General features: G+C 34.9%; 1 protein-coding gene across 4 annotated transcripts; it reads left to right on the forward strand.

Annotated features, from left to right (window-relative positions):
• The first annotated feature begins 28,174 nt into the window (after window positions 1-28,174).
• Window positions 28,175-104,241, forward strand: PTBP2 (polypyrimidine tract binding protein 2). 4 transcript variants are annotated; one of them, XM_069478260.1, is made up of 14 exons: window positions 28,175-28,286; window positions 29,964-29,994; window positions 55,323-55,398; window positions 66,026-66,198; window positions 67,123-67,266; window positions 73,492-73,656; window positions 73,749-73,859; window positions 77,420-77,615; window positions 93,516-93,655; window positions 95,115-95,148; window positions 95,566-95,658; window positions 101,919-102,135; window positions 102,238-102,315; window positions 102,495-104,241. In XM_069478260.1, exons 1-14 carry the CDS (start codon window positions 28,255-28,257, stop codon window positions 102,622-102,624), a joined length of 1,620 nt encoding a protein of 539 aa, XP_069334361.1. In that variant the 5' UTR covers window positions 28,175-28,254; the 3' UTR covers window positions 102,625-104,241. The 4 variants fall into 4 exon arrangements, with proteins under 4 accessions (XP_069334361.1, XP_069334362.1, XP_069334363.1 ...); XM_069478261.1 differs by having other exon boundaries at window positions 28,175-28,262; window positions 93,501-93,655; XM_069478262.1 differs by having other exon boundaries at window positions 28,175-28,262.
• Window positions 104,242-144,179: the final 39,938 nt, after the last annotated feature.

Consider the following 144,179-nt stretch of genomic DNA (forward strand, 5'->3'; position numbering starts at 1 on the left):
TGCTTATAATGTATTAACATGCTAAAAGAAACTTCCACCGGCACCATGACAGTTTATAGATGCCATGGCAACTCCTGGAAGTTACTCTACATGGTTTACAACAAGGAAGAACCCTTGGTTTTGGGAACTCCCCGCCCCTTTTCCAGAAATTTTGTGAATAATCCTCCCTCTGCTTAACATAAAATTAAATGGAAGGTATAAAATCAGACCCCAGAAACTCACAAAAGTGCTACTCTCTATTGCTCTGAGAGATAGCTGCTGCTCTGTCTATGGGGAAGCCACGTTTCTTTTTCTTTTATTTTCTTTCTACCTCAATAAACTTGCTTTTGCTTTACTCTGTCAGCTGACTCCTGAATTCTTTCCTGTGTGAAGCCAAGAACAACTTGGCCTTCAGGCCAGACCCCAGTTTGGGGGTCCACTTTCTTGTATCACAGGTAGAATTTAAATTGCTAATATGTCTGAGAAAGACCATAGCTCAAGAAGACCCCTCAAAGGCCAGAATCATGTCTGTGTCTCATTGTACTTCAGTCCCTAGCACAATGTCTGATGTATAATAGATGAGGTGCCATAATTGGCAAATAAAACTACAGGATTCCCACTGAAATTTGAATTTCAGAGAAATAATGTATATTTTTTGGTATAAATATGTCCCATTTCAGATCAACAACAAATAATTTTAGTATAAATATGCCCCAGATATTACATGGGGCATATTTACTCTAAAAAATTGTTTCTGAAATTCAAATTTCACTGAATATCCTATATTTTATCCAGCAATCCTAATAGTAGATGTTCAGTAATGTTAAATGAATGAGTGAATGCTTATGTGTATGTGTTTTTTTATTGTGGCAAAATATATATAGTAGCAAATTAAAACTTTCATCACTTTTAAGTGTATAATTCAGTGGAATTTATTAATAGTACAGTTACCATGTTGTACAACCATCACCATAGTTCATCTCCAGACTTTTTCATGATCCCATGCTGAAACCCATTAAAAAATTACTCCCCATTTCCTTTGGTAACCAGTATTCTGTCTCTGTGACTTTGCCTATTCTAAGTACCTCATACAAGTGGAATCATACAATATTTGCCCTATTGTGTCTGGATTATTTCACTTAGCACAATGTTTTCAAGATTCATTCATATTGTATTATGTATCAGAATTTCATTTCTTTTTGAGGCTGAATATATATCTGTTTTTATCACAGTGTCTTATTAGCATGCTGGCATAAAGACTCCTTGTAATCCTCGCATAGCCTTTCAAGCTTTGCCCTAATCCCAGCCCTTTGTAGGCTGGAGTTGCAATCCTTCCTTTGCCCATCTACAGGCCAACAGCTTTCCACCCCCTGTAAGGAACATATAGGGATGGGAAGGCAGCACTCTCTGCAATAGACTCATTCAACAAGCTCATCCCTTTGTCTGCCCCTGGGTGCTGCTATATCCAGCTGCCACAGCTCCCCAATCTCCTGGACTCCTCCAGAGCCAGCCACCTGAGTCTTTTGGCTTTGTGAATTTCCTGAACTTCTAACACTTTGTCTGACCATAGATTCCTTCCAAAACTTCCTTTACAACTGTTGCCATGTGCTGGGGTGAAAACCCATTACAGTATATTCAATAGACAATTGCAGTAAATATTGGCTAAGATGAATTTAATATTTTTCATATAATTTTGAAAAATTTACAGTCACTGACACATTACTGGGCATTTTGAAATCACATTTGGTGACTGTACATTTAAGTCCTTGGTAAAACTTAAAAAAATCTTTTGAAATATGTTTATATAATAATATTTTGATATAGCTGAGATTTGTTTAATTCTTAGCTCTATTAAAGCAATTTTATACCATTCTCCACATATATGAGATAGTTGCTAAGGAACTATTCAATGTAAATATCAAGTAATTCAGGTTTGGGCTTCAAAGGGCAAAGATCTAAATTTGAGAGATCAAAGGAAGGTAACAGCGTTTGTTTTCTTTTCTTTCTTTTTTCTTCCCCACTTGTAAATGCAGAGAGATATTCTAAAGTCTCCTTTGTTCCTGTGCAAGATGAGTCAACAATGGCACCCTGTACCTCACCTATCACAATGCTCATCACATTTTACTGTGATTGTTTAACAGTTTTCCTCTGTGCTGTGCCATGTACTGCGTGAGGACAGCCTTGTGTTCCCTCTTGTTCCCTCTTCAGTTCCCTGATACAAATCCAGACCCACTGTATACTCTTAATAAATATTTGTTGTTTAAGTGAATCAAGGGACAAAATGGCTAGACAAATATAGTGGCGTCTTTGATTTTTCCCAACTTTGCTTCTATTTCTCTTTCTACTAGAAGCAACACCTAGGCATGCAAGTGATCTAGTGCTGACCAACCCAGGTCTCCATCCTTCTGACCCCACCCTAACAGTGATTAGCTCAGGAATGGGACTATTATCCAAACTTGGGCAAATCAAAATCAGTTTTGGATTTTTTGCTGGAGTTTGTGGGAAAAGGGAAGCCTTTTTTCTCTGGGGTTGCTAAACTAAGGGATGGTAAGCCTAGAGCTTCGAGGGGCCACCCTGTGAAGAAGGTCAACACAGTGGAGAACAGAGCTGACAGACAGAATGACTGGTACCTCCTGACAAATCTTGAATCCCTGAATCCAACTCTGCCTGACCTTTTCTATCTTTGTGCTTTTCAGTTTCATTAGCCGATCTATTCCCTTTCACTGTTTAAGAGTTTGAATTTTCTGTTATTTGCAAATAAGAGTCTTGCCTGAAGTAACAAGTTTTTAACTTGATGACCTGTTTGAAAAACCATAGTAATTCCGAGAAAAATTTCTCGTTGTTGAGGCAATTTTTAATAACTCTCAAATTTGCCTGTTTGTTGTTGTTGTTGTTGACTGCATAGTAGATATTGTTGGTATCTTTTCCAGAAAATATTACATGGCTTCACACTGTGAAGCTCTTTTTTTTTTTTTTTTAGACAGGGTCTCATTCTGTTACATGGGTTAGAGTTAGAGTGCAGTGGCATCATCACAGCTCACTGCAACTTCAAACTCCTGGATGCAAATAATCCTAATGCCTTAGCCTGCCTAGTAACTGGGATACAGGTGCACACTAACCTGCTTGGCTAATTTTTTTTTTATATTTTGTGGAGATGAGGTCTTGCTATGTTCCCCAGGTTGGTCTTGAACTCCTGGCCTCAAGCCATCCACCTGCCTCTGCCTCCCAAAGTGCTAGGATCACAGGTGTTTAAGTCACCATGCCCAGCCTAGCCATACATTTTTAGTAGGAGTAGCCTCACCCTCTATTCCTGCTCATGTAAGCACATGGAATCCTTTGGCTACAGTGATTAGTCTGAGGATAGGCATGTGACCTTTGTTGGCAAAAACCAGAATTTTCTTTCAATTATTGTGGGAAGAAAAACTCTGTCCCCTTCTAAATGATATGGTGTGCAGATATATGGCCTAGAATTGCTGCAGCCATTTTGCTACCATGAAGAAAACCAGTCTGAGGACAGAGTCAACACATAGAGGAAGATGAAGCTGTGAAAATCAGAGAAAAGAAGAGTCTAATTTCTAATCAATTCTACTCTACCTCTTTTTAGGCTTTTTAGTTTTATGCACCAGCATGGTCTCTTTATTGTTGAAGCCAATTGAATTAAGTTTTCTGCTACTTAGGTTTGAAAGTATTCTATTACCATATCTTAATTAAACCCCCAATCAGTCAACTAATAAGATAAACTCACCACAAAGTGTCTTATTTTGCTAAAAATATCTCTTTTGCTGAGCCAAAGAATCTAGTACAGGGCATGGCACATAGTAGGAGCCCAATAAATGTTGACTGAATTGGAAATGAGTATTATTTTTAAGCATAGTTATCATTTATCAAGTTATGCCAGGCTATGCTAAGGACTTGACATGCTTTTTTTTGTTAAATCCTCACAGTTATAGTCTATTATTAATCCTCATTTTATAGAGGAAAAGACTAAGGATTCAAGAAGTAATTAGTCAAGATATTCTGATTTCAGAGCACTTGTATTTAATTTTTAAGCTATTACATGCCATTTATAAAGGGTTTTTATGTTCTGAAGCTTGGCAGAGTAATACTAACTCATATTTGAACTATAAGAGCTTTAAAGGCCAAAGAGGGCACATAAATTGACCAATGCCATACAGCACATTTGACAAAGGGTCCAGATATTTTAATAAGTAGGAGCTACTTTCATTTTCCCAAAGTCTTTAGATCACAAAGGAGAAGGAATTAAAGGGAAGGAGTTTCCTGTCAAAGAAGTCCCTGAGTAGAGTGGTTGTGAAATGTTACCAATTAAATCCCCATTGCTTTCCTCTTGCTCCTCCCCACTGAAGATCCTAGCAAATCCCAGACAAGTGGGCTGAATAGGTGAGAGGAAAAGAGACCTGGAGTGGAAAGTGGAATGAGATTTATATGGGCCAGTGTTAATCAAACAATAAATAAGTAAGAAGCCTTGCTCCTAACATGCAACTTGGGAGCACCTTCTTCAGGAAGCTCTAGCAGTTGTGGTATGTTTTCTGCCAACTTGAACATGATGTATATAGGTTTCTGCTTTTATTCTAATTTCACCTTGCTTTGGTTATTGATTTTCTTCTATGGTTTTAGCCACCTTCCTGACACTCATTCCATTGGGTAGGAAAATAGTCATCAAAGTGCTAAACATCACTAGAGCATAGACATGGATGTCCAAATTGTGGTAGACAGAATAATGCACCTCACTCACCCAAAGATGTTCATGTCCTGATCCCTGGAACCTATGAATATGTTACCTCACATGACAAAAGGGACTTGGCACATTTGATTTCATTAAGAATCTTGAGATAAGAAAATTATCCCAGATTATGAAGTTGGGCCCAATGTAATCATAAGGGTCTGTTTAAGAGAAAGACGGGAGGGTCAGAGAAATATAGGGGAAGTGGGTGGAAGCAGAGGTTGTAGTGAGATACTTTGAAGATGGAGGAAGGGACATAAGCCAAGGAATGCAGGTAGTCTCTAGAAGCTAGAAACCCAAGGAAACAGATTCTCTCCTGAAGGCTCTAGAAGCAGCACAGCCCTTCCAACACCTTAGTGTTAGCCCTTCAAGACTCATTTTGGACTTCTGACCTCCAGAACTGAGATTATAAATGTATGTTGTTTTAAGCCACTAAATATGTGGTAAGACATTAAGTTTATAGTAATTTGTTATAGTAGCAATAGAAAAACCAACTAATCTTAATGGACGCTGGTCATAAACATGGACCCGGCAGTAATGGTAGGTACTAAATGAAAAAAGGATTGTCTGGGGGAACATCAGTCCCTATTCCAGGAATACGATTCATGCCTGAGCCAATGACTACATCAAACTCCAATAGCTGCAGTGATTGGTTTGGGGATGGTCACGTGACCCAAGCCATGCAATCAGAGTGAATCTCAAAATTTTTGCAGGAGCTCCTGAAAAAGAGGTTTGCTTTTTTCCGTTGGACTTGAAGTTATACCATAAGCCAGAATCATCTTCAAAGACTTAATGAAGGTCCTGACTGAGAATGGGACCAATACAGAAGAATCAGAACTAAGAGTTAAAAGAGAGGAAAAGCAAATCTTAACGTAACGTTAAAGTTACCGCGCACAAATGTTTCAAACGTGCTATATCAGTTGCCTGTTGTGTAAAAACGACCTCAAAATGCAGTGGCTGAAAACAATAAGGATTTAGCATTGCTCTTGAATGTGTGGGTCACCTGGGTAGTTCTGCTGATCTAGTCAGGCTGGCTCCTTTTGACCAGGCTTACTTATATGTGTGTGCTAATCTGGAAACTGATTTGTCTAGGTCTAGGATGACTTCATTTACATTAGTGGCCTTTAGGCTAGAGCAAAGAGGACTACACTTGTTCTTTTATCTTCTAGCAGGCTAGCCTATGCTTGTTCACATGACAATGACAGTATTTCAAAAGAGATAGCAGAAGTATACAAGGACTCTTTATTCTTGTATGAGGATTCCCACTTTTGCCAAATCCTATCGGCCAAAGGAAGTCACAAAGGAAGCCCAGATTAAAGTAGTACTGAAATAGACTCTGTCTTGATGCAAGGAGCTGCCAGGACATACTGGAAAGGGTGTGAATCTCTCCTTTAGGGAGAGATGAAAAACTGGGGACAGTTTTTAAATCAGTCTACCACATGAGCCTAGAGTGGGCTCTACTCTTAGATGTTTCAGTTACATGAGCTGATAAATTTACTTTTTAATTGAGCTTGTTTAAATTTAGTTTTGTATCTCTCATATCCACCAGAATTCTAACGGCTACAGCAATTGTCTGACCTCTGCTGCCAGATTTTGGGTTCCTATGGGCTGAGCATCATATACACATTTATGTCCCTCAAATTTACTCTTGGGACTGGGCACGGTGGCTCACGCCTACAACCCCAGCACTTTGGGAGGGCAAAGTGGCAGAATCACTTGAGCTCAGGAGTTTGAGGTTTCAGGTTACAGTGAGCTTTGATAGTGCCACTGCACTCTAGTCTGGGCACCAAAGTGAGACTGTGTCTCTAAAACAAATTATAAAATAAAAATAAAAAACAAAGTTACTCTTGGTTGGTGCTTGGAAATTTTAGAAATTTTACTGTTTTAAACTACTGTAATTAAAGAAATATCATATCAGGATTGCCCAATAGTAGCCACAAGTCACATGTAACTATTATATACTGACATGTGCCTAATTTGTATAACAAATTCATAAGGGTATTTAATTTTAATTAATTTAAATTTAAATAGTCACATGTGACTAATGGGTGACCTATCCAATAGCATAGCTCTAGACTTTATACTTACCTATGTCCCTGGCTAGCTAAATAACTATGGGCTAGGTATCTGAGACTTCTAGTCTTAGGTCCCTTATTTTTTAGATGAGGTGATTAAACAAACCGTTACCTAAAAATTCTCCTAACTCTAATATTGTATGAGTCTAAGGAATTCAGTAATTTTTGCTGTAAGTTTGAAAAACTCTTCAGGAAATTTGATATTTTGTGAGGATGTACAAATGGTATGAAAGTTTTCTTCTTTTTTAAAGTAATATTCTAGCTCTTTTTCCTGCATTAAGAGTAGTGTGTGCAGCCAGTCAGTAATATGTGCAGGTGTGGTGGCACACACCTGAAGTCCTAGCTACTCAGGAGGCTGAGGTGAGAGGATCACTTGAGCCCAAGCTGAAGTAAGCTATGATCATGCCACTGCACGGTAGCCTGGATGACAGAGGGACACCTTGTATTTAAAAAAAAGTAGTATGTGATCATGCTATAGATTGAACATTTGTGTCCCCCCAAAATTCATACATTAAATGAACTCCCACTGTGATGATCTTAGGAGGTTAGGCTTTTGGGAGATGATGAGATCATAAGGGTGGAACCCTCATGAATGGGATTAGTGCCCTTCTAAATGAGAGAGCTCCTTCGCTCCTTTTGCCATGTGAGAACACAGCGAGAAAGAAGATGGCCATCTATGAACCAGGAAGTAGGCTCTCTAAACATCAAATCTGTTGGCACCTTGATTTGGATTTTCCAACCTCTAGAACTGTGAGAAATAAATTTCTGTTATTTATGAGACATCCAGTCTACGGTATTTTGTTATGAAACCCAAATGGACTAAGACAGCATTAGAGAAAATTGACAATATAGGAAAGAAGAAAATAAAACTCTCCTATTACTAAGATGACATTATTATTTATTGTCCAAACTGAAAATACTTTTGAGAGTGAAAGAGGCACTAATGACAATTACAATGGGACAACAGGTGGAGACCAGAACTGTCCCAAACAAACCAGGGTGCATGGTCACTTTGCATAATGTGCAATGTGCCTTAACATAGACTAACTGCATAACATGAGGCCAACATGATATGGTCTGCATGTATATGCTCACTGATGTCTGGATGACATTGCTTTCAGTTAATTCTTAAACATAATTATTTCCTCGAGCCAGAGCTTTGAAAGTTATTGAATAACAATAAATTGAAGATTAAGACATTAGAAGAGTACCTCTATTGAATATTACAGATTAAAAACAGACCCATATGTTTTTTTTTTTTTTTGAGACAGAGTCTCACTCTGTTGCCCAGGCTAGAGTGAGTGTCGTGGCATCAGCCTAGCTCACAGCAACCTCAAACTCCTGAGCTCAAGGGATCCTCCTGCCTCAGCCTCCCGAGTAGCTGGGACTACAGGCATGCACCACCATGCCCGGCTAATTTTTTCTCTATATATTTTTGGCTGTCCATATAATTTCTTTCTATTTTTAGTAGAGATGGGGTCTCGCTCTTGCTCAGGCTGGTCTCGAACTCCTGAGCTCAAACGATCCGCCCACCTCGGCCTCCCAGAGTGCTAGGATTACAGGCGTGAGCCACTGCGCCCGGCCGAGACCCATATGTTTTAACAGTCAGTCAGAGAGGGTAAGATTTGCATCTTCTAGTAATAGAATTAGCAATGTCTTATGAAAATATTTACTATCACTTTAATTGTAGGAAAATAGAAAAAGTAATCTCATTTATATGAATGATAATTTGCAATTTGCTTATGAAAGAAGGTAGTTTAACTGTGACTTAATAAAATGGTGCCTTATATTGTTTCGTTATAGCATTGAAAAATAATTTTACTTGAAAGATAAAATAGATTTTAAAACATTAAATGTTATCATTTTTATGTAGCATTTCAAACAATAGCAACTACTTCCTTTTCTTTCTCCTCTGAACCTAACAGTGTCTTTATATTTAAAGAGTATTTAAATATAAACTGCTTATATACTGGTGGAAATAATTGGTTCTGCTTTTTCTCCAGACTGATTAATATCTGCCTTTTATTTGAATTGTTTAGAGCATTAATATTTATTGTAAGTATTGATATAATTGGGTTTAAATTTATTACCTTACATTTTTTTCCTATTTATCCCATCTGCTTCTTCACTTTTTATTGTTATTATTATTTTCTTGCTTTCTTTTGGATTGAGTATTTTTATGACACCATTGTGTCTTCTCTTTTAGCTTTTTGGCATAACTCTTTGTTGTATCTTTACAATGGTGGCTGTAGGTTTTACAGTATGCATCTTTGACTGATCATAATTATACTTTTTCACATATAATTTGAGACCCTTACAACATTATCTTGTCATCAGTCACCTCCCATTCCACAGGTTATTGTTTTCATACATTTACTTAAACATATGCTATTTATATTTTTTCACTATAACACTGGAAAACAATTTTACTTTGAAAGTGAAAGAGATGAAAATATCATGTTATCATGTTTATTTGGCATTTCAACCAATATTAACTACTTTCTTTTTTCTTAAAATTTAATAGTTTTTAATTTTAGCTTTAAATGATCAATCATCTTTTGAAGAAATTTAAAAATGAAAAAAAAGTTTTTAAATATATCTGCATATTTACTTTTTCCAGTACTCTTGTTTCCTTCATGAGGATACAATTTCCTATCTATATAATTTTCCTTTTACCTGAAGAACATTTTTCTTATGGTGCAGATCTTCTGATAAATTTCCTCAGCTCTTATTTATCTGAGAAACAATTTATTTTTTCTCAATTTTTGAAAGATATTTTCTCTGAATATAGAATTCTGATATAACAGGACTTTTTTCCAACACTTTAAAGATGTCACTGCATGTCTTCCAGAGTGCATTTTCTTTTTTCTGCTGAGAAATCTGTATCATTCTTATTTTTATTTCCTTTGGTTGCAATTAAGGTTTTTTTTCTTTATCACTGGTTTTCAGCAATTTGATTATAATGTAGCTTCATGTAATTTCCTTTGTGTTTACCATGCTTGATGTTAGGTTAAGTTCTTGGATCTGTGGGTTTATAGTTTTCGTGGAAAATTTCATTATTTTTTTCAAATATTATCAACCCTTCCCTCCAACTCCAGAATTTCAATTAGACATGTTTGAGACAGTTTAATATTGTCCCATGGATCATTGAGGCTCTGTTCATTATTTTCAATCTTTTTTCTTTCTTGTATCAATTTAGTTTCTGATTGCTGTCTGTAAGTTCATTGATCTTTTCTTTTGCTGTGTCTGAACTCCACTAAACTCATCCAGCAAATTTTCCATATCAGATACTGTTTTTCTCAGCTCTAGAATTACCATATTATTTCTTTTAATATTTTGGTTATACTTATAAAATAAAATTTTATATATAATAACATATCTTATATTTCTGTCCTCATTATGTTTATGTTTTTCTTTATATCTTTGAGCATATTTATAGTATCTACTTTGAAGGATCTGCTAAAACCCATCATCCCTGTAATTTCTGGATATATTCCTATTGATTGATATCTCTCTTGGTTGAGTTTCATTTTTCTGCTTGTTTGGATGTCTTGTAATTTTGTACTGAGTTCTGGACATTGCAAACCTTATGTTGTTGTGTGTCTGTGTTTTCTGGTTTTATAAAGAGTATTGATTTTGTTTGGTAGGCATTTAAGTTACTTTTGGATCAGTCTGACTCTTTCAAGATTTGTTTTGTAGCTTGGTCAGAGGAATCTTAACACTAGGACTACTTTAGCCCTACCCTGAAGGTGTGACCTTTCTGAGGTCTCTACTGAATATCCAGGGAGATTAACAAGGACTCTCCACTAGGGCTTGTTGAAATTCAAATACCTCTCAATCCTGTGTGAGCAATGGCAATTTCTCAGCTTACAGCTCCTCAATCACTTTTTATTATCCTTGTGGAGTTTCACCCTATGCATGTGCAGTTCATTATTCACCAACAGACTCAAAGGTAATCCTTTTAGCAGATTTCTGGAGCTCTTTTTCCACTCACCTTCCCTTCCAGTTCTCAGTACTTCAAATTTCAGGTGACTTACCCTCCCCTAAATCTTATATCTGATATCAGCTCTGCTTTGCTTAACTCTCTCCTCACCATATTCCAGAAAGTGCCTTCAAGTACAAAGCTGGAGAGATCAAAGGGCTCACCTCATTTTTTTTCCCTTCTCTCTGTCCTACACTGCTTATTGCCCAATGTATGAAAACAGTTGGTATGTTACATTTTTTCAAGTTATCTTTTCAAGTTATCTACTTAATCTTCATGTTTGGAAGGAATTCAGATCCCAGTTATTCCCTAATGGCTAAAAACAGATTGTACATTAGAGCAAATAGATTGTTCATTAGAGTCTAGCCCAGATTCCTTTCTGGGATCAACTTGTCCTGACTACTTACTAGTGAAAATTCTATTTTCCCCTCTATGTGCTGCTGCTGTATTAGTTGAGAACCCAGATTTCACCATAAAGAAGTATTCTCAGTGTGATCTACTTCTGGGAGCTGGAGATAGAGCATAATGATCTTAGAAGAAAAAATATACAACAGCCTACCCCCTGTGACCATTATTTCTGCTAGTTCAAGAATCTTGTCCCTACTATAGCTGGGCCAGATGCTCAGACTGTGGTGAGCCTTATTGGTACCAGGGACTCACTCAGTATCTTAGCCATTATTTTTTTTACTTAGGTGGTATCAATTTAGTTAATATTCTTTAAATATTTGTATATTGTATACATGAAATATTTCACAATAAAAATTAAGAGTTTTGCCTACAGTAAGGTTGAAATTTTAGAATTATGAAGTTCACATTTTATATTTAAGTCTTTGCCAGGTGAACATATTCCTGTGGATACACTGTTACCAGAAAACAGAAAGCAAGCAAACAAATAAACCAAGAAATAAAACTCTATTTGCCAATGTTTCATCAACAATAAAGATAAGATAGCCAGAAAAAATTATATCAATAATGTTATGAGGAATCTGATTCAATATATTTCAGTATTGCAAAATAATAAAAAAGTTGGCTAATATAGGTGAATAAAGTGTAGTTTTTACCCTCAAGGACCTACAAAGTATGTGTGGCAGTGGAGTCTGCAGGTGTGGGGAGAGCACAGGCTTAAAGAGATAAATAGAAAATAACAAATGAGGACAGGTGACGGAGAGCCACAGGATGTTATTACAGCACTAAGGGAAAGATTTTTAGGTAAAAGTGACACATTAACTGATTCCAATAAAGTAAGCAGAAATTGATTAGGCAAAGGGCATGTCTGACGTGGTGTGGTGTACTGCAGTATGGGAAACTTGGGAAGGTCATAAACAAGGGCATCACAGCAAGAAATGGCATGGTGGGTACAGGAACTATTGATGTTCTATTCGTTGGAGCATAAAGTAAGACACTGGGAGTGCCTAGAAATGAACCTCAACACTATAAAAAGTTTGCATACCTTGTTAACAAAGCTTGAACTTTACCTATAGTGAAGAGCAGTCATTAAAGGACTTTAAGAAAATTAGTCCCATAAACAGATTCGTGTTTTACATACAATGGAGTGTGAAGTTAATATGGACAGGAGCAAGGGATAGAAGAGTCGAAAAATCATTATAGTAATTGAGTTAAGAGATGGTGCCTGCTCCTAAGCAGCGGTTAAGAATAGAAGAGAGGGAGTAATTGGCGGATAAAGGACACAGACATGCCACTCAAGCATTACAAAAGTGATCCATGTAACCGAAAACATTTGTACCCCATTAATATTTTGAAATTTAAAAAATTAAATTAAATTTTTAAAAACAGGACACAGATTGCATACCACCAAGAAACTGGAAGAGGTGCCTTTCATTTTCAAGACTAAAGGAAAGGAGCGTGAATGGTTTATTTCACAGGTAAGAGATCTGCAAGTTAAGAGAGATTACTTTATGGCATCAGTTTTCTCAGTGAAAGTAGTCTGAAATAAGTGGAACATTTGATAAGATGTGTGCAGATTTAGAGTAGTAGTTGTGGCAGAGGAGGCTATGTACAAATCAAAGAATTAATGAGAGCTGAGGAAACAGCTGAGGTTTGAAAATATGACTTTATGGTGGCAAAGACTCCCATCTATAAGACTGGGAGATTTTTCAGTAGCGGCACTCAACTGTTCAGGTGTAGGAAAGAGAAGATGACAGATTAAAATGCTGATTGGGGGTTTTGTTGGGCTGAGTTGGGAGAACAAAGTTTCAGAGTTTCTCTGACAAGTAGTAAAAAGCTTTCTTTAGGCTATCAAAACCTACCTTTTAAAACTTCTCTCCAATACTTTTGCAATGAGGGGAAAACTGTATTTTTCAGAGTTCCTCTTGGGAAGAACAATGTATAGTATTATTTGAAAGAATTACTTCTTGGAGTTGAGGGTGAGCCCTTCAAAGGCATGTTGACTCAAATAAATAATGTTCACTAAAATGAGATGCAAGGGGGGAATTTTGCTCAACACAGAAGGGAAAGTGTACAAAATCAAGAAAAATGGAAGAGAAAGAGATTGCAGAAGTCTGACTCCTACACAGTATAACTCCTCATTGTCACCCCTAAGTATTTGGGGGTAGCCTCATGAATACCTGTATAAACCAATTTTTCATGTAAACTAGACAAGGGACTGAATTTCACATGCAAGGTGTACAGATGCAAGATACACAGATACAAGCGAAACCATCTAAATGAAAAAGCAAATGTTAACCTCTGAAATTATAGACTGAATAGAAACACAGCTAAGCACTAACCTGCCTGTCCTTTCACCCACTTCCTTATAGTTACTTACAGCCTGCCCTTTAGCCCTTTTCTTTAGGCCTACTGCCTATAAGTCACATAGTCCCTGTCACAAGGCACTAACTTACCTTAATCATTTCAATAACATCTTAAATGTTAAAAAACTTCAAGTTTCCCATCTGAGATATTTTCCAGATTGTGCATTCCAATGGGTCCACTGACACCAGCCAGTCTCAAGACTCCTGCCAAGGAACCTACTCGGCACAGGTATCTAGTTTCTTCATCTCCTTGTCCCATGACTTCACCCCTCACCTCTCGTCCAATCAGCAGTCAGCTCCTCAGTCTTTTACCTGCCAAAATTCCCTTAACAGCCCCAGTTCAAGACTTCCGGGGAGGGTGGATTTGAGGTTCCCTCCCACCTCTTCACTTGGTGGCCAATCGATTATTAAACTCTCTGCTACAACACCTGCTGTTTTGGTGTATTGGTCTGTTACTGTGCAACGGAGAATCAAAACTGATGATCCTATAACACAGGAACTGGAGACAGGGTGGATCATGACAATTTAAGCTCCCAGGAGTGAACATTGATAATTCACACTAAGTTTACCTTCAGTGGTAGGAAGGCGCGCCCACTACAGCTTCTCAAAAACAGGATTCAAACTGATTTCTCTCTGAATCCCCTGACTGCTTTGCATATGCCTTACACAAAGAAGCATTCAATAGATAAAGTCTATTTTGAGGCATCCTCTCAAGGATACATGCTACCTTTTATAAGAGGAACTAAAGAAAAGAGTGACTGGATCTCTGACCTTTCACTGCCTCTGAATAAACAACTCAAAGCACAGCTCAGTACTGTCATTTTCATATAACAAGGGCATGACTTTTTCAAACATCAAAGTGCTATGATAGCACATGAAAATTTTCTGAGTGAGATTGAATAACTAAAAAAATGTGAGCATTCGGTAACTATTGCACACTCCTGTGGCTGGGCTACAAAGTCAAGTCACCTTAATAGCAACCATATACCAAAAGCCATAGGCATGTGTTCCTAAGGGTAAGTGTTGCCTCTCAGGTCTCTTCTGGCTGGTTCAGGAAGGTCATTGAAAAAAGCTTGTCAGGTTGTTAATTATAATGGCTAATGTTGGATTAATAACTAATCAGGCTAAATTTGTGCTTAGGATGCCAGCAAAGCAGAGCTGCCACATTTTTGTTTTTCAATGAAAAGTAGTCAGTATAGGGAAATGTGCTGGGCGAAGTTTATAATTCTTTTGAGTCAGGATTATTGTAACTGAGTCCAAACTCCTACCACTCACTGCACAATAGTGAATAAATTGAGAGACAAGGTGTTGGGGCAAGGAAAGTGACTTTCATTCAGAAAGCCAGCACACTGAGAAGATGGTGGACTAACGTCACAAAGAACCATCTTAAGTTACTTTGAAGTTTAGCCTTCTTTTTATCTTAAGGAAAGGGTGAAGAGGAGGTGACTGAGGACTGCAGACATCTGAGCATCAGTGAGGGTCTGAGGAGGTTGTGAAACTTCTTTGTTCTTACTCCGTTAACTTTGGATGACATAGGCCAGGTCACGATTTTCCCATAAATCTTTTTATAACGTTGTTACTTGTGTACATACTTTCCTTCTCTGCCCAGGAGTTAGTTTTGGGAAAGGGATGATTATCATTTTTCTTCTGAAGTTGAACTACAAACTAAATTCCTTCTATAATTAGCCAGCCTGTGTGCAGAGCTAAGCAGAAGGTTTTAACCTTAGGAATATTGCCTCCAGGGATCAGAAACAAATATGGAGTCAGTCATGCTAAGCCTCCCTTCTGCTGTTACATTATATCAGGAACTGGACAGATAGAAACTATACTTTTGTCCATAATTATATCATTGAAAATTATTCTATGGCCTCCGTATTCATTATCAGCAGACATAACAGTGTTGGGCCCTAAACAAAGAGGTATGAAACAAGTTGAGACAGTCACTGAGGAGGAAAAGGGAAAATGTTCAAGTTCATCTGATGAAGATGAAGGGCAGAAAATATTTCACAATTTTGCCTTCCTCATTCAGCTATCAAGTCTTAAGCAACTCAAACTCTTAAAGGTAACAATATGTTGACTAATAGAAGTCCTTAGGGGACTGATTTAATGAATAGATAATAATTATTCATAAATTAATTGTAATTAGCATAGCAATTGTATGTAAATCCGCTACCTCTGAAGTACTTGATGGTGTTGAAGGTGCTTAGAAACACTTTATAGTTTACATTATTTTAAACATTCTGCCTGCAATTAAATTATGTTATCTGTAAGCAAAGAATTATTTTGGCAAAGATTAACTACTCCAGGTGAACCTCATAAATTGTAAATAATCATAAAATACGAATATTGCAGAGTTTTTAAAAAGATTTTATTGTAGCTTTTAAATTTTCTTCTTCTTCCTCTTCCCCCTCTTACTCTTCTTCTCCTTCTTCTTCTATTGATATTTGGAAGAAAATCCAGATCATGTGTCTGTACTTAACATGAGTAAAAAAAAGGTCCAAAGATAATTTATAAAATTATAAATTATTAACACTTTATCTTAAAATATACCATAACTGGTCATTTTGCATTCTACATCAGAGTGGTTGGGCTGGTATCTTCTGTGTAGCTATAGCCATGTGACCAATGGGACAAAGTGTTGCGTGTTGATGCCAAAACCCAACAAACCTCTCTGTATTCAAGGAAAATATGAAAAAAAAAATAGCATTTGATGAGATATAAATAAGTTGTTTCTTATAAATATAAAAAAGTATTAATCCATTATATTAACCAAGGTAAAGTTATTATAACAGTATTAACTTTTTTGTTTGTTTTTGAGACAGGGTCTTGCTCTATTGCCTGAGCTAGAGTGCAGAGGTGTCATCAGTGTTCACTGCAACCTTAAACTCCTGGGCTCAAGCCATCCTCCTGTCTCCACCTCTCAAATAGCTACGACTATAGGCGTGCACCATGCCTGGCTAAGTATCGGCATTAATGTCAGTGGGAAAATATCCTATTGGCCTATTATAGAAACTTCACACCAAAGATTGTCTCCAAGCCATACTAAGTATCCTTAAAGAGCAACTAACATAAATGTCTTAGAACTTCAATATTCTCTATTCTTGTTGACATTAAAGAGAAACTGTAAATTCATTATACTGCACACCCCTTCTTCTGAGTGACCAAGTCTCAAGTAGCCAACTGTTTTATGAAATAGTCCTGTAATTGTTAAAAAATTTCAAATCCCAAGTGTCCACTTTGACTATCTACTTAAATATCTCATATACTTCTTGTCATCCTGCTGCTTAAAATCTTCCAACAGCTTCCTATTGCATTGTCTTTAGGATAAGGTTTAAATTTATTAGCATGACATATACAGATATTTAAGGAACAGGTTTCCTGTTCATTCACCATTCCTTACACCAAAATCTTCAACACCATGATTATCTTTCTATCTATAGATTCCAAGCACCTCATCCTCACTCATGACTCCCTGTCTTTTCACATTGTGCTTTCTCTACCTGTAATGTTCTTCCCTGCCGCACCTACTGGCAACCTGACAGTTGATTCCACATCCACTCATCATAACCGATCATGTATTCCCAACCTTCTCCAACTCATATTCTGAAAAAATTGCGTAAGGGTTCTCCTTTGTGCTTTTCCTGGTTATATTGATGCTACACTGAATTATAAGCATGGATTTTCTTATCTTTTCTCTCTACCAGAAGTTGAGTTACTTAAGGTTGAAGACAGATGGGTTTGTTGTTGTTTCATCTTTGTAACTCTAGTACATCACACAGAGATTGAGATATAGTAGATTTTTAATAAGCATATGTTAAAAAACTTGATTTTTAAAAATTTTGAATAGCCACAGTTGATTTATTTCCATATCTTTACCAGCCTGGATTATTACACCTGTAGTCTCGTACTATTTTCTTTATCTTTCATTAAGCCTCTGCTTAAAATTCCACCTTGTCAGAATCACCTTTTCTAACCTCCCTATTGAAAAATATCACTCAATTCTCACTAAATTACCCTCTTTCTACCCTGTCTTGTTAATTCTATATATAGCAGTTATCATCTCCTGACACATACACATACACACATACATATTAAGATATGTTTATTTTTCCCCCTGTTTTTCCTTTTGGAATGTAAGATCCTCGAGAGCAGACAGAGTCTTTGTTTTGTTCTCTGTTGTAGTATTTGAAATAGTATTTGAAACATAAAAAATATAAAGTTCATTCATTTAACAGATATTTATTGAGATCCAGGTACTGTTCTATGTGTTTGCGAGCAAAGTAAGCACTTGCTCTGTGGAGTTTACAGCGAGTGGCTGGAGTAGGAGAGTGATGAGAAAGGAAGAAAGATAGTAAAAAATAACTTAATAAATAAGGTAATTATTAATCATGTTGGAAGACACTGTGAAAACATGAAAGTAGGTGACAAGGATCAAGTGTACTAAGGGGGCAGATTATATTATTAAATGGGGTCAAATAAATATTTATGAATAATGTTTATTGAATAAATGTTTTATATGAATAAATGTCTATTATTTGTTTAATGAATGAATATGTCTCCTATTTGGCCAGTTATTTTATACATATATATATATTTTTTAACTTGAATTAAATAATTTTGGATCACTAACAACAATAAGAATGGAAACTTCTGGAATGGAAACATAAGTTTTGTTTGAACTGGATATTTCAGGTTATGGTAAAATAATTTGGAAATTTATATTCTTAAATAAGGTAACCCGATCATAGAAGCAAGTTAGAAGTAAATTGTATACCTCCTTGTGTTGTCATATCATGTCATTTCTTTTCGTGAAGAGAAGCTAAGTTGTAGGTCTCACTCAGTTTAGGCAGGTGGGAAGAGCCAACTCTCCTAAACTACCAGTCTAGTGTTACATCAGTCTGGTTCAAATCAAAACTTTCATTGCTGAGTTGACCTACTGGCCTTGTATAAAGGGAACACATGTTATGTCTTTAGTTAAAATCAATTTATTTTTCTGTATTTCAGTCTCTACACTATAAAAAAGGATAAGGAAGAAAAGACTTGCCATCTGCTGTGCAGGCATGTCACCAGAAATCACGTTCCTAAGTGAACTTTCCTCCAACTCCCAACTTCAGCTCTAATTACTTATTTCATACATTCAGACATTTTTATTGAGTGCCAATGTTAGTCCAGGAACTGTGCTAAGCACTGAGTAATAGAGCTTACTAGCATTTGACAATTTCACAAATTATGTTCATTAACTCATTCCATAATTATCTGTTAACTGTTTACTTTGTGCCAGGCATTGTTCTAGGTGTTGGAAGAAAAGCAAAGAACAGAATGTGCAGTCACTGCTCTCATGTAGCTGGTGTTTTGGGAGATGGGAGGCAAGACAAATAATAGTCAACTAAATGTATACAATAATAACATAATGTTAAGCTGATAATTCCTAAGAAGAAAAATAAAGTAGGGAAGGGGATGGATAGTGACTGGATAGATAGTTGCTATTTTTAAAAGAACCACCAGGAAAGGCCTCTCTGAGGGGGTCTCTTCTGAGCAAGATCTGAATGAAATAAGGAAGAAAACCTTGCAAAGATGTGGAAGGTGGGCATTCAAAGCAAAAAGTACAGCCAGAGGCTGACCTGCTTGGGCAGCATGTTCTAGATATAACAAGGTGGCCTATATGAGTTGTGTGTTGGATCTAACTTGTACACACCCATGAGGGCCAACTATGTGCACTTTTCCTAACTTCATGATTAGTCAAATTTGTGGCTGGAAATTGGCCTTGGTGGGAGTATTTATATTATGCAAATCAGCAAACACAACAAATCAGTGCTTTTCTTCCAAAAAGGAAGTTGTTAAATTTTTACCAGTATACCACTGCCTCTGGTCCAGTGCAGTGCAGGGGAGAGTAGTAGACGTGAAATCATCTCCTTAGGAGCTAGGTCTCACTGCTGTGAGCCCAATTCACATGATAGAGACCTGGTCAAAGGCTTGTGCTTGTTTCCTCATGTATCTTTACAATCTCCCACACCCCAACATTTGAGGTTACCTTAGTAACTGCTCCTTGTAATTGGCAAATGGTGTCAAAGCAAAACCTCGTCTTACCCATTCCTAAATTTATGTGCAATTCCTGCTTTTACAAAATTGTTTAATTATCACATTCTCAGTACCACCAACATCTAAACTTGAAAGAATGAAAGAGCTAGGAAACGGCCAGGAACCAAAAGTACTAATAACCCCAAAGTGAATAGGACTTAATAATGGTTTTAAGCTATCCAAATAGAAATGTATATATAGTACATTCGTGAAGTCTCCCAATACTCAACATTGTCTTTTCTTCTATCTCTAAATATGTGGGTGGAAGAATCTGAATGGCACACGTTGATAAACTGCCCATTCCTGATATAATTAGCTATGGCCTAAGGGATTGGGGTGACCTCGTACAAATATGGCTGCTAAAAGCCCCTCCATGTGAAGAAGATCAAGGAGTCAGGAAAGAGATGATTCATACAGAAAGATAATTTGTTTATGGGCTAAGCAGATATCCCATAAATGGCCACATCAAAGTACTTCATAACAGATTCTACAGTAGAAAGGGACTCAAAAAATTACCAAGCCCAGTGTGTTGCCCATTAAAGTGATCTCTTCTATTGTCTCTCTAAGAGAAGTGTTCAGCTTCTGGCTCTAATGCTCATAATAGTAGAGAGCTGACCAAAGCATGAGGCAGCTCATTCCAGAGTGAGGCGTTTTTATTGTTAGAAGGTTCATTCTTAAGCTGAACTGAAATTTGACTCTTTATAATTTTAATCCATTCTGCTTTGTAGAACAATAAACAACATGCCTAATTCTCTTTTTATAAGACAGCGCTTTATTTATTTGAAGGTAACATGTTCTTCACTGGTTTTCTCCACAGTAACATCTCCAACTCCTTCAAACATTCTTTCTCTGATATGCATCCCTTATGCTTCACTATTTTAGTAGTTAGTTTGCTATCAATTGTCTAAACAAGATTTTCCTATTCTAGAAGTATAAAGCGTAAAGGAATCACCTTGGCTCACATGAGAGTCAGTCTTCAGAAGGTGGATGATCCAGCAGCTCAGGTACTCACTCATCCCTTAGCAAAGGTGTAGGGAGCATCTGTGCCAGGTATTCATACCAGACACTTGAGATATATCAGGGACAGAACAAACTGTCCAAAATTCTAGAGCTTATATTCCAGTGGAAGGCAACAGATAGTAAACAATAAACGTAAAAAAAAAAAAAACCCAATTACATAGCATGTTAGAATATAATTCATGCTTTGAAAAAAGCGTAGAGCAAGGAAAGGGGGGTTGAGATTGTCAGGAAGGAGTAGCAAGTGGCATTGTTAAATAGTACGATCAGGGTACCTGTCATTGAGAAGAGGAGGTTTAATAAATATTTAAAAATGAGAGTGTTACTTGGGAGGAGATGGGAACAGGGAAATTTGGGGAAAGAGCAGAGAAACAGCTTAAGCAAAGGCCCTAAGGTGAGACAGTGTCTGGCATGTTCTAGGAACAGCAAAGTAGGATAACACGTTGGTGAGCAAGGAGTGAAGGGGAGAGTCCTTAGGGATGAGGTTACAGAGATGACAGGGGACCAAATCACATAGGGCTTATAAACCTTTGTAAGCCATTTTACGATTCTGAGCAGAGGAGTGATGTGATCTTACATTTTAAAAGGATTTCCCAGGCTTCTCCTGTTAAGAATAGATTGTTGAGATGCAAGAGTTTCTTTCAGTCTTTCTGTAGGCTTTATGTTTAGGTAACCTCCTTTTGCATGTTAGTGTGGCTGCCAGCATTGATCAAAACTACAGGCTTCCATTGAATATATATGTGTCCATCATCAAACATAGATTTCATGCTTATTGACTCACCTTCTGGGTTCAAGGGAATGCCATGCTTTGATTGACTTTAGGTCTAGATTAACTGAAACTATCCCTATGGAAGGGGATAATTACTTTGATTGGCTTACCCCTGGAGCTGGGAAAGAGGGTCAAACCTACTCAAATTCCACAGCTACTCCACAAGGAGAGAATAGAATGAACACTAAGCTACAAACCATAATGCCCTCCACAGTCATCCTGATATAAGGATTATTGTTTTCTTAATATTTATTCTAACTCAACATGATTTGTGCTCAAAATTTGAGTAGAATACAATGGGTCTTTAATTGAATACTTTAATTTTATTGACAAAACCTAAGATTGCTTTGGGGTCAATGCCTCATGATTTCTTTAAAGGAACTGTTACCAAGCCACACATCCCCTTATATGTATTTATGAAGCTACATTTTTTTTAGCATAAATGAGAAACTTTACATTTATATTCACCTTATACTCTTTGCAATATCATTTTGAATGCTGATTCTATTTTCCCAATATAAGTTGTCATTTGCAAATTTGTTAAACATACTTCATTATAAATATTAAATAAGAACCAAGTCATATTCCCTTCTGCTTTCTTAAAAGGATCCTTCCTTCCCTCCTCTCTTCCCTCCTTCTTTCCTTCCTTCCCTCCTTCCTCTCTCTCTCTCTTTCCTTCGAAATGGGGGTCTTGCTCTGTCACATGGGCTGGAGTGCAGTGGCACCATCATAGCTCACTGCAGCCTCAAACTCCTGGGCTCAAGGGATCCTCCTGTCTCAGCCTCCTGAATGGCTGGCACCACATGTGCACATCACCACTTCTGGCTAGTTTTTCTTATTTTTTTAGAGATGGGGTCTGGCTATGTTGACCAGTCTGGTCTCAAACTCCTGACCCTGAGAGATCCTCTGCTCTCAGCATCTTAAGTCACTAGAATTACAGATGTGAGCCACTGTGCCCGACAGTATACTTTATTTCTATAACTGAAAATGAGTGTAGGGAGTGAGGAGATCATAGACTGAAGTGACAATGCTTCAACAGATATCTATTGCAAAACAATTAAGAGACAACTAAATAAGAACTATTTTCAGCTCTCATTTTCTTTTTTTAAATTCTTCATTGCCTTCGTTAAAGATTCAAACTACTTTGAAAACTTTAGAAATATTAAAAGATTTGGAAAAGACTGACAACTTCCAATTGTTATGTGGGTCCTTTCTTTGTTGAAGTTATCAAAGAATTTAATTTGGAAGAGTTACTCATTCCAGGTATGAGCTTAAAATCTGTATGTTGATTTAAACTACAGTAATTTTTATTTGCAAACCATTTGTCCTTAGTTTCCATTTATGTGTCTATTTGCATAGGGCCACATACATTATGATTTGGATTTTATAACATTTTTATATTTCCTATTTTATAATATTGTAAAGCAAAATGATGTTGTTTCCTTTGTATTTAGCATTCTTTTCATCTTTCACTTTTCAGTGTATTTTTTTTTTTTTTTTTTTTACTTTTCTCATTCTTTCCCTGAGTTTAGGTCTTTATGTGTGATCATTCTAAAAACTGCTGATCCACTCAAACTATTGTGTTCTCTTCCAAGAATAATCTTTATTACGTGCACAGTATAGGAAGGACAGCCAGCTATGCTGAGCTTTTTTCAGTAAACATGTAGATAAGCAGTCACCATTGCTGAATACAAAAGAGGCAATGTTTGTGCTAAAACACTCCTTTGCTCACTGCCATCTAATCCCTTCTCTTTTTTAATGTAAAATTTATTTTTATCAAAGTAACACATGCACATAGCTTAAAAAGTAAATAGTTCTGGAAGATTTATCATGACATAAACAAAACCCAAAACTGTACTCTTCTGTCTCATCCCTTCTTATCCTCCAGTACCATGCCCCAGAAGCAACCACTTCCAATTCTTCTCCCTGATTCTCTCGGTATTTACCTCCATGCTTCTGAACAATATGCTTATTTGCCATTTCCTCACCTATCAATTCTAGACATTATCTATTGACTTTCCACTTTGGAAGATGAGAATTTATAACCCCACCAAACACATGTATATATCCATACTTCTATCCTCCTACAAAACTGTTTCACAATCTTAATTTTATTGATATTCAGTACTTACATTATTATGAAGATGCAACTATTTTTACAACTGAGCCGCAAAGAGTGTTATGATTATGTTTCCTTACAACTTTTTATTTATCCTGGAGTTAATATTTTAAAAGATTTCCATGTATTTTTGATTAATTCTGTTCCTAAGCTTGCCAACAGCACCATAAACATCTGCTGAATATATTCAGACTTTTTAAAATGTATAAGTTCCATATTTTTCTTGGCGACATCTTTCCTGGAACCCTCTGGCCTCATATTCCATTGGCACTCTAGGCTGTATAGCTGTTGGCTTGGGGCTTCCTTCACCAACATTCAATTTCCTTCTCTATGTTGGATCTCTGGTTTCCTGGATCCTATTTCTTCTTCTTTCCTGATGTATTTCCTCATTTGGAACTATGTCTTCCAGAAGATTTCAAAGAAAAAAATGCATAGGAAACAACGTTTTTGACACTTAGTGTATAAAGAAGTATCTTTATTCTATTTTCACATGTTATTGATAGTTTGGAAAGGAATCCTTTTTCTCAGTACCATACACAGAAACTGTGCTATGTCTGCTGGAGGTGGTGTTGACAGGTGAACAAAAGTATCTTAGTACAGTTTTACCTTGAATTTCTGTGAAGTGAGGCTGCGCATATGTTTTTACTTTTCAGTGAGCTGTTAATATTTGATTAATATATGCTTTATCCATTTTTCTATTTGGTTGTTGACTTTTGACTTTTTTATTTGTAGGAGCCCCTTTATATTAAGCAGCATCCTCCTTTTTTTAAATGATAGGAATTGCTAATATTTTTTCCCAAGGACTCAAGCCCCATGAAAAGTAATTTAATAGCATCTTTTAAAATTAAAAATAAAGTCTATCCAGTAATTTTATTTATATATTTATCCAGCAGATATTCACACATGTTGAAAATGGATTAGAAACAAAGATATTCATTGAAGAATTATTTGTAAATAGCAAAATTGTAGACAACCTAAATGTCTATCAACATGACCTAATTAGATAAATCATGATCTACTTAGTGGACTACTACGCAGCCGTATATAAAGAATGAGGCCGTTCTAAATGTACTGAAAATCTCTAAGATATATATTTTTAAGTTAAAAATAAGTTGCAGAACAGTGTGGGTAGTAGTTAACAGTTTTGAATCAAAAGAAAAACTATGTATGTAGTCAATATATGCATCAGAACATCTCTGAACAAATGTGCAATAAACTGGTAAGATGGGTTGCCTCTGGAACATGGAACTCAGTAGCTGGGGAGCAGGAGTAGAAGGTATATGATTTTTCTTTTTGTAACAGCTTTATTGATACATAATTTACATACTCTGAAATTCCCCAATATTGTTTAATTTGATGAATTTTGATATATTTACAAATATCATCACAATCTAGTTTTAAAACATTTTCATCATCCTAAAAAGAAACTTGTGCCCATTTATGGTTATTGCCCATTCCTACTCCCAGCCCTAGGAAACCACTTTTCTAGCTTCTAGATCTACATATTTGTCTTCTCTGGATACTTTGCTTTTATACTTTTTGTATATTTTTTTTCCTATTTTGAATTTTTATCACCTATTCAATAATAAAATATTATCTAATTGATCCTATTATTCTCTCTTTTCATAAGAAAAAACTACAGCTTGAAAAAGTTAAATGATGTCTTTGGTACTATATGCAGACAAGAGGTGGGGTTAAGAATAACATCAGAATATTATGAACAAGATCCTATTTCCTATTTTTATTGCGTAAGTATTAGACCTCATTTTGGCTTAGCATACACTGAAATTTAGGTTTAATCATTGTTCATATAAGTGTAAATCTCTGTAAAAGGTCAAAACATTTACCATTCAGATGGGAAAGAACAAATCATTATACTGCAAAAAGATATCGGTATGAAAGTAATACTGTACAGGCACTTCACTTTTTATTGCCTTATTTTGTTAGGAATCCATAAACACTAATATAATCTTGTCATATATTACAAAGGTTGGCCATCTGCTAATGTTGAGATTAATAATCTACCCTATGGTTAACTCATAAAATCACACAAATTTAGATTTGGATGGGGCTTTAGAAATTTATCTATGACATTTTCCCAGATTTATTCCTCTAGATACCAGCCAATCTAATTACTTTAGTGACATGTTTAACCTTTGTGAAAATCTGTACATAGATTTATTTATATGAATATTGTTGGCTTTTAAAATTCAAGAGCCAAATTTGTGGCCTATTTTTTCTCAAATGAATAATAGTAATAACAAAAATAATAAGGATGATGATAGCACCCTTTATTAAGTATTTACTGTGGCCAGTTATTGAGCTAAGGAGGTGCTTTACATACATTAAGGCATTTAGACCTCAGAGGATTCCAGGATGAAGGCCTTATTTTTAATCCTATCTTCAGTAAAGGGACTTTTTCCTGGAAAGGTTAATGAACATGCCTAACGTCATACAGCTATTAAATGAAAGAGCTCAAATCTGAACCCAAACTTAAATCAAATATTCCCTGTATCTCTCCAGTTGTGTATACCTTGTTGCATCACCCTCATTCCTGACTCATGTTATGCTTTGTCCTCGTTTTATTCTTATTTCACTTCATTTTTTTTAATCTAGTACTTTATGTGCCTTAACTTGTAAACTCCCTTACATCTTTTCTAGAAAATGTTGGCTTACTAAACAAACATATTAACTATTGCATGTTTGTAGTCTTGTACTTTACTGGAGGAAAAAAAATAAAGAAAAGTATGTTTTTGTGAACACTTATAATATCTTCCACCACAGAAGGACAGGCTTCCCCCCTCATGGAACAGTGTGTCTTTGCCAAGATAGAATGAGAACCAATCAAAATCAATCAAGTGAATGTAAGGAATACAGAGAATTAATGCTATAGTTCCTGCCCTTTGGTAGCTTACATATTTAATTGTTAAGTGAAAATATCTGTACAAGCCAGGTGTGGCGGCTCACACTTGTAATCCTAGCACTTTGGGAGGCCAAGGTAGGAGGAGGGCTTGAGCCCAGGAGTTTGATGTTAAAGCTATGATGATACCACTGCACTGTAGCCCGAGTGACAGAGAGAGACCCTGTCTCAAAAACAAAACAAAACAAAAAAGTACAAAACCACAAATATGTGAAAAGTAATTATTAATGGCACTAAAAACAGGTCCTCTATGTATCATAAGTCAATGGTGAAGGTGAAGAGGAGGTATTGTAGGAAGTTTGTTTGATTTCCTTTTAAGGACTGACAATCTGTGGGACAAATCAAGAATTGTAAACATTTGGGTGCTTTGAAGACTTCTATACCAAAGTATTTGGACAAGATGCTCTTAAAGGTTTTGTTCAATTTAAAGTAGTATTTTAAAAATTATACAGACACTACCATTTAGTATGGTGAAATTTCAATTAGTAAAGAGTAAGAGGTTTGTCCGAAGGAGATTTGGGAAAACACAGTGTGGGTAACGGGAACAACTATAGAGATACTGGGAATATTTGTAATTTCTCAGGACTGGAAAGACGTTGTTTGTATGTTGGGAGGTGGGTGAAAGGTGCATTAAGGAAGGGTGCTGGCAAAGAAGTCACCCACTGAGCAAATTTTCCAAAAATGGTTGCCTTTTCAAACTTTCTTAAGCCTCTGATAAAAATGTTAAAGGAAAATGTTCACTAGAATGAGTGCAATGCGCACCGTCTGGGGAATGGACACGCTTGAAGCTCTGACTGGGGGTGGGGGAAATGGGCAATATACATAACCTAAACTTTTGTACCCCCGTAATATGCTGAAACAAACAAAAAAGTAAATTGAGACAGTGAGACATTACAGAAAAGGGAGCCAATTTGTGTGGCCCATTTTAATATTTCTTACCCTCTCTCATCAATGAAGACTCAAGTTGTCTCCACACCCACCCCGACTTTCCTTTTCAAGCCCCCAAATGTTAGCCACTAACAATTGGTAGCATTTTAACACATCATTCAACCTCTATCAGTTTCCACCCAGGGCAGTGTGAATATTTTCTACTGGTACAGCACAGTAATCATCAACTGAGGTGAGAATCACGTTTTTCTCTATTTGGTGTGGTACTACAGGTCTGGAAGCAAAAGCCTATGTTTCAGTCTGATGAGTTCTAGCATTAGAAAGTACTGTTTTTACTAAGCAGTTGTCTTGTTCAATGGGATAAAGATTTTTGTTTTTGTGGATGGAGTGGGTCTGCATAACAGATGGCATAGGAGGAAAGCTATAAAATTTTTTCCTTGGCCCACTTAGGTCGAGGGTAGCCAAGCTGGGACTTGGATTGGAGGGAAAAGTGGAGACCGCCTGGGGGCAGTCCTGCAGCCCAGGGCCACCGTCCTGAGGTCCAAGACAGACGGTGTGGAGGGTTGGGAGGTGTCCCACGCACACAACTCAGGGAGGGGAACGCAGGACGCCACGCTCTGCAGCACTAGCAGGCCAGGTCCCAGAGGGCGGAGGGAGCCAGGAGCACGGCGGCGCGGAGGAGGCGACGGCGGCAGCGCCCACTCCCCCTCGTCCACGCGCCTAGCCGCTCGCCTCCCGCTGCCGGGCGCCGGCGCGCTCGGCTTTTTCCGTCGCCGCCGCTGCCGCGCGCTGCCCCGTGCGCCTCGGCACCTTCGGCAATTTCCGTCGGGCCCTGGCCGCCATTTTCTCGCCGCTTGTGTGGCTCGCTGGCTGCGTGGCTCGGTTCTTGTGAGCGAAGCTTTGTCCGGTTCGGCAATGGACGGGTATGTAATCGGGCCGGCGAAGAGGTGTGTGTGGGAGAGGAGTTGGACCGTTCTTCGGTCCCGTTCGGGATCGGACAGAAACCCTCCAGCCGCCCCTCCCAGGGTTGGGCTGCCGTTACCCAACCCCCGCCCCATCGCACACACCCCTCCCTTTGCTTCCCCTGGCGAGCTGTGGCCGAGAAAATGAGGAGAAAGCGGGCTTGGAGGCAGGGGAGGCATTGGGGCGATGGCGGGGTGGGACGACCCCGGAGAGGGAGCGGGCATCGGCTTGGTGGCGGGGGTGGGGTGGGAACCCCAGAACGTCTCGCATGTCCCTGCCCCCTCTAGGAGCCATTTCGATCCGTACCCGGGGACCCGAACCCTGGGGTAGCGGCGGCTGTGGGAGCGAGTGAGGTGGGCAGAGAGAGGCCTGTGGCGGGGGCAGGCCCTAGGGGGTGAGGAGAGAGGCACCGCTTGTGGCCCCCAGCCATCCCCTAGCCTGCCGGGCCTCGCCCGGCCCGCCTTGGTTGGGAGAGATGCAGGTGGCGGGAGCTCAGGGGAAAGCCAAGTGGGAGCCGCTGGGGAAGTGGGGGAGGGCGTGCGGCGGCGGGAGGAAGGGGGAGGGCAGATGTCATACTCCTTTGTTTTCATTTGAGTCTGGTAATGGGGCGGGAGGCAGAAAAAATGCCTTTTTGTGAGGCATGAGAACATTCAAGGCTTGGCAAAAGGGCCCAGAAATTAAATCATCTAAAAAACGAAGTGTTTGAGGTTCACATCAGTCACATGGGCAAAGGCCAACGGCCATGGCAGAAACAAGAGCAGATAGTCAACCCAGGGCCATCTTTTTTAGCTACTTTGGCCAGTTTCTGGAAAAACAAAAACTACAGAAGCGAGAACCATGCTGCATCTTTGAAAGCCTAAGAGTGAAGATAGAATGCTGAGGTGAGGCAAGGGCTCTGGGAAATGATACCGACCAATGTCTCTCTGGTGCTAACGCTCCACATCTGAACACACTCAGTAATTTAACTCATGGTTAGAAAGGGAGCACGCTTTAGGGCGAAAATACAGCAGTAAGCCCGTTTGGGGGGGGGATACAAACCGTACTTCGCAAGTACATTTATTAAAATCAGTGACAGTATTGGAAAAGTCAAAAGTAAAATGAGTTTATTTGGCTTAAGCGTTGAGTTTGGTGATTTTTTTTTTTTTAGATATTAAATGAAGATCTTGAAAAAGTAAAGAGACTTACGGAATTTAAATCTTCCTAGAGGTTATCTAGAGAGCATTTTTTTGGTGAGATAACTCCAGAGAAGTTTTGTATTCCTCCCTATCAACAGAGAAATTGATTGCACTGGAATTCATGTTTCCTGATTCCTAGATTCTATCCAGACTACTAAAGAGTTTAAGTGTTGAATTATTAATTTAAGTGTAGTAGCATTGTAGAAATGGCATTATAGTGTTTTGGGTTTTGTTCTTTTTGCCTTGAAAGTGTTGTTAAAAAAGATAGTACAAGTTTACTGAATTTCATTTCACGTTGAAAGTTATTTCTAGAAAGTCAGGTTGATAATAGTACTAAGAAGTGTCACTGACCGTCTGTGTGGTTTTTTCCCATCTGTGTTGTGTCTGAAGATTTATGAACGGTGAGAGCTACCCTAAAAAGTTTTAGAGTCAAACAGTGATTACTAGAAGAATAATGAGTTGAAACTATTTATTTTTTCTTTTCAGAATTGTCACTGAGGTTGCAGTTGGTGTGAAGGTAGGAAAAGATTATGTTTGAAACTAATATGAAAACTGGATTGTTGGATCTACTCTTATCATAATTAATGGGAAATTTCAGTTAGCTTTTGAAAACTATAATGTAGCTAATAAAAGCCAAGTGTAAAATGTTTCCTTTAATTTGTAAAGTTGCCTGTATAGTTAATAATCTAAATAGACAACTGTAAGTTTTTCTAGAACTGGTAATCTGTAAGAACATTTTAAAGAAAGTATGAATGGTGTTCATGGAATTAAAAATGCTTTTCACACATGGTTTCTTGTGAACACAAAATGATATCCTGGTTTTCTGAGTGGAAACAATGGATTTTGAATGGATCATAAGTGGTTTGACTTAAGTCATATAATTTTGTTAATCTAAGATTTTTTTTTTACTCTTGTGTTATGAAAATGAAAAATATTTTTGTCAATAATAAGGGACACATTAGCAATGAGTTGTCCTGACTCTTAAAAAGAAAAGAAAATTGTTTAGGCAATTACCTTCAAATTTGAGTCAGAAGTTAAGAGTTGGTTTGTCTTTCTATTAATGGAAGATAGACCTTATGGTAGAGACCCTTTGGAATCCTTCCTCACGCACTTTTTGGCTAGGAAAACTATTCATCCTTTAAACTTTAGTTGTAATGCTTAGGGCTTTGTTTTAACATCATGGTATATTATAATTTTTTGTTTGCAAGCCTGTCTGCTCTGAGAGGCTGTGTGCTTAGTCCAGTGATGCTGACCAGTGATGCTGACCAGTCATGCTGACTGTTCAGAATATTTTTTGGAATTCTTAAAATTGCATTCAGGGTGGTCTGATAATTCTTTAGAATACTTTGGAGATATTATTGTTTTCTTGCTTATTTTCTGTCCTCTGCCCTATAGTGAACTAGATACTTGTCCATCCTTTAATATTTAGCCTTGTTTTTTGAGTTCATATTTTGCATACTGGAAGAGAAACAACAAACTCTGTTTTGGGGAAAGTGTATTTAGTTTTAGTTGGCAATTATGTTTTCCAGGTTGAGATAGCTATAGGATTAGAAATCAGGAATAGCTGAAGAGTGCAAAATGTAGATGTTGTAGTTACCAAACAATTTTCCTCTGTGAATTTTGTGAAAGAATAAATGATGTAAGTCTAAGTTGTCCACTGTTAGTGGATAAGGAGAAAGAGAATTTATAGACAAGACCCAGAATGAGTAGGCAGAAAAAAAGTGAGGAGACTCTGAAGAGAATGTCCAGATACAATGATGTATTGGTTACACCAATTTTGAAAATTAGTTGTTTGAGGGAAAAACATTAGAAAATGATAAAAAAAAAAAAATTGCTAACCATTTAAAAAATACATTGTTTAAGAGTTTGAATAAAGTTTTATCTAATTTTCTAGGATAATGGTTAGGAATTTTTGCTGTGGTGTCAGGCCTATGTACAAGTAATTGAGCTTGCTTTAAAAAAGTTTTTAATTTTCTTTAAAGAAAGTAATACATATGTATGTTTAAAAAAAATTTGAAGTGAAAGATATTTCTCCCTGATTCATTGTTTTTTATTTCTTAGGTGTAGATAATGGTGTTAAAATTTTTTGTGCATTTCTTTCTGAAATTATTAGTTTATGTATTACCTCACATATAAACACCTTTGTTTACACAAAGGATTCAAACTATTTGTTCTGGCTCACATTTTGCCTTTTTAAAAAAAATAGCTTTACATAAACTATTCATTTAAAGTATATATTGTTTTGACATATGTACACATCTATGAAATCATCACCACAATCAAGATAATGAACACCACTCTCAAAAATATCATCTTGCCCCTTTGTAATTCCTCCCTTTTGACTTTCTTCCCGCAACCACTGATCTGCTTTCTGTCACTATAGATTAGTTTGCATTTTTTAGAATTTTAAATAATTGTAATTATGTATGTACCCTTTTTTGTCTAGGTTATTTCATGCAGCGTAATTATTTTGAAATTACACTGTGTATCTCTAGTCTATTCCTTTTTATTGCTTAATAATATACTGTATGGCTATATGGCAATTTGTTCAACTCTTGATGGACATGTGTATTGTTTCCAGTTTTGGCTATTAAATATAGTTACTGTAAATAATTTCTTATAAGTCCTTTTGTGTATATGTGCTTTCGTTTCTTTTGGGGAGGCCTGTGATTAGAATGGCTAAATCATATGGTATAGGCATATGTTTAACTTTTTAAGGAACTGCAAATTTTTTTTTTAAATAGTTGTACCATTTTATATTGCCATTGGCAGTGTATGAGATTTCCAGTCCCTCCACATCCTCTCCAGTGCCTATTATTGTCTTGTCTATTTGGTTATAGACATTCTAGTGGATATGAAGTGATAACCTTACTGTGGTTTTAATTAGCATTTCTCTAATATCTATGATATTGAGAAGCTTTTTATGTGGTTTTTGGTCAACTATTCACCTTTGATGAAGTGTCTGTTTAAATTGCCCCACTTTTTATGTGTTATTTCTTTTTTCTTGAGTTTTGACAGGTCTTCATTGTGATTACAAGTCCTGTGCCAGATAAATGGTTTGCAGATATTTTCTGCCACTTCTCTTTTCTTTCTTAGCAGTGTCTTTTGAAGAGCAGCAGTTATTTTGATGGACTTTGGTTAACCAGTTTTTTCTTTTGTGGATTGTGCTTTTGATGTCACATCTAAGCTTTTTTTTGCCTAACCTAAATTCACAAAGATTTCTCTTTTGTTTTCTAACAGCAGCTTTGTATTTTGATGTAACATTAGGTCTCTGTTCCATTTTAAGTTAATATTTTGGATATGGTACAAAGGGCTCAAAAGTTTTTGGTTTGGGATGTGGACATCTAGTGTTTCCAGCATCATTTGGTGAATAGACTATCCTTTCTCCATTGAATTGGCTTTGCAGCTTTGTCAAAAATCAATTCTCTCTACATATTATTGTATTTCTGTACTCTACTCTTTTTCCATGGACTCATTTTTCTTTACCTAGATGTCAAAGACAGACTGTCTTAATCACTGTAGCTATAGCTTTATATTGAATCTTGAAACCAGTTGATTTTGGTCCTCCAACTTAGTTCTTTTTCAAAGTTGTTTTGACTCTTCTGAGTCCTTTGTATTTTCTTATGAGTCAGTTTTTAGAAGAACTGTTGGGGTTTTATTGGATTTGACTTGAATCTTCAGAGCAATTTGGGGAAAATTGACATCTTAACAATGTTGAGTCTTACCCATGAACACTTTATCTCTCCATTTACTTAAGTCTTCTTTAATTTCTTTAAGCAGTGTTTTTAGTTTTCAGTGTACAGATTTTGTACATTTTTTGGTCCTATTTAACCTTGAATATGTCATATCTTTTGATGTTGTAAATAGTATTTAGAAAAATTCAAGTTCCAATTGTTTGGTACTGATATATAGAAATAAGTGATTTTTGCATATTGCTCTTGTCTGCATACTGGCTAAACTCATTTAGTAGAGCTAATAGATTTTTAAAATATATTCTATTGGATTTTCTACATAGACAGTTTATGTCCAGTTGTCTTTAGACAGTTCCTTTCCTATCTGGATGCCATTTTTTTCTTTTTCTTGCCTGTGGCATCTAGTACGATGTTGAATGGAAGTGATGAGAGTGGGTATCTTTACATTGTTCCTGATTTTAGGGTGAACAAAGTGGTATTATTTCTTCCTTAGTTGTTTGGTACAATTCACCAGTGTGAAGCCATGTGAGCCTGATGTTTGTTTTCTTCTTGGGGAGGTTTTAAACTACATATTTAATTTATTTAATAGATACAGGGCTATTCAGGTTATCTATTTCTTCTTGGGTGAGCTTTGGTAATTAGTGTCCTCTGTAGAATTAGTCCATTTCTTCTAAGTTGCCAAATTTATTTGCACAGAGTTGTTCATGATACTACCTTTTTATACTTTTGATATCTGTAGTGATAGCAACTCTCATTCCTGATATTGAGAATTTGTTTCATCTTTTTTTCTTGTCATTTTGGAAAGAAGTTTATTGATTTTATTAATGTCTAAAAGGTGATCTTTTGGTTTCATTGAGTTTTCTCTGTTTTTTTTATTTCCTATATTATTGATTTCTGCTATTTTTATTTTTTTCTGCTTTGTGTTTAGTTTGCTCTTCTATTTCCACTTAGTGTCACTGACATGTTACCTTTTCTTATAGAGGGATACCCGGTGCTATATATTTCCCTATTAAGTACTGTTTTCATGGCATCCCTCAAATTTTGATGTGTGCATTTTCATTCAATTCATAATACTTTCCAATCTTTGCTTTTATTTCTTTGACCTATCAGTTATTGGTATGTATGTAATTTAATAATGTTTGGAATTTTTCACCTTTCTGTTATGCATTTTAATTTTAATTCCATTCTGACCAGAGAACTTATTTTGTAAGACTTGAATTTTTGTTGACATGAGACTTGTTTTATGGTCCAAATATAGTATATCTTGTTAAATGTTTTAGGTACCTTTGGTAAGGGTGTGTATTCCGTTGTTGGGTGGTGGTCTATAAATATCATTTAGGTCATGTTTATTGAGAGTGTTGTTCGTCTGTCCTTGCTGACTTTTGGTCTATTGTTAAATCAGTTGAAGAGAGGATATTAAAATTTCTGCCTATACTTGTGGTTTTGTCTGTTTCTCTTTGCCATTCTACCAGTTTTTGATTTATGTATTTTGAAGTTTTATAATTAGTACATAAATGTTTAGGATTACTATATCCCCTTGATGTATTTATCATCTTTATTATTTTGCAGTGACCATATTTGTCCCTGATAATATTCTTTGCTTTAAAATCTACTTTTTCTAATATTAATACAACTATCTCTGCTGTATTGTGAATGGGATATGTCTATTTCCATTCTTTTATTTTAAACTTATTTTTATCCTTAGATTTAAAGTATGTTTCTTGTAGACAGCATAAAGTTGGAAATTGCTTTTTTTTCTACATCTTAAGAACTCTTTTTTGGTTAAGACCATTTACATTTAGTGTTGTTACTAGTATGGTTAATTTTAAAACTATCACTGTGCTATTTTTTATTCGTTCTTGGTGTTCTTTGTTCCCTTTTTTCTCCTTTTTTGCTTTCTTTTGTATTGAGCATATTTTATTCCGTTTTATCTCGTTAGCTGATTAGCTATAATTTTTTGTTATTTTGGTGGCTGCTTCAGGATTTATAGCATATGTCTGTAATCTTATCACAATCTTCTCTCAATGGATATTTATACCACTTACACACACGCACACACACACACGCACACACTATCTGATTATTATAATAGTATGTTGAGTTATTTACTTCTCTCCTCTTGGCCTTAGTGCTGTTGTTATACATTTTATTTCTATGTATGGTATTAATTACAAACTACATTATTTTTGTTTGAATAGCCAATTATCTTTTAAAAAGATATGAACAATAAATATAATATTTTCTACATTACCTGTAAAACAGTTGCCATATTCACTAAATACTGGGGTGATCCTCTGCAGATTTCTGGAGTTCTCTGTGCAACTCTTTTTTTCTGGTACTTTGACATGCAAACTCTGGTTGGTTTAATGTTCTTGGACTCTTGGTTCTTTCTCAGTTCAAGGAGTGTTCCAGGCTCAGCTTGATTTCCTTATATCTTTGCTATGGCCTGGACACCCCAGGGAATAAGCTGAGGCATACATGGATTCACCTTATTTGTTTTCTGACTTTCAGGGATCATTGTTTATCATTGCTTGATGTCCAGCGTCTTGAAAACCTGTTCTATGTGTTTGCCTGTTTTTTTAGTTGTTTCAGCAGGGCAAATCTGGTTCATGTTACTCTGTCTTGGCTGGAAGTAGAAGTCCACCTTTTTTTAAAAAAAAAAGAATTACATAATATGGTCTCAGCAGTTATAGGTCTACTTCATACTTTGTTAATGACAATAGAGAATACTTGTGTGTGTACCATGGTGTAGTTACTTGACATACACAGTTTAGTTCCTATGTTGGATATTTTGGGTTGGTTTCCATTTGTAGTTATAAAGTGTGGGAATATTTAGAATAAAAGTAAATATGCTATGTCAAATGAAATTTATACTTACAAAGTTATTTAAAAATCATAATGCCATAACACTCATTAATTTTCCATAACTGTGTATGGGAGTGCCTGTTTTTTCATACCCTTGCCAATTCTAGGTTTTATCAAAATTTAGAATATTACCTAATTTTAGGTTATAAAAGTATTTTGTAATTTATATTTTGAAATGAGTGAGATTTTTTTCAAATTTGGCATTTTATTTTCTGTGAACTGCCTCTTTGTATACTGAACGTATTTTAATGGTAATCTTTATTTGTCGTAGCTCTTTGTATAAAAGACGATTGATTTCATATGATTTCATATGTGTTGTAGGTGTTTTTCTTTGAAATTTTATATTTTTTGGCGTTCTTTGTTAATCTTGGGCATGATGTATACTTTTGAGTTACTAAGTATAATTTTTTAAAAAATCTATTTGACACGTATACATTTTTAGCTTCAGTTTCTTCATCTTTAAAATGGTGTTTTAATAATTGTGAAGATTAAATGTGATTATGCAGAAAAAGTATTTTTCTAAGTTAATGTACACTACGTATAGAATATGCAAATTTTATGGTTTTAGGATATATTGAAATCTCATATTTAATTTTTTAAAAATAAAGTTGTACTTACTCAACTCTTGTTGATTTAGACTCTTAGCTTAGTGAGACTGAGACAAGAAAGGAAATTGAGTTTTTAATGAGATGGGTTACTTTTCTTTAAATTGGCTTTTTCTTTGTAATTTGTAAATTCAGGGGTTTTGTTTCTGTACTTTTAATCATTTTGCTAATGTGAAATCCTTGCAAAATAATGGGCCTATTGGGAAGATGGAAATGCATGAAATAATTGTGGATTAATATTCGGGTACCCAATATGGTAAAATGTTAACATTTTAGATGCAGATTTTAAGTATGGAGAAATTGATAGCAGTTCTCTTTAGTAAGTTAACTAAGTCAAGACGTTATAACTGGACAACTAATAAAGGACCTATTTGTTAAAATAAGTTAGCTTTTTCCAAGTTGGGTTTTATTAATATTCTGAAAGCAGTGGTTGTAAATGGGTGAACTCATAATTTAAATTGTAATATGGTTATTTATTGAATTTACCATCATTGGCTTGCTTAGATAATTGCAATTAAGTATTGCTAAACATAGTTTTTTTATAATAGAATAACTGGTTTGTTATAATAGGTATGTTATTCAGAACTTCGTGTTGTTTGCATTTTTATTGATTTATGTATTTATTTGCTTCAACCCCCTTTCAAGAAAAATGGGTTTTTAGATTTTGTTTTTTCTGAAAATGTTTTTCTCAAAAGCTACATAATGCTTGCCAGGGTATTTTTATTAGAATTTCAATTTATAGACATTTTATTGTGTCTACTAAATGACAGCACTGTGTTAGAAATTGATTCCAAAACACTCCAGACAGAATATATGCTTCTGGAGGGCAGTGATCCTATCAATTAATATTTAATGACTAGAAGTGTCATGGGCCATTTAGGAACAAAAAAGTAAATGCCAATTTTATTGTACAACATTCCTTTCGCTGGAGATCCAAAAGAATCTGTCTTTTAAGATCTATCTAGTTGGAAAGATAAGGACCTAAGGTTTTAAGTACCTTATATCTACAGTAGGAGAGAGTAGTTTCAGTTGGTAGGATCAGAGTAGGTTTTATTAAAGTAGTGGGCTGTGACCTGTGCTTTGTAGATAGGTTGGGGGATGTGGAGAGGGAGCGAAGGACGATACACATTGAGAGAATGACATGACCAAAGTTGTATCTATAGGCTGGTACAAATTCACAGCCATTGAGCAGTGAGTTGAATAATCTGGCTTTTATGGCTAAGGGTTTGTCTAAGGCTACAAGGAGAAAGATAGGATGGCAAATTATAGTAGGCTTCAATTACTGGTTATGACATTTGTGCTTCATGTAGTAGGTGCTATTCTTCATACCTTTAAGTTTCCTACATAGAAGTAGCTCATTCTGCTGTCTTTAGAATATGGAGACAGCTCCAAAAAAGATTGACTTTGGTATTACATGGAGTGCTTTGACTTAGGATAATGAATTTCTGTAATTTTTAATTATTTTAGTCTCTTGGTCTGTTTGTGTTAAACTGTAATAACTTTCTTAATTTAGTTCTAGGCATACTACATTAGAGGATAAGGTGTTGAAACAATACTTTTACTTTAAAAGTAATAAGGTATCACAAATGTTATGAGAAATGTTTTTTTGAGCGACAGTTCTTTTTATAAGTATTGTGGTGAATTTAGACACAATAGTATCACAATAGACGTCATTCATTGTGTATCTATCAGTCTCAGCAATCAACCCACAGCTAAAGCTGTGATATCCAACTGTACTTTTCTCCTGTTAATTAAATAAATTCCAGATAGCCATGTTGTTTCCTCTGTAAATGTTGCAGATGTATTTATGAAAGATAAGGACTCTCTCTTTCTCTTTTTAAAAATATAACCACAATACTGTTAGGACACTAAAAAAATTAACAGTTACTTAATATTATCAAATGTTAAATTTGTGTTAAAATTTCTAATTGTCTCCTAAAAGTCATAGTGTTTTTATAGGGTTTTTTAGTGGGGGAGGGGATTGAGATAAGACAAGGTCAGCACATTTTCTAGGTTGATATTATGTCTTAAAAATATCTTTTAATCTACAAGTTCTCCCTCTATCCCTGTTTTTGGGTTTTTTTTGGGGGGAGCGGGTTGCATTTCTATTTGTTGAAGAACACTGGTTGTTGGTCTTACAGAGTTGCCCACAATCTGCATTTACTGATTGTATTCTGATTTGTAATTTAGTATGTTCTCTATAATTCTGGTTAATTGGTTGCTGGATCTAGAGACTTCCTCAGATTCTCTTTTTGTTTTTGGTAATACTGTTTTTAAGTGGTGGTATATTTTTTCATTAGAGTACATGGTATCTGATTTTTTTTGTGTATGTGATGTTATTCTCCAGAAAATTTCTTACACTTTCTTTCACCTTGTTTGGTCTAGGCATAGTCTGTTCTCAGATAATATTGATCAGTATTCTTAAAGGATATCTACAAAGAAATGTGTCTTAAAGTTCACTTAATTCATATAATGGAAATACTGTACAATATTAAAATTCAATGTAAATTGGAACTATTGATATGGATGAGTTTTTTTTAATTGAAGGTCTTGTCAAGTTAAGAACATGTGGTTTAGGATTAACAGACTAGGGTTTGACCTCTAACATTGAACAAGTTAACTTTGGAGCCTGTTTTACACATTTTTAAATGAGCTTAATTCTACCTACCTTCACAGTTATTTTGAAGATTAGATAATGTGTAAAAAATACAGTGTATGACATGTAAGTGCTCAAATGATGGTTGTTATTGTAGTTGTTTGTTCTGTAAATCCGAATTTGGAAGAAGCACTTTAATGGAAATCAAATATGATAAATTAATTTCTAAGAGATCCTGGAATTCGGATTAAAAATAGCTGCCAGGCAGCACTGAAGAGAATTAGTGAACCAAAAAATAAAAATAACTCAGAATTTACCACAAAGCAATAAAGAGATGAAAATAGCAGAGGGGTTAAAAGAGGAAGAAAGGAAGATAAGTTCTAATGAACAACTAATTAGAGTTACAGAAAGAAAAATTGAAGACAGCAGAGAGGAAAAATTTGAAATGCTAAAGGCTGACAATTTTCTAGAATTGATGAGCTTCATGAATTCTTAGATTTAGGAGGCACAAGAAAACCTAGACACATCATAGTGAAAGAGCAGAACACCAAAGACACAGAGATCTTTAAAGAAGTCAGGGAAAAATCAGATTCCCTAAGACGGAGTAAGAACGATTAGTGTGGAGATCCAGAAGATAGTGGAATAAATTCTTCAAAGTGTTGCGTGAAAGTAATCATCTATTATTTTATAATCAGCTAAATTATCACATAAGGATAAGAACAAAATAAAGACATTTTCTGAAGCACTCCATTCTCCCTCCAAAAAAGCAATTAAAGAAATTTGTCAACAGACCTACTGAAGGAATTACTAGAGGTTGTACTTCAGGAAGAAGGCCAAGGACACCAGAAAGGAGGTCTGAAGTAGAAGTAAGGCTAATCAAGAAATTGGTAAGCCTGTGGGTAAATCTAATTACTGAATGGTATAAGAATGTAACAGCAGAGATTGATAGGGGTTTAAAAAATAGAACCAAAAATAAAAATATAATAATAACATGTAGAGTTAGTAGAGTGACTAGAGTTTTAGTTGCAGTGATCTAATGTTGATTGGAGCTGTGTCATACATTACAGTAGCTACTAGTCATGCGGTTATTGAGCACTTGACATATGTCTAGTCTAAATTGATCTCCTTTAGTTGAAAAATGTAAACAGATTTCTAAGGCTTACTATAAAAGAAGAATGTAAAGTATGTCAATTTTTTATATGGGTTACATGTTGAATTGATAATATTTCAATATTTCGGATTAAAATATGTTATGTGTTACCTTTTTACTTTTTAAATGACAGTGAATAGAAATTTATAAGATTATATGTGTGGCTCATGTTACATTTCTTTTGGACAGTGCCAGTCTGGAGGGTAGAGATTTAAAGTCCAAAGTGGTAGATAAGTTTGCATTTTAAAATTGTAAAGGTGAACATAGTGAAAATGGAGATGGAGTATGTAACTTCTAAAATAATGGAGGATGTGTGACTAAAATTAATGATGTGTAATCCTAAAGAAAGCAGAAAAAGAAAAGGAAAGCATAGGACACAAAGTGAGCTCATATTTTAATGGTGTCAGAAGGCTCTATGAATGATTCCTTTTAACCTTTAAAAATAGAATTTTCTAGTTGTCAGGTTAGGGACAAGAGTGGAATCATTCTTTGTTCATATCAGGTAGAGAAAGGTACAATAACAAAATCAATGAGAAGGAAAACTGGGACATACTGAGGAAGGAACTAGTTTGTTTGGAATGTAAATTGAGTTAGAGTAGTAGTAGACAAAATTTAAATAGTTTTTGGCAATAATGTGGAAAGCTTTGAATACAAAGTATTTGTAGTGAGGACCTTTGAAAATTTGAACTGCTTTCATTTCTCTTTAGTGTCAGTATTTATGTTTAAATAAACTTGATTCTTGAATCTTGTTACGTATATTTTCATATGTAGTAGTAGTATTTTTTTTTTTAACTGACCTTCTTTCAATCCACCCTGTTGATTAAATATTTATGGGCTATTTTAAGGCCTCTAGTCATCATTTATGATGAACTTTTGCAGAGTGAGGTTTTGTAAGTGTTGAACTTCCTTTAATAGTTCTCCTTTTCTTCTAAGATACTTTGCAATTTGATACAGTTGTCTAGTCAAACTATTTGTCTAGTCAAAGTATTTCCAATGTTTTATGTAAGACACGAGTATTTATTGGCTGTTTTATTAAAAGAAATATCCCCTGATTTATTTAAATTGTAGCAGACATCTACTATACCTGTTTCTAGTTTTTTGTTGTAATAGTTCCACTATTATAAAAAGGAGTGGTATGTAAACTTTTGCTTGACTTTTGTTTGAGTGAATTTATAAGGTAGTTTTAAAAAACACTTTGTTTTACATTGATTGGGTTGGAACCTTTGCTTTACTTCTTCATGTGATTATGAACAGATCATTTATTCTCTGAACCTCTCTTTCCTAATTTGTAATATAAGGATAATAATTCCTAACTCATATGATTGTTGTAAAGATTAAATAAGACAATAATGTAGGTGGAAGCAGTTTATTATCTTTCTCGTGGACCATGCAAATATATGGGGGTTTAAATAGCAAAATGCCACTTTAAAAAATCTGGACTGAAACAGATACTTCTAATATAAGAGTAGTATTTAGAAACATATAAATTATCTTATATAGTGTCTTTTAACTTAATGGTATAGTAAAATGCACATTGAACCCTTTTGTAGCTTAGTGAGATTTTGGGCCTTGCAAACAGTCTGGTTTATTTTTGATTTTTTTATTAGGTTTTCACAATGCATTTCTGCAGTGACATACTCAATTTGAGATTGTTGTTTTATCAATAGACCTTAATGTGCTTTAGAAAAGAATGTTTTGTTTCATATTCTTGTTCCCAGTATTTTATGTCTTGGAAGGAAAAGATGATCAGATAAATGTACTTTTTATATATAAAGATGTTGATTACAGCATTATTTAGATTAAATTGAAATAACAAATGTACAGTGATAAGAAAATGGCTAAATTATGTTCATACAGGGAACTAATAAACATTACAAATGATGTTTTTAAAATATTTTTAATACGTGTGAAAAAAAGTAGGATTAAAAGTAGCTTTGACAAATACATACAGTTTATATGTGTCTCCAAAAGCTTGAGGGGAGTACACAAAAATAGAGTAGTTTTCTTCAGGGTGATGACACTAATTTTTAAAAGTTCTTTCCTATATATTTTTTATATAGTCCACATTTCTAATATAGTCTACATTTATAATATCTAGTATCTAATCTAATGATAATTTTGCTTGATTGGTTAAACATAGAACTTTCCTGTTTTCTTTAAAAAACTTAATATAACTTGATATAAATCTTTTTAAAATTGTAGTAAAAAAACATAAAATTTACCATCTCAACTGCTTTTAAGTATACATGTAAATAGTTGAAGTGCCCTGTAATTCCAACACTTTGGGATACTGAGGTGGGAGGATCTCCTGAGGCCAGGAGTTCAAGACTTGCCTGAGCAACATAATGAGACCCTGTCTCTACAAAAAAATTCAAAAAATTAGGGCGTGGTGGTACACGCCTGTAGTCCCAGCTACTTGGGAGGCTGAAGCAGGAGGATCACTTGAATCCAGGAGTTTGAGGTTGCAGTGAGGCATGATGATGCTGCTGTACCCCACCCCCAGGCAACAGAGAGAGATGCTGTCTCAAAAAAATAGTTTAATTATATGTACATGTGCTTAAAATACTAAACTTAAAATAGTTTGTATATTTGCACACACTTAACAATGTAACAGCATTACATTTTTGTGAAACAGATCTTCAGAACATTTTTTTCTTGCAGAATTGAAACTCTATTCCCATTAAAAATCTCCCCTTTTGCCCAATCCCAGCCATTGGTAACCAGCATTCTACTTTTTATATCTATGAATTTGACCACTTTAGATACCTCATATAAATGGAATCATACAGTACAGATTGAGCATCTCTAATATGGAAACCAAATCTGAAATGCTCCAAAATCTGAACTTTTTTGAGCACTAACATAGTGCTCGAAGGAAATGCTCATTGGATGGAGGATTTTGCATTTCAGATTTTCAGATTAGGGATGCTCAGCCTTTTATTGTCCTTGTGTAAGTGGCTTATTTCACTTAGCATAATGTCTTCAAGATTCATTCATGTTGCAGCTCGTGACAGGATTTCCTTCCTTTTAAAGGCTGCATAATGTTCCATTGTGTACCAATTTGAAGTCCTTTGTGTCTTAACTCAGGCTACCATAATAAAATACCATAGATTGCAAAACCACCTGGTTCATAGATTGAACCACCATAGTGGCTTAAAAAACAAATTTTATTTTCTCAAAGTTCTGAAGACTGGGAAGTTTAAGATCAAGGTGCTGGCAAGCCAAATTTCATTCTGAGGTCACTTCTCTTGATTTGTAGACAGCCAACATCTTACCTTGTTTTGTGCCTCACATGACCTTTTCTTTGTGAGCCACCATCTTGCTTTGTGCCTCATATTACCTTTTTGTCTGTGAGCACGCTGAGGGTGAAGGGAATAAGCTCTCTGATGTTTCATCTTACAAAGATATTAATCCCATCATGACTGCCCTACTCTCATGACCTCACTAAACCCTAATTACCTTCCAAAGGCCTGCATCTCTAAATACTGTCACATTGGGTGTTAAGGCTTAAACACATTCAGTCCATGACACCCTGCATATACTTTACCCCAACTTTCACCGCAGGTAACAACCATCCAAAATTTGGTGTTTACCATTCCACTGGATTTTTCTTTTACTACATTTGTTTATGTGCTTTTATCTCAAGCAATATATGGCTTTGTTTTGCATGTTTGAACTGTATAGATGTACTATCATGCCAAATGTATTCTGTAACTTGCTCTTTTTGTTCATTTGCTATTTTTGTCTTTTTAATTCATATGTAGCTCTTGATTAATTGCCATATAATATATGATTATATCATTATCCTACTGACAAATAATCAAGGTTGTCAATATTTGACAAAGTTGATTTGCTAAATATTTCTAATTTTGTCCATTACAAACTACTATAAACATTCTTATGCATATTCCAACATGTATTAATGTTAGAGTTACTCTAGAAGTGGAACTGCTGGGTTAAAGAGTGTGTCTGTTTTCAAGGCAATCAAATACTGGCATGTTGCTTTCCTAGGTGGTTGTGCTAATTTGCTCTCTGTTAGTGGTAGATGTGAATTCCTATTTCTTTCTACACATCTTTTCTGAAAATTGGCATTGTTGGAGTTTTTAATTGTTGCCAATGTAATGTGCATGGGAATAGTATTTTGTGAGCTTAATTTGAATTCTCTATTGATATTTTAATGATGTTTTATTAGTTTATTGGCCATTAATGCTTCTTCTCCATTAAATGCCTATTTATATAGTTTGTCCATTTTGTTTTTTTATGTGGTTTTTATCTTTTTAAAGGAGATTTTATATACTGAAGATACTAATTGTTAGTTATATGTCCTACAGATAATTCCTTCCTCTCTGTGTTTTTTTTTACATTGATGAGTAGAAGTTGCAAATATTAATGTAATATTTTTCTTTTAAAAAATTTTTCTTTAACTCAAGGTCTTACATGTAGGTTTGTGGATTTTATTGTATTTAAAATTTTTGATTTTTCACATTTAGGCCCTCAGTCTACTTGGAATTTAAGTTTTTGTGTAGTGTGTTTTATAGATTTAATTATTTTTCCTATATGGATAACAATTTTAGTACTCAATTAACTAGTTCATCTTTTCTCCAATAAGCTGCATTCTCAGCTCTTCAAGTTTCCATGTATTCATGGAACTATTTCTGGTATATGTATTTTGTTTTATTATTTGTCTATTTCTGTACCAGTATCACAGTGTCTTAATTATTATGGTGTTAGAGTAAATCTTGGAATCTTGTAGAGTGAATTTCAAAACTTTATTCTTTAAAACTGGGCATTTTCTTTACTATATGTATTTTAAGATCAGTTGGCTGAGTTCTGTGAGGACTTTCTGGATTTTGTTTATAATTGTGTAAAATTTAGTAGTTCGATTAACTAATTGGGAGAGTATTGTATTTGCATTATAAATAAAATAAAATGTCAATATTTGAGCTGAAAGGCAGAGAACTGTAACATTTCTTTGAAAATTTTTTCACTTTCTTCTACACAATATTTTCTGTAATGGTAAAAGACACGCTTAATGCAGAAAACTTAATTTAGGTAAAGAGGAAAATCACCAATAATCCTGTCGCTAGTTAGTCATCTTTGTATGTACTTCCCATCATTTTCCCTATATATTACAGTGATTTTACAAACCTTATATGTAAGGGATGAGGTAACCAGGGATATTTTCACAAGTAGTTCAGCCTTTCCTGAATGTATTGGTTTATTCAGTTATTCAGTACTATTCCAGAAAGTTATCTGTTTTATTGAGAACTTCAAATTTCTCAAAATTGTATAACATTTTTCAGGTTTTTATTAACATTGAGCATTTGTATTTTCTCCTATTTTTTGATTTGTCATGCCACAAAACTTACTTTACCGGTCTTTTCAAAGAACTGGCTTTTGTGATTACTTCTTTTTGTTTCATAATTCACTAATTTTTGTTTTTATCTTTTTCTGCCTTACACTAGATTTATTTTGCTGTTTTTTGTTTTTTGTACACTTTAAGTTGACCCTGAACTCCTTTATTTTCTTGTTTTAAAAATGCATTCAAGGTTAAGGATGGATCAGTTGATTGCTTTGGCAATATGTGACTTTTAGAGTTCTCTTTTTCATTTTTAAAACTTCCTTATAAAAGTTTCAAAATACACAAAAGTAGAGGGAATAGGATAACAGTTTTTTTCTTTTTCTGTTGGAGAATATTCATGCAAATCTCAGATAATTTCATATCATCCCCAGATACATCAGTATGTATCTCTAACAAATATAATCTCTCTCAAAGGTGATGTTGATACTATTAATATACCTAGTAAAATTTAAAATAATTTCTTTTTTTTTTTTTTTTTTGTTGAGACAGAGTCTCACTTTGTTGCCCAGGCTACAGTGGGTGCCGTGGCGTCAGCTTAGCTCACAGCAACCTCAGACTCCTCGGCTTAAGCGATCCTACTGCCTCAGCCTCCCGAGTAGCTGGGACTACAGGCATGCGCCACTATGCCCGGCTAATTTTTTCTATATAGATTTTTAGTTGTCCATATAATGTCTTTCTATTTTTAGTAGAGACGGGGTCTCGCTCAGGCTGGTCTCGAACTCCTGACCTTGAGCAATCCACCCGCCTCGGCCTCCCAGAGTGCTAGGATTACAGGCGTGAGCCACCGCGCCCGGCCAAATAATTTCTTAATATCATCTAATCTCCAATAGTATTCAAAATATTTTTTTTCCTTTCATTTTCCTTGCCTTTTCTTTGTTAGAGAAACTGAGTCATTTGTACAGTCTCTACTTTCTGGATTCAGCTGATTATACCTCCATATTGTCATTTCATACGTTCCCCATATCCTCTGAATTTCCTGTGAACTTGTAGTTAGATGAGGTGTGATGTGATTCAGGCTTAATTTTTTTTTTTTTTTTTTTTTTTTTTGAGACAGAGTCTCACTCTGTTGCCCAGGCTAGAGTGAGTGCCGTGGCGTCAGCCTAGCTCACAGCAACCTCAAACTCCTAGGCTCAAGCGATCCTCCTGTCTCAGCCTCCCGAGTAGCTGGGACTACAGGCATGCACCACCATGCCCGGCTAATTTTTTCTATATATATATTTTTTTTAGCTGCCCATACAATTTCTTTCTATTTTTAGTAGAGATGGGGTCTCGCTCTTGCTCAGGCTGGTCTCGAACTCCTGAGCTCAAACGATCCGCCCACCTCGGCCTCCCAGAGTGCTAGGATTACAGGCGTGAGCCACCGCGCCCGGCCTCAGGCTTAATTTTTAAAAAGAATATTTTGTAGATGTATTCTATGTAATTTGTATTGTATTTATCACACTAAGAGGAACAGAATGTTATCTCTTTGTGATGTTAACATTTATCAGTAGGGTGAAGTGTCAGCTTTGATGATGCATCCATTATAGAGGGCTGCATCATCCTTTCAACTAATAGTTTTTAGTAACCAATGATTGCATAATTTTATTGGGTATTGCAAAAATGACAGTTTTTATTTTTTTTTTTGGCATGTATTGGTTAAAATTCATCTATTGAGAACTTTATCCATCAACTATTTGGTCACATTGAAGAATCCTTTTTATAAGAAAAGCAGGACAGATTTTTGACTTTTTAAAAACTTTTTCTGTGGAGTTGGTACCCCAGCAACCTCCACATAACCAATGTGAGTTCCTTTTTGTTGTTAGCATCATTATGAAAGCAAAGATTTTAACATTTATTTTTCATTCTATTGCAGTGATCTTTCTTTTTTAAATGCTTAAATTGTTTCATCTTGGGCCTGCAAGAGCTCAGAACACCAATAGCTTTGATACTTGCTTAAAGTATCATTTTTTGCTCCAGACCTTTAATCAGGTATTTCTTTAAAAAGTCCTGGTTCCTATGGGTAGGAAATGGTCCTTAGAAACCAGAATAATACGAGTACCAAGATGCTAATTGGTTTTAGGTTGTTATTATTTTAAGGCCCTTTCAGTGGACAGTTTTTTTAAAAGATAGAAGTACATTATGAGCTCATTTGTAATTTCCAGTTCATATTTAAGGTAACACAGTTTTTACTTCTATCTTTAGAAGATTTTATATGTTATATTTCTGTCTCTGTACACTGAAAAATCTTGCTAACATTGACATTGTTACATATATAAACAAATAACTAGTTTTTTAGGAAGCAACATCAGTATTACACTAACATTGTAATATTGAATATAGTTTTTTTTACAGTCACTTTTGTCCTTAAATTATATTCCACAAAGAGTATACAGTATAGTACAATTACAGAATTTTAAATTTTATTGAAATAATTCTCTGTGTAGTTTTACTGCCCAAGTTGGTAGTTAGGTTTGTTTTCATTTGTTTTTAATTTTTAGGGATTTTTTTCACTTTACATTTTCCAAAGTCAAAACTATAATACAGGCTATAGTTTCTCTGAAAAGCTTCATAATACACTACTTTTCTACAGAGAAATCTAGCCTTCTACTCCTGTCTGGTCTGCTTGTTTTTTCTCTGCCATTATCGGTATCTGTTTTCATAAATTTTTTGGTTTATCCCTTTTTTACTTAATATAAGGTGAATTTTTTCCTACCCTCTCCCTCCCACAACATTAGGTAAAACGTGGCACAGTATACACAATGTTTTATAGCTTGGCTTTTTTACTGGAAATCACTCCATGGCAGTATATATATATTTTTTTTCAATTCCCATTTATTTTTGGCTTTTGGGGCATTGTCATCTTTTCAATATGAAAAAAAGCAGCAAGTTCAACACAAAATAGAAATCTGAAGTGTAGGATATGACAAAACCAAGGGTAGGGAGAAAAAAGGCAACAGCAAAGAGATGAGATTTGCAAAAAAGAGGGTGTCCTGTCCCCTCTCTGGGGAATGACTCATTTAGGTGGCAGTATACACCTTTCCACACAAGTCAGGGATGTTACTACATTTTGTGGGTAAGAAAAGGTAGGGATGGCGAGGGCATTTCTGGAGGCTTAGGGCCCAAGGCTGGTCTCTCTCCCCTCCTGATCCCCTTCTCCAAGGGAAAGGAAGGAACCCAATGTATGAGTGAGGTGGAGAGGGGAGCATTCCACTCCACAGAGTGGGGCAGAACCCTCCAAAGAGCAGAGCTTGGAGAGAGATTGAAAATGGAGATAATACTGCTAACACCTCCCTTGAAGCTGAGAGATGGAACATGCAAATACCTAGAAGTTGACTTAAAAGCCTGGATTTCCCTCTCCAAATCTGTTCTAGAATGGACAATCCCATTCCTTCCTCGCAGTGACTTCTCCCGCCCCCACCCCACTTTGCTACTACTTGGGCTTAGGATGATGGTCGACATCTGGGTTTTCAGCACTCAGTTGATTCCAAATGGCATCTGGATGAGACCCAGCTTCTTAGAATTATTTTAAAAACAGAGGGCAATATTAACTGGACAGATGGGAGGAATGGGCACCAGAAGGAAATACAGGGTTACCCAAAAGGTCAGAAATCTAGGTTTCCCAGAGTGGAAAGAGAGAGGAGACATTCAACAAACAAGTATTTATTGAGTGCCTACTATGTGCCAGGCACTGTTTTAGACCCCCCTAAAAGAAGAAAAAAAAGAGGCAGCAAACACAAATTCTGAGGGAGAGGAAAAGGGTAGTTGAGGAAGAAGGCTAAGGGGGCTCAAAGCCTGAAGTAAAAAAGGTTTCATACCTTGCCACTGAAGATTAGAAAGCAAAACAGCTAAATCTAGGAATAGCTTTGTGGGAAATGTCATGTAGTATGTTATGTACCAATAAATATTAAGTGATTGTAAAGTCTTTAAAAGCATATAATCTTTTTTGTAGGTAATAACATTGGCTGTCTATTTCTTAAGTTATTCTTTTTTGTATATGTTGCTTATGAAATAGTGTTATATCTTAATCTACCATTTTGAGTATAGTTTCATTAAATTTATGTACTATTTCTACTTGATAGTGGGGCCTTTGTACTTACTAAAATTTGGTAAATATGAATATTATAACACATGTCTGGTTTTACGTGAGTGTCTTATTTAAACTTTCTTATTGCCATTTCTTTCTTATTGTCATAGTTTACATCTATTTTCAGGTGTAATTGTTCACAGAAGTGTCCCAATTCAGGTGGTTAAGTAGTCACCTTATCCTTATTTATTGTTTTCTTCCTAGAATCTTTTGTTATAGCCCACAAGATATATTTGTGAGGATACTGTGAAATATAATAAAATGAACACCATGAATCTGCTACCCAAATAAAAAACTTGAATGTTACCGGTATTATTATATATATCATATGTACCTTTTTATTGCCCTCCCCTTCTTACCCTACCATGGGTAGATGACTGCCATAAATTCTTTATTCTTTCCAGCATGGTTTTATTATGCAAATGACAAAAATATATTTAGGTTTTTTTGAGTTGCATGAAAATGTTATATGTTTTCTGTGACTTGTGTTTTTATTCAATAATGATTCTAACAGCTACCCATATTTTTTTGTGTGTAATTGTGTAATACTCAATACTTGTCAATGAAAATACCCAATTTCTTTTCCTGGACATTTGGGTTGGTGGACATTTGGATATTTAAAGTTTTTGACTTTAAGAACAATACTGCTGTTAATATTTTTTGTATTTGTTTCCTGGTGCATTTATGCAAGAGTTTTTTTAGCTTATATGTCTAAGTGTATATATTGCTAGGGTTTGGAGTATGTTAAACTTTACAAGACAGATTGTTTTCCAGTGTATAGTTCCAATTTATGTTCTCATCAGTGGTGCTTAAGAGTTCTTGCTATCCTCACTAGCACTTGGTTAAATATTTAATTTCTTAATTTTTGCCAGTCTGGTGTGTAGCATCTTCCGTCTTTCTTTGTCTTTCCCTGATTATTAAGGAGGTGTTACACCCTTTTTTCCCCACATTTGTGACCACTGGTGTTTTCTCTTTTGTGAAATTCTATGAAATGTCTTTTTGTGTCTTTAGCTTCATAAAAATTTCAATTTATTATTTAACTGATTTTGTAGTTTCTAAAATTGTATTATGATTACTGATTTTCTGTTGATTATATATTTTGCTGTTACCTTCTCCCAGTTTGTAGCTTGCTTGCATTGTCACTTCTCTATGCTGTCTTTTGGTGAATAGAAGTTATTAATTTTAATGTATAGAGTTTTAATATGGCCACACATTCCCTTTGCATCTTGGATAAAAATCATTTATATGATCCCATTCCTTATCTGTGCTTAATTTTCCCTTGCTCTCTGGGCATCTTCATGTTAGTTGTTGAAAGTCTTTAAAGCAGTCCCTAACAACAGTTTTTAGGTTTTCAACTGTTGTTGCAATATAGTTTATTACATGGAGATTATGTGGCTATTTTGTAGTATAATTTAACCATATTTTCTTTCATGTTTAATTTTCTCGTGTCTTAATATAAAAAGTCCTTACATACTCAGTGTTCATAAAGATATTTTCATATATTTTCTTCTAAAATTTTTTAAAATTTTGCTTTTTATATTTGTCTCTATCAGAAAGTTATTTTTTGTTTGTGTTTTGTATTAGGTAGGGATCCAATTTCTTTTTTTTTTTTTTGCCCTTGTAGAGATAGGCAATTAAATTGAAATCTGCACTGCCATTTTTTCCCTCCACATTACAGGTATATATATCTTAGGGTAAAGGCTAAGCTGCTATAACTATTAGTAAATGCTGAGCATAGTAGCATAATCAGACTAGAACCTTATTTCTTTCTCATAGCAAAAATCTTTCTCATGGTTTAAGAAAATGGTATCAATCTGCTCCATAAGGTTATTCACTGGGCCAAGTTTCTTCCATTTTGTTGCTTCACTAATCCGTAGGCTTTTGTATTTGCTGTATGATCTGTTTATTTATAATTGTGCTATCCTCATTTTTTTTTTTATCTCCCTGTAGGTTTGTCTATTTTGTTGTCTTTTTTTCTTTTAAAGTTAGCTTTTGGTTTATACTAAGCAGATAAGACATTATATTCTTCAGTGTATTACTGTTTTCTGTATTTTCATTGGTTGTGTGTGTGAGTTATTGCTTTCCCAGCCTTTAATAGATGGGTAGCACTCAGTCTACCTGTTCATTTCCTTGGTAGCACCTCTATGTTTAAGGAGTCCAGGATAATCATATCAGTGCATACCTTCCTTCCTCTTGGAGAATATGGTTTTCTTTAGGAACCTGATACTCGTGTCCTTGCCCATGTTTTTCTGTCATGGTTCCCTAGGTTGACATCTCCAGAGGAGAGCATGTTTGGTCAGCTCTCAGGCCTGAACCCTAGCAGAGCCTGGGGACTCTTGTCAACCTCAGCCATCAGTTCTTACTTACCTTTCTGGCAGCCCTAACAGCTTTTCCACCTGGAAATGAAAGCTGGTAGTTGGATTAGATTATTAGGATGAAAAGAATATCCAATAACCATAAGAAGAAAAAACAAGACATTTATATCCTTGGAATGAATGCCAAATGGCCTTTAATCTGAACTTACTTTTGCACTTTTTTTAAAGTCATTTCTTTCACTGATTGACTTATAACTTGTATCTTCCTGTATCAGCATTTTCCTAATTGTTTCTCTGGGTTGCTGACTTCTCCAAATGGTCATTGATATTATACAGGAAGCAAAGTTTCTGTGGTTAGATTTAACAAGAGACGTCAATGCCAATCTTAACATTTAATTTCTTTTTTTAGGTTGAATCCAAGATCAATTGACATCTATCTTAGATGAATTAAAATTTTTAAAAAGTATATATTCCTAGTACAAATTTTGATCCTGAGTTTAAGTACCATTAATTTGATTTGTTTCAGTAGTCACTAATGTGGAACGGTCGTCAATCACTACCGTTGATCATTCATTTTATATATATTCCAAGTTAAACAACTAGGCTGAGATAATTCAAGTGAAATTGTTCCATCAGCCAACGTGGTAATGTTAACATTTATCAGTAGTGCAGAATCACTTCTTTTGGACACAATAATGGTAGGCTTTTTACTCAGTGGAAAAGTAAACACAATTGGTTTTGTATAAATGTAATTTATTAAAAAATTTTTTAGTAATTTTGATAAAATCTCAAAATTGCAAATAATTTGATATTCTTCTGATGCAGTTATGAAGGCTATTAGATGTACTCTGAAGAGCAGGTGTGAAATCATTTGAAGACGAAAAAAAGACCACAAATACAAAATTCAAAGAAAAAATTAAAGACTTTGCCATGTATAAAGATGCATTGCAGGAAGGAAGAAGAGAGCATCTTGCACACCACAAGTCAGAATTATAGGTTTTGTTTTGTACTTGAGTAGACCCCAAGATTCCCCACCTATCGTCTTCCAGAATTACTTGTGATCCACTGTAATCCACTGTAATGAAGTATGTATTACAGTATAAGTATGGAAGGATTTTAATTCTGCAAACATCTAAAAAATAAACTGATAATATACATTTGAAAAGAGGTCAGATGTACTTTTGAAAACTAGGGGAATTAAAGGGTTTTTGAAAACTAAGGAGATAAGATATTGAAAATATTCTAAGGGGTTAGAAATTTTGTTCAGGTGACTAAAACATTAGGGACTTCTTTACGGTTTTGTTTTCTACTTTTAGCATATCTGATCTGGAGTTCTGTTGACTTGTAGAAGGGCTGATTTTATTTACTTCCTCATGCTATGGGAGGGGCTGACTTTGCTTTTGTATGTGGAGTAACTTGATTCACAGTTTTTTGATAAAAGAACAAAGGCCAAAAAATATGTAGCAGTTGTTATTAATCAGTATTCGTTAACTTATTTAGTCAATAAATATGTATGGACATTGTATTTGGTTGACACTTGGGAATATTATAGTGAACACTATGATGTGGGCCAGGTACTTTGCCAGGCAGTCCCTATTCATGTATTATCACATTTAATCCTAAGGGCTTTGATGTAGGTAGATATTACCCTGTATTACAAATCAAGAATGTTAGGGTTAGAATGGTTAAGTACACTTACATAGCTGAGAGTGGAAGCTGAGCTCCAGAGCACTTTTACTTAAAACCATATTGTATATTTGTCATGAAAACATAAAACTAGGAAACATTTTATGTTGTATATAGTGGACCAATATAGTGTATGTTAGTGGTCTTAAATGTTAGCATACATCAGAAACAGCAAGAGGATTTGTTAAAATTTGAGTTGTTGGACCCCACCCTAAGTTTCCTATTCTGTAGGTCTAGGATGGACCTGAGAACATGTATTGCCTGAACATGTCTCCAGGTCTGATGTTGGTTTTAGGGAGGGACTATACTTTGAGAATCACTTAAATATCTTCTGCTCATTATGTCCTTATACAACTAAGCATGCCATGCCAAATCTTCCATATCTTGATTATAGAAATCAGACTTAGTGCAAATATGGTATTAACGTGGCATGAAACTGTGCTTTTATTTTTCTGATACTAGTATTTCTCTGAGCATTTGATGCTGATGAGCAGAAAGCTTTTAAAACATTTAAGGGAGATGACCTAGAATATCTGTTTGTTTACCATTTTCATATTTGTTGTAATATGAAAGCTTATTATGAGTTTAACACAAATTTGCATAATAAGGCTTATGGTTAATTTGGATTTTCTTTGACTCTCTGAGCTTCAGTAAATTATGTCCTTTATACATTTTTTCATTTTGATAGTTGCATTCCACTTTTTTGTGCTGATTGGTTGTTTTAGATTAGCCAGTATTAATTTAGCTATTTTAAATATTAATTCCCATGTATGTAATTATCTACATACTTAAAGTAGGCAAAAGAGTTGATTTATCTAGTTTAAATATTAGTCCACTCACACATTTTTGTAAATACACACATTTGCAAAATAACTAAAACATCACTAACTGGTTTGAACAACTGTGCAGTTCTAAAACATACATTTTAAACCTTTTCTTTAAAAGATGTTAGGGTATCTCTTTTTATTCTAGTGGAAAGAAATGTCTCATTCCATGTTTTGCTTTTGCTTTCAATGTTCTAACCTTATATACCTGTTTAATTTTAATGATGATGATGATGATGTCCAGCTCACCAATATGAAATTCTCCTTTTCCTAAGACTTGAGTTATCTGGATGAATAAAGGGCCCCTTGGTGAAAGACGAAAGATTTATATGATCTGAAGAGGCCATTGGGATGGAGGATTGTATGGCATTAGTTTTTGCTTTTTTTGTTTGTTTGTTTGTTTGTTTTGGTAAAAAAATCACGGTAGCTTTCCACAGGTTTTAATTATGGAAGCTAATGATCTTTCCTATTTATTGTCTTTTGGACTTGAGTGACAGGAGGGAAGGGAACACTGTTGCCTTTGTGGGAAAGGGGGACAGATAGATGAGAGAGTAGAGGCATGAAGTTAATTTTTTATTTTATTCCCAATAATGTAACATCTGCTATTTGTTTAAATGCGTGACAGGCTTTCAGATTAATACTTTCAAATTTTAAGATAACTTATGCTATTTGTGTTTGTTTTTATAGAGAGGATCTGACGAACTACTCTCAGGCAGTGTTCTCAGTAGTCCAAACTCTAATATGAGCGGCATGGTAGTTACAGGTAAGTATTACTCTCAACAGTTTGTCATTATTTGCCATTTTTTGGGGAAGAATGTTAAAACAAAAATTTATTCTGATATAGAGAAGCCTTTCTTTTTAAATGCTATGTTGGAACATATTAGAGGAAATTTTTACTAATATATAAATGAATCCAGTGGAAAAATCTTGAAGTTGGTGACTTTTGGGGCAAGTAACTCATAAGTCTGATTGCCCTTTTTTTTTTTTGATCACAAAGATGTAATGCTTTCTTTTTCATGTTATAGTCCCCTCACTCATCCCTTTTTTTTTTTTTTTTTTTTAGTTTTTTAAATCATAGAATATTTTTACTTTAAGTATTTCTTTATGCCATAAACCCTAAAATCCAAACTGTAAATAAAAACCAAAAAATTCAACTACATAATTGTTTTTTTCCTGTGGTTTGAACCTTTTTCTTTGCTGTAACAATTCTTTGAATTGATTTTTTTTTTTATGTTGTCAACTTGCAAATTGAAGATTTTGTTTTAACTTTCAAAGTTAAGAGTTTTTCTTGAATTGTATATGTGTGAAATAATGTTGGTTGTTTGTAGTGTCTATAAACAAATATAGACTAATTTTAGACCTTAGTTTTATGGCTGATGAACCAAATTTTGAATCTGATTATTGTTGAATGAATTACCTTATAACCCTACAGTTCACATTATTTACTTCAAACCGTAGTTCCTTTTTTCTGTTATTTTTTCTTGAATTACTTGCTTGAGAAATTAATTATGTTAGGCAATAAAAGGATCTTAAAAGACGAGAAGACATTTTGATTTCTTTTAGACAGGCATTACTTGTATAAACATACGCATCCCTTACGGTTCAGTTAACTAAAAATTACAAGGACGTACTTACCAAATATAGTCATAATGATGTGAAGAGGAATTTGTCAACACATCACTATTACTGATTTTTCTGTGTAGTGATTACAAAGGCCATAACGAGGCCATGATTTTGATAGTCAAAGTACTATGTGCAAATAATTGACCCGATAGGCTCAAGTATCTTTAACTTTGCTTTGTTGGTTTCTCTTTTTAATAATATATATCGTGATTGATAATGGAAAAATTTTTTTTAATTAATATTTAGGGCTATGACAGAAATTAGTAGCAGCTTTGCTCCCTTTTCCAATCTCTTCCCCCAAAACTATATAAATGAATAAAATGTATGAAACAACTGTTGTCTGGAATTGATCAGCAAACAATACAAGATCATGATCTTTGAGAGAAGGGAAACATGAGGTGAACCTCATGATCACTCTGGCTTTTTGCTTTGTGCTACCTTATGCTACAGCACAGGGAAATGGAGCTCAAGCAGAGCATACAGGTCTTACTGAGTTGAAGAGACTGAGTGTAATTCAAAGCTTTTCAAATATAGAATTTGTGGGGAAGGGCCCTGGAGAAAAGGAAATTGTCTAGGGGTTTATACATAGGGTAGGGGGCAGAATTTGGTTTGGGGAATTCACTTTATTCAGAATTTTGGAAATTGGCTGGTCTGTGTGTGTGGCTTGAGACTTTGCAAGGTCTATCAGAAATCACCTGCTCTGGGGCTGAGAGCTAAATGGTGGTTCCATAGGTTGAGCAGTGCTCTAAGAAAGACATAGCAGTTATGGGTAGTCAGACATTAAGAGTTCTGGAAAGTCAAAATGCAGACATCTTGCAGAGGCCTCAGATATTCCATTTAGACTATGAAAGCTGAGTCCTTAAAGGGTCACTGTCTATAAGACTAGTTAAACTGAAAATCTAATCTGACAGAAATGTAAAGGATTCACCGGTAATTTAATTGCCTGCCAAAACAAAAACACTACCCCCTAAGACAGACAGCATGATTCAGTGTTCTTATAACTATTCTCCATAGTATGTAGCATACCATCAAAAATTACAAGTCATGTGAAGAAGCAGGAAAATAACATGTAAACTACAAAGAAGCATTCAGTAGGAGCAGACTTGAAAATTATCTAGATAATAGAGTTAGCAGACAAAGATGATAAATATGTTAAGCTATAAAGGAGAAGATTGACATAATGATTGAACAGATGGAGGAATATGTTAACAGATAAAGAACTGTAAAGACTAACAAATTCTATACTTACTGGGGGAAATATTGAATATTTTCTCCTTAAAAACAGGAATTAGGCAAGGGTGTCTATTTCACAATTTTGTTTCTAGCTGTCTGTTTATATTAGGCAAGTGAAATAAAAGGTATAAAGATTGCAAAGGAGAAGTAAAACTCTTATTCATTATCAACATGTTTTTTTTTTTAATAGAAAACCTAAAGGGATCCACGAAAGATTTGGTAGAACTAATAAATGAATTTAGAATGATTACAGGGTACAAGTTGTACCCTGTAATCATTCTAAATTCATTTATTAGTTCTACCAAATCTTTCGTGGATCCCTTTAGGTTTTATAAACCTATATATAAAAGTATATTGTTTCCTTATACTAGCAGCAAATTATTGGAAAATGAAATTTTAAGAAATCCATTTACAAAAGCATCAGAAAGATAAGATATCAGGAACAAATTTAACAAAAGATGTATAAGACATCTATACCAATAACTTCAAGGCTCTGCCAGAAGTTTAAACAGACCTAAATAAAGGGAGAGATAGACCATGTTCATGAATTAGAAGTCTCAATATATTAACATGTCAATTCTTTGCAAATGGGGATGGCATGAGTCTGTAATTAAGCCAGTAGGCTTTTAAGTTGAAATTAATGAGTAGATTCTAAAATTTATGTGGAAATAAAATGAGCTAAAACCATTTTGAAAAAGGAAAAGTTGCACTGATTTCAAGATTCACTGTAAACCTATAGTTAATTAAAGCAATATTAGCATGGTTAGTGCCACAGAATAGTGTTCAGAAATAAGCTCACATTTAAAGTCAATGACTATTTACAAAATTTCCTTGGTCACTCAATGGGGAAAGAGAATTCTTTTCAACAAATGGTGCCAGAACAGTTCGAAAACATTAAAAATAGAAAAAAAAAACTCAAACCCTACATCATACCATACAGAAAAATGAGATTAAGTATGTACTAAACTGTAAAAACTGTATAAAACTTTTAGGAAAAGTCACAGGATAAACTCATAAACGTTGGGGCAAATGATTTCTTAGCAAAGATACAAAAAACGCTAATCATAAAGCAGTTACAAACTTGATCAAAAGAGGAAATTTGCTCATCAAAAGACATAAAGACAATGAAAAGACAAGGCAAGACTGGAACAGAATAATATTCACATACCAATGCATATATCTGACAAAGGGCTCATATCCTAAAGTAATTTGTAAAGGACTCTTACACTTTGATAAATATGAACAGCCCAATTTTAAAAAATGGTCAAAAGAAGTTAGAGTGGGTAATAAGTACAAAAAAAGATACATTAGTTGTGAAGTAAACACAAGTCAAAACCATTATGAGATAGCCTTTACACCAACTAGAACAGCTAAAATTAAACAGATTTGCAACACCAAATATTGATGAAGGTATGGAACTATCTTATTGCTGCTGAGAATATAAAATAGTTGGGAAGATAGTTTGGCATTTTCTTATGTCAAACTAACTTATGATGTAGTACTTCTACTTTTAGTTTTTTATCCAGTGACAATGTACAAGACTTGAACAAATTTGTATATCAAGAACTTTATTGATAATGGTGCCAAACTTGACATAACCCAAATGTCTAACAGGAAAATGGATAAATTGTAGTATAGTCAGACAGTGGATTGCTACTCATTACTATTAAAAAGAATGGTTACTAATACATGCAATAACATGGGTGTATACAAAACATTAAATGGAGTAAAAGAAGCCAGACATAATAGTATATAACTGTGTGGTTCTATAATATTTCTATGAAGTTAAAGAGCAGATAATTAGTTTTTAGTTTAGAATCTAGAATAATGGATGACTATGTATGTTGGGAGCTTAACAGGAAGTAGAAAGAAAGGGCTTTTCTGGGATGATGGAAATGTTCTATATTAATTAAGTTGTAAAACATCCAAAATTTGTTGAAAGCAGATTATCTTTGGGAACAAGTAGTTTTGTTGGAATATGAAATGTTAAAGGTGTGTGTGTGTATTGCTTGAACTTTATTAGATTTACATTATAGAAAGGGGTTTTGTTCCATTTGTATTTCAGGGGGCCAGGGCCAGTAATGTATATAGGGGAGAGTAGTCAAAAACTTTATAATAATCTGCTTTAGAGATAGCAAGTTCATGAATTTTAGGGTCTTGGAAGAAGAATATACAGGAAATGATGTATCAAGAAGTTACATGTGGGAAATCTACGTACTGTCTTTATTACTCTTTTGTAAATTTGAATTATTTCAAAATAAAAAGTTTAAGAGAAAGAAAAGAAGTTACAACTCAGTTATTTGGAAGAAGATGAGTTTGGGGAAAATGCTAGTTTTAGAATCACTGAGTTGATGATGGTACCATTAACAAAGGGGAAAAAGTGGAAAAGAAGATTTTTGGTGAAAAGAATGAATCTGACTCTTCTATTTTTTAAAGTATGTTTAGGAATGATACATAATGTGCTTTATGACCAAAGAATCAGTGTAATCGTTTTGTAGTGATGGAATGAAATTCCTTAAAGTCTTGTTTTAACATGAGAAATGTACAGGCAATCAATTTATTTAACCTCTATGTACAGAGAAAACATTTGAATTTTAAGATTTGTTTTTTTCCCAACAAAGATCAAAGTCTTACGTATGTTCTAATGCATCAATTTGAATACTATTGCTCATAATAGCAGATAGCATAAAAGACCTTTAAAAACTTGTGATTATATTTGCCTGGAAAAATATTCCCTATGGTTCAGATGACTCAAAAGGACTTTTGCTGACAATGTTACAAGGACACTTCCTGGTTATCAAATATAGAACAAGATTTCATTTTTATGTTCCAACTGCCAGCTTTCTCCAAAATGTTTCTTCTAATTGAATTCTGTTTCCAAAACTATCCCTCAACAGCCTTACCTATCCAGACTTTCCTTCTCTTAACCCATTGAACAGATACTTTGTGTCAAAGAAAAAATTGACTTTAGAAGTAAGAAATATTATCAGAAACTTAATCTCAGGTAAATATCTCATAAGTTGATACAATAAGAATATTTTGTAATAAATTAGTTCCTTTAGGAGAAATAGAAGTAAAATATTTAAAAAATACAAGTAGCCCCATCTAGCATTGGAATTAGATTTTATTGAAAGGAATTTGTAACTCTTTGGCAGTGGGGCAGAGGCTTGACAATTGGAAGGTATAGTCTCTTTAATTTTTTAGTCATTTCTTTATAGCTATGGAAGTGGACTATCCCTTTAGGTATACATATTTCTGCCAGTGCTGATTGTTACTCTGTAATAGCAGGATTTATTTACTACTGCTAAAAGTGTGACTTTTGCTTTAAGTGAAAGTACTGAAATCATCCTATAGATTTTGGTACACGTTACTCAGAACTCTGAGATTTTCACTTTAATTTTTATAGACATTTTTGATGTGATGCTCTTTCATTTTGTTATAATGCTTTTGAGAGTATTCCAAACAGATTATTTCACAGTTTGAATGTTTGTGAGGGTTCTAACAACATGTATTCTTGCATATAGGACTTCTGTATTTTTCTAGCTCATGCGTAAGGTACTTTTGGCACCTAGGCTTTGCAGCTACTTGGAAATGCAGAGAGTTACAGCCATCTTTTTACAGTAAGCCTAGTGAGGCTTTTTATGTGGTGGGTGTTGGAGTTAACTAAACAGCCAGCAGAATAACAAATACCATCTATCTGTATGTATCTGCTCTTTTTTTCTGATTAACTCTTTGAAATTTCTGTTTCTTGTATAAAAATGAATACTGGCATTCATTTTTCTTAGAGTCTTTTTATTTTTTTCCTAGAGCCAGCACCTTCTGTAACACCGTGCTTTGCCTTTAAGTCTAATTAAAACTGCTTAGAATTAAAATTGCTTTGCCTTTCAGTATCATATTTGATAATAAAAGGAGTTACCAAAACTTTTATAAATGCATTAGTCTGAAAGTCTTGGAGAATGAAGATGTACTTATAATTTGTCAAATAGTTGTCTCTGGACAGATGAAGTATAAAGTTTTGAACTGTTGTACTTTATGTGGGTATGCAATTGAAAGTATATTAGTGAATGACTGGGACTAAAATAATAGATTTACAAATAAATTGATTGCAAAACCCAGGTGCTGGAGTGTTTATAATGATCAGGTAAAGATAGGAAGGAACTGGGGCCAAAACAGCTTGGGAAATTGACAATTTTGGGGAATGAATGAGTAAGTAGAAGGTTCAAAGCAGGTATCAAATGAGTCAGGGGAAGGGTTGCTATGAGAACAGAGAAATTCAGTAAGGAGGAGAGGGTCCACAGTTCCCTGGTCACTGATGGATGTGGTGATTTTAAAAATTAACCATGATCTTGTTAAGATCCATTTATTTGAAAATTGCAGATAAAAGCCAATGGAGAAGAAAGATCAGTCAGGAGGAGAAAAGTGATGGACTGATCAGAGGTGAAGATGGTTGACTCTAGAATTGATGTAAAAATCCAGTTTTCAGTTTAGAAGGAAGTGTTTAAGTAGAAACAGTTTTAAAATTTTATTTGTTTTTAATTTATGAGTAGATGAACATCCTCCCTAAACAAAGGCTTTTAAAAGAGCTGAAAAAGATATAGAAAATGGTATGTACTTAAAGATTTGTACCATTAGTACATTACCACATACCTTGTTAATTGAACATAAAGTCCTAAAATTATTTGCATTATTGCTAGTTTTACATACCCAAACAAATGTTTCTGGGTTTACTGGGGGAATGGAAGGAAAGGATCATGGGAAGAAATTCAGATTATTCTGTTGTCTTCTGAAGAATCATAGAACTGTAACCCTAATAGACCCAATTGTACTTACTTCTCTGATAGAGTGATAAATGAATGGCCTACGTGTTTCATAAGCTGAGGGCCACCCTTTCTCTTTGGCCCCCTTTTTTTTTCTAGGCTTGGGATGTTTTTATATATGAAAATAGGCTTCGTTATGATTAAAGGAGTTCCATTTCCTGTTGCACATTCTCATAGTATCAATTATTTGAAGTGAAGACTTTCATAATATTTAGTACTAGGATAAGAATACTTGGTAGCCACCTTCTTGAAGCTATTAACTAACTGAAACAGTATGAAGTAGTGTAAATTTTGGTAGTTACACAGTAACTGGCTTGGTCTTTGGGAGCAAAAGACAGATCTGTTTTAAGCCATCCATGTATAATGTGAAGTTTGTCTTTGGGATCTTTTTGTAGTATAGTGGTTTAAGAGCACGGACCAGGCAGGGCATGTTGGCTAACACCTGTAATCCTAGCACTTTTGGAAGCTGAAGGAGGGAGGATCACTTGAGGCCAGGAGTTCGAGACCAGCCTGAACAACATGGGAGAGGCTGTCTCTACAAAAAATAAAAAAATTAGCTGGGTGTGGTGACACACATGTGTAGTCCCAGCTTCTCAGGAAGCTGAGGCAGGAAGATTGCTTGAGCCCAAGAGTTTGAGGTTGCGGTGACCTGTGATGATGCCACTGCACACTAGCCCAGGCAATAGAGTGAGACCCTGTCTCTAAAACGTGAAAGAAAACCTTCACAGGCTGTGGAGTCATGCTCCCTGAGTTTTAATACTTTTTCTATTCTCTTTTTCTCTCTCTCTCTCTCTCTTCCTTTTTTCCCCTTCCCTCCTTTTCCCTTTCCTTCTTTTCCTTCCTTCCTCCTTTTTCTTTCTTTTCTTTCTTTTTCCTTCCTCCCTTCCTTCTCTTCCCTACCTTCCTTACCTTCCCTTTCTTTCTTTTCTTTCTTCTTTCTTCTTTTCTTTCTTTCTACAACTTGGTAACTGTCTGACCTGACTTTGGGCATTTAACTAGCTCTTAACCTATAAATGACATTAATAGGTCACGATAATAGCGATCTTAGAGTTGTCGATTGCCTGGCATGTAGTTGACTTTCAGTGAATGTTAAATATTGATGGAAAATAAAATTATATTTTCTATATTTTTCTAAGAAACCCAGATGTTTATCTTAATCCTTGATTCTCAAAAGTATACCACCTTATTTCTATGTTATTTAGCTGTTTGACTTCTGCCTGCCATACACCATCCAGAAAGTATCCAATACAAATCCAAAATAATGAACTATTCCCTTAATAATAGGTTAAGGTAGGCTTTTGCATTTTGGAAATTATATTCTGAAAATCATGTGAAAAAGAAGCTTTTTTTCCCCTTACAGGTACAGTGATAGGTAGAATCTTTATTTTGGTGGGTTTTTGCTTACCTTTCTCCCAGAAGGAAGGACAGACCATATTAGAAGAGCTGAAATTTGCTGTTTTGAATATCCTAATACCACAACTATAACACATGAGTCTCTAGGTTGGATTATGAACTATTTCTCCTTGTTATTCAAACTAACGAGCGAGAACAAACTATCAGGTTTCTGAACTCAGACTGTTTTGGCCAAGAAAAGGCCTTAGTCCTACAGTGGAAGAATATGCGTGTATGCCACTTACATGATTTAAGTTATGTATGTAGTTTTTTCATTCCCTGTTTTAACTTACATTTTCAATTAACAGACCCAGTGATGATTTTGTTAAATAAGATACCACAAAGTAGAAAGTTTAACCTCTTTCTTCTTTTTGACAAGTTCAGGTGCCTGTGCATGCACAAACCTGAAAGGAGGTATGGATAGCTTCCTATAGTTTTTCTTATATTTGGAGTGATGCTGAGCTAGCCAGCCAAGATTTTCAGGGTAGTATGTTCAGAAGCCATAGTTAACTCCTCTTCTGTACAAAGGCAACCTAAGGGGATTTTTAAATGCATTGGCTGGCCATTCAAGTATATAAGCCTAAGTGAAACTCTTAGAGTAAAATATAACTTCAGTATAGCTTGACAGGTAAATTATCAAGTGAGTTCACATATTATTATCTCCTAGAAATACCTTCTGTGGTTATTCAATAAAGTCATTACCACCACTCTCTCCCAGTCATTGGCGAATTCACTTTTAATCACGTCACTGTTTTACTTTCTTTATAGCACTTATCACTATAAGACATTATCTGCTTCATGCAGTCCACCTCTCCTATTAGACTATAGAGCATCAGCAATCATATTTATCTTGTTCATTGTTTTATTTCCAGAGCCTAAAACAGTACTAGGCACATCCTTGATATTCAGTAAATGTTTAAAGAATTCATGAGTGAATGAATTTTGAAAATACTTAAAGAAGATCAAGATGATTTTAGAGTTTTATAGATATTGTTGAATATACACACATGAAATTGTTTATAGATTGTGTTGAATGTTTTGGCAAATACTGCAAAGTACCTAAGATTTTATTCAAAATGGAGTATCTATGTATATTTCTGAATGTGTAAGGATCCTTCATTTTAGTTAGAGTCTCAGAAATATCCTTGAGTCCATTGAAGATTAAGAACTATCAATCTGGCATAGTGAATAGACTAAAAGTTCTTCAAATAATTCTACATAAAACACCACCTATTTCATAGGCGTCTTTAATATTTTTGCTTTTGGTGAAGCTTTGGAATGAAGGCAGGTAACTAATTTGTTGATTGAAATATATTAGTTTACTTTAAAGCTCAGAGTAACAGTAAAATAAGGTAATTAATTTCATGAGTGATTCATAGTATATTGATGTTAATAGCACAAAATATTTAAGTAGATAGATTAGGTGGTAATACTAACATATTAGCAAAGGCTCAGTGTGATAAGCCATAAAGTGGATTAACTACATAGTCATTTTTATAGCATTGCCACATTTGATCCCACTTTTGAGTACAACATTTTTGAAATTAAACAATTTATAATTTTTTGGGTAAAATCTTCATAATTTTTGCCTACTCAATTTTTTCACTTTTTTTTGGTATTTCTGTTAGTCTGTCATAAGATGATTAAATTGCACGATACAGTCATGCCTCACTTAATGATGAGGTTATGTTTTGAGAAATGCTTTGTTAGGTGATTTTGTCATTGTGCAAACATCACAGAATGTACTTATACAAACCTGCATGGTACAGCTTAGTGCACACCTAGGCGATGTGGTGTAGCCTATTGTGCCTAGGCTACAAACCTGTATGGCATGTTAACTATACTGAATACTGAAGGTGATTGTAACACAGTGTTAAGTATATATGTATTTAAACATATCTAAATATAGAAAAGGTACACTAAAAACATAATCCTGTGGCACCACCATTGTATATGTGGCCCATTGTTGAACAAAATGTAATTGTGTGGTACATGGCTGTAATTGTATTCTGTAATCATTTTACAGTTTCTTTGAGATTGCATTTTAATATTTTTGCTTATCATTTACTACTCTTTACATATACTGTTCATAAACATATTAATGACAATCTTAACTGATATTCATTTAGTAATAAGTGATGGATATGATTTTCTCTATTCCTTTGAAAGCTCAGTTTTTTTAATTTTTAGGAGTTATTCAGGTATACCCAGGTATGTTTTTAAGGTTTTTTAAAATTTGTTTTTGTGGTTTTTTTACACAAATAAGGAAAATTACTATATTCTTTTATTGTTAATATGTAGAGACTATTTTTTAATGTTTTTCAGCCAATGGTAATGATAGTAAAAAATTTAAAGGAGAAGATAAAATGGATGGTGCGCCTTCTCGTGTACTTCATATTCGAAAATTACCTGGGGAAGTGACAGAAACTGAAGTTATTGCTTTAGGCTTACCTTTTGGTAAGGTGACCAACATCCTTATGCTGAAAGGAAAAAATCAGGTACAGTTCTTTTAGGGTTTATGAAATGTTAAACTCCAAACTACCCAACATGTATGAATTAACTGTCACCTAATAAAAGGGCAGAAAATAGGTTCATTTTCTGGAAAAAAGTAACAGAAGTCTTACTTTAACTTTTCTTGGTAGATGTCTGTGGGAAACTAATGCTAGATAGCCAAAGTGAAGAGTCACCATGGTGTTGAGATTTTGCCTTTTGAATTTACTTTATGACTCTACTGGAACAGTGTTCTAAATTTAACACTTTAAGACTTTACTTGTTATAATGAAACTGTGGGACATACAAATACAAATGTGGCTCTGTTCTTTGCGATATCAGATACCAGTAATGATATCTGGTAGCATTAGCAGAAATTAGGGAGTAATCCTGGATATTCTTCTTTTAATAGGTGTAACTATATCATTAGGGCCAAGGTATATTAAATATGAAATTTTATTTTTAAATTTTTAATGCTATCATTTAAAAGAATTTATTAAAGTTTAATAATTCCTGTGATTATAGTTAATGTTATAGTTAATCTGACATTTCATTTTTAGTTTTTTTCTTTGTATATAATTATATGGCTTATGAAATGACTTTTGAGATCTCATATACTCTAGGATAGAAGTAATAAAATTCTGATGCTACATTTTCTCTAGCTTTTGTTGGGGGAAATAGATTTGTAGGGTGTGGAAGATCATAGGTAAAAGGCAGAAGCACCAGGTACTCAGTTTTCTTCTGAGATTAGGTTTAATTGTATACCTAAACTTCAATAAGAGAATTTTAATTCAACTTATCAGAACATTTAAATGTAACTTGAAAGGTAATATTCTAGATAGTTGATTTTTTTTTTAAGTCAGCTACATAGATTACACAGATATTGAAATTTATTTGAATTTAATGTACATTATAATTTTTGTTATTTTCAGGCATTTTTGGAGCTAGCAACAGAGGAAGCAGCTATTACTATGGTTAATTACTATTCTGCTGTGACACCTCATCTTCGTAACCAACCGATTTATATCCAGTATTCCAATCACAAAGAGCTAAAGACAGATAATACATTAAACCAAGTGAGTATGTATAGGTACATAATTAAAATGACCTAGAATATATTAAGAATCTTATAAACATAATAATGGGAAACAAAATATTTAACCACTCAGAAAATGTTTCTATAGGCGTTTTCTTATTATCTTTACGATATTTTCATGCAGAATGTCCCTAACTATTACATATCATGGAGTTTTGAATTCCTTTAAAGCCCTGGTCAAAAATATTCTTTTTTCTTATTACAAGTTAAAATTTTTGTATAAAAACTAAGAGGTAGGACTTACTAGCATAAACGATTTATGCAATTCTTCTACTTGGACTTTAAGGTATGAAGTTCAGTGCCTTTGGTTATTTGACTTCTTATAGGTCTTAATTTCTTGTGGAAAAATTCCTTTTGAAGATGTGTTCATTGATTTTCCTGGAAAAAACATGGATGAAAAATATAGGAATGTATTGATGTTTTAAAAATATGGTGTGAAAGATATTATTTAAAATTAATGTATTATAAGAATGTTTTTAGACTTAAATATGTAGGACTGCTATAATTGTCTGAAGATTTTTAGCTCTTGTAATACCATTTTTAAACTAATTATGTCTTTCTGTTTCAGTAAAATATAAACTGTCTTAATGAAAATTTAATGGAAAATAATTTCTTATAGATTTTTGTCTCTTCACAAAAAGTGACTTGAAATCATTTTTGTAATTTATGAAAATAAGCTTGTAAATTTTTGCCTAAAAGATAGGGCTAAAATTTCAGCTTTTTATAATTTGATAATACATTTTCTATTTCTTTTAAACAAGAATGTATACTTCCAAGAATTTATCATGAAGAAGTATACCAAAAGAAAACGTCTGCTCTATTTTTACTTAGTTTTGTTGCATTTATTTATTTAATTTTTTACTTATTTTATTTTTAATTAACAATTATATATGTTTATGGGATATAGTGTGATGTCGTGGTACATATATACCTTGTGGAATGATCAAATTAGGCCAACATATCCATCACCTCAAATAGTTATTTCTATGTGGTAAGAACATTTATTTAAAAGCCTTCTTTTAAGTATTTTGAAGTACGCAGTTGAATGTGGAAAGACCCAAACTATTTCTCTTCTGCTCTCACAGCACAACAATTAACATGGAAGACTTTGTGACCAAATATGGAGGAATTTTTCCCTATACACCAAGCAAGCAATCAGTTTTGCAGCAGACACCAACTAGGTGTCCTCCAACCCAGTTCAGTTCCAACACCACCTACTTGGATGTAGCATCACATCCCATAGATTGAGGGCTCAGTCCCACAACATAACCCCCTCCCCTTCTGACCAGTTGCAGATCAGGCCTCTAGAACCAAACAACTTCAACTTCAACTGGTGGTTCCCATGATCTCCTTTTTGTTTTACGGGTGTTTACTGGTGTATTATAAACAATATTACAAAGATGCAGATGAAAAAATGCATAGGGCAATATATGAGAAAGGGCAGGGAGCTTCCATGCTGTCTCCGGATGTGCTACCCCTCCAGGGACTTCCACATGTTCAGCTATCCTAGAAGCTCTCGTAATCCTGTCTTTTTTGGGTCTTACAGAGACTTCATTACATAGGCATGATTGATGAAACCATTGGTGATCACCTTATAACATTCAACTCTTTTTTCCTCCCTGGAGGTTGTGGAAGTGGGAATGAAAGTCCCTACCCTCTAATCATGCCCTAGTCTTTCAGGCCACCAGCCCCTATCCTGAAGGGGGCTGCCAGCCATCAGTCAACTCAGTAGCATACAAAAAGACATTACTTTGGCAATTCCAAGGATTTTAGGAGTTGTGTTCCAGGAAATAGGTTGAAGACCAAATATATATTTTACACAACAATACATTATTGTTAACCGTAGTTGCCATGCTATTTAGTAGAGCATGAGAACCTATTCTTCCTAACTGAAACTATTGCTTTTAACCAGCATCTCCCTTTCCCTGTCCACTCCTCCTTCCCTGTTCCCAGCCTCTAGTAACCAGAATGAATTATTAATACAAATTCAACTTTTTTTAGGTTCCACATGTGAGATCATGTAGTATTTGGCTCTCTATGCCTGGCTTATTTCACTTAGCACAATGTCCTCTTAAAATGGCGTTTGCTATCCCAATTTTATTTATTATTTTTGTTAATGTAATTTATGAACACATTTTCATTTTAAAAGGTTTAAGTGAAAGGAACATGTAAAGAATAAAGATAGGGCGTCTATAGTTAGATGTCTGTGTGAGAGAGGGACTTGAAATTTTAAATAGGATGACCAGTGCAAGTCCCATTGAGGAGGGATATTTGAATAATGAACTTTAAAGTGATGAAGGAATAAGCCACTTATTCCAGACAGAAGGAATAATCAATGCAGAGTTCCTTCTGTTGAAGAAAAAATTTTTGTAATCATATTTTTAATTTTCAAAAGCCCTTCAGTCTTCTTTGATTATCCTTTTTACATTGTATTTGGTCATATCTTAGGGACTTTACAATTCTTTGAGAATACTAATTATAGTATTTTAAAAATACCTCACGATCAGTTAACTTTTCTTCATTGTTAGCTTTTATGTTTATCTTGTTCTCACTCTCCTTTCCCCCTTTTTTTGTCTGTTCATATTTCACAATGGACAATTAGGGTTTATTGGACTTGCATGCTTTCCTCTAGGGTAAAGTAATGAGTTGGATTATAAGCTGGTACATCCACCCCAAGCTCCATCCACCCCCAAATGCCAAAGAGGCCTTTCTTCTGGCCAAGAAACTCTCTTTGAGGCAGGGCTTTTTAATTGCTTTTGGTTTTTTAATGGTGAAGGGGCAAGTTGGTCAAGAGGAAAAGGAGAAGAGGTGTTTAACTGTGTTTGTTCATTAGCTAGACGGTCCATTTATCCTTTTGTTTTCTCCCTCTCCCTTCTGTGAACCTTTTAATTGCTGATCTGGTTCCTGTGGCAAACCAGTGTAACCCCTGTTTGCTGTGTATTCATTGTGTCTTCTGTCTCTTTGGTTTCATTCATTTTCTGTGTTCTAAAAATTTGATAAAATTATATTCAGCTAATGGTGACCTTTGCTCTCTTCAGTGTTTTTGTTTATTTCATTTTATATTCATTCACCTATAGGCATTTTAATAGGATTTCATAAAAAAAGAGTGGCAAATGATTATGTATGTTAACCACAACCCTTCATAAAATCACCAAGACCTATCAATTTACTCACCTTAATTATCTGCCTAGTTTCGTCATCTCTCCTACTCCATTTTTCAGACATAGTCACCTCTTGGCTCTGTTATTACAACAGTTCTCTTACTAATCTGCTTTCTTACTTTTCCCCCTTGAATTCTTTTTCCCTAGTGCAGCCAGTATATATCTTTCTGAAATCTAAGTTACCTCCCTGCAGTAGGTGCTTTTCATGTTCGGGATCAAAGCCCTTTCTCAGATCACTACTATTTCTGTTTTCTGTCTTACGGCTAGTCCTGCCCTATTTGCTTGCGCTTCTGTCCCAAAAGTAATGGTAGATCCTCAAACTTGGCATGTTTTCTCTTGATTTCAGTCTTTTCTTGCCATTATGTCACTGTGTTCTCACTTACTTGTGGAATATTGTGGCTTGCCTGCCTGCCTTTGCGTCACCCTTCCACCCCGCACTTTACATGGCCAGTTGCTAAATACATTTAGGTTTCCCTTTAGCTATTTTTTCCTTTAGAAAGCCATCCTGATACACGAAGAGTGGATTAGATTTGGATTGAGGGCCTTAAATGCAAATTAAAATCACAGGGGGATATTACCATGCATATATACCAGACTGACTAAAATTAAAAAGAGAAGTAGCATCAAGTGTTGGTGACAGTGTAAAAAAACTTGAATTCTCATATATATAAGTGATGGGAATGTAATTGGTAGAACCATTTTAGAAAACTTGAAATGTCTACTAAAGTTGAGCATGTATGTGTTCTTTGACTTAGTAATTATCTACTCCTTAGTTACATACCTGAGAAAACGTGTGTGTATGTATATATGCATATCAAAAGATATATATATATTTTTATGTGTTTATATATATTTATATATATATGTATATATATATATATATGAGGTAGTTCATGAAACACCATAGTAGTAGCTCAAAGCTAGAAATGATCCAAATGTTTAGGAGTGGTAGACTATTTTGTGGTATATTCATTCAGTGGAATACTGTATGGCAATAGGAATGAACAGGTGAGTGGTATCTGCAAAATATGGGTGTACCTCATAGTGATTATCGAAAGAAGCTAGACCAAAGTAGAACATATGATAGAATCTGATATGATTCCATTTATATAACTTGGAGGAAGCATGAATGTGGCTTCTGGAGTGTTGATAATAATCTGTTTTTTATTTGGGTATGTATTTCACAGAGATGTCCAATTTGTGGCATTTTATTGAGTTTTGTACATTTAGGATTTGTGTCCTTTACTGTGTATGTGCAATATTTTGATAGATTAATTAAAGTTTAGGTTGGCACGCCAACTGCAACAATCCATGAATTAGAAAAAGACATGTATGAAGTCATTTGTTACTGATATGGAAGCACATAATTAAGCTAAAAAAGAAAGACGGAGAATAATAAATCGTACTTAAAAAGTATGTAATAGATATATACATATATGCTTGTATATGTAGATGGTATCTCTGGAAGGATACCCAAGATAATACTGGTGAGAGTTTGGTAAGGGAAAGCAGACTGAGTGACAGTTGCCATGATCAAGTGATTCCTATTTTAAAAACACATTTTTTTTATTTGAAACTCTAGAAGTTAGTGTTTTTCTACTTTGTGATAGTCCATACTTCTTGTATAGGTATACATTTGTAAGAACATGTTCATTAATGAAGAAAGTAAAATTGTAATGAGCTACTTAAAATATTTTATTTAAATATATTCAGACATTTAAGTAGGTAAATGTTGCTCTGGAAATCTAATTTTACCTATTTTCTTAATAACTTTTTCCATAGTAGTATAAAAGTGTCTATTAACTATCTGTCATGTTTCAAAATGTTGGGTTTAAATTAATGAGTCACAGTCACCTCAGTTTATTATTTAAATAATATTTAAATGTTGTGGTTTGTCTAGATAAATATGTGGACTCTGAGTCTCAAGCTATGTGATCCCTGGTTATATAATATTTCAGTAAAATGGCTGTTATTGTTTATTCCCATAAATGCCCTAATTCTTTTGTATTCTCTTTCCCTTTTATTCATCACTGCGCAGTTTGCGTTCCTGTTTATCTGCTAAAATAGATTTTTCAAACTATAAAGCAATGTAGAGGCATTCGCCATTGTGATATTTAACTATTTTATATGTTTTCTGACCCCAGATAAGGTAGAAATTATTTCCTTATCAGAGAACATGTCACAATAATAATAAGAAAGGCATAATAGTAATAAAAGCTTTCTTTTGGAGCATTTAACATTTGATTTTATTGACAGATTTCCTAAAAATACTGTATTTATTCAATTTTATATGTATATTTTTCACATTTTAAAATCTCTTAAATCAAGATGTATCTTACAGCAGTTGATCCATCAGAGTTTAATTGGCAACGTCTTAGTAGTCACACATAAAATAATAGTGCATTTTACAATTAATGGTACATTCCATACTGTAAAATGTATGGGAAATAACCTTCATATTATATCTGAAAGTTTTCCTGAAAATGTTCTGGTTTTGTACAGAGTACACAACAGTCTTTGTTCTAAAAATTGTGGTGTCAGAAGTTAATAATAGTATGAAAAAAGACTTATTTGTATCCTGAGATTCCTTTTTAAAGATTATATTAGAAGTAGTAAGCCTTATAGGTGGTCTTTTGAATAATCCAGTAATCTCCTTGTTGAGATTTACCATGTAACTGATTTATGTAGTGAATAATGTTAGATTAAAGTTTTATTGTTCTCTAAAAGTTTCTATTCAAAACATTTTCTGGTTAGGTACATCTGCCAAACTAAATTTTATTCTTTTGAGAATAAATTATATTGCCTGTCTTTGCCTGAGTGTTGATCCCAAAACCTAGATAATTTTTTAAACACTAGTACCCAGTATTTGAATTACGAACAAACAATATACCTGCTTCATAGCAGGTGCTCACAAATATTTATTGAGTGGGCATTAAATTTTGTTTATGTATGTTCTAGAAAATAAATGAACTAATAGTGTAGTATGTAGCAAAGTATATGACCATAATGGGTGTGTTTCTAAACTACTTAATCTTAATTTTCAGCGTGCTCAAGCAGTTCTTCAAGCTGTGACAGCTGTCCAGACAGCAAATACTCCTCTTAGTGGCACCACAGTTAGTGAGAGTGCGGTGACTCCAGCCCAGAGTCCAGTACTTAGAATAATTATTGACAATATGTACTACCCTGTAACACTTGATGTCCTTCACCAAGTAAGTTTAGTTTAATTTGCATACTTACCTATAAATTAGAGAAATAATTAATATAGTAGATAAATAATGTTTTGATTTTAATGTTTTAACAGATATTTTCTAAGTTTGGTGCTGTATTGAAGATAATCACATTTACAAAAAATAACCAATTTCAAGCTTTGCTTCAGTATGGTGATCCAGTAAATGCTCAACAAGCAAAATTAGTAAGTCTAGAGCTTCTTTTGCCATAGTGGTATTTTTTTCATGGATATATATATGTGTTTTTATATAATAATATGTCAATATAGCTAATTTTATTAATCCTGTCATAATTTAGCATACCATGTAGCATTATAGATGGTAGAAATTGGTGACATTAAAATATTAGGAAACTTTAGTGTTTGTCATAAAAAAGAAATGTTTTATTTTTAGACTAATGATAGCTGTAGTTATCCATAACATAGACTTGCATTATTTTACATTTCTGTTTGATTTAGGTACAACAAAAGTTTTGTGCTCTTGAGAAGATAGCAGGATTGTGTTGTGCATGCATACCTGTATAAGATTTTAAGTGGTTTCCAGAGGAAGCTTTAAAATAATAAATTTGCTTTTCAAGATAGTTTGGCCGATATATATCAATACAGATGAGGCTCAGATGCTGTGATAGGCTCTCAGGTTTTTTAGGATTATATCCTATATTCTTTTTAAAGATATTTAGAAAACAGATTTTTCTGAGTAGATTCCTAGTCTACTTTTTATTCCCATCATTTCTCTTTTTTGTTGTTGTTAGGTATGGCTGGTGAGAAACAATTAAAAGAAGTAAAATTTTCCCATGTCATGACAACTGTTGAAAATTGCATAGCACATCTTTACTTCCAAATGCCTTGATCCTCTGTTTGTATATCTTATTAAATCTGCTTTGCTCTATCTTTTTAACTTTTTGTGCCATATATCTCATCATTATTCCATTATTAAGCCATTAAAAATTCATAATTAAACCATTATTAGGAAACCATTAAATCAATTGTCTTTACTTATATTTGTCTTACCTGTTTTTCTCCCTTTCACTCTTTCTTTTACTTTCAGACTAACTAATACTTCAGTGCTTCCTTCAGATCAAGATTACTTCCACGGAACCCAGAATATTTTTTATTTCTGTTTCAATGCATTTCTATCCTCAGAATCTCATTTGGGAAGCAAAAATAGCTTTAGGTAGCAGAAAGACTATAAGTAATAATACATCTGTAATAATTTACCAAGTACTATAATCTTATTTTTTTTCTGACCACTACTTTATATTGTAAACAGAACAGGTTTTTCTTCCTCTGTTACAAGGGGATGCTAAGATTTTCAAAGGTGAATAATTTATTGTAATGTACGCTATCTGTGAGGTAGACATTTTTTCAATCTATCTTTCAGATAGCCTTTCTCTCCAGTGTGTTGCTACTCACTGGTTCTCAGGTTATATAATCTAATCTTACTATGATTGCCTTTTCAGGCATAGGTTTCTCTGAACATCTATTAAATCTGATACTAAACAATCTCTTCAAAAATTAAGTTATATATATAAATAGTAAACATTGCGATGAAGTAGTTTTATTGTGGCTTTTCATATTTTCAGTCCATGTGCAGTTTTTCATTGTGCTGTTTTAACTATCCACTTAGTGTCTGATATCTTTCATGTCTTTTGATTATCATGTTTTAGCCATAGATTTTAAATTTACATGAAAATATTTTTCCTGATTGTTTTTGCTTACTGTCTAAACTTTCACTGTGAGTAGGCACATTTGAAAGATCTTTCTGCCAGTTTTCTTGAGCATTTACTGTCAGAAATCTTTGCTCCAGCAAGATTACTTACTGCATTCTTCCTGATTGCTGAACCACAGGACCAGTTTGTGTGCTACTGTTATTTTCTGGGATTTTACAAATATATGAGCATGAATTGAGCTTGCATATGTATTTTAATTCGACTTTTACTCTTTACCTTATTGTGGTCACCTTACTTTAGCCGGCTATTGAAAATGCCTGGATTCCTGTTTTCATGCATCTTCAGCTTTGGTTTCTCTCCTCTTTTGCTAACAGGTGGTTTTAATGTACATCTTGTTTGCTTATTTCTCTAGCTCTTATACCTTAGGCATACTTGTGTATCTCCTATCTACATAAAAATGTTAAAAGGGAAATGTCCATTTCCGGAGGGCTTCCTCACAATTGGCATATTCATTGTAGATAATTGAGCAGTCTACTTCAGTATTGCTTGGGAAGAACTCAGCCCCTAAAAAAGTTTACTTAGTGAGGATTTGGTAATTTTGTATCAGTACTGTACTTTTAGCATTAACGTAGATAGTATGATTCGAAGCCATATCTTTTCTTATAAGATATCATTCTTTCTTTGAGTAATACTGAAGTAGTCACCTAAGAGTCAATTATGCTACTCATCTTTTGATAATCGTATGCTGTGTAGAAACATAGATTCTATTACTTTTCTCACATTTTCCCTATAGGAGTGCTACATGGGTAAATTACTACCTATTTCCAATGCTTTGTTTGCCTTTACAGCAGGATATTGAATTAATAGTTATGTTATTCTGGCTGATAAAATTGATACTTGACTTCCACTTTCATGTGATGACAAGTGCCTTGCCTAACCTAAATGTAATTCAAACCCTGATGTGTATGAAGTGAGTTTTTACCAGTACTGTATTGAAGTGGGTGAACTTATGTTGAATTATTTTTTAGGTTAGTTTTTAGCTTGGTAAATATAGTCACATGAAACTTAATTTTGTATATTAAGGAAAAAGGTTTTATATTTCCAGAGAGTAGGAATATTTGAATTAAAAGCTTTATATACTTAAGTAACTATAGAGGTTTACTTTCTCCATAGCAGGATATGTTTATTCTTCTGAAAAATTAACAATATATTTCCCCATTCTCTAGTTTGTTCCCCAGTTACCTAGATGTACTGAAAATGGTAATTATACAGGAGCAGGAAAAAAACCAAGATAATCATAACAGCAGCATAATCCCATATAATTCACAGCATACTTTCACATATATGATCTTTTATTTAGTCTTAATAACTCTATGAGGAAGCATAGCAGCTATTATCATCTCTGTTTTCCAGATTAAGAAATTGAGATTCAGGGAGGGTAAATTGCTCAAGATGACCTAATTGAGTCTAAGTTTTTAAGCCTAGACCTGACACTCTTCTGTTTTAGAACTTTCCTGTAATGACATTGTATTTGCTGATTTTGTCAAGGTATTCTGAAGACTAAGGAGTGATACTAGTTTTTTTTCCCCATTTCATGGGAATTGCTATTACATGCTGTCATGAAGCAACCTCATGTAATGTGGCATCAAATAGCAGTTACCTTTGAAAACTATACCAATTCACATAAGGACTGCCATACAGCAATAAATATATGTAGAGCAAAATTAACTTTATTATGCGTACTAGTATGGTACTACTTTGGTAGGACTGACTATATTTGACCCTTACTAATTTTTTTAAAATTTTTTGTTTTTTATAATTAAAAGTATTAGCATGATTCTTAATTGGTTGTATTTTAGATTTAAGTGGCATTTTCTACTTAAAGAAGATAGTTTGAAGGTGGAAACTAATATATGTACAGCTGGAACAGCAAAGTATGATGTATGAAATTTGAATCCTTTTCCTGGTAGCTTTTATGTGCAGGTTTTCATTGTTGAGTTTTATTGTCAGAATCATACTTTTGCTAATTTTTATTCCTTATTTTAGATTGCTAATATACTTCATTCACTTTTACAGGCCCTAGATGGTCAGAATATTTATAATGCTTGCTGTACCCTAAGGATTGATTTTTCCAAACTTGTGAATTTGAATGTAAAATACAACAATGATAAAAGTAGGGATTATACTCGACCTGATCTTCCATCTGGGGATGGACAACCTGCATTGGACCCAGCTATTGCTGCAGCATTTGCCAAGGAGACATCCCTCTTAGGTATGATTTTTATTGCCTATACCACTTTTTTTTCCCATTTTGCCAAATGGGAAAGTGCCTGTTAAATTCCAGTAAGTATAATGAATCCCCCATTTTGGACCTTAACAAATTGTTAGGTTTTATGAATTTTGTTTTTCTCAGGTAAGAAGGCATATGTATGCTTTTGGAAAAAACCTAAAGTGTCCTACATAAGTATAATTGAAATTATATTAGTTTTATTCCTTTTAACCACCCTTGCCTTGTCTTTCACACCACTCCCAAAACAAAAGAACAGAAGTTCTAATGAAGAAATACTGGTGAATTCTTAATGAAATATTTACACTTTAAACTTGTCATACTCTCCAGGTCTAAGGCCTTGTGCCTTTTCTTTAGGGCTAATCTGATTGTTTAAGTTTAGTGTTGCATGGAAACAGTAAAATGACAAAACATGTAATGAGAGTAGGCATACAGGTGTTTTCAAAGCACATTTTAGCCCCTTTAAATTTAAACTATAAGAAATTTTCTGTAAATTTTTTTGCTATTTATTTGTATTTTGTCTTAATCATTTCACTTTGTCCCACAATGGATTTGAGCCACTTAATAAAAATACATTTAAAAATATGCAGCTAATAGTTGATGGAGTCAAGATGAAGGGGGAAAAAACAAGGGAAAATGTTAATTTGTAAATAAAATAAACTAAGTGATTTATGTTAAGGTAGAATTTTACAGTTGATGTGTTTGGGAAGTTGTTTCTTGATTTCTGATATTTGTATGATTATCTTTAAGTCAAGATTTTAATCCCTATGGAATCCATAATTGGTGGTTGATACACTAGCTCTTACAATTTGGTTTACATCCATCATTTAAAAGAGTATTATAATGAAGTAATTCTTAGAAATATTTATTTAATGTGGATATATAACAATCATCCTATTCACTTGTAAATACGAAATCTAAGTGATACAAATGTGGAGAAGGGACACTTTAATGCACAAGAGAAACAGTTGATATTTGAAATTAATTCTGGTGACTTCAAACAAAACTGACCCTTTATTCAATTTTCCTGATATATCTGGCATAAGCCTTACCTGTTTATCCTGACTCTGGTAGATGCTTTGGGTTGCTTACCCTTTTTCCTGACAGAATCTCTATCATTGTGTGGGCCTAGTTTAAGTCTTAATTCCCTCAATTCTCCTTGCAAATTAATAAGATTGACTGTTTCATAGTGTGCAGTTTTTAAAGGCAAAGTCAAGAGTGAGACGATGAGTAAAACGTAGCCCTTGTAATTATAGTATAGATTATTAAACTCTTACTGATGGAGATTATATTATAGAAAAGAGTCAACATATATCAAGTAGCTTCTAGGTCCTAGGCATTCTGCTAAGCACTTGGCAGATACATTATTTAAAATACTCAGATAAAGTAGATGATGGCATCAAGATTTTACATGTAGTTTCTGAGAAGTTGAAAAATTGACATTCAAGGAACCGTTTAAAGATAAAATACCAAGAAACTCGAGCTAGCATCAAAGGACGACAGCCATCACTTCCTTAGACCCTAGGGAGCTATGTGCATTTGCCCATCTGGGTATATTTAGATGGAGAGGGATCCCGGGTGGAGGCATAGTTAGAAGACACCTGGATTCTTCTCATGAGGAATTCATTACTGTTTTCCTTATGATCTCATGACCTTGGTGAAATTTTTTAAAAAGTAATAATAAATATTTTTCATAAAAGATTATGAAGCCCTAGCACAACTAACTTCTCACTCTATACTTTTAATCATTTTTAAGCGTTCTACATTTCTGCATTAAAAACATTAAGTTCCTCAGTTCTTAATAAATTGTCTAGTGTCTTCTGCCAGCTCTGTGTTAATTTTTATTATAATGTATTTTTGTTTCTACCTCTCTGTCTTGTAAGTAAAAGGAAAATGTTTTGTGGTAAAAATATGATGAATTTCTCTTCCTAAGTGACTTCATTTTTTACCTGTTTTAATGGTTTTGCATCTTGTTATAACTGGGCTTTTAAAGTATTCTCAAATAGTTTTTGAAAGGGTTATAAGTTTTAAAAATCAAATAATGGACTCTAGTTTTGATAATTCACAAGATATAACCATTTACTTTTATATATTCTCTTTTTGATTTAAATACATATTTTTATACAAATTAAAATTGTAATGTATTTGCAGTTTTTATGTGTTATTATAATTGACATTTTACTTAGAATTTTTTTAAAAGATAGTTTTAATACTTGCATAGCATGCTAATAGCTATATTCTACTTCAGAAATTTCCATACTATTCTATTTCCATACTAACACCCTTGTACTGTATATAACTTTTTTGCCTCTCATATTATTTTCTTAGACTGGATTCCCAGAACTAGAATTATTGGGTCAAAGAAAATGTTAAAGCCTGGTGATATTAAACTAACATGAATGGTATATGAGGCTGGCTGTTCTCCTTCTCCCTACCAGCATTGAGTTTTTTTAAATTTCATAAGATATTAATTTGGAAAATGTCTATTATTTTCTTTTATAATCTAGTTTGCAGTTGTTAAGCGCTTATTCAGTATTTACAATTTTCTAAATCGGTTATCTGCATTCCTTCTATTGGGATATACAATAATTCTTGTAAAATGCTTATAAATGATATCGTGTTCATATTTGGTATGAGCTGAGCCTTCAGCTTTATTCACCTATTTTACACTGGTCAGTTTTTGGAAAACTATTTTAAAATTTATCTCTGTAATGAATTGATCTCAATCCAAAAGTATCCATTTGCAGGACATGAAGATAATTTTTTTCATATGTTTGGTGGATATTATATGATATTTAGTAGGAATTCCTTAACTGTTTTGCTCTTTATGTGGTTTTCACACACCTTTTACAGTGACATCCAATATTGCATTCATAAAGTCATGTCTTTTGGAATAACTAAGTCTTTTCCATGTTTCTTTCCCTGCAATAATAATTGATCAGGTGACTTCGAAATACAAGCAAACTACTATTGACGAGACTCATTGCCTGCTCAGTATTCCTCAAGCAGTTCTTGTTCAAAATGAAATAACTGATAGAGTACCCCTTTATTTCAAAGATTTTGTAAGAACACAAATATAAGGTGATAGTCTTCTGAATATTTGAGGGTTTCACTTTACAATAGTTTCTGTATTACATCTAGCCACTTGATTGAATTTAATTACTTTAGAATCAATGTTAGAAATTTTAACTTATTTTGCTTAGTAATTTTTTAAGACTAGCATTTATGTTTGGCTTCTCTGTTTCTTTTAGTGCTAGGGATCACAGCACCTCAGAAAATATAATTTATTCAGAGAAGAGAGACCTATAGTGCTTTGTAATTAGTTAAAAATCTGACCTCTAAATGCATAATCACAAACCTGGCAGACTATTAGTCATTCACATATTCTGTTTTAAAGAACAAGGCGATCAAAAATCCTTGAGATTATAAATGGAGCTATCATTATAATGATCATCATCACATTAAGAAATGTAGTTAATTTATTAAAGTGTAGTTCACTTTTAGAAAAATTGTTAGAAGTAATTATTCATGATCATGTTGTCTACGTTTTAAAAATTAGGGCAGATAATGCATACAACGAATAGTTATTTTAGAGCTTTGCATGTATTTTAAGTTGAATGAAGTAATAGGTATTCTCATCATAAGGTCTTAAAAGAAAAGCAAACTTTTTATAAGAAATCTGTTGATGTTAAAATATTTAAAATTGAGAACAGATTAGCAAACATTTATTTATGAAGGTAGCATACAACGAATAGTTATTTTAGAGTTTTGCATGTATTTTAAGTTGAATGAAGTAATAGGTATTCTCATCATAAGGTCATAAAAGAAAAGAAAAGCAAGCTTTTTATAAGAAATCTGTTGACATTAAAATATTTAAAATTGAGAACAGATTAGCAAACATTTATTTATGAAGGTAAATATTTAGCCCTTACAGAACAGTGTTTTTCAAACTTTTGCTGCACGTTGAAGTTACCGGGCCCTAACCCAGACTGTGAATCAGTGGCAGTGGGTCACTGGCATTCATATTTTTTTTAAGATCTCAAAATGGTTTTACTTTGTAGCAAGAGTTGAGAATTACTGCTTTAGAAAAAAGTTTGTAATTTAATTCATGTCATTTAAATCTGTCCTGGTACATTTCTATTAGTGCAATATTGTTTAACTATTAAACTGAATTTACTTTGTTTTTTTTTTCTTTATGTTTGTGATACATAAAATTAACAAGTAAACTTATTTCTAAATGATTTCTGAAAGCTTTGATTTTCTTTACTTTTGAATGGATCATTCACATGGGAATATTTATTAACTTTTTATTATCAGAGATTTCGGTTATGTACTAATATAATGAATTCCACATACCCATTATCTTGGTTCAGTAGTGCTTACACTTGTTTTTATTTATTCATTTTTTTCTGTTGTATTTTAGAACAAATCCTTGATACCATGACGTGTCTTCTCAAATATTACCCATAATATCTCTAAAGTAATTGCCATTTCTTACCAAACATAATATGATTTTCACACCAAAATTGACAATGACAATTCTTAATACCATCAAATACCCAACTTATTAAAATTTCTCTATTTACCTCAAAAATGTTTTTTAAGATTTGATTTGTTCAAAATAGGATCCTGTCAGGGACCCCACATGGCGTTTGGTGGTTATGTCTCCTAAGTCTCTTTCAGTCTGTTACAGTCCTTTCCCTTTACCCCCAACCCCATTTCCATTTACTTAATTAAGAGACCTAGTAATTCTTTTACAAGGTTTCACAGATTAGATTGGTCTGGCTGTTTCCTTGTAGTGTCATCTTGATAAAATTTACAATCTGGTGATTTTTATTTTTTTTAAGCAAGAATACTATATAGGTGTTCTTTATGCTTCATAATATGTCTCAGTAAGAGGCATATTATATCTTGTTATCCCACTTTTAGTGATTTTAGTGATGCTTTAAGACTGGTTGTGGTTTTAATGATTTTAATATCCACTAATGATTGCTGCCTTAATTTATTTCACGGGGTGGGGGGGATTTACAGATACTGCCCCCTGCCCCAATTCACATATTCTTTCTGCATTCAGTGTTTAACCTGGTTATCTTATGATTACAAAACCAAAAGTGAGCATTGTTCTTATACAGCCATTCATAATTGTGTACAGACTAGGGATAGATACATAACATGCAAATCAAAATACAGTAAACTGAATTTATATTTTTATTTTTTCACAAATTATACATTAAAAATTATATGCCAAAATCTCAATTTTCATAAAACTCTACAGTATTCCATTAGTAAGACTAATTATAGCAAAGAAAATAATGGCCATAAAATCAAACCAAATAACTCATCTACTGTAGAGACATGTGAAAGATATCTTCCAAAAAAGACTAAAATAATCACATATGCACAAATATGCTGGAAATATGTCCTAGAAATGTTAAACTACATAGATTTTAAAACACATCAGTCAATGCGTGCCATAGTAACACCAAAATAAATATATAAATTAAAAACTAGTATTTTAACATGTCCAACATAAATCAGAAATATTTGCTCAGAAGTCATATGAAAATATCTATCCTTAACTCACTGTCCTATAACTTTGTTTCTCATTTTGTGTCTGTCTTAATACCTAATAAGTAAACTATAGTTGGAGCATACCTTCTGTATGTGTGCAATCTTAAAAAATGATGTTGAGCTTTTGGATTATTGAACTGTCCTCTACTTTGTTGTAGCTGAATTTTTAAAATTTTAATTTTTAAATCTTAAAATGTCTCTTTTAGAAAAGAAGTTGGAAGAGCTGAGATAGATAGAATTGTTCATTTTAAAATTTCTATCAGTAGATAAAATTTTGACTTTTGAGTCACAAATTAATTTGAAACTATATCCTTTAGAGAGCTTATTCAACTTTGATTCCATTTTAAATAATATTTGAATGAATGTTTTAAATCTGGAATGATTTTTATCTTCTGAGCAATGGAAATATTTTTGGTGGTAGTTGAGTACTTTGAAGGTATTGTGGGTTACAGATGTGATGTAAACATTTGGAAAAACATGTTATTACATCAGTTCATAATTACTTATTGGCCAGCATTGTCAATGGAATAAGCTTATTTTGTAGGACTAAAGTGTTATGCATAAACCTTCTTTTAAACTATCTTAAGGCAGAATTTTTATTTAATATATAAAGTTCTTAATGGATGATCACATAGTCTTTCTTAAAGTGATCTATTATGATTATCCATCATCTTGTTCTCAGCTGTAGTTTTAAGAAATTTCTTTCATTATTAATCCTTTATTTACTTTCTGTTACCTTCCCATTTTCTGTGACAGTCTGTCAGATCATTAAAGACTTCTCTTGCATCCATCCTAGAGTTAATATTTTAAAGGCCATACAGCCTGGATTTTTTTCTATCTATGGTAATCAACTCCAGCCTTTGGATAATGAAAATTTTCTGTATGAGATAAATTTAAATTAAATCAAACCATAGGTTTTACTTTGAAAAAATTTTGTGTTTTTAAGAGTTGATGGTTATATATATGGTATAGCCAAAACAAAGAAAAGCCTTCTAAAGAAGTATATTACTGCTACTACTGCAATCAGTGGAAAAAAACTATGTATGTTTGTAACCATAGTATAAAATGTGCCTCCTTCCAAGGAGGTAAAAATCATGCAAATTTTATTAACAACTCCAAAAAGCATTAAATACATATAGAGCATTTCATTTAGATTCTTTCTTGATCTCTGTTTTTCCTGAGTTATTTCTAACTTTATATTATTTTATATTCCTGTTGATTTTGATTTAAAAGTGAAATCCTTGCTCTCTGAATCTACCCTTATTTGCCTCCATTTTCTAGATTTTTCTGCTGTTTCCTTCTTAAGTAATTACCATGGACATTTCACATTCCTGAAGTGAGGATACTGCCCCACTTCAGTGTTATCCTGGTTTATTAATTTATTGCATAATTCAGCATTCACTGCAGGGACTCAGAAGAAAAGCAAGGTTTCTGTCTTCATAAAGCTTACAGTCTTGTGGAGGCAGCAAACATGAGTAGCTCTAATTGGATGTAAATTGAAATATTTAATAGCATCAGTATGGTATTAGTACATAATGGAATGAGTAATTTATCAAGAAAAGGAGTGATTGAGAGGGTTTTATGGACCAAAAATACAGCATGAGCAAATGTAATAAAGTATATACCATGTTTTAGGAGTGATAAATTTTCACTTACAAGTGACATATAGGGTAATTGGGAAAATATGAAATGTAATGATGCCAGAAAGAGCTATTAGAAGAGAAGATCTTAGAACTGCTGTTCTCCAAGGAGTGTGACTTTATGCAGGCATTCTTAGACTCCTTTAGGATCACAGATGAACTTCAAAGTATCTGTAACCATCTCATATTGTGGACCAAGTTTTAGGTGTTTGGCTTTCATCAGATCATCAAAGGAGTTAAGAACCATTGCTGTGAAAGATTCATCAGCTGTTTTTAAGCAGTTGCATAAAAATGACCAGATTAGTTTTAAGAAGTTAACTGTGGCTCCAAGAGTATTCTGGAGAGGTGAAAATGGAGTCTAGGAATACCAGATAGTAGGTATCTGGTAGATTGACAGTAGACTGACAGTAGACTGTCAGTCTAAGGTAGATACAATTGTAAATCTAAACTAGGAACATGAAATGAGAATGCAAAGTAAGAAATATGGGGAAAATTATACATAAAGTAATAGGACTGAGCTCTTAGTGATAGGATTGCTTATGAAGAATGAAGCATGTGGAGTCCACAAGAGAGTAGGAAATTCAGCCTAGGACTTGGGTAGGAGTTCTATGAGGTTATGAGTTTACAGACTAGAGGTGTGATATTTGAAACGTTGGCTTAAGCTTTTCCGGTTACAAGAGAGCAAGAGGATTAAAGCATTGACATTAAAATTTAAGCAGTGCACATTCATATTGTAGATAAAATAAATAAATTGAGGATTGAATAAATAAAATTAGAAATGGCTCTTCAGTCCAGTAGTTGACATAATATTATTCACGAGAATAGGTATAAATCAAATTATAAGGAATCAGGGATATAAATGTGATAAGAGCACACTTCTGCTCTTTGAAGAAGTTTGTGCCATGGAAAGGAAGAAGAAATGGGATGGTAGTTTAGGAGTAAAGCAGGACCGGAGACGCGATGTTTTCAGTGAAGCAGTATGCATAATCATTAAAAGCACAGGCTTCAAATCCTCTCAGCTTCCACATTTGTAATGGGCATAATGATAATAATATCTATCATCTAAGATTTTTGTGAGGATTAAATGTGTTCATACATGGAGAACTTTGCACAGTGCCTAGCATATAGTGAATGCTTGCTGCATGTTAACTTGTATGTATTTCTAAGGCTGAGTCCTAGAATTGATTATGATGGATTGGATCAGCAGTATGGTGGAAATGTCAGGGCTTGGAAAATATAGAGATAGTTTTAGGGCCATTGTTAGGACTAGAAGGGATTTTTATCAAGTTCACATAGAAGTTGAGGTGCAGAGTTGGAGCCAGAACTGAAATCATCAGCTTTCCAGTCTTTATTCTTTCTTTTCACCATTCTATGTCATTATGAAGAAAGGGAAAAAGAACATGAGGACTTTGAAGTTGGTTGAAAAATTTTGAGAGAGTTCTGATCTGAATATTATAAGATTTGCTGAACATATAGAGGTTGAAAGTAGGATAAAGGACTTAAGTCTACAGAATTTGTTGGGAACTCTTTGGAAAATGGAGTAGGAAATCAGCTAAAAGTAGATAACAAAATATGTGTAGAATTAGCCTTGGGGAGTTGTGTTTTCACTATAATACTTACCTGACTGATATGAAAGCATAGACACACATACGATTAGATTTGTCTAAGTCTAGAATTACAGTATTAAAGGAATACTAATAGCACTTGAACAGAGTATTGGGCCAAAAGCTTAGGCTATACGGTAAAGTCAAGCCAAAGGAGAACAGAAAGGGAACTGGTCACTATAAAGGCCAAAAGTGGGTTCAGTGGTTGTGTGGTAATAGGAGGATCAAGAAGAATGAAGTCAGAGGATTCAAAGGTTAAATGAATGGCCATTAAAAATAGAAAAGAAAAATCAAAGATGTAGCAAAAAGTTGCTAAAATGGATTGGTATAGTAAAATCCATCAAAGTAAAAGTTTTTAAGAAATCATGAGACTGTAGTATTGGAAAGATCACACAAGATTATGTAGGTAAGGACTAAGGGAGTAGAAGGAAATAAAGCCAGATGCTAAAGGCTTTATGTAATGAGAGAAAGTGTCCCAATGACCCAATGGCTATTTTGATGAGAAAGAGTGTGATATGATTAGATGGCATAAACATCAAAAGCTGCCCCCGTTAATGGTGGTAGAGCAGTGGTCTGAAAGTAACATTGGGTGGTGAGGTAGAATGATAAATAATGCATCCTTTTTCTTCCCTTTGGGAAAGATTTAGGGAGATAAAAATGACTTTCTGAGAGGGTTGTAGGAGAAGTTTCATTAGAACAAAGTAAGCTTTTAATTAAAAAATTTCTCTAAGGAACAAGCTGAATAAAAATGCAGTTGTTAATGATAGAAAAGAGAATGGATTCTATACGGGAATATTGGAATTGAAGGAAAGGTTGGTAGAAGAGGAGGATTGGGTTGTTGAGGAAAGAATAGCAGTTGTCATTCTTGTCAAAAGTAAAATTTTTATTTTCAGATCAGGAAATAAAATGTAAAAAATGCTGTCCCCAGCCAGGACCCCATACAAGTATCCCCTCAATATCCATGGGGGATTGGTTCTAGGAACTCCCCTGCCTCCCGTGTATACCAGAATCCATGGATGTTCAAGTTCCTTATGTAAAATGGATATAGTGTTTACGTATCACCTATGCACCACCTCCTGTATATACTTTAAATCATCTCTACGTGTGATACCTAGTACAATGTAAATGATAAATAGTTGTTACACTGTATTGTTTGGGGAATAATGACAAGAAAAAGTGTATATGTTCAGTACAGATACAACATCATTTTTTTCCCCTGAATGTTTTTGATCTGAGGTTGGTTGAATTCACAGATACAGAATCCAGGGATGACAGGGCCACTGTACTTTAAGAATTAGAAAAAGCCTTAGAGTCCCACCACCAATCCTCTTCTGTTCATTAGTACACAAGATTGATAACTACCAGATGTCTTAAAGACAGAAAATAAGACCAAAAGAAAAATAATGTGAATGACTTTGGATGGAAGTTTTAGAATGGGAAATGGAAGGATAAAACAAGTTCTATATCCTTAAAAATCATAGATTAAACTGTCACAGTTTTAAGGGCACCTAAGGATAGATGATGACTAAATGTACTATGAGACCCTGGAATAAACAAAGGACATTAGGTACAAACTAAGGAAAGCTGAATAAAGAATGAATTTGAGTTAGTATTATATCAATACTGGTTAATTAATTGCAACACCATACTAATTTATTGATAATGGGGGAGGAAATGGGGTGCTCAGGTCATAAAAGAAGCCTGTAAAGTCTTCAATTTTTCTGTAAATCTAAAACTGTTCTAAAATAAAAGTTAATTAAAAATTATAAAATTTGTAAATGATTTAAAATAATAAGTATAATTCTGTAGTTGAATCAGGCAAAGTTAGGGATGCCTATGTGTTTCAGTGAAGTATGACCTGAAGGGAAAGAGGGTTAGATACATAATTTATATCACTTCTTCCCTCTGGACTTTGGGTCTCTATCATATACATGGCTGGGTGTCCATCAGTTTCAGCGGACGAAGAGTTAGTAATAATACAGTATCAGAACTAACATGAGAATTTTGTAAAATTACTGATACTCAAGGTGTCTGGTTGGCCCAGCTGATGGGGATCATTTCATATGAAAAAGATCCCTGCAACACTTTCTTCAACATAATGACAGTTTACAAAGCTCTTTTACATTATTTTATCCTTATAACAATCTTGGGAGTAAAACAGGCATTTTTATCCCTCCTCGTCAATGTGCTTAAAAGTGTTTTTTCCGGTATACTTGCTGCCTTAGCTAAAGATTTAAATAATAAAAATTAAAATTATAACTTTTTTTATAGCTAAAAATAATCTATTAGAGTCAGTGTATTCACTGTATCTAACACGTTTTATGTAACTTTTACAAAGGGACCGTGGTAAACTTACTGTTTTTAATAGCTGAAAGTTTATATGAAAAATCCAGTGCAGCATTCTTTTCCAGAATTTATCATTATTGTATAAATAATACATCATGAAATATTTTATAGGTTTTTATATTTTTATTGCAGCCGACAACATTTAGATTGAACCTAAGAAAATATTATACCTGATTGACAAAGTAAATTTTTCAGATAAGAAGTATACTGAGGAAAATTGTGGAATTTATCCTCAGAGGCATTAAAAGTCCAGTAAAAACTTAAGATGACTCCAGTGATACAGAACTGTGGAAGGGTAGCGTAAGTAGTTTTTCTAGGATATCAGCCTAGGGGAGGAAATATGGTACAGAAATACATACTAATGGCATTAAGGATAGTTGGTGACTGCCCCTTATCTCTTAAAGCACTCTTGTACCATACTATGGGCTGTGTAAAAACTACTACCTGACTTAGTAGTACAGTGGCTCAGAATGGTGGAAGTAAATGGACAAATGAGGAGACTATGAATTAGCATTCAGTGGTAAGGACGTTGGGAGGCTTCACAGCTTACATTCTACTTTTTGGTAGGATTTCCATTACTCCTTACTAGAAAGAGGTAAATTGCATCTGTTTTTGAACCCACATTTTTTTCACTAGAAAATTAGTAGTCTTAATTTCACTAAAGCACCATATTGTTTGTTAAAATACAGCATTCTCTGGCCTTTTTTTTTTTTTTTTAATGTGTCTTGGGGCTACCACACTAAAAAAGGGTTTTAGCCTAGATTTTTAATTCTAAATTACCATTTTAAATTCATTTTAATTATTTTTAAAATTCTCACTTACCATTTTTCCATGATAAGGCTTGATGTTCTAAACAATATTATGACACTGTGTCATCTCCAATGTAAAACTCAGATTTTAAGAAAAAAATGTATTTTAAAAATAATTATCCCTTAATATTTAAGGTTTTTTTTTTTGTTTTTTTTTTTTGAGACAGAGTCTCACTCTGTTGCCCAGGCTAGAGTGAGTGCCGTGGCGTCAGCCTAGCTCACAGCAACCTCAAACTCCTGAGCTCAAGCGATCCTCCTGTCTCAGCCTCCCGAGTAGCTGGGACTACAGGCATGCACCACCATGCCCGGCTAATTTTTTCTATATATATATTTAGCTGTCCATATAATTTCTTTCTATTTTTAGTAGAGATGGGGTCTCGCTCTTGCTCAGGCTTGTCTCGAACTCCTGAGCTCAAACGATCCGCCCACCTCGGCCTCCCAGAGTGCTAGGATTACAGGCGTGAGCCACCACGCCCGGCCAAGGTTTTTTTTAAGTAAATTTTTCACCACCTTTAAACTTTTTGGTGAGTAATTTTTATAGGATTGTTTAGTTGTATGTTGGTGGCATTGTAGAAATATCTCAGAAGAAATAATTTTTCATAAAAATGAAGTATTAACCTTAGGCTGTTATGTTTAGATAGATATTGAATTTAAGTAGATTGATAATTTTGTATATATTTTATGAATTAGTAATTTTTTCTTGTGATGTCAGCAGGGAAAAATGAGTAATAGGTGACTTGGAACTATAAATTTTGAAAGTGTCAGTATGTAATTTAACTTAGTATTCTTTTTAAAAAGTTAATACAAATATAAATACACATATTGTGCATTATGTTATATAAATACATATATATTATAATATATAAATATAAAATGTGATATAAATATATAAATTTTGCAAGTGTCAGCAGTGTGTACCTTAACTCAGCATTTTATTTTTTACTGTATCTGTCATATATTGCAGTATTTTATTTTTTTTGAAGTGAGTAATGCATCTTTTAAATTCCTATGTATTTTCTTGAGCATTCCATATGTACAAAGTGTATGTCTATTTGATAGAAGTTTACCAAATTTTCCAGAGATGCTTGGGGTTTCCTGAGACCTCAAGGGGGTCTACAAAGTCAGAACTTGTAGGATAATACTAAAATGTTTTTTACCTTTTTGACTCTCATTCTCTTAGTACAGTGGTGTTCCCTACATCATTCTGAAGACTAACAGAATGTGTGAAAGTGTGATTTTGTGCCTTAAGAAGTTCTTGGTTTTAATTTCTGAAGTGATTAATATCAATAGATACAGCCCACATAAGCGAAAACCCTTTGTGGTCCTCAGTAATTTTAAGAGTGTAAAAGGGTCCTGAAACCAAAAAGTTGGACAGCTTTTTCACTGTGGGATACAAAGTTCAAGACAATTCTAGTAGATAAATAGGAGATAAAGAGTATTTTTATAAACAGTAGACTGTGTTAAGAGTCAAGAGATATATAGAGAAAATGCTTGTGATCAGATTTTTGAGATTATTTTGATTTTGGCAACTAATTACAATTAATTTCTCAATTAAGTCTTTCTGGCTTAGTGGGCCCTGAGAATCACTTCTTGCCTATTGGAAGTGAAAAGAAACCAGAAATTAAACTGGTTCAATTTTTTATTGTGGGAAAGAGTGGGTCATATATTTTGGGATTTTTTTATTTTAAGAAAGTCTTTTTACTGTTAAAAGGGAAAATGAGGCTTGGTACTGAACTTTTTTTCTTCTGTATGCCATGTATTGCAGTTGGTAGTTTTGCCTTTTTTTTTTCAGTCCATCAACTGGATCTCATAAAGACTAGGGAATTTAACAAAATTTTAAGTTACTTTTTATTCTGAAAGGTAGCTAATTAAAGGCAGGAAAACAAGGGGATGATTTGACATTATAATGACTACATCTGGCATTTCCACTGTTATTAAATAATCGTGTTGTTGTTGACTTAAGTTAAATGTTCTGTGCATTCAGGCAAAGCTATCTGAAAATACTGAAGAACAATGTTAAAAATTAAGTGTGGAGAGGTCACTTTCCAAGAGTATGCAAGTTACAGTGTATGTGAGTGTGTGCCTAAGAATTAGGACTGTATCTTTATACTTGACTTGGTAAGGAATGAACTTATCCATTAAATGTTAAATGGAAACAACCTATGAATTGTAATGAGAGCTGTAGTATGTAACATGGAGAATGTTAATACTAATAACATGGAGAATGTTAGTAATGTAGTAGAATAGTTGATCGAAAAGATCGGTGTATCCAAAGAGGCATTGAAGACTACTGTGCATTAGTAAATAATAGACTTGAGACTTTTCTATTTTAAAGTTAGATCGTTATTTCTGAGATTTACTTTAAAAATAAAATGAGTGAGTGGGTGAAACATGATTGGCCATGAGTTGTTAATTGTTAAACCTGTGTGATGGGTACATGGGGTTTCATTAGTCTAGTCTTTTTACTTTTATATATGTTGGAAACTTTCCAAAGCAAAAAGTCATATCAAAAAAAGAAAAGCGGAGAAATAAGAAAAAGAGGAGCTCCTAAAAAATGGTATGGGCAAAAAAGCTATAAAATAAACTCATCCAAAGCAAGAATATTAAATGAGAACCATATCATTCCACTGATACAGTGCTTGGAGAGAAAGGCTGAACTATAAAACAATATTGGAGGAGAAAATAAATGTAAACCAAAAACTTAGGTTAAGAATTGTGAATATTAAACTTGTCAGTGTTCAGACCGCCAGTGAAAGAAAGGTCATAGTAGTTTCTGTAAAGTAAAAAGATCAAAAACTTTACTAAAAGATTAAGATCTCTGAAACCAAAGGTGACAGCAGATGCTTATGAAATGCTCAAGAAGGCTGGAAAGAAAGAAGAAATAAAATATGAACTATGGAACGACAGTGGTAAGGGCCAGGTATGTCACAAAATCAACTTCATTTAGTTTGGGTGTTCCTTTATCATGGGAAGGTAAAAAAAAAAAAAGAACATATAATTAATTTCTTTAGTGAAATAACATTTATTGAAAAATTGGTATGTAAGAATTTAAGGGATGAAAGTATTCTGAGTTCATTTGTAATTGAAAAGTGGATAAAGGGTGCTAAGACAAAAGAGAATTCCATCTAGAATAAATGACTGAAAATATGAGCGACTTAAAGATAATAGGACAACAATAAGACTGGAAACTAGAAAAATATTAATAGAAACAAGAAGGAAATGGTAAAACACATTGGCAAAGGATAGGAAAATACTGAAATAGAAAGTCTGTTACATAGTGACGGTTTCTCTTGCTTTCTACTGGAAGGGTATTATACTGGAGAAACTTATGTTTATTATAACTACTCAAGTGTAGAATTAAGGCCGACACATTTTGCTAACATTTTCTTTAGGTTATTTGCATGAATTAAATAATGTTCAGAGTGACTTATCTCTAGGAACTGAAGGATTTTACTGTATTTGTTTCATAGGTGTGATTATTTGATTTCAGGTGTGAGTTTATGAAGAAGATAGCACTTGTAGAAAAAAGTATGAATTGCTATTATGTTGAAGGTGATTTTTTTACATTTGGCTTCTCACTATGAACCATGGAAGTGAATTTTCTAAGTCTCTGACTTGGAAATATATTCTTTATGCTTTGTTTGCTTTTCCTTAGGAAATGGAGAAATGCATAATTTTTAAAGTAATACAGGTATGTATCTTAGCTGAAATAATTAATGGTTTTGTTGAAATAAATTATCTTTCTCTACTACCCATCAGCAAATAATTTTGATAAACAAAAATTAACTTTCAGGAACCATTTGGAATGGTCAGCCGTAAGCCATGCAGCCATCATGCTTAAATTGGTTTTTGTAAACGACTTGTGTGTGTTTCGTAAAATATACTTTATTTTAAAATTAGGGCTTCCTGTTGCAGCTGTTCCAGGAGCTCTGAGTCCTTTGGCTATTCCAAATGCTGCTGCAGCAGCTGCTGCAGCTGCTGCTGGCCGAGTGGGTATGCCTGGAGTCTCAGCTGGTGGCAATACAGTCCTGTTGGTTAGCAATTTAAATGAAGAGGTTAGTAAAATAATTTCTAATGTTTATTCTTTAACTCCATTTCATTTGTGAAAGTTTTTCATGTTTATTTCATTTTGCACTTGCCTTTCTTTTTATGTACATTCATTAGTCAAAGTATTTTCTGTATGTTTCTACTTCTGAATAAAATCTACATACTTGTTTAGGTAATACTTTATTTCCTTAGACAGTCATATCTCTTTATATCTATATATGTATATTTTTTTAACCTAACTACCTATTTTTCCTAAGAAAAATATGGTGAAGTACTGTAGTATGGCTTTTTATCTTTTTGTTGTTTTCAAAGGCAAATGTGATCTAATTTGCAAATTTAACTGTAAAACAATTTTGCTCTTTGCCTTTTCTAATTATTTGCTTGTTCATTTCATGCTTATGTGTCATTGCATTTTTTTTAAATCTTATTTTATGTGAACTACTCTAATACATTTTTCTTTGAAGGTTCTTCCAAAGATCTTGACGAGGCACTCTTCCAGTCTTTCTTAGTAATTTTTTCTTTGCAGTTATTAGTCATTGTCTTCTAAAAATATTTTTCAACTTTATTCCCTCCCCCCCACCCCCGTTGAATAAAATTTATTGCTAAGTTATTTTATTTAGTTGTACATTTTATGTCTGGTATATTTTATTTTGATTGCTATGAAAGCTGGTATGAAATGTGGGAATCTCAGTGTATCAGTTTATGATGTCTAATTTGAATATTTGTTTCATTTTTAATTGGCCTCTTAATATGAACATTAAGCTTATTTTATCATTTAATACTATTATCATTCACAGTTCTGCATGCTAAATTGTTTGAATCAGAGTGTCTTTGTTTTTATTTTAAGACTTTTGCCTGCATTTCATAACCAGCCATGCTTATGCAGTTAAAGTTCAAAGTTTAAAATTCCTATGCATGCTTTCCTTCCCTATGTTGAGATGAAATGCTGTAATTTACTCTTTGATATAGATGTACTTTACCCATATTTGTCTTGGATGACTACATTTTACTCAGTTTTTCTTGTACAGTACATAAACCAACCATTTTCTGACCAAATTCCTGCATTTCCTATGTACTGACCTATATTTTATTTTTTTTTTGTTCCCCAATTCCTTATTTTTTTCTTCTGCATTGCTGTTTCCCTTCCCCATTTCATCCTTTTCCCTGTGTGTTCGCCTTCCCTTTCCTTGTCTTTTCCCAAATACCCATTCCCTTCCCTGTCTTATCCTTTATTTTCCTTGTCCTTGTCTTCATTCCCTGTCTCCATTCCCTATGTTCATGCTTCTGTGCTTGAACAAATGTTCCTCGGACCAACTTGCCCCAATTAACCGCCTTGAACCATGATCCATGACCACCTCACCATTCTGCGGGAACCACCCTTCGTTATGGATGATCTGTTCATCTCCGCTCTTCCTCGACTCTTCTCTCTTCTTGTCTTACGCTGCTTGCTCTTCTCTCCTTCTAAAGATGGTTACGCCCCAAAGTCTGTTTACCCTCTTCGGTATGTTATTGTTAGCACTATACTTTTATTATTGATTTGATTTTTGTTTCACCTTAATTCTTATTTGTAGCTAGCACTTTGGCTTAAAGTTGAATAGTAAATCTTTTGCTATTTTTCTTTGCTATTTAAAACTCTCCATAGACACAAAATTTGTTTTAATGCATGCTGATTTATTTTGCATGGTCTTTAATTTAATATCATTCACATAGCTTTGAGGGTTTATCAAGAATTATTCTTTTCAAAATTCACTGTTCAAAATCTTGATCTTCTTTATTCATTTGTGAGAATGATGAGATTGAATGAGTGATCATGTTGATGTCTGAATGTTTCATTGATATGTCAGAAAGATAATCTTTAGCTGACTTGCACATAAAATTAATTCCATTTTTGGATTACCTCTCTGTGACTCCAAAAAAGGTGTTTATGGAGATGTGCAGCGTGTGAAGATTTTGTACAATAAGAAAGACAGTGCTCTAATACAGATGGCTGACGGAAACCAATCACAACTTGGTAAGACTAAACTATATGTTATCTATACATCTTTAGTTCTGATTTCAAATACATAGTCCACAGAATCCTGATTAATGCAAATTATTTTAATTCTTCTAAAGTCTTTTATTGTAAGTATTTGGCTAAACTTAGTAATGGAAAGAGTTACATAGAAGATGTCTTTTAGAGATACCAAGTTCTTACAGAATGAAAAACCTGTGCCAAAAGCACTGTTGTTAATCCCTTTGGGAATCTTAAGATGTACGTTAGTCAAGTTATACTTAAATCATTACTTAGATAAATAATTGATGATTTTAATTAAACTTACATCTCATTTGATTTTATACACAGTCATATCACATAAATCTGGAATATAACTGCATACAGTAGTGATTGACTATAAATATTAGTATGTTCGTAGCTTATAATTCTGTTCATTGAGATTATGGGATGATAATGCCTTAGACTGATTGTATTTACATTGTTAATTTTGAAAGTTGCCATTTTTTATGTAAGAGCTAGTATATTTTTGTTATGAAACTAGTGTATTTTGTTTTATATGAAACTCAGAGATGAACAACATGATATACTAGACAAACTTTGGTCTTTGGAATCAGAAAAGTTGGAATTTCAAACAACAGTAAGTTTAAACTTTAGTGGTGTTCTTGGCAATGATCTTAGCAGCTCAGACAAGGCATGAAACTATCCATCTGGTTCTCCATTTTTATAATGGTGATACCTATTTTAAATGAAAGATATGTAAGAGTGGTGATACGTCATATACATTGTAAGTAACCATTTGACAGTGCTTCATAGTCAATAGAACATTCTTAAATATGTCATCTTTTTCTTGTCACCATTTGAGGTATGGGTGTCATTACCTTCATATAAATAAAGGATGCAAAATCATAATGGTTGAGAATTTCCTAAGGTAAAAATAAACCAAATTCCTCCATGTAGTTTTTTTTTTTATTTTATGTAAAGACTATTTTAAATAAGTGGTATTTTAATTTTTATCATACTTGTATTAGTGTGCTTGGAGTCTGCTTGGGCTGCCATAAAAATACCAAAGACTGGGTGACTTGAACAGCAGAAATTTATTTTCTCAGTTTTGAAGTCTCAGATCAAGGTGCCTACAGATTTGGTTACTGGTGAGGGCTCTCTTGGCTTGCCCGTAGCCATCTTCTCTGTTGTGTCCTCACATGGCCTTTTTGGTGAGAGAGAGAGAGATCTCTTCCTCTTCTTATAAGGACAGCAGTTCTGTTGAATTAGGACTCCCTCCTAGGACTTCATTTAACCTTAAAATTACCTCCTTAAAGGTCCCATCTTTAAATACAGTTACATTTGGGAGTTAGAGCTTCAATGTACAAATTTGGGAAAACACAATTCAGTCTATTGCAGTACTTATATTTGAAAATCATTTATCCCCAATTTCATAAGATACTGTCACTGAAGTTTTGACTTGCTATTAATAGTAGCATGGTTTATAATTTTTGGACTTTATGTAGTAGTTAATAATTTATTATTTCTCATTATTGCTAGGTAGATACTGCTTTCCTGAAGTGTATGACCATAAAAATAGTATTCACACCATCAATGCCTTTAAAACACACACATACGCTCACACTCAAATCCCACACGAAACTTTAGCATGTGGTATGGAGAAAAATAAGACTTAAAAAAATTTTTTTAATTTTGGTTTTTGGACTCTGTCTTCATTCTTTCTGGTTTTCATGGGACTCTAGTTGGAAATATTCATTGTTTTATGTTATAGGCAGATGTCTTTATGCTTAAGAAGTAGCATGAGAGAAATAAATGACAAGGGAAACTAAGAAAGGATATAGTAGGCAATGTTTAAATGTGAATGAGATTGTTGCAGATCTTGCAGGCGATGTTAAATCGTTTCACACCAGAATTTTAAAATTTTCAAACATCAAGATATTTCTTTGATAAACTTTGTGCCATTAGCCTATTTAATTGATACAGTATTTTTTCAATTGAATATTTTAAGAATAATCAAATTTGTTAATTTTCATCTTAAAAACAGTATACTGATTTCCAAAGATTAAGTTCTGACAAAAAAGTAGTTCCTTTAGGGTAAAAATAATTTCTAGTTTCTTCAATTTATGTTTTTACCAACTGCTTATAAAATATCTCTGTTTTTAATTAAATACATAGCTACCATCTCAAAAGTTAAACTTATTTAGTTCTTGTTCATAACCTTTACCTACTAAGTTATATCTATCAAAGTGTTCTAAAAAGGAGCAGAAATCATATTACTCTAGTGTTACGGTATTTGAGAAGTTTTTAAGTGTGTGTGTGTATTCACTTTTAAGTATGTGTATATATTACTGTCATAAGTAATTAGTAATAAGTCACACTTTGAGACATTGTTGGTCTCACAAAAGAGAGATCTTAAGAGATCTTCCCCCCAAAACAAAGAAGGGAAGGAGGGGAAAACAGCAAATGAAATTATGATAGAATCACGACCTGATACATCAGTAATAGTGACAAATGTGAAGGAATAAATTCATCAATTAAAATATTGTCAGATTTGACTTTTGAAAAGTTCCCTATGTGCTCTTTGCAACAGACATATGAAGCCACAAGGATATGGAAAGATTGAAAGCAAAGGGATGTAAAGAGATGTATTGGGCAGATAGTAAGCCAGAGAAAACTCATGTGACTTTGTTAATTTAAGACGAAAAGTATTGATAAAAGATTTAGTTCACCTAGGAAGATACAACAATTTTATGTATATGTATGCCTCGTGAAATAACTTTAAAATGTATAAATCATAAATGGATAAAGCTGCAGGTAGAATTGAGCAAATCCATCATAGTGGTGGATTTCAATGACCTTTCTGAATTATATGTCAAGCAGACCAAAAAAATAAATAAATAAACAAAGATACAAAATGATACAACACCATTCTCTGTTAATGCATCCAACAGTTATGCATCCAGCACATTTTTTTAAAGCACATATGGAACATTTGAAAAAATTGATCATATACTAAACCATAAAGCAAGCTTCAGTTAGTTTCAAAGAGTAAGTATCATCAGACCCCATTTTCTGTTGCACAATTAGAGTTAATAACAGAAAAATACATTTAAAATCTCCATGTACCTGGAAATTTAAAAATCCGTCCCAGTTTTTCATGGGTCAAAGAGGTTGTTTTAATGGGAGGTTAAAAATACTTAAAACTAGATAATGGAAATACTATATATAAATTAGATATGAGTGGTACAGTAAAATAGGTCTTCTGAAAGAAAGATTTAACTTTAAGGAAACAGCATAAACCCAAGGGAAGGAGATATTAAAGACTAGAAATCAGTGGTATAGAAGATAGTTGAGAGAAAAAACAAAGCCAAAAGTTGAGTTCTTTGAAAAAGGCTAGTGATAAAATACACAAGTGTCTGTAAAGATTAAGAAATGAGAGAGTGGCACAAATAATATTTTGAATTATAAAGGGGAGAACTATTGATATAGTTCCACTTCCACATTATATAAACTTCTGTATCTGTAAACTTCTTGCTGTCTTTTAAATTTTCATAATTCATTAATACCTTCTTCAGAGATGGAATATGATAAGCTAAAAAATTATGTTCAACCAAAAATGATATTTCTGCTGTGCAACATTGACTTTTTCCTCCTTTATTATTGCTTTGTCCATTTATGCCATATTTATCAGAATAGTAGATTTCAAATATAAGATTCTCATTGTTTTAAAAAGTGATTTATTTAAAATTAGTGATTAAGATACCTTCCTTCTGCTTTATTTTTGTTTTTAATCCTCATGTACCTTAATTTTTGGCAAAGTTTTTTTTTTTTTTTCTTTGACTTAAAAACTTTGGTATTCTAATTACCACTCTCTTCTCCTTTAAATCCTTCAGATCTTTTTGTTAGCAATCAGCTGACTTGAATTTCTCTTATTACCTGGCTACTTCCTGAGGATAGCTATTTGGTTATTTTGCTTTATTTTAATACCATTCCTTTATCATCAGTCTCTTCTTTATACAGTTACTATGCATAAGACTTTTTGTTGTTTTCTTATTCCTACCCTTCATTATCTCAAAGCTCAGCTGTTTGTGCAGTCTTTTCATTGAGACGGCTTTCTTATGGCAACCTTAGTTTCCTTTATTCCCCAGACTCATACTTTATAATACGTTTTGTCTGAGGTATAACACTTTATCATAGAAGCTTGTTCACTTAAAACAATAGAATTATAGGACTTTTAAAACGTTTTATAATTCAATGGGATTATAAAAGGATTTTAATGAACCATCACTGTAGATAATTAAAAATTGGTTTTATAAATGTGAGTGTAAATTTATAAGTGTATGTGAAATGCACTGTAAGAAACTAGTGAGAGAAGATTCACGCCTGAGAGATGATTTTATTTTGTTTTATTTATTTATTTTTTTTGTTAGCCTCAGTTGAAAATAGAAAACTGTTACAAATATATGACAGTGTAATGACATTCAGGAAGAGTAAACTTATTTTTACAAATTAGGGAAGTTGTAAGTAAAAAAAGAATTTACTTTTTTTTTCTGAATGGTACCTCAAACTTTCACAGCATTATCCTTTTCAGATGTTTTATATTTAATTGGTTTATTTTATACATGTAAGTATGACAAGATTCATGGATTTAACGAATTCTTGGTATTTTCTGTGTCAGGATATTTATACATAATGTACTGATTATATTAGAAACTCTTGGAGAGTAGATTCTGTTGTCATTTTCCTGCTTTTCCACATTGTCCTTACCTCTCTGCTGCTAATACTTTAATGCTTTTATCCAGTTTTATTGTAATCATTTAGACATTCAATTTAGCCAAAAGTGTATGACTTATTAAAGATGGTCTTTGTTAGTTGTTGTGACTGGTAAATAAAACATAAAACAGTTTCTAATATCAGATCAGTTGATTTAGTTTAAAAATAACCCAACAGCTACCTCTAGAAATAACCATGTAATATTCTGTGTTCACACACTGCACTATGTGCTGGAGTAGAGACAGTAATTCCTGTCTCCATGTACTTTACAGTCTGAAAGAGAATATTATAGATAATGACAATAAATTGTGATAACGAACTTAAAAAATGGTATAGGGTACATCTAGTGAGGTCCTGAACCTTTCCAGAGGATAAAGAAAGGCCTTCCTGGAGAAGTGACTTTGAAGAATGAGTAGACTAAAAGGGAAAAGAAAGGACATAGGAAATTGTTACAGATAAAAGATCATGTACACAAGAATAAAAATAAGAGAAACTAACACTTAGTGTCAGGATATGTGTTTTGTATAGCTGGAGCATAAAGTGCAAAGAATATAGTACTAAGATACCATAAATTCCATGAGGGCTGGGATGGCGTCTTACCTTACCACTTTATTCCTAGCACTAGCACAGTGATATTACACATCATTGATAAATATCTGCTCAAAGAAGCTGGAAGTTATATACAGGTTGAGTATCACTTATCCAAAATGATAAGGGCCAGAAGTGTTTCAGAGCTCACATTTTTTTCAGATTTTGGAATATTTGCACTATACCAGTTGAGCATCCCAAATCTGAAAATCCAAAATCGGAAATGCTCTAGTGGGCACTCAAAAAGTTTTGAATCTTAGAGGAGTTCAGATTTGGATTTTTGAATTAAGGATACTCAACCTGTATAAGGCTCAGACTGGGAAAAGTGTAACCCATTTTAAGGAATGATAGATTTTGTCCCTAAGGTTTAAGCAGGTAATGGCATGATTAAATTTATAATTTGCAAAAGTCATCAAGCTGGTATGTATAGAATGGATTGAAGAAAATATATAGAGAAATAACCAATAGGAAGACAAATGAGGATACTGATTGAGTTATCCAGATAAAATATAGTAAAAAGTGGAGTAACAGAGAGAACATGAATTGTAGAGACAATTAGGAGAAGGAATATTACAGGACGTAGCAATTAGGATATGTAGCAGAAGGGAGAAAAAGATGACTACTAAGTTTTTTTCTTGGGTAGCTAAGTATTTGATTTATCGGCAGGATTGTTGAGGAAGATACAGATATTCATAATCTGGATTTTCGTTCTGTGAAAGAAACTGGCTTTTTTACCAGAATATCTTATTTACTACAAGTGAAAATGGAATTGAAGTCTTGTCACAAATGGCTATGCTAAATTCATGATTTATTTTAAAGTCATAAGAAAATCAGATTTTAAACTATTATTTTTAAAATAATTATTTTTGTTTTGAACTTCAATATTGTTTATTAATAAGCATTCCTTCTTTTTATAGCCATGAACCACCTTAATGGACAGAAAATGTATGGAAAAATTATTCGTGTTACTCTTTCTAAACATCAGACTGTACAACTACCTCGAGAGGGACTTGATGATCAAGGGCTAACAAAAGATTTTGGTAATTCCCCATTGCATCGTTTTAAGAAACCTGGATCCAAAAATTTTCAGAACATTTTTCCTCCTTCTGCAACCCTTCACCTATCTAATATCCCGTAAGTATTTAAGCTGGAGTTTATTAAAGATATACATTTTATTTTCATAAAATATAAAATGTATTATTAACCTTTGCTTTTTTCCCCATCCAATTTTCCTAGTCCTTCAGTAGCAGAAGAGGATCTACGAACACTGTTTGCTAACACTGGGGGCACTGTGAAAGCATTTAAGTTTTTTCAGTAAGCAAGCTTCCTTGTCTTTAAATTAGTGACTTGATAGAAATAAAAGTTTTCTTCAAGTAGTTTTTATTCTTTCTGTTTATAGAAATTTTTGATTCTGGAATGGGCAAAATTCAAGCATTTAACGAGCCCTTCCTAGTTTTTATGAAGTATCTAATTTCATAATTTTGTTTCAGAAGAGATCACAAAATGGCTCTTCTTCAGATGGCAACAGTGGAAGAAGCTATCCAGGCCTTGATTGATCTTCATAATTATAACCTTGGTGAAAACCATCATCTGAGAGTGTCTTTCTCCAAGTCAACGATTTAAAAAGTGGGAGATGAAGATTGGGGTGAATCACATTGTTTGGTGTCATCACCTATTGACTGTTCAGAAAAGTGGGGACCAGAGTTTGATTTTTTTGTTAATTTTTTTTCTTTTTTTTCCCATGCTGTTATCATTCCTTGGTTATGAAATGAAATGGCATATGTAAAGGCAGAGTTATTAACTGCTGTATTTCATCTGTTCTATAGGGAAGCCATTTTTGTCTGTTTAAAATTTCAGTTTAATTTTGCTTTCTTTTTTCAACTTAGTTGACATACGTGCCTTAAAAAGGAAAACTAGTGTTGCTATTGTGCATTTACTAGAAAAAAGGAATTGGTTGTCTAGGGCACATTGTTATATGGGAATTAAAATATGTTTAGGCAGGGGTGTGTAAAAAGGTTAAGTTTTTGTTTCTCCTGCTTGGAACTTATTTTGAATTATTAACTTGTCACATTATTTTCTATTTAATCAAATAAGATACATGCTACTGAAAGAATAAAGCAGCATTTTTAGGTTTCACTACCTTAGGCTTTATTGCTTTAAAAAAACATTGGCCTTTTGTATCTCACAATTCTGGTCTAGATTCAGTTATGAATGTAGGCATTAGTTAAAATTAACAAGATGCAGAGTATTAATTTCTTAAGACAACAAAGTGATTTCTGTAAGTTTGAACCCTATGTGGAAAGCATTGTGGAATCTTAACCTTTTTGTACACACTCTTGTGGGACGTATCATATAAATGTCAGCACTAAGTAATGTCTTGTTTGTGGCTGAATATTTTTCGTAGATGTTTTTGAAGTTGACATGACTTATGTGCATTTAAATATATATTGCCATCCTTAGTTTGTAATTAAGATTTGGAATATGGTTGTGGATTTCTGAGCATGTGCAGACTGGTCTAGCTAGTTCAGAAACTGGTGCATGTATTTTTCAAAGATAAAGAAAGTGTACTGCGGAAATTTGCAGGAAGATTAATTTTGTGGCAGTTTTCTAAAACTGACAACCAGGTGGGACCAAAGTTTATGTGCCTTTAGTCTTAATTTACCTTGCATTGTAATATTCAGTTTTAATAAATCTTCAAAATATTTTGTATTTAGGAATAGATCTGACTTTAATAAAAACATGGCTCAGAATCTACAGGTCAAATTAATTTGAACAGTTCTTGTCAATCTGAATTGTTGATTCTGTTTAAATGACCAATACTTTTTGAAATTGATGTACTTAGTTTCAAGATTCATAGATTCTGTTATCTATGTAGACAGAATGGTCATGTATATTTTCTATTAGTTGAGTTTTTACATCTTTAGAAATGTAAAATTCAGTATAGTTTGAAAGCGGCACAATTAAAAATTAATTTTCTAACAAAGTTGGGAGGTTTGATGGTTGTTTAATTTCATTTTGTGTGTACTCTGCTTACCTCTGTAGCATGCTCAATAAACACTTCTGTAGCTCTGTATTCACCTTTTCTGTCTTTCTCTGCTGCCTTTTTCTCTCTCCTCCTCTTTGTTTTCACTCCACTGTGCTTCTGAATTCATGTTTATTCTCTGCCAGGGTGGGAAAGGAGTAATAATATTACAATTCTATGGCTTTATACCATAAATAAATCTAGATGCTGTGAAAATATACCAGCTGTTTTTTTTTAATTTAAAAGATGGTAACTGCTTTTCAAGAGGACACATTAAACATTTCCCACCCTGTTATAATCTACTGCTTTAAAGACATAACTTTTATTGTAGCTTGTTAATTCTTTCTATCTCTTTTGTTGTTGTTTTTTTTTTCCAGTAGATTTATGCACTAATAGATCTTTTGGATTTGCCATGCTCTTTTGCTGCAGTTTCATCTTTCATCTTTTGTGTCTGCTAAAGATTTCCTACTAATCTTAGACTACTTTATTAGTTAACAAAGAGTACTTGATGTTGGGAAGAAAGAGTAGCATATCATCTGCTTTTGCCTGGGCCGGGGGAAGGATGGTATATATTCAGGCATTTAAAAATAAGAGTAATTGCATTTAACAACTGGAAATGTTATTTCACTTTTTAAAATAGTTATGATTAGGGTGCTATTCAAAATATTTTGGGCCACTTTTTCTAAATAAGTATACTGGTGTCAAGTAACTTTGAAGTTATATATGTTCCTTAGGTTTGGTCTGTTATATCTCACAATTACACAAAACTTACCCATTAGGATAATAAAAAATAAATGAAGGAGCATAGGATATGTTTAAATGCACTATATTTAATACAATAATTCAATCACCTCCAAGAAAGGAAAAGCGTAGTAAAATAATTTTAATTACATTAGAGTCAACAATTTGAGATGATTTGGAAGCTTAGATGATTGCCCATGTTTTTTCTTAAAATACTGTAGTACAGAGTCTAGCGACATCAAATATGTGTAAAGGCCATAAAAAAAATCAATACTTTGATTAATGAATAGTAATTGAACAAAGCTTTTTCAAGTGAGTTTTTCTCACTAATGGGTGGTGGTGATAATACTTGAAAGTAGGTTCTATCCCCTTTTCAGGTAGTTGCTTGTGGGTGAGATTGGCTTGCAAGGAGAAATAAAGTTCTGAGCTGCATGTGGGAACTGCAGTTGCGCCAGTTGCTAAGCTGGTGAGAGTTTCCAGTGTTCCCCAATGGGAAGTAACCAGAAATTAAAGTTCTTCCTGCCTGAGGACTACGGCAGATTCTACAGTCTCTTACACTATACTCCAATACAGCCTTCCTTCCAAAGCACCAAGTCAGTGAGAATGGGGATTTTGACATTCTAGAATATTTTCAATTCAATACATTAAATAAACCTAGGTCTTTGGCATATGGTGAATTGCTTATTAAATGTTAGGTAAAAATAATAGCAGCTCTGTCATTATTGCTACTCTATGCCTCAGAATCTTATCTCTTACAGTGAACTAGCTAACAGTGAAATATTCTTAGGACTTAGCTGCTTTGTTAGTAGAGCCCTTACCTTGAATATTTAGAGAGAAGTAACTTGATTTTTTTTTTCCTGTACCTGAGAGTTAGAAAAACTGATTTTTTGACATTAAGTAAGATTTATTTTGGATATGAGTTTCAAAGTACCTATTTAAGGGATAGATTCTTATGGTTCATATTTAATGTTAGAAACCCGTTTTAGCATTTGAAGGCAAATAAGAAAACCCTAGCTTAACCAGGAAGGGTAATGAATCATTCTATTAGTTATATTAGGAATTATATTAGCTAACACTTTTGAGGCATTTTAGCTTCAAAATTTAAGCTTACTATAGTCAAATTAATTGAAATAACTTGCTTAATTTGTTCATGTATTTCTATTTGGATCACCATATAGTTACCAGGGAAAGGACAAATCCTTTTTCTGAGCCTCATTATCCTTATTTGTAAAATGGAGGCAAAAAATTCTGTTCTGCTCACCTCGCAGGGTTATTGTGAAGCTCAAATAGGATAAGTGAAGGAATGCTATGCAATTGGTAAACTGATACGTCTATAAAAAATTACAATGCCAGAGTTCCCAGACTGTTAGATTTGCCCATAGTAAACTTAGTTGTTCAAAATAAATAACTATCCTAATGTCTCTTTTGCCACAAAGAAATATTTATGTTTTGAAATTTATTTAAATATTAGTCTGGTAAAGCAAAAAGATGTAAAATGCAGTTATATAGTGCATCCCAAAGCCAAACGAAAAGAGACTATGGATTTAGTCTTATACTTTCAGTTTAAAATATTTGGTAGCCCAATAATAAAGCTTACATATTTAATTATAAACTTTATAGATTCCACTAAAGAGTGATGTTTCATATGTATAAACCTTTAAAAGTTTCTGTGAAACTTGAAAGTAATTCTAACACTTCAGGACTTCCAAAGCTAAGAAAGGAAGGAAAGATGTTTTCTGAGTAGCACAGGACTTCAAACAGGATTTTCTGGCTGCCTTAGTACATTAAAATGGAGCATAAATCTGAAAACATTCTTTTCATTCAGAAAAGGGTACAGAATTTGTAAGTGAAATTAAATATACGTAGATTTCTATTTTAGCCAAATAGTGGTTTCTAGAAATCTGATGGTAAGAACGCAGGAGAAAATTTTAAACCACAATATTAGTATATATTTGCTGGTTATAAAAAATCTTGATTTCATAGTTACTCTTTGTTATTTTGAATATATTCTTAATTATCTTTTTTAGTTCCAGATTTTGCAAATAAAAGCATAAAGTGTGAAGTTGAGTATCATACAATAAGAACAAAATACAGTGTTCAAATATGCAGAAAATTGTAAAAACCCATAATGAATACCTGCGTGCTTACCACTCAACTATATCACCATCTAACAGTTTCCATATTTTAAATGTAATTTTTATGTATAACTTAAAGAAAACATTACAGATTGACTGAAATCCCTTGTGTACCTCTTCTTGATCTTAGTCACTACCTCATTCTTTCCCCAGAAGTTATCATTACCTTGAATTTAGTGTTTTATTATTTAGTGGTTGCTTTTCAAGGAGAAATTGTCTTATATTCTGTAGCCTAAATTTCTTCTTCTACCTAGTTAAAAAATACTGCACATACTCTAATACTCATGATATTTAAAAACTACAGTATTTTTTTTGTCCAGCACACACTTCATAATTTTTTAACATTAAAATGTTTGGACATTGATACTCCCCTTATCAAATCTCATGACATTTAACCAGTTTTTAAAGGAGGTTTTAAAATCCTCCTGTTCAATAAATACTGAGTTGTTTGGGTCTGAAGTTTTTCTTAAAGTTGTAAAAAGTAAATAAGGGGCCATTGGTATTTTAAAAGCTTAGATTATGTGTAATATCTTAAAATACAAACATGCCCTTTCTAGCTTCACATGGCCACCTTTCTTGCAACTTTTTCTGTCCTATCCTTCCTTTGTCCCTTGCTCCCATTTCAGTGGACAGAAAGAGTATTTGGCATGTCTGTTTTCATTCACTTGGTGTTAGTGGTGGTGTATAGGGTTTTGAATCAAGGAATTTTAACTTTTTATTATGAGAGATTTCAAATATACAAAAAAGAATATAATAAACCCCTATCATTCAGCTTCAGTTACCAAGTTAGACCTTTCTTGTTTCTTCCATCCACTTCCTGCCTCATACACTAATGCAAATCCCAGACATTTCATCATGAAACTTTGTGGCCATGTTTTCCTTATGGTGTCTTTTTATTCCTGGTCATAGTTAATATTCTCTAGTAATATCTAGACTGGCCTAGCTTGTCAATATTATATTTCTTCAAATCCTAGAACCTTGCTGCTCAAAATGCTTTTATCAGACCAGTGGCAAGTAGTATCACCTGGGGGCTTATTAATAGAAATTCAGAATCTCTGGCCGTATAACTGACCTGCTGAATCTACATTTTTACAAGATTGGCAGGTTATCCATTTTGACCTACAAGTTTGAGAAGACCTCTAATAGAACATGTTTTTTCAGTTCTCTGAAAATCAGCTTCAAAGTGTTCCCCCCCCCCGAGTATGCAAATTGTTATATTTCATTGGTAATTTTAAGTTACTCAGAGATAAATATTGTTAGTAACACTAAGGAATAATTGTAGAACTGAAAAAGACCCCAGATATCTAGTTGTAACCTTTTGTTTTAGAGGTAAACACTTCTAGAAAGGGCAAATGAAATAGTTTAGCAACATATATACAGTAACTTATCTGTAATTAGAATACAACTCCCTGGGTTTCCAGTCCAGTCTTCCAGTGTATTATAGTGATTAAAGGAAATAGAAGCCTGCTGTTACTCATAAATTGAAACTGTTATGTACAAGTTGATAGCTAATAATAGAAATCAATATGAGTTTTTATTTAGTACTAAATGTCAGATTTAGCCTGACAGGGAAGGAATTTCTGTGTAAATTGATTTTTTTTAAATGACTGCAAATTAACATTCTTAAGCCCTGACTCATTTATTATATCATGTGATATAATAATGCCCTTGGGTCATTTTCGTAAATAGACAGCTTTTCTATACACTTGATGCTTCTTCAGTCCGTTTAACCCCTCCAACTGGATAGCACAGTCTTCTAGTTGAAATGCTTTAACCTACTGAAAGATGACTCTGATATTTTCTCCCAGAGCTATAGCTATACTGTAAATATATATTTAGCTTTGCAATAGTATGACTTCTGGGGCTATTTCCCGTAACTTGAGGTCAGTTTCTTAATATTCTTATGGCTAGCAACTTTCTTTATTGTCATGTCTTACCTGAATATTTCCTGCTTGCCACCCCCATTTCTATCTCTAAACCTTGTTGCTGCTTTAGCTGTCCATCCCTTATGCTGTTTATTTCTCCATTTTTCTTCCATTATTCCTCTCTTTTCTTCTTTGCAATTAAGTTTTTTGCTCCTGTGACTCATTTTTTATAGCCATAACCAACCAATTAGATTATTTCATTTCTGGTTAATGAATTGACAAATGATAATGCATTGTATGTAATATTCAGATGTTTTGCTATTAATATTTTTGTCTGGTTCAGCTTAAACCCTCCCCATGCCCCGCTTTTTCTTTTGCCTTGTTTTGCTTTTTAACTTCTGAGGTTGTAACAGTTCCAGATGGTTGAAATCGCTGTAAGTCTCCAGAAACTTGAAGCATTCATGTATTTATCACTAGTGTATCAACTCTAATGGAAGGGAGTTGGTCAAAGAATTGTGTGGTGAAAGAGCTCCTTTAAGGAGACTTGTAGAATTTTAAAACATGATTTCAATTCATATAGTCATGATTCCTAGAAATTAGCTGCAGAAAGCATAGTAACATCACTGTAGTTGTTTTTTCCCTAAGTTGGGAATTTTATGGTGTAAAATATATGATATACTTAATTATAAATACATTTTTACTCTGAAAAAAGCATAGACATTGACATAAGACTAAATTTATATTCAAATCCTATTCTTCTACCTAGTAGCTATGAGACCTTTAAAAGCCATAATTTTCTTATCTGTGAAATGGAGATATCTATTTCATATGTTCACTTGGGAGGATTATGTGAAATATAGTGCCATTCCATTGGTAGTTTTCCTTGCCCTCTGAGGGAGGAAATTTTTTGCATTACATTTATAGAATTTTTTTTTCCTAGAAACTAATTCTGACCTCTTTTAAGTATTCAAAAGACATTTATTGGACACTTGGTATGTGCATTGTAGGGAATACAATGATAAATAGAAGTACAGTCAGTTCTATAACACTTTGAAAATGCAAATTTGTTCCAGCATATTTAATATATTAGGGAATAATTTAAGCATCAGAAAATAGGCTGGGCATATCACCATTTAATAATCATGGTAGCTTGAACAAGGTACGTTAGTTATCTGAGCCCATTTTCTCATCTGTAAAATGGAGCTGATGATCTATGTCCTTTTTTATTGGGTTATTGTTAGTTGCAAACAAGATAATTTATGTAAGCAGTTTATAAAATGTCAAATATAGGAATACAGGGTTGAGTCTATAGTGGTACAAAATCACCTTTTGGACAAATTTTAAGGTGAAATTATTATAAAACATTTTCCCAAACAAATGGAGATATTTTTTGACCTCAAACACCATGCTTTTTTTCTCTCTACATCATAACACAGTCTGTGTACATAGGTTGTGATTATTACTTTGACTTTATAATTTTGTTTTCTAAAGTAATTGAATTTAATTATTTATATCTATTTATAAAATTACTGCAGGAGTGCACCAGAAGAGGTCAATTTCAGTTTTAGAGATTGTATATCAGTGTAAAGCATCCAGTATTGTGCTTTCAAATGAAGTAGCCCCTAAAAATACAGATTTCTATCAGCCAGCAAAATAAGTCATGACTTTGAAACTAGATTTTAGTCTTTATTTGCTAACATCTACTTTTAACCTCTTGAGAATCTTTCATTCAACAAATACTCATTACACCCTAACTATGTGCCAGCTTAGATGCTATGGATGAAACAGCAATTAAAACAAAATTTCATCCTATGACAGCTTTTAGTATGGTGTGAGATAAGTAAACAAAGAATTATATGTTTTGATACATTTTATGGAGAAACTACTGGGTTCTCAGGATGCTCAACCATTAGCAGTTAGGAAAAGATTCTTGGAGGTAGTTATATTTAAGAGTTACCTGGTTTAGAGGGAGGGGTAGGGGGTGCAAGTGTTAGAACAGTTTGTTTAAAAATAAAGACCAGAATCAAGGATATAGCACCCTGGAGAAACTAAAAGTTTGGCTAGGTCATAAATTATGAGACAAGGAACAAATAAATATGTTTGGATAGACAGAGGTCAGATCAGTCAGATTATGGGCCAGGCTAAGGTGTTTGGATTCTATTTTAAAACCAATGGATATCTATCCAAACTAAGGTTTTTAAACACAATTATTGGTAGAATGAATTTAGGAGGAGGGACAGGGTTGACTTGAAAAGACGGGTGAATTTATCATGTTTGTTGAAGTATCCCTTTTGAATTGGTTTTTTCTTTTTTCTAATACTAAAAAAACCACACAAATTTAAACCTATCTATCTAAAAAACTGCAAACAAAACTTGATACTAAATTATTTTTAAAAATGCAAAATTAAGACTTCCAAAAGAATCTTGTTGAATACTATTGAAAGGAAGACCCTTACTCAGTAAGGCTGCATTATCGTCGGATAATTAATACCCTTTGACCATGTTCCTCTTAACTGTGTGACAAGGATTAGACAAAGCCATGGAACAAGCATACATGGTTTTGTACTGTCTTACTATGGTAACTTAAAACATTTTTCCATCAAAACATGTATCTTAACAAGAATGCAAACAAAGCTTTTAAGTTATAAGATTTAAAATGAAATTTCAAAGCCATTTCAGCTACTGTGCTTCTAGGGCCACTTTAGGCTATGCTTCAAGGTTCACCGGGAATACTAGTTCACTCTCATGCTGTTCATGCTGCTTAGAATCACTAACTAATATAAAAATTTTAAATCAGAAATGTCAGTGATTTTGTTGAGTCAAAAGAGTTAATGTAGATGAACAAAAAACCCTTTATAGAATACGTTTTATCATTTAAGAAAATTGAATCCTCACAGTAGATTAAATATTACTTGTATAAGTACCTGTTAACCATTATCTGTTATAACAGTTATCTTAAGTCAAGTAGAATTGTACTTGAGTTTATGACCACACACAAAAACAGTTTAATGATTGAAAATTCAAAATACTTTACCACCTGTGCCTTTCCAATTTCTGTCTACCTCAGCTTATCATTATGTATATAAAAGTCATACGTAATTGAGTTTAATGAAAATTGAAATCAAGTGGACAAAGTGTTTATGGGAATATTGAGCTTTACAATAGATAAACAGGTTTTCCAAAAATATTTGTTACCATTTGCTTTTTTTCTGCTCACTGAATCACTGCACTTAACCTAGAAATCTAGGTTACCAATATCATATTCTCTCTCAAGTATTTTTCTGTGTCTCACTTTTTATTAATCATTCATAACAAGGATGATGTATGGAGTTGATATCTAGGTCAAACTCCAATTTAGAAACTCCAAAAGACTCTCAAATTTTGACACATACCTTAAATGAATTGTTACTGAGTAGATGTAATTTAGTTGTAGTTAGTTTAATAGTGTTTGAGCTATCCAAGCAGATCAAAGAACTCTAATTTTATTCATTCTATGTTTAATATATTTACTGCATAAATCTCAGACCATCTTGGCTAATACATGGTCCTAATAAATGCAAAATCAGTGGCAAAATTAGTTCAAATTTTGTTTTCATATTTTCACTAAATTCTATCTAAACACTATATACACAAGCACTCATACTAATACACAAGAACTTTCTATTGAACATTTTTCAAGAGCAAGTAGAATGTTGTTTTTTGTTGAAGTTGGACAGCTGAAGCATGTGATTCCTTATATTAATAGATTAGTTGAGGCAAAGGCTAGGAAACAATTATTATAAAACAAGACACAAGAAAGCAATGTTATTTAACATATAACAAGATTTTTGAAGGAAAACGAACATGGCTAGGTGTGTCCTTCTACACTAAACAACTCTTGCATTGGGATCTGGAATCATGGTGAACTCTTTTTTTCCCCGTTTTTCTTTAAAAATAAATTACTTTCTAGGAAGCCATAATAGTAGCTGTTTGCCAATTTGTTGAAAATTTGAGGTTTAGCATGAGAAGCCAAATTTACACTGTTTCATTTGCTGTGACAAAGACATGAGTAAAATCAATTATGGTATCCTTGCCCGTGGACCTAATCTAGCTTTGTTAGATTTGCAGTGTGCAAAAGCAACCCATCCATCTGGGAACCCTTCAGTGAAAGGAAGATGAAGAAAAGAATGTTCTTGAATCTCACTCTTCTTGGTCCTTGCCCCTTATCTATATAAGTCTTATCTCTGACACAATTTTATATTAACATTTCTTCTGTCATTTAGATATAAATCTTACACATTTTTATTATAAGATCTAAATGCATTTTTGCACTTTAAGAGTCAGAACTTTCAGCTGTCCCCCGTGTTTGTCCTGGAGTATAAGTATGAGAACATCTGTTTTCCTTTTTCAGATATTGGGGGGTTCAGTAAAGCTTCTGGAAATGACACACTTTTGCTGAAGTAGTGGCAACAGGAAAACAAATCTGATGTTCAATAGGTCTGGTTTTATAGGTATGGTCCTGTAGTAAGGAATAGCTAAAACTTAGTATTTTCTAGCAACATTAACTATGCTAAACTCCATATACATTTGCTGATTTAATTCCTGTGTGAATTTAATCCCTGGCAACAGTGTGACACAAATATTATATTTCCATATTAGAGAAAACCAGGCTCAGTAAATGTTACCACCAAGGCTGTATAGCAAATGGTTAAGCCTGAGCCCATGTTTTAAATACTAATCCTCCCACTGTCATCCCAGCCAACAGACTTTTAGTGATGATAATCATAATCATATACCTCCATAAATATGCATAATTTTCTTTTGACACATTTATTCTTTATCCTGTCTCATTGCCCTGCCTACCTCAGGCTCTAGGGTTCAGAGTCAAATGATGGGACAAATAAGAAACACAAAGCTAGGCTCACTCTCCAGTGAACACAAACACTCTTTGTGTTTCTCTGTTGCCTCAGCTTTCTTCTATTAGCTCTCCAATGTCTATGTATCTTCCTAGCATCATCATTAAAATCACCTCTCCTCTATTTTAAAGCCCTCTCTGATGTTTAGAGACCACATAGATTTCTGTCTGTAATATTTAGCACTTTATGCATTCAAAACAGACCTCTTATTACTGACCTCTGATTGCAAGGAATTCATCTGTAATTAGGGCCTAAATGTATGATTCTCTTAATTGTGGCTCCTGGACCAGCATCAGCATTATTTGAAAACGTGGTATAAATGCATATTCTTAAGACACACCCTAGATCTACTGAATTAGAAACTAAGGGGGATGGGGCCCAGCAATCTGTTTTTTAACAAGCCCTCCAGATGACTGATGGACACTAAAGTTTGAGAACCATTGGCCTAAATAACAAGGCCACTGATTATCCCTATACTTGTGCCTGTGCTGGCCACTAGGTCTTTGGTCACCTAGTATTGTTCTTTCTATTTACTTCAGTGTAGTGAGGCCTCAGACCACTCTGAGCTTTTCCATGTGCTGGTTTCCGTTTCCACCAGGAACCTATTCTTCATACTATTAATAACCTCAACTTCTACAGGCCTCTGATTTCCCAGGGCTTCCACCTACATCGGCTTATAAAACAGGCCACCAGTGACTACATCCATTCAACTTCCAACTTCCTTGGACCTTAGCACATTAATAATAGCTACTATCTGAGAATTGCTGTGTGCAAGCTCTACACAAAGTATTTAATACAATTTTCAAAGTCCCAGAGTCTATAAGTGGTAAAGCTGGTAGGAAGTCTGTCTGTAGAGCCTGCTCTCATCTGCTACACTATCCTCTTGGTAACACGTGAATCAGCCAAGTCCACTCTTAGATCACTGCCCACAGAGTAAGTTCCTCAACTTTATCATCTACCTTACACTCACCCCCATACTTTTCTGTGGAACCATCACTTCTCACTCTATGGTAAACAAAGTTCTCTATATCCTTAGTATTCATGTAATGCCTTTTCTGCTGTCTTGTCTTAACTCAAACCTGGTTTTTCTTATTTTATGTGTATTTCACAGTATCAGAAAGCAGTACATACTTTTTTCTCTCGACAGCTACTTCTCACCATCCTCTACTTTCAAGTAAAAATTATTACTTCAGTGAAACTTTTGCATCTGACTATGCCCTCTTCTACCCATTTTCATCTCTACAATCTAGTAACCTTCACATTCATTGAAGAATTTTTCACCTGGCTTTTTTATTCTTATCATCTAAGTTCTGATGGTCCTGATTGATTTCCTGTTTACGTTTATGACTTAAACATATCTTTGTGGAATATGTTCTCCTTAGAGTTTCTTGTTCTCCTAAATTCCAGGGACCCAGACCTCCACAATACTTCAGTCATCCCTTCCCAGAGCAACATACGGTCTTTGTGTTTTCTAGAACCACTTTACCTCTGAAAACTTGAATGTCAACAAACATCTTGGTGATTTTTGTCTTTTTTTTTTCTTTGCTATATCCCCAGTTCCTAAAACAGTATTTGACACAAAATAAGTGTTCAATAAATACCTATTAGATCCACGAATTACAACTTTCAATTTCTCTGTCCCAGTATATCTGATTTTTGAAAACATAGCCTGTGTTCCTTGATTCCTCCTGGTTCTTCTACATGGTCTGGAACCAAGAACTGGTCATCTGAACCACTCGCTAAAATCTTTGTCTTCCTTGTACTTGTCTACTTATGCCACACCTGCCCAACAAATTCCAACCCAGATCAGTATCAAAATCTATATCCTTTGCTTGAATTGCAAAGTACATTTGAATAAAATCTTACATCGTCACAGATTAGCTCAATTCATCTGAGTCTTTAGCAACATCTTTAATAATTTTAAGGATCAATTCAATTCCCTTTTCCTATTTTCCTAAGCCTATGCATACATATTTCCAACTTTACCACTAGCAAATATTTACAGATCCCTACTTTTTTGTACATGTTCGTCCTTCTGCCTGGAATGTTTTTTCCTCTTTTCTAGCCTACTGATGTATACTTACTCCTAAGACTGAATTGTGTTACTTCAATCCTTCCCTGATTTCTCAGTCTAGACTTGGTAAATTGTACACTGCTAACAAACTATTTATCTGTATCACTGCACTTGCCAAATATGTTTAAGCAATAATTGAAAAAATGACCTACAGTCTAGCAAAGAAAACACAAAACAACCATATCACTATAGCTGTAAAATATGTATATGTATATTTGTATGGATATATATATTCTATGAGAGCACATGGGAAGGATGATTAATGGCACAGAGGAAGTGACATTGGACTAGGGTATTAAAGGCTAAGTAAACATTTGCCAGAAGAAGAAATGGAAGAAGAGCACATCTTAGATACAGTGAAAAATATGCAGAGGCTCAGAATATGTTCAGCTCTCATGAATAGTTCAATATCATGGGCAGATGGGGAGTGGCAAGAGATAAGACTAGAAAAGTTGAAAAGTCTTGTCTGCCATGCTGGCAATTTTAGTCTTCCCTATAGATAGAAATAGTGAATATTTAAATAAGGGCTTTACCTGATCATATTTGTATTGGAGAGGTAACTGGTAGTAATGATGAGGATGGATTGCAGTGAAGAGAGCCTGGAGTAATAGAGATCAGTCAGAGAAACTCTTGGAGTAGTGCAGGCAAAAGATTATGCTATGATCTCAGGCAGTGGGAATGGAGAGAATTTGAAGAACATTTCATGGACAGGCTGGGGGATTTACTAAAGGAAAGTATGTGAAGGAGAAGAAGAGTTGATGACCAGATGGTTAAATTATTATTTGTATTAGGAGGAAAAATTTAGGAAAAATACTTCTTCTAGTATGGTGTAAGAATGTGGAAGACAGTGAGTTGTACATCAGTTTAAAATGTTGAAACATCCACTTGGGTTGTAAAAGCGTATATGAATCATAGAAAAGAGGTGGGAGTGGAGATAATATTTGGGGAGTCTTTGGCTATACCACACAGATAATAGTTCCAGCAGTGAGAGTGAATACGATTATCTATAGAGAGTCGGTAGATATTTCTATTTTTATCTATTTCATATTCTATCAATGTCCTCTGCCCAAGTAGACTGTGTGCTCATTGAGGGCTGGGATTGAGTCAAATTTTGTATCCCTCTAAAAGCGCAGCAGCAGAAAATGATACTTTCAACATCAATGGGTATTTGCTTAAGAAGTTTTTTCCATCTTTGCTCTTTTATGTTTAAAGCACTTTTCTTTCTTTGCTTTATGCACTCTCTGTTCAATTCAGCACAGAGAATAATTTAGAAAGTAATTTCTGGCAAGGTGCATAATATAATGAAATTCCACCACAGGGAAAAATTTGAATGCTCTGTGGAACTTACTATGTAACTCTAGATACAGTTTCTTTTTACCTTAGAGAATTTTAAAGAACATAGAAAAGTCACTTTTTTTTTTTTTTTTGGAAAGTGATGTTGATGATGTATTGTAACTTCTATTGTTCTGCTTTGAAGCTTAAATATATGCTAATCAGAAAGGATACAACATATAAATAGGGTACTGTATGATTTTCACCAAATGTGTGAAAAAGGGTATAGAATATCACTGCTTATTCTATAATGATATAAATTACTTACAGATATACTATCGGATAAATTACACAATTCTACATCTATATAGACACTATGTCAATAGGCTGAATCTGCATATTTGTATTTATATTTTTCTCCATTTGGCTTAGTAAGGTTTTTTTTTTTTTTTCTTCTCTTTTCTTTATTCCCCCACACTCTCCTTGTTCCATTAAAATATCAGAGTTAAATAAGCAATTTTCTAAGGTGTCCTTGTCAGGCGACATTATGGAAATTATTTGAATATCATTGCTAAGCCAGGTGAGCCGTTTAAAAATGTAAATAATTTGCAATACCATGAATCTAGCTGATGAAGAGCAACCTTAATGCTGATTGATTTATTAGAATCTTTTCCTGATTAGTAATTGCTTCAAAAAAGTAATTGCTTCTTTTCTATGGTTCAGTTTATCATTTTAGTGCCAGATCTTAATATATAGCTGTATAACTATCAAATTTCTGAAATAAACATTTCATGTCATTAGTTACCCCATACTTTTCCATCCAGTAATGCAGGGCCAATAACTGTACATTTCTTACAGCTATTGACTTCTCACATTTAGTGCTTCATTGATATTATTAATGATCTGATTTATAGATATTTGAAAGCTTTGCACTGGTCCTACTCAGTGCTATGTTTTTTACAGAGTGTTCTATTTTTAAATATAGATTATGGCAGCAAAACAACATTCAGGTCACAAACTTTCAGGCTTTCATCCATTCTTTAAATTAACTTTTAAAGAAAAGATATAATCATGACCTTGAAGCATTTTGAATTTGAGCTTTGCTTGAAATTCACAAACATGATTATAATTTCAAGAAGCACTGTCTTAAAGTTGTCTTACTGCTGTAATTAAGCTGCTAGAAATTTCATTTATTCTCAAGTTAAATCTCAGGAAACCTATTTTATCAGAGGAAATCAGTCAGTGCTAAAATACTGCTTTGACTCTGGAGTTCAAACTTATTCATATAACTCCTGAGAAATGCCTATCAGTCAGTCACAGAAATTTTATTACCTATTATATTTATTTTTAATATGCATCTCAATTTAGCATTCTCGGAGGGTAAGTATTCTGCATATTGCTACTTTTATCATGTGTCCTCATGTATTTAACTATAGATACATCAGGAAGTTTGCTCTATTCTACGTGTCACAGAATTTGGTTGTGTAGTGATAGTAGGGTTTAAGTACAATACATGTTAACTAAAAAATCTGGGGCTATGGCTGATTTTCAGTCATCTATTGATATTTAACAGAGGTGAGAGATATACTATGTGCTATATGAGAATATTTTCCACTTTGGAATTAACATGACTGTGGAGTTTTTTGGCAGTTATTATCATAACAACCATGATTTACTGCCACCAAGTTTAATACTTGCTATATATCTGAAAATGTTAGGACAAATCATTTACTAATATAAGGACTAATACATGTCTCTTTTAAAATGTTCACTAGTAGCTTAACATCTTGTGTATTGTTTGTTCTAAAAATATTCTTTTATGAAAACAAAAACTTAATTTTTATGAATTTCTGAAACTGTAACTACTTTTCTTAAAAAAAAGCATAATTATATAAACAACTGGTGTGCTAGCATCTATTACTTTCAAAGTAATAGATTTTATTCTTAAATCAAATAATCTAAGATGTTTCAAAAATCAGAAGTTGATATAAAGCACACAATGCAGATAAAATATGATTTCTCTTTGTGTATTCATCTAAATGCTAAAGTTGTTTTTGCACCTAGAGGCTTGTATAAGTTTTATTTGTTAAATACTATACACTTCTTTATGAAGTATAGATTAGTTTCATTCCATTTATGTTTGATTTGGCAAAAATCTGTGAAGCCTAAATAGACCACTTGTTTGAAATAATACGGTAGTAGAATATAAAATGAACATATTATTTCTGAAATCATTAGGAGTGAAAGGACAAACTGGAGGCATCCTACCTAAGAGTAAAAATTTGGAACATCTTTTTTTTCCCCAGATAATTGTGTTAAGCTGAGCTTTCTTTTTTCTTTCAATTGATTAGATAAGATACAGCTCAAAACCGCTTAATTGGAACTTAAAAGTAAATAAGCACTGCTTAAAAATGTACTTATCTATTTATTTATTTTGCTTATAGTGAAGCCTATTTGTACAACCTAAAGACTTTGTAGCCTCTGATCCATTACATTTATTTAGTATGATTATATTTTCCATTTAGAAAATGTTCATTTTATCATGAAAAATTCTTTGTTTAAAAACTAAAACTCATATAAGTGAACACATTAAAAAGTCCAGGAAAGTGAGCCAATATTGAGACTGACCTTGAATAAATCGTTTAACCATTTAGTAGATAACCACTTTCTCATGAAGAGATTTACTGTACTTAATTGATGCAATTTTAGAGAAACTAAAATATATTTCAATATAGGAAGAATATCTTTCCATTTCCATAGGAAATGCTACACATTTTTTTAAAATACTGACAACAAATAATGTTTCCAACTAAGTGGAAATTTGATCTCCAGTGGAAGAAAAAATTCACAGTGTAGTTGGAAAAACACCGGTGTAGATGAGAAGAGCTGGGTTCCTAAATAGGACTCTGAGCACTGGTTCTCTTATCTTGAAAATTGTGGTTGGCCTAGAAGATCTCTACAGGACTTTTTAAATCTAACGTCTATAGTTTAAGATCATCATAGGCTTAGAATATGTTAAATATGAAATGATCAAGGAGTGATCCTTGGAACAGTTGCTTAGAGGGATGGGATCCTTTAAAGAATACATCAGTAGGGATCCAAATGGCAAGTTTCTCTAAAACTTATCATAAATATCAGTTGTTTGGTAGCATGTTTCGTCTACACTGTCTTATGATCAGACTTCTCTATTTAAATATCTGAGCTATGGTCCCAAAGATGAAGATAGGCTCACAACTATGAGATTGAAGCCATCATCACTTTAGGCTTTTCCGTCCTACTTGGTCCTCAATGTTCCGTATCAGACATGTTAAGTGACCTTGAAAAATTCTACTCCCCTCCTCTTTATCACCTTACTCAGGCTGCCTATTTAATTAACATGCACATACACACTGCTAATACATATGTGCACATGTGGTTCCACTCAGTAAATGATCCTGTGATACCCTTCTCCTCTTCCCACCCCATGTTTATAATCTACATAGAAACTGTCAAGTGAGAACTCTCCATTTCTCTCTTCCAACATAACCGTGATATGTGCCCTTCTCTGCAGTTTCAGAGAATGAACCCATCCTCTTCAAGGGTAATTCCTCTCAATGCCCTTCTTCTTAAGCTTTTAAGAACTCCTTTTTGAGTTACCCCCCTTTCCTCTATCCCTAAATTGTCCCTTTGAATCCTGTCTCAGCCTATAAACATGTTCAAGTTGTCTAGAATAATCACACACACAAAATACACACACACCTTCTTTGATCCTATGTCCCCTTCTAAATACCATTTTAATCGCACCTTCCCTTCTCAATCAAACTCTTTACAGGTGTAATCTATACTCTATTTCAATCCTTCCTCTTTGTTTAGTCAAATGCAGTCTGACTTCTGCTACCAACACTCCACAGAAATTGCTCTCACCAAATTACTAATGACCTTCTAGTTACCAAATTTACTATGCAAATGGTTTACATGTATCACTGCATTTAATCCTCTAACATGCTATTATGTGTATATTCTTATCCTAGTATTGCAGATGAAGAACTTCACTCCTCGTAACTTCTCAAGTCCTAGAAGTTATCCTGTTGGGATCAGCTTAAGCCATGTGCTAATTCTTGAGGTTATCCCCATGGCCAGGAATAGAAATTCTCTAATTCTTTAAGTTTGAGTTATGTGTCTGCTCTGAATCAACACAGTAGCCAGGGGAATTTGACGCTTAATGGGCCAATATTATATCCTGTGCCACTTCTGGAGTCCTAAATACATAAACTAATAGGGAAAAGGTGCCTCCCCCAAAGGAAATCCTTTCCACCACCTTTATATCTGTTATGATTTTTTTTTCACAAAAAGCTATTTTCTTCTCCTTTTATGGTAGCATATTTTCTGTAAAAATAAGTTTCCCTTAATTTCATACATTTATTAAATATATATTATGTCTTAGGCATTGCACTACATCCTAGGGCTACCATATACAAAAAAGATATATACATAGCCCTTATTAGAAAAGAACTTATAGTGTACAACTATGGTCTTCAGTATTTTTTGCTCATGTACCTCCTAAAAGAATTTTGAAAAAGTGTGTATCCCTTAATATATATTAAGCTGACACCTAAAATCTCTCTATCAATTTGAATTATCATAAGTGATTTAATTTCCAGAGTATTATAAATATTTTTAGCATAAAGCTGTTGATTCTTTTTAAATAAAATGAATGGAATTTAGAATTCATAATAATTTGATACCATCTTCCATTTAAAATCTATTTGTAAAAATTTTTCTTTGACATTAAAAATTTTACACTTTTCCCTTTAGTCCTTCACCTTAAATTTTCATTCTTCTTTTCCAAATAATTGTATCTTTTTATTGGTTACCCTTACATGCAATGAAAATATTTGTAAAAATTGAAATATCAACTTTGTTTTCTATTGCTATGTAAGAAATTACCACAAGCTTAGCAGCTTAAAAAAAAAACATATTTATTATCTCACAGTTTCCGTGAGCCAAGAGTCCAGGCATGGCTTAGTTAGGTTCTCTGCGTAGAGTCTCACAAGGATGAAATTAAGGTATGGGTCAAAACATGTTCTCAGCTGAAGGCTCAACCAGGGAAATATCTGCTTCCAAGCTCCTTGTAGCCGTGTGCCTGAAAGTCCCAGCTTTCTGTTGGCTTTTGGCTGGAAGCCTCTTGCAGGTCCTAGATGCTGCCCATAGTTTCTAGAGGCTGCCCACAGTTCATTGCCATGTGTGCTTCCTAGACGTGGCTGCTTATTTTCTCAAGTCAGCAGAGAGAATCTCTTCCTGCAGTCAGCTAAGGAGAACGTAGTCATGGGAGCAACATGGATCACCTTTGCTTGAAGCAAGTTACCCGTCTGTACCCACACTCGAGGGATAGGGATTATACAAATATGTGGACACCAGGAGGAACAAAACCATGGGGGGCCACCTTCGGGTCTGTCTACCACCATCAGCATTTCACTATTTCTTACCAATGCTCTTTTTTGCTCTGTTCCTTTGGTTCGTTTTCCCTTTCTATGACAATAATAGGAGTATGGAAGAAGCTTATACCTAGATTCAGGATATCCCAACGTGGGCAAAAATCCTCCATTTCTAATGCAAGCTTTATCCTTAATACAAATATATAATGATAGGAAAACACAAACATTTTGGTGGGTCTATGCCATTTTGATTAATTACTGAAAGGTGTATTCCCCCCATTTTGGCAATACGGAGAATTTCAAACCTCCATCAGTAAATCACAGTAAGACGACTATGCAGGAGAGATTGGCCTTATTTGGTAAAGGGAAGAAGGTCTATCATGAACCCAGGCAGGTGCTCAGGCAAAACAGTTTTTAAAAGGATACTATGGAAGCTGAGGATCTGGAAGCTGATTTCCGTAGGATAGTCCACGCTCATTTCCCCTGGAACATGTTAGCATACTTGAATTCCATTGGTTTAGTTAAAGATCTTATACCCTACTTATGTGGAGAAGGCATAGGGAATACCGTGTTGGGAAGGAATCTATGGGCTCATTGAGAGAAATGCTGTGATAGTCATTGCCTGCAAAGAAGGAGAGGATGGCATCACACTGCCTATTTATGAACTTGCTAGTAGACCTGTGTTTCGCAACATCAATAGCTTCTTGTTTCTGATATACTTCCCCTCTCCTTTACTTATCATTGTTAAAACATACCCTATTTCATTCATTCATTTCACTCTCTTTCATGTGGCAATTAAAATGATAGTATAAGTTCATCTACATGGGCTTCAGAAATTTTATGAAATTTACTCATAAAAGGCTGTTAGAATTGGAAGCTCTTTTTGGCTGTGATGGTTTGATTAGGCATAGACTTTGACCCAGAATTTCATGTAGATACATGTATAGGGATGTTTATTACATTATGATTTGTAATATTACAAATGGAAAAAACTGTCCTTCAACAGAAGACTGATTCAGTTACCATACATACGGTAATATGATGGAATGCTATGTAGCTGTTAAAAATGACATGTGCCTGCTCAAGCCTTGAAACAATCTTTGTACCCCTATATATTCTAGCAGGAAGCAGGCTTCCTGCTCCTCAAATCACCACCCAATCTAGGATTTTTTGTAAAGAAAAAAATAAACATTTTTTATACTGAAACACTGATATTTCAGGAGGTATCTGCTCCAACAGTCTAGCATTATTCTTAACTAATATACATTGTGTTGTCCATATAGTAGATCCCACTCCATAGGCCCTTTTGTTGCTGGATCAGCCTTTAAATCCTTTCTCCTTTTACAGGGAGTTCTGCTAAAACTGATGCGTTTGCCACTTTATTTCCCAAGTCCCACATACACGTAAAAGTGTCCTAGCCTGAGCACTAAGTTAAAATTCTAAATTAATTTGCCATAGAAAATTCCACTGGGAACTTCAATATACCAATCTATATCAATAGTTATTCTCTGAATATTCTTCAATAGAAACAAAGCCTTGCTCTTCTGATAGGACTATACATTCCTACAAAATTCCTCCAATCTTTTTGAGTTTGAGGACCTTTCATTATGTCAAAAAACAATCACATTTCATAAAAACTCTGACCTTTTTGTACCCTTTGATTGAGAGAGTACATAGCAGTGGAAAAACTATGATTTTAAATATAGATCTGCCACTTTATGAATTACACATAATTAAAAATACTTCCGTCTGGCTTCAGCCAGTGCTTATCTACTGTCAACATGTTCAGGCCCCTTGTAACAGCCATCAGCACCCTGTGGGACATGGGGAGAACCACTGATTTTTATCATACCCACTTCCAGAAGGATTTGAGGCAAATGAGCTATGCAGTTTGGGTTATTACCAGAAAAGAGCACACTGTGTTCATTTATTTATTTATTTTTACTTCATCTCATTCCAGAGAGGTTTAAGGGCAGTGGATAAGGATGTATAACATAAAAGATAACATAAGTAAAAGTGCAGGAAAGTAAAACGAAAGATGAGGACAAAATAGAAGCAGGATGAAAGGCCACATTGTCCACGTACATGTCTCCAGCTCTTATTTTGCATACATAAATCCTCATGCGTACAAATGCAAAGCCCCATGTCTAGCTTTTCTGGGATCTGGATTTATTTCTTGATATAAACTCATATTAATTTTCTTCTCTGATTGTCCCATTAATTGCTTCAAAATTTCCCCTTTTGAGCTTTGTCTTCTCGCAGCATCCCTCACCTTCTCCAGTGGCTTCTGTAACCTTCATTTGGGAACATATTACCCAGTTTAATATTTTTTCTTTTTTTAATCCTAGACCTTTCACCCATTTGCATGTGTGTGTCTCTCTCGTATTATAAGATACTTTCGTGTAGCAAGCATAGATAAGGAAGCACACTGCCAATCATAACACACTATATAAATGCAAGGTAGGTTCTTTACCCCGATCATTTTAAGAAGAGGTGCTACTGTGACTATTTCCAAATGGGAGCCACTCTCTGTGATATATAACATTAAACTCACGCTATATCTTTAGCCACAGGTTGAACATATCTTTGGTTGTACCTTTTTGAGAACCATGGCAAGACTCCCTCTTACCATGGTTCAATTCACATTAATTTTTTCCAGGCCAGACTACATGCTGCTGATTTTATCAAACTGTTAGTCTATCACTGTTCAGGTTCCAGTCTTGAAGAAAATGAGCAGAAAGCAGAGCATCTAGGTGTTGTCATCTCAAAACTCCTACCTGTCCCCGTTCTTCTGATACTACCCACAGAACAAATTTCCCTTCAGGTCTAAAGCTAACACCTAAGTTCTTCCTTCAGTTTGAATGGCAGGAGACCTACCTGGTGACCCTGGCCCTATTGAGTGAGGGAGGGAAAGGCTCACTCCCTCAGGTTAGCAGGGGCTCCCCTCCCACACTGAGCAGAGCCCTGGCGGTCTCAGTGCCTTCCCCCTCGGACCCACTGGGGGACTGCTTGTGTGCTCTTCCCTTTTCCTGCTGCCCTTCTTCCCGGGAGCCATGTTATAATAAACGTCAATACTATTTTGAAACATTAGCTGATATTTCCTCCTGGAACATCTTTTATTGTCTTTACTTTCTCCCAGTTGGAAAAATGAGCCACATTTTCCTCAAGAAGAATAGAGAAGAAAGTCAAATTCTTTGCATTTCTTAAAGCTGAAATACAAGAATGAAATAAAAGCTTTGAAAGAAAACATCATTTGTCAAAGTCAGCTCTTTCTTGTCTCCAAGACTTATGTGGGGAGAAAGAAATGGTTAAAGGGAAAAGCAAAGAGATTAGAACATTGGAAGGGCTGAGGAGGAGTTATAGTTCCTGACCCCAAAAGTGGGGACAGCGGAGTCTTAGGGGGAAGTGAACAAACCTCAAAAATCTGTGGGTCCAAAGAGAAGATCTGTCTTTTATTCTTTTATTTCCTAGGAAAGCTTAGGGCAGGAGTCATCAAACACTGGCTAGTATATAGACCAGCTGCCTGTTCTTGTAAATACATGCTCGTTCATTTATGTATTGTCTATAGCTGTTTCATCTTACAATGACAGAGCTGAATAGTTGCAACAGACACCTTATGTTTGCATAGCCTAAAATATTTACTGTCTAGCCCTTTACAGAAACATTGGCCTAGGGCATTGGGAAATTCCTGTTCCCCAAGCTGGCATTATATGAGAGTAGAAGAAATGGCTACTGTGCTTAGGTAGATGGGCTTGAAACAACCAGTATAGCACAGAATAGTCAAAGGACTTGCCATGCACTTAAAGTGGCAAAAAGATGGAGAAAAGCCTAAGACAACCTGGTGAGTTTTTTACAGCTTATGTATGGCATGGAAGCAGCAGAATGATGACTGTACACAAATAATCAAGAATGACATCAGGGCTTGCAGGAGCCAGCACAGACAAGAACAAAGGAATCACCCATCAGCATCCCTCATGAGCCAATGGCCAAAGACCTAAAGAGGTGACCAATATCATAACAGATACCAGTCTAGACCAAGAGCCTACACCACAGACCAGAGCTTCCCACTTACCATGCCAATGCACAAACTGCCTTCGACAAGCTGCAGGGACAAGTGGAGATCCTCTACCCATTCATTTGTTCATTCTCCCATTCAACAAACACAGAGCACTTGCAAACTTCCTAGCGTTAGTCTAGGAATGAGAAACACAACATTATACAAAAACAATTTTGCTTAATTGTTTTCACTGTTAAAGACAGTGTAATATGTTTAAACAATCTTCAACTTCCCCAAAATATCACCAGGCAACCTGTTAATCAAACAAGGTACATTTATTAGAACTTACCGCAATAAAAGAGGACATCACCTTGACAGAGTTGTAAGAGTGTGTCAGAATGAAGAAGTCAAAAATAAAATGCTATTTGACTTTGGGGTGTGAGTTCAAGTAGTTTAAGGTGGATCTTTTAAAGTGAGCAACTGAATGGAATAGAACAGAAATTGTGATATAATCTTTCAGGACCTGCAAACACAGAGAAGTGAGGGCCTTAGTGCGTCTTCATAAGTAAACTGTGGTTGATGAACAAACTGTTTGTCAAGGTGATCAGTTCCTTGTCTCTGATAAATTGCTCTCAGGAGATTTCCTGAAAAAAACAATGAAGTTATTTATTGTCTTACAGCCTTGCCTTTTCTAGGCAAAGGTTTTCTGGAACAAACAGCTCATGCTGACATAGGGGTCTACTGTCATCTAAGTCGTATTAACATAGATGCTCTCAACTCTTGTCAAAGTCCTCATGGAGCTTCCATTGTAGTGGGGGATGTCAGACAATAAACAAATTTTACTTATATCTATATATCTAAATCTATCTGTCATCTATCTACATTTATCATCTCAAATAGTGACAAGTGCAATGGACAAAAACAAAAAAGCAGAACAAGGCAGAAAGAGATTGAAATAGAGTTGAGGGGTGTTATTCTATATGATGTGATTAGGAGAGGCTTCATTGATAAGGGAATTTTTTTTTTAATTTATTTTTTAGAGATGGAGTCTTGCTATGTTGCCCAGGCTGGCATTGAACTTCCAGGCTTAAGCAATCCTCCTGCTTCAGCCTCCCAAGTAGCTGGGACTACAGGATAAGGAAACGTGTAGGCAGCATCATGTGAGAGCCACGAAGGCTAGGATAGGAATTGCTTGAGGGTATCCCAACCACTTTAGAAATAGGGACTCCACAATTAGTTCAATCAAAGAAAAATATAATTGCATTTCTTTCTCATCTGACACTGAAATTCGTACCTGCTCTACCAATGAAATAAGCAACCTGTCCATTTTCCTCTTTTCCTGCTCTTCTTGCTTTGGCCTGCCACCATCCTTTCTCAACTGTTGGTCTGTTTTCTGAGTATATCACACCTCTCCCAGGTCTGCTGCAGGAAAAGTACTTGGACTTGCAGATTTCTAAGTTTCTCTTCCACATTTCACCATGCTTCACTCTCCTCTTCCGCTTACTAGGTTTCCTGCGGGCTTTGCTGGGCAAGAAATTCTCCTCTTTCCGAGGGCACATGTAGCCCCCTGGCCTGTGCAGACCACCAAGGGAGGCTGGGGAAGTCAAGGCACTCTAGAGAGAAGTTTTGCTGAAGAGAAGACTGAGGCACAGTTCAGTGAAAGAATTTGTCTAAAAGACAACATTAGGGGCCGGGCGCGGTGGCTCACGCCTGTAATCCTAGCACTCTGAGAGGCCAAGGCAGGTGGATTGTTTAAGCACAGGAGTTCACGATCAGCCTGAGCAAGAGCCAGACCCCGTCTCTACTAAAAAATAGAAAGAAATTATATGGACAGCTAAAGATATATATCGAAAAATTAGCCGGGCATGGTGGCGCATGCCTGTAGTCCCAGCTACTCGGGAGGCTGAGGCAGAAGGATCGCTTGAGCCCAGGAGTTTGAGGTTGCTGTGAGCTGGGCTTACGCCATGGCACTCTAGCCCAGTCAACAGAGTGAGACTCTATCTGAATGAAAAAAAAAAAAAAAAAAAGACAACATTGGGGCTCTAAGACGCAGCTGAACTTTCCTGACACCTAGTTCTGATCTGTTGAACCAAGAAGCCTCTCCCAAGCCATGTATGGAATGTACGGTTTTACATTGCCTGGGATATCTCAGACTCCTAGGTCTACATTCTTTATTCAACATAATTATAACTTACACTCATGTAGCACTTTGTAGTTTGCAATGCATTTCTACATTCACTTGGGCTTTATGCCAGACTCTCAAGGTGGTCCAGACAATGACACAGAATACCCCAATGATGATGATGGTGATGCTGACGACAATGACAGCAGCTAAACTTTAACTGATCCCTAAATAAGAATCCCTGTCAGCTCTAAGTGGTTTACATATGTTATCATTTCAACCTTGCAAAGTCCCCTATGATTACCATTACTGTTCTACTGGTTGGAAAACTGAGTTAAGTAACTCATCCCAAGTGTGCTAGAGGAAGGTGATTTTACAGGGATGGAAACAGAGGTTTCAATATTACTGTTCAGTGGTGGCACTACAAGTATAACCCATGGCTTAGTAATCTGGCCACCTCATAAAACCTCTGTTTGAGCCTGCAGGTGAGTCTTTTTTGCTAAATTCAAAATGGAACCCCTAGGAAGTAACTTTGTTTAACCTAGAGGAGGGGATAAAAATGGAATTAGAATAACAATTGTTTTTCGCTATTTTACACAACTGTTTTACACAAGACAGTGTAAGAAGTTCCAGACTTCCCAATCTACCCTCTTTCATCCTCCCACAGCCTGTGGTTATAGGTCCTTGCTCATATAAACTACTGCATTACGTGAGCTGGATGTGAGGGCCAGACATCCCTTGAAGAAAGACCAGTCTCCATGCAGTCTTGTCAAAATATTTAAAAACTCCATTCTCGTAGACTGAACACGAACAATAATATTTTCCCTTGAGGACTGCTTGCTCTATGACACTTAAAATCCTTAATTCCTGCAGTTTCTCTTTTCCTGACTTGTAAACAGTTTGCAACCAGAAGTCAAAGCAAAAAAGCCAAGATGGATCTATTTAATAGGATCCATCTGGGCATTAGCGGCAGTTTGAAATAAACAGCTTCTCAGTGAACAAGTTTATTTTTAGAGGATTCTAGTTTATTCTCTTGAATATTCTGTTTCTCACCATGGTCTATGAGTGCATGTACTTAATATGCAGCGTCCAAGTCGCTGAAACAGTGAATGCAAAGTGCATGGAACAATGTCAATGTGCAGTTCCGTGCCTCTTGCTCTTTTGCTGAGGCCCTTTGCTCAAAGGTAGAAGGACTAAATTCGCCTGTTCTCATCTTCAAAGAATTTTCCTAGACATTCAGTGATTAATCTTTATAACCCTCTTTAGAACTGTTTTCATTTTCTCTCTTTTAGGGGTGAAGAAACTGAGGTAGAAAAGTCAGGACATTAAGACACTTGCCAAAAGCTAAGGAAGGTGTTTCACGAGAGCTGAGATTAAGATGAGGCCAGATCTTTGCCTCAAGTTCTGTGTTCACAGCTCTCCTGCTTCATGAAAAATACATGCCATTTAAATATTTACATTTTCCTAACAGTAGCAGAAATAATGCCGACAAATGTTAATTAAGCAGCCATAAGATGAAGAAAACACTGGTACTGGCCTCCCCGGCAAGAATAAATCTATTAACATTTTCTTCTAGACTCTCAGATGCCAGACTGTGTTCTGTCTCCGTGAACTGAAACAAAACAAAATTTCTGATCAAAGGGATTTGTCTCAGGAGGGATCAACTTTGCCAGTAGATACTCATCACAGGGCTGGTAGGCAGTGGATGCTTATCTCAGGGCAGCCAGAAATGGCAGCATGACTCTGAGAAAGGATTTGTAGTCAGAAGCAGTAACTCTCTGGGTATCAGGTGTGAAGTAGGCCTGCCCAGCACCTCCCATTATCTGCTTCTACTATTTCTTGAACAAAGGGCCTCTCTGCTCCCTGCTGCAATAGAGGAGGCCCCATAGCTACAGGCAGTGTATGTTCCCTACCCAGCCCCAGTGCCTATATGCCGCAACTTGCAAGGTGAGCTTGAGCTTGTGTGTAGGGGTGAGGAAGGTGGGTGTTAATTTTACTTTTCTTTCTCCCCTCATCCAGCAAGTTCTTTCTCTGCCAAGTCAGGGACTGGCTTCATTGCCTTCATTAAGCACAGAGGCAGGCTGGGTACACTCAGTTTCCTGGCCAGGAGTTGTTTTTCCACCCTTTTATTTGCATTCCAGTATGTTAATAACGGCCTCTTTGCTGTCCTGCTCTCTCCTGCCTTCCATGGCAAAGGGACTCTTTCTTTTCTCTTTAAGGCAACTTTTGTGAACATTGCTGGATGAGGGCCCTCTTTATTAGCCAAGCTTTTCCCCAACTCTGGGTTCTTTCTCTCTCTCTCTTTTAATTTTCTTTTTTCACTGGAGCCCCTTTTCTGTGGCCTTGTCACCGTCTCCGAGAGTTTAGGTCTGTATTTGGTAGATATTTCTCATGCCCAGTGTTGATTTACAGCCCAGCTTTCTAGCACCTCCTGAGGCCACAGACCCTTGTCATCAAAAAAGGGGAGATTTTATAAAATAAAAGATATCAGTTCCAAACAAGAATTTGTAGGAAAAAGAATCTTAAAACAAGAAACACATCATTCATTCAGTCTAAAAATATTCTCGTGGGTTTTGGGACTACAGAGCCATGATGCCTGCCCTAAAGGAACTCATGAGATAATGGAGGAGACATAAAGTAATCAGTGTTCAACCCAGTGAGAGAAGTACCCGGACAAATGTATACATATAGAGCTAATATAAGGGGCTCCAAAATTAGACAATTGGGTTCAGGAAGGCTGCATGGAGGAAGTGATGCTGAAGTTTGAGTTGTGAAGGATCAAGCTGTAAGGGTAGATAAGACTTTATCCAGAAGGCTATGGCAGTCTTCAGGTGAGACAGTAATTCAAGTGGGAAGATTACAGCAACTAAAAAGAAGGAATAAACAGGACTTGGTGATTCATGGGCTTGGAGAGAAAGTGGAGTTGGTAGTGAGGAAAATGGAAAAAGTAGAAACAGCTACCAGATTTCTCTTTTGGGTGTCTTAGTGGTTGGAGGTGCCAGTCATTGAGATGGAAATTCAGGAAGGCGATTGGGTTTGTCAGGGAGGAAATGAGTTTGATTTTGGGCATGTTGCCTTTGAGGTGCTTGTGGATCATTCAAGTGAGGATGTTGTTCTATTTGCTTATGTGAGTCACAGACTCACCTACCAGTTGAAGGAAGGCATTGCTCACATTGCCAGGCCCTAGCAGGGCAATTTCCAATCAGCAGGCAGCCTTAGCATTTTTTGAGTAGCAGAAGACTTTTTCAAGTTCTTTATGGATGCATAGACTTTCAGAACTGGAAGCACCTTTAGAGAACAACAACTAGCCTCTTATTGAGGCTTTGAGCATCATTAGATAAAACAAGTGCTACAGTTGGCTGCTATAGGAAGGATGAAAAAGGCTAAAGAAGGAGTTCTGCTCCCCCAACACAGAATGCCAGCGTTGATGAGGCCCTTCTCTCTGCACTATAGGCTACATTATTCATATATGAGTTAGAATCCAGTAGACACATGCTTACCAAATCATGTTGAGAATAGACAAACTCTTTTTCCCTCAGGGCTCTGAGTCAGAAATCCTCAGTAGCCTAGGATATCTCTGTTCTTTTAAGTCCTTCTGGACAAGGTCTGGGAGAACTGGAAGCAGAACCTGAATACCAAGGATAATCTCTTGGCATTTCCCCCTCTGACACGCAATCCTGTAAAATAGAGAAATTCAACATTTATTGAGTTTTCTGCACCAAGTACTGCTGACTACCATGAGTCAGAGACAGAAAGAGAAATTATAAAGTCTCAACCTTCAGATTGCCTATGGCCTAGAAGAAGAAATACATATTTAAAGAAAACATCACAACATAAATTCTTGACTTATTCTATTGACAGTTTTCTCTCTCAAAAGGTTAAGAAAGCAATGAGAGAAAGCCATGCTTTTCGTCTATCTGTGAGAGACTTACAGGGAAGCATCATTAAATTCACATTTTATTTTCCTTTCAAAAAAAAAAAAAACTTTACTAGAAATACTAGATTAGACATTAGTAAGAGGGATTTAGGGCCTGAGAGAGGGAGAAGTTCAAGTGTCCTGGTGTGGAGAACTTCATCCCAGGTTACTCTCAGAACTGTGCAACCCACAAATGCTACTTAGTGATTTTTGAGGAAACGAGAGGTCCTAGAGAGGTACCCCCAAACTGAGGCACTGGCCCTGGTTTTCAAGAAAAACAAAACAGCAGCATACGTTTTTTTCAAACTACAAGCAGATGAACTAATGACAACGCAGGGCAATGTTCTAGACTGGATTTGCTTTTTTAAAAAAAATAAATAAATACTTAGAAAAGGAATCACAATTAAAATGAATCAACCTTGTTAATGAAGAGTAAATCTTGCCAAACTCGCCCACTTCCCTTTTTGATATGGCCACTACACTGATACATCATGAATACACAGTCAACATTGTGTATCCAATTTATTTGGGGACACCACATGTGGTTTTAAAGCCACAATTGCAAAGATATTCAAGAACACTAAAAATTCTCAGAACATAGCATTTTAGCTTTTACTTTAGGTGTAATTAAATTCCATGTATTTGCAATGTCCTCATGCCCAATCAACCGAAAGCCATCGTACAGCCCGGGAGGCTATTAGAGAGAGCCCAGCGGTTACATTCTAGTTATTTATTCACTTTATCTCAGGCTATACTCTCTCAACTCTTCAACCTTTCCATTAATCTGTTAGCCTGTCTTCAGACTCTGTTTGCTTTAAGTTGCTTTCTCAGGCCCTGGGACTTGATTAAGGAAAATATCTATGCAATTCATCAAAGCCAGAGGAAAGCCCAAGCAGTCTTTCAAGTTTCCAGTATAATGTAACCTTTTGCTTTGCCTCCATATTTATTAAGTAGGCCAAGTACTGGACATGGGCCCCTGAGGGTCTCTCTTTGACCTTGATTGGGGCCTGGCTGCCTGAAGAAAAACTCGTGGACTCAGAGTATAGATTACTTTTTATTTTGCTGACACTAGATCGATGGCTTTCCAGTTTTGGGCTGTGACTCATATTACAGATGGCCTTTATCTGTGCCACACTTCCACGGTTCTACTTAGAGTGTAGGGTGTGGCAAGGATCAGATTAGGGCAGTTTACCTGCAATTGTTGGCAGCTTAGTTCTAAATCCACCTTTTCCTTTATCACTCAAGCGAACATACTGAGTTGTAAGCAAAAATTCATGTTCTTACAGTGAAATAATCTTGATTCTTGTCAATGAAAAATTTTATGAAAAATCCATTTGTCCTGATAAGCTTAGAATTCATTAAAGGTGAAAAGTTACTTATAACATCTCATGATTTATTATATAGTACCAGTGGGTCATGACTACAGTATAAGAATTGACTAGATAATAGTGATGTAGCCAAATGGCTTAATATTTCAATGCAAATTATTTACGGTATTGGAGGGAAATACATACAGTTTGTGCTTCTAATAATTGAGCATATTGCAGGCAGATTAGTGAAAAAGATGTCTTCGTCTTCCAACTTTTGGCTGATTGTTTCTCAGATTAAAACAAACCAAACCAAAAACCCTTTGTCAATAGACTTGTGCTACTTTAAGTAACCAATGTCTTTGCTCCCCTTTTCTTTTTCCTTTCAAAATCTGTACTCCTCAAAAAGCCTGACATCAATCATTAACACCATAGTATAAATTTAAGTCAATGTACTTTGTATTTCCAGAAAAGCTATATTGTTTGCATATTTTCCCTTATTTCAACTGTACAGTTAAAAGTATTTCTAACCAGTAGATTTAATTCTAAGTACCTGCCCTAGAACAAGATAGTTTGTTGCTGAAATCTGGCGGAAGGATGATATCATAGAAAAAGGCAGTCACAAAGGAGGGCAATGTGGATTCACAGCCTCCTCTACTGATGTTTTCAAAGTTCGCTGGCTATTCAAGGATTCCTCTCTGCTCCTGGAACAGTCCTTTTATAAAGGGCCCATTCACTGAAATTTAAAATTTAAAAATTTAAAATTGCCCTTCTTTATCAGAAAAACAGTTTGATTCAGCCCATTTTCACAAACTAACGCTTTCAGATGAGTATTATAAATTTGGTAATAAAACCAGATGCCAAAGACAAAGGAAAAAAAAGAAAATCAAGGCTTTATATCAACCATAACCCACACATAGTCATGGAATCCCTCCTCAGTAATTCTCCTATAATTCTATCTACACACTTTCGGAGTTAGTTAAGTCCACGTGGTAGGCAACTAATCAGGGTTTTGTTTTTTAATTAAAAATTAGGGCTCGATACTGGGAAAAAAATCTCCCATTGAGTAATCTAAGTGTTTAGGCATTTAAATTCCATTTAAGACAAACTGTACTCCTGATTAGGTATTTGTTACATTTCAATTTCTTTAATTTGAAAAGTCAAATTGGGGATAATAACCACCATTTAAAATAAAAGGATCTAAAAAATACCACAGACATTTGTGAAGAAGACAGACACAACACGGAATTCCAGGGAGTGAAGTAGCAAAGTTTCCCTTCTGGAGTGTTACTCAAGCCCGCAGGCCTGCGTTACTTTTGAGGAATCAAGTTAAAGTAAATAACAGGATTGTTTTACTGTCAGGGTTTCTAACCTGTGAAACTCTACTTTCTCTCGAATCTAGTTACCGAATACCTTTTCTGCGCTTCAGCACTGAGGCTGTGGGGAGCCCCGAAGAGGTTGCAGGTGTGGTTTCTGTTCTCATGGTGCCAACACGCGCTTCCCCCAAACACCAGTTCAGTCGCTGCCTCTGTTCCAGTCAGCTCGGGCTGCTACAAAAAAGTACCCTAGACCGGGTGGCTTAAACAGCAGACATTTATTTCTCACAGTTTCCCGCTGCTGGAAGTCTGAGACCGAGGTGCCCGCTGGTCGGGACATCGCTCACCTTCTAGCTGGCAGACGGCAGTCTTCTCGCTGTGTCCTTGCAGGGCAGAGAGAGGCAGCTCTGGCGCCTCTTCCTCTTCTTATAAGGGCGCTAATCCCAGCACGAGGGCTTCACCCTCCTGACCTCCTCTAACCCCGATGACCTTCTAGAGACCTGTCGTGATACCATCACATTGGGGGCTCAGGGTTCCACGTGTGGACTTTGGAGGGACATACACATTCAGTCCATGATAACCTCCTCACTAAAAGCCCTTTAAAGTATTCCCACCTTGAATTCGAAACCTTCCACACAGCTCCCTGCCCATCTCCCTCTATCCCCACGTCTCTCTTTCCTCACTCTACGGGCAGACTCGTCTCTTCCAAACCACTTGCCCTGTGCTTTCTGATGACTTTTTACACGTTATTATACGTTCCATGGCCTGGAATCCCTTCCTTAGCTTGTCTACCTAAATAATTCTTGCTCTTTTAACAATAGCCCATGTAGCCTCTCCCCTCTTTCCCATTGTGGCCTGTGGCTTTCCTTCACTCCGTCAACTAGGGCATTTGTTTTCTGTTTATTGTCTCAGCAAAAGCGGAAAAAAGACAAAGAAGTCCATCCCTGACTTTTGATTTTTAAAAGCCTTAGGCCCTCAGGGAAAGAGAGGCCATGGATTTGAGAAAATAATGAGGCATAAAAGCAGTTTTTCCCCTACCAGAGATGAAAGCACCAGAGATGAATTCATCACCAGTGTAAGGAAGGGGGAGTTGGAGGAGAGATGAGGAATGAGTGGGCAGTGGGGAGGGTGGGGGCGGGAGAGGCCTTAGATGTCTGAGATCCCAGAGCACAGGACGCTGTGTCCCCCGCTGGGAGGAGCAGCCCAGAGAGGGAATGGCAGTGTGGTCCATCTAGGCAGACAGCCTTAGAGCTCCATGCAGGAGCCCCCGGTTCAGGAGGCTGTGGTGTCTCAGAATGATCTCATGAAGATAGGATCGTGAGTGCCGTAAAAGTGCCACAGGATTTTACACCGTAGTTGCCCAACATGCAGCAGCAGCAGCAGCAGCAGCAGCAGCAGCAGCAGCAGCAGCAAGGACGTTGCTGAAGGAGTTGCTAGATTTGAATTGGCCTTTTGTTGAATGTCAGGGATGACTTGGGGGTGACCCACCCTGAGGAGCAGACAGGATGACGGATGTGCTTGCAGATGCCACCGAGCAACCCGCCATGTCACCACACACACAACACTAGGCGCTATGAACACCCCCAGAATGTGGATGCCACCCAAGCTGCCTGAGGTGAAGATTCCACCACCTGGCAGAAAGGGCACACAAGATAGAAATTAAGTTGAATTAGAAAAAATAAAATTCAATGTATTGCACATCAGAATTTATAGACAGAAATTCCAACCTATTCAAGTCTTTTAGACTCAGTTTAAACATCATTCTTATAGACCTACTGATAACCCTCCTTGGGAAAGTTAGGGGCTCCCGCTTTTTAAAAAAGAGGAAAAAGCTTCTTCTTTATAAGGTTAATATAAGGATTCATAATAGCATGTTTGTAAAAGACTCAGCACAGTGCCCGATTCATAGAAATCCCTCAATAAGTTGTGCATTGTATTCCAATTTGTCTTGCTCACCTCTGTTTGCTGGTGCCTGGCACAAAGCAGGCACACACTTGTTCACCAAGTTGAGCCATGATCTATGATCTAGTTAATAGGAATGACTGACACATGTAAAATAGGAATATTTATAAATTATATACCATTCGCTATATGGTTATAGAGTAGTGCATAATCTATCAAAGTAATAACAGCACAGGAGGGAGGAAGAGATCACTTTTGTTGATAGTTTAGCTTCCTAAAATCTGAACCACAGGGGCTGGGTGTGGTGGGTGTGCCTGTAATCCCAGCTATTATGCTTGGGAGGCTGAGGTGGGAGGATCACTTGAGGCTAGGAGTTCGAGATCAGCCTGGGCAACATAGCAAAACTTTGTACCTAAAAAACTAAAAATTAAAAACTAAAAAAAATTAGCTAAGCATGGTGGCTGCACCTGCAGTTCCAGCTACTTGGGAGCCGAGGTGTTTGAGGCTGCAGTGAGCTATGATCGTGCCACACCACCGCACTCCAGCCTGAGCATCAGAGCAGGCTCCGTCACTTAAAAAAAAAAAAAAAAAATCTGAACTACAGGGGAAAAAAAAGTTCGCTTGGCAAGGAAATCAAATATCCTTATCTGGAATATGAGCAACATTATCTCCCATCTTCTGGACCCCTGCAAATTTTGGCTCTGACTCCAGCTTAAAGAATGTATGATGACTTTCAGTGGTACTCTGTCCACAGAAGGATCTCAACATCTGTAAAAATTATTTATCTTTATGGCATTCAGTTAAATTTGAAAATAATAGAGAGGCTACCAAGAAATACAGGGCTACAGCTCAGTGAGACATGTCAGAGGCTGTTACAAGATGACAGGAAGCAAAAGTTGTCTTTCTGCAGGAGAGAGGAAAGGGAAGACTGCAGATGGCAGCAGGAGGCAGCAGGCAACAGCACCCCTCCTGGCTCAGAATCACAGGCCACCCCACCTTGTAGGCATGCTGCAGGGACATCCGACCACAGCTCAGGATGGTGGACTCCTTGGAGAGGTCTGTGGCTGTGACTGCTTGGCAGCAATAGGGAAGGTGACACCAGCATCACTAATCAGATACCTGCATGAGATAGAAAATTAATTGGAGAACAGACCCATCATGAAGGTGTGAGAAAACCAAGAGGGTGACTTGGTATATGCTGTGCTTGGCTGGAAAAAAAGGAAATTCTGTAAATTAATTGCTAGATAAAAATGAAATGAAATGTTCTGTTGGATCCAGCAGTCCTTCTCTTTCCCTTATCCCCACCTCTTCCATCTCCCCTCTTCTCCTCCCTCTTCCCTTCCCATCCACTGCCCTCCACCTTTGCTAGACTTTCATCAGTTGAACAACCACGGGGCAGCCACAGATGCAAGAACTTTGTCCCAAGGAAGACATAAAAACCCCAAGCCTTCGATGGGAGCCAGAAGGGAGAAAGGGAATAGAAATTATTTTTTTTGTAAGAGGTCCTACATCCAGAGAGATGGAAACTAAGGGATGCTTACTAGGCTTTAGTGCTAGGAAAGCACTATGACTATAAAGAGTGGCCGCATCTGTTTTCTTCCACTGAGGTCAGATATAGTTAATAGACAAACTGGAGTAGGGGTGGGGACAGAAGTATTAGAGGAAAGACCTCAAGTTTACTGGGAGGCACTGAGACCTAGGGAGCCCAGATACAGAGTCACTTCAATTGGCTTAATGGGTGGGGTGTGAGTGTGTGTGTGTGTGTGTGTGTGTGTATAGTGTAATGTTGCAAAGACATTAGACGAAGGTTTCTCATCCCCGGCATTATTGGCATTTGGGGGCTGGAGGGCTCTCCTGGGCATGTAGGATACTCAGAAGCATCCCTGGCCCCTACCTACTAGATGCAAGTAGCACCCTCCCAAGTTGTGACAACCAAAAATGTCTCCAGACTTTGTTAAATATTCCCTCGGGGCACAGTCAACCCTGGTTGAGAACCACTGCATTAAAAGGTAAACTAGCTGGGCACTCACTGATGTTTTCACCTCTGTGATTTCCGGGGTCTAAAGTAGAAGAGAAGGCATCTTCATAGTGAACTGACAATGATTCCAGGTTGTTCCAAATTCCAGAATAGGAGGAACTGAAATTTTATACCACATGTTGAGACATTCCTTGACTTCTCTGGGTATGGGTATAACAGGTGCATTGCTAATAACATTCATCTGGGGATGCATTTCTATCTAAAACAATTCTTTAAAAAAGCCCAAGGAAAGGGAGTGTTTGTAGAGATGCCAGAGAGGTGGATATTAAAGGGGCAATAAAGATAGAAATAAGAGCCTTTTCACTCTGCTGTCCATAAGTGAAAAATCTATACAGATTAAAAATCAATCCATACAGATTAAAAACACAACAAAATCCATCTTAATGACTAACTGTATCAAGCACCCCCTTGGCAGAGAAGAAGCAAGAATGAATATGATGAAATGAAATGAGGCCACAGCAACACCCAATCTCAGCCCATTGTCTTTTACCCTTTCAGCTTCCAATCCAGGGTGAGAGCTCTGCTTCCCACTCAAGGAATTCAGAATTGCACATCAGCTGCTACCTGCTTTAGAGTCCAAACACACAGGGGAAGGGCATTTGAATTGGATTTGATAATTTAATAAACATTCTGAAATAAACCTGACATAAAGTGGTGAACTCAGAAAAGGGTACACCTTTGATTTGGGGAGCGATGCATAAATAAGCATTTAGCTGCAAGGAAATCCCATGATGGACTTTAAGAGAAGCACAGACATTGGATTAGAAAAGCAGAAGAGTAGGGTTAAAACACCCAACACCTGAAGCAGAGGAGAAAGCAGGCTTCAGCTCTTAACTAAATGGTCTGTGTCCTCAAATACCTGCATTTGAGAGGTTAAGAAAAAGTTTGGACGTTGTATCTCTTGCTTAACGATAATCCTGATGCTTTTCTGTTTTTCCCAGGACACTTGACCCCCGCTCACACATAACTCACTAAGAGATTAGAGGAGTCTTGTCTGGAGAATAATGGGAGTTGGTGGATAAGCTGGGAAGGCTTACAAACAAGACACAAAGAGTAGTTATCACCAGGGTAGCACAGGACTGGGATGTGGTTCTGTCAGCTCCATCAGGGCATGGCCCAAGCCCACCATTACCATCCAATCCTTTTCACCTTGAAAAGAAGGTTAATGTGATATTCACCAAATTTGCAAATAGCACAAAGCTTGCAGGTAGGGGAGATAAAGAAGATGACATATTACAAACCCAGCAGGATACAGATAATTCAGGGCACTGGTTGAACAAAAGCGAGATGAGGTTTAATATAAAGCTATGCAAGATAATATATGCACCTGAGAGAAAATAACTCTCAGCACAGATTCAAATTATGGGGGTATTACTCAGGAAGCTGTCACGCTGAGTGAGATTTGGGGAGGATGGCGGATAACAAATTGAATAGGAGTTCATAGTGCAATGCCACGGCAAAGAAGGGCAGTGCTATTTTGAGATGTGTAGACAATATAAAGCGATCTTTGAAAATACAAGAGGGGATGGAGTGTTGCTTTATACCATGTCTGTAAAATCTCACCTTGAACTCCCTGGTGCCCTGACTTTAACAAAGACGCAATAAGATGGGAGATTTAGCAAAGATAGTCGTTTGAATGCTATTCAACATGATGCACGGGTCTCCCTAGGAGAGGCAGAATTGTCTTCTCATGCTAGGAAAACACACATTTATAAAAAAGTTTTCTCATGATAAGGTCCTTCTGCTATTATATTTTCTTTAATATCTTTTTGACTTTCAGGAAGGGGAAAATAACTACTTGGACAGGAAAAGACACAAGAAGGAAACAACCAACCAAATTCTTTTAGAGGGCAGAAAAATTAGAACAGCATTAATATAGAATAAAATTAGCATATATATTCAGTAATATTTATTGGGTGTAAATTCCTGCCTGCTAAAATCTTTGGCTCTAATAGGAAAAGAGGTGCAAAAATTATCATACAAGAATAAACATGGCAAGAACAATATTAGTTTACAGAGAATATATGCTATAAAGTGCCAAAAGGAGAGATCTTGTCCTGTGTGCCAGTTAGGGAACTTTTTGAAGAGGTCACTCTCCCATTCATACTCTTGAAAGACCACTGAGGTGGGAGTGGGAAGACAGTTGAATAGGAGGAACTGGAGGCCAAGAGGCTGGTGAGAGGGCGTGGATGACAGGCACCTGAGCTAGCTAGTGGGTGCATTGGGAATGGAAAGGAACAAAATGATACAAGGATCTGTGCAAAGGAAAAATCAGCAATACTTGGGAAGATCGAGGCTTTGGAATCAGACATACTGGATTTTGATCTGGAGTCTAGTACATAGTGCAATAGATACATACATGTAATTTATATAATCTCTCCGAGACTAACATTTTTTTAATCATTAAATTTTAAAGACTACTTTGCAAGATTACTATGAGAATTAGATATAATATGTGAAAAGCACTTAGAAGTTAATAAAACCTATAGTAGGTCCATGATAAATATTTATGATTTTAGTTGACTGATTAGTTGCTGAGGGTACAGGAGAAAAAGAATAAAAGGTTTTATATTTGGAGAGGACTTTACTAATAGTTTTAGAAATACATATGACAGGAGGTAGAGTTACTAGTTTGGCAAGGTGCTAGAACTGAGTTTTACCCATTATGAGTTAGAAGAGATGGTAGAACACCTTAGCTTTTAATTTGGCCAGAAATTCTCTCTTCTGTTGTCTCATGTACACTGTTGTATATGGCAGGAGGAGAGTCTCTAAAATATACAGTTTATAAAATTTCTGAACCCAGTTTTTGCTTTTGGTTTGTATTTGCATGGAATATCTTTTCCCATCTCTTTACTTTCAGTCTATGTGTGTCTTCACAGGTAAAGTATGTTTCTTACTGGCAGCATATAGTTAGATCATGTTATCCATTCAACCAGTCTATATGTTTTAAGTGGAGAATTTAATCCATTTATATTCAAATTATTATTGATCTGTGAAGTTTTGCTCCTGTCATATTGTTAATTTTTTTCTGGTTGTTTTGTATATTCTTTGTCCTTTCTTTTTCTCTTATTGTTTATCTTTGTGGTTTGGTGATTTTCTGTGATACCATTGGGGGTTTTCTCTTCCTCATTTGTGTGCGTGCTTTACCAGTGAGTTTTATACTTTTGTGTGTTTTCATGCACGATGCTAATTACCTTCCTTTTGCTTCTAGGTTAGAGCTTCCTTGAGTATTTCTGGTAGGGCTGGTCTAACAGGGATGAAATTTCCTCAGCTTTTGCTTGTCTGGGAAAGATTTTACTTCACCTTCATTTATGGAGGATAATTTTGCTGCATATAGTATCCATCGGTAGCAGTTTTTCTCTTTCAGTACTTTGAATATATTATCCCATTCTCTCCTGACCTATAAGATTTCTGCTGAGAACTCCACTGTTAGTCTGGTGAGGATTCTTTTATAGTTGACTTGGATACTTTTCCTTTGCTGTTTTTAGAATTCTCTCTTTGTCTTTGACTTTAGACAGTTTGACTATAATGTGCTATGGAGATGATCTTTTTGCATTGTATCTGTTTAGGGATCGCTGGGCCTCCTGTATCTGGATGTCTAAATCTCATGCTAGATTTGGGAAGTTTTCATCTATTATTTTGTTAAATAGGTTTTAGAACCCTTCCATTCTCTCTTCACCTTCTGGAATAGTGATAGTTTGTATATTTGGTTGCTTTATGGTATCCCATATATCCTGAAGGCTTTGTTCATTCTTTTTTATTCTTTTTCCTTATTTTTGTCTGACTGGCTTATTTCAAAAGACCTGTCTTCCAGTTGTGAGATTCTTTCTTCTGCTTGATCTAGTCTATTGAAGCTTTTGAATGTATTTTGTAACTCATTCAATGAATTAATTAGTTTGAGAATTTCTGCTTGGTTCCTTTTTATGAAATCTATTTCTTTGGTAAGTTTCCCTCTCATATCTTGAATTGTTTTTCTGATTTCTTTGCATTATTTTCCACCATTCTCTTGTATCTATCTCACTGAGCTTCTTTAGAATCAATATTTTAAATTATTTTTCATAGATTTCTTTTTGATTGGAGAATTACTGTGGTCCTTTGGAGGTATCATGTTTCCTTGCTTTTTCATGTTTCCTATATCCTCACATTGATATCTGTGCATCTGGTATAATAGTTGCTTCTTCCAATTTTTTGAATTTGCTTTTGTAGGGGAGGACTTTTTCTTGAAGATATATCTATGATGTTGGTTGAGTAAGGCTTTTTTGGCTTTCATTCTGGATGTGTACAAGTAGTGTAATTTATGATTTCTTTGGCTATAAACAGTGTCAGTGGTATCTGTGACTTCCTTGGTGGCTTAGAATAAGGCTGTTAGTGGAGGTGGTGGTGAAGTTTTCCTGGGGACACGGATGGGAGGTGGGCCAGTCTTTGGGCCCCAGTGGTGCAGCAGTAGGCTGAGCATGCCTGACCTTGGGCTCCAGGGCAGAGTATGCTGGCACTGGTGTTAGTGGGTCCAGGTGGGCCTATCCTTGGGCCTCCAGGTGGCTTGTTTGGTTGCCAGTAGTAGCAGCAGTGGGCTGGGCAGGTGGGTGGGTTCTTGGGCCTCTGGGAAGCTGATGTGGCATGGGCAATGGCAGGGCCAGTGGTGGGATGAACCTCTGGGTCCCAAATGGTGCATGCTGGAGTTGGTGATAGCTGCAATAGGCTGGGCAGGCTGATCCCCAGGCTCCTAGGTTACACATGTGGTTAGGTGGTGGTGGTGGTGTTGGCAGCAGGCTGGGTGGGCCTGTCTTCAGGTTTCCAGGAGTGGAGGGAGAGAGCACAGATACCAGAGGTGGTGGAATGGGTAGTGACCTCCAGGTCCTTAGGTGGCATGTTCAGGCTCTGGGGATATGGTGCCAAGCTGGGTGGGTCTTACCTTAGGCGTGTGGTTGGTGGTATGCAGGGGCTAGAGCTGTAGCAGGCAGGATGGGGTGATCTGCAGTTTTGACTCCAGAGCTCATGCTGGAGGACAGTGGTCCTGCTATTGGTGAGTAGGGTTGCTATCAGCAGTCCCCTGTAGACAGCTCTCAGGCTCTGGGGAGTGCACACTTCATCTCTGGCAGAAGCAGTGGCCTCAGTGTTGTACATGGTGAGCCTGCATTCTGGATGTGCACTAGAGAGCAGAG

The sequence above is a fragment of the Eulemur rufifrons genome, chromosome 8 (genome assembly GCF_041146395.1).
Source record: "Eulemur rufifrons isolate Redbay chromosome 8, OSU_ERuf_1, whole genome shotgun sequence".
NCBI classification, from domain to species: domain Eukaryota; kingdom Metazoa; phylum Chordata; class Mammalia; order Primates; family Lemuridae; genus Eulemur; species Eulemur rufifrons.

Excerpts from the sequence above, each read along its gene's own strand:
- PTBP2 (XM_069478260.1), top strand. The coding sequence starts at position 28,255 with ATGGACGGGTATGTAATCGGGCCGGCGAAGAG. Across the intron at positions 29,995-55,322 it reads AGGTTGCAGTTGGTGTGAAG|AGAGGATCTGACGAACTACT; the intron begins GTAGGAAAAGAT and ends TTGTTTTTATAG. Across the intron at positions 95,149-95,565 it reads AAGTCTGTTTACCCTCTTCG|GTGTTTATGGAGATGTGCAG; the intron begins GTATGTTATTGT and ends ACTCCAAAAAAG.